This window comes from Drosophila innubila (assembly GCF_004354385.1).
Source record: "Drosophila innubila isolate TH190305 chromosome 2R unlocalized genomic scaffold, UK_Dinn_1.0 1_C_2R, whole genome shotgun sequence".
NCBI classification, from domain to species: domain Eukaryota; kingdom Metazoa; phylum Arthropoda; class Insecta; order Diptera; family Drosophilidae; genus Drosophila; species Drosophila innubila.
The window spans coordinates 8378279-8488218 of record NW_022995374.1 but is presented as its reverse complement, the minus strand read 5'-3'; the positions used below and the strand labels follow the sequence as shown (position 1 = coordinate 8488218).

At 37.6% G+C, this 109940-nt stretch overlaps 10 protein-coding genes, 1 long non-coding RNA gene and 1 other non-coding gene across 19 annotated transcripts in view; 6 read left to right on the top strand and 6 right to left on the bottom strand.

Moving 5' to 3' along the window:
- Positions 1 to 2840: 2840 nt before the first annotated feature.
- On the bottom strand, positions 2841 to 8819 carry LOC117784176 (alkyldihydroxyacetonephosphate synthase). 3 transcript variants are annotated; one of them, XM_034621837.1, is made up of 6 exons: positions 8720 to 8819; positions 6581 to 6879; positions 6429 to 6515; positions 4430 to 5618; positions 3487 to 3591; positions 2841 to 3421 (listed from the first exon to the last, which is right to left on the bottom strand). In XM_034621837.1, the coding sequence occupies exons 2-6, from the start codon at positions 6697 to 6699 to the stop codon at positions 3014 to 3016; spliced, it is 1908 nt and encodes a 635-aa protein (XP_034477728.1). In that variant the 5' UTR covers positions 6700 to 6879; positions 8720 to 8819; the 3' UTR covers positions 2841 to 3013. The 3 variants fall into 3 exon arrangements, with proteins under 3 accessions (XP_034477728.1, XP_034477729.1, XP_034477730.1); XM_034621838.1 differs by having other exon boundaries at positions 6581 to 6876; positions 8720 to 8798; XM_034621839.1 differs by having other exon boundaries at positions 6581 to 6749; positions 8720 to 8790.
- Positions 7331 to 8061, top strand: LOC117784177. The gene is made up of 3 exons (XR_004617406.1): positions 7331 to 7640; positions 7712 to 7863; positions 7926 to 8061. It is a non-coding gene; the product is annotated as an uncharacterized LOC117784177 (long non-coding RNA).
- Positions 8820 to 9586: 767 nt separating the features above from the next.
- LOC117785076 (protein lap1) lies at positions 9587 to 14500 on the top strand. Its single transcript, XM_034622963.1, has 6 exons — positions 9587 to 9959; positions 10059 to 10338; positions 10412 to 10547; positions 10607 to 10896; positions 10954 to 12861; positions 12920 to 14500. The coding sequence occupies exons 2-6, from the start codon at positions 10183 to 10185 to the stop codon at positions 13094 to 13096; spliced, it is 2667 nt and encodes an 888-aa protein (XP_034478854.1). The 5' UTR covers positions 9587 to 9959; positions 10059 to 10182; the 3' UTR covers positions 13097 to 14500.
- Positions 14501 to 14807: 307 nt separating this feature from the next.
- On the bottom strand, positions 14808 to 15609 carry LOC117784403. Its single transcript, XM_034622131.1, has 2 exons — positions 15543 to 15609; positions 14808 to 15472 (listed from the first exon to the last, which is right to left on the bottom strand). The coding sequence occupies exons 1-2, from the start codon at positions 15568 to 15570 to the stop codon at positions 14946 to 14948; spliced, it is 555 nt and encodes a 184-aa protein (XP_034478022.1). The 5' UTR covers positions 15571 to 15609; the 3' UTR covers positions 14808 to 14945.
- A 2577-nt stretch (positions 15610 to 18186) lies between these two features.
- LOC117783647 (fas apoptotic inhibitory molecule 1) lies at positions 18187 to 20401 on the top strand. Its single transcript, XM_034621156.1, has 5 exons — positions 18187 to 18345; positions 18482 to 18642; positions 18719 to 18784; positions 19752 to 20051; positions 20111 to 20401. The coding sequence occupies exons 2-5, from the start codon at positions 18505 to 18507 to the stop codon at positions 20300 to 20302; spliced, it is 696 nt and encodes a 231-aa protein (XP_034477047.1). The 5' UTR covers positions 18187 to 18345; positions 18482 to 18504; the 3' UTR covers positions 20303 to 20401.
- A 1673-nt stretch (positions 20402 to 22074) lies between these two features.
- Positions 22075 to 42008, bottom strand: LOC117784924 (atypical protein kinase C). Of its 5 annotated transcripts, XM_034622776.1 has the most exons (10): positions 41730 to 42008; positions 40533 to 40871; positions 40353 to 40473; positions 26461 to 26511; positions 26296 to 26381; positions 24663 to 25619; positions 24407 to 24601; positions 23080 to 23195; positions 22846 to 22972; positions 22075 to 22782 (listed from the first exon to the last, which is right to left on the bottom strand). In XM_034622776.1, the coding sequence occupies exons 2-9, from the start codon at positions 40740 to 40742 to the stop codon at positions 22885 to 22887; spliced, it is 1824 nt and encodes a 607-aa protein (XP_034478667.1). In that variant the 5' UTR covers positions 40743 to 40871; positions 41730 to 42008; the 3' UTR covers positions 22075 to 22782; positions 22846 to 22884. The 5 variants fall into 5 exon arrangements, 4 of the variants coding, with proteins under 4 accessions (XP_034478667.1, XP_034478671.1, XP_034478669.1 ...); XR_004617459.1 differs by lacking the exons at positions 40353 to 40473; positions 40533 to 40871; positions 41730 to 42008 and adding an exon at positions 29092 to 30067 and having other exon boundaries at positions 22075 to 22503; positions 22563 to 22782; XM_034622780.1 differs by lacking the exons at positions 40353 to 40473; positions 40533 to 40871; positions 41730 to 42008 and adding exons at positions 29092 to 30073; positions 31299 to 32015.
- Positions 42009 to 42587: 579 nt separating this feature from the next.
- Positions 42588 to 62674, top strand: LOC117784922. Of its 2 annotated transcripts, none has more exons than XM_034622775.1 (6): positions 42588 to 42847; positions 50226 to 51219; positions 58450 to 58683; positions 59366 to 59596; positions 59735 to 60214; positions 60278 to 62674. In XM_034622775.1, exons 2-6 carry the CDS (start codon positions 50278 to 50280, stop codon positions 61154 to 61156), a joined length of 2766 nt encoding a protein of 921 aa, XP_034478666.1. In that variant the 5' UTR covers positions 42588 to 42847; positions 50226 to 50277; the 3' UTR covers positions 61157 to 62674. The 2 variants fall into 2 exon arrangements, with proteins under 2 accessions (XP_034478666.1, XP_034478665.1); XM_034622774.1 differs by having other exon boundaries at positions 42588 to 43152.
- Positions 62675 to 63163: 489 nt separating this feature from the next.
- On the top strand, positions 63164 to 76271 carry LOC117784925 (SH3 domain-binding protein 5 homolog). The gene is made up of 4 exons (XM_034622781.1): positions 63164 to 63801; positions 74029 to 74091; positions 74151 to 74328; positions 74386 to 76271. Exons 1-4 carry the CDS (start codon positions 63760 to 63762, stop codon positions 75591 to 75593), a joined length of 1491 nt encoding a protein of 496 aa, XP_034478672.1. The 5' UTR covers positions 63164 to 63759; the 3' UTR covers positions 75594 to 76271.
- On the bottom strand, positions 66598 to 66679 carry Trnal-aag. Its single transcript has one exon. It is a non-coding gene; the product is annotated as a tRNA-Leu (tRNA).
- LOC117784926 (SAM50-like protein CG7639) lies at positions 72142 to 76721 on the bottom strand. Its single transcript, XM_034622782.1, has 5 exons — positions 76565 to 76721; positions 73417 to 73978; positions 73236 to 73347; positions 72608 to 73166; positions 72142 to 72547 (listed from the first exon to the last, which is right to left on the bottom strand). Exons 2-5 carry the CDS (start codon positions 73923 to 73925, stop codon positions 72396 to 72398), a joined length of 1332 nt encoding a protein of 443 aa, XP_034478673.1. The 5' UTR covers positions 73926 to 73978; positions 76565 to 76721; the 3' UTR covers positions 72142 to 72395.
- A 696-nt stretch (positions 76722 to 77417) lies between these two features.
- Positions 77418 to 78928, bottom strand: LOC117783988. Its single transcript, XM_034621575.1, has 3 exons — positions 78843 to 78928; positions 78346 to 78759; positions 77418 to 78294 (listed from the first exon to the last, which is right to left on the bottom strand). The coding sequence occupies exons 2-3, from the start codon at positions 78583 to 78585 to the stop codon at positions 77521 to 77523; spliced, it is 1014 nt and encodes a 337-aa protein (XP_034477466.1). The 5' UTR covers positions 78586 to 78759; positions 78843 to 78928; the 3' UTR covers positions 77418 to 77520.
- A 21418-nt stretch (positions 78929 to 100346) lies between these two features.
- The window catches only part of LOC117783892 (nephrin), a 23175-nt gene continuing 13581 nt past the window's right edge, over positions 100347 to 109940 (top strand). Inside the window, exon 1 of the mRNA XM_034621458.1 lies at positions 100347 to 100657. Within this exon, the coding sequence (XP_034477349.1) occupies positions 100618 to 100657 (40 nt within the window). The 5' untranslated portion in view covers positions 100347 to 100617. The remainder of the gene's footprint in view (positions 100658 to 109940) is intronic.

The following is a 109940-nucleotide window of genomic DNA, read 5'->3' as shown; positions in this document are numbered from 1 at the left end:
ATTAGAAATTTGTGACTCTCGATATTAACTTTGAGACTTTTTAAAATCCTTTATTTAATTATTTGGTCTAACATTACTTTTTTACTTATAATCATTGCTTATACATATTTTTGTTAACAATATCCATAACTTAAAGATAGCGTCTTCGTTTCTAACTGCAATACTGATGTATAGTAAGTAATTTCAATAAATACTATAAGTCCACACCAGCTAAGCATCATTTAGAATACGCGTATAAACAAACTTATTTATGCAATCATAACGTCATTTAAATTCTTGTTTACGATATTTTTTATTGTTGCATATTTGATGCATAAACAATAAAAGACTCACCTCACTATATTTACATAAAATCAAGTATTTTTCCTAGTATCATTAGATTCTTCTTAACAATTAAATTAAATTCAAAAATTCAAATAAAATTATTAAATTCACAATATATTTACCTTGTTGAATGAAGAAATAACAGCGCATTAATTAGTCGGTTCCATACTATTCTCTATTTCTCCACAGTTCTCAATATTTACATGTGTAGTAAAAACAGGTCCTAGAACACCACAGGGAGAATACCTATAAAATACAGTACCTGATTAGAATGAAACACGAGACAACGTTCATTCTCTGCAACATGGAGATGAATGTTGGTTTACTGAGCTGAATCAGCTGAAGAGAACTGCGCATTCATTGTCTTAGCTGTCCTGTTGGGCATTAATGTGCTTGTCGAGAGATAAGAGCAGCTGCAAGACGACGGCATTGATTGTTGTACTTGTTAACAGGGGCGCCAGTGTAACTCATCTGCAAAGTAGCATTCAGAGCTACATTACTTGGATCTCAGCACCAAGTTTATTTCCTCTAAGAATTTGGCTGATAGGAAACATCACAGGCAAATGCTTTTCGCCAGACTTAACTTGACATTAACATTTATATCTTTTCAGTTATAAATTTGAAATTGTATACATAATAATTAAATTTAATTGTTAATTTTATAATATAGTTTTCTGATTATATTTTTATTTATAATTATAAGTATAAGTTATTTCACTAATTAGAATAAGTTTTCAAAAAGAGTAAAATCAAGTGAATTTAAAAATTATATATTAAATTATTGGATTTTGCATACCCTGGTTCATCATAAAGAAAAAAGGTCTGAAATTGTTATATCTAAGAAGTTTACAAATGGGTTAAATGACTACATGACTAAAATTTTATGAATTTTCACTCTCTTATTTTTCTATGCCTGCTCTTTCTCTCCTATGCAAATGAATTGATTTACACTCAGGTAGACGTAGTTCTTACTTCCATAATATCCCATGTAGTGCTGAGCGTGTCAAGTTTGCCATGTTTAGGGGTTTTGAAGAATTGTTCATCAAAACAAACAATACAGCAAACAGAACGAACCGGAGGCTGAGTAATGTGACATTGGACGATGTGAATGGACATTATATGAATGAATATGTATCTCCCGGCATGGCACAGGAATACGTGCCTCTTTGAAGGACTGAGACTCGACTTGCCCTGTGCTGTGCCATAAATTTGCCGTGTTGATTGTGTTTGACTTTAAGGCACTTTGTGGCATAAATCACAGGACTGCAAGCAATGCCACAAACTGCAGAGACTCGAGACTGACCCGCGGGTTAATTGCTGACAATTTCCAGAGGCAAGCAGCCGAAAAAAAAACAACACCACACAAGAAAAGGCAGACGGCTTAGAGAGACGTCTTAGCCAGGTTAAACTTTTGCTCACTTTGCCGATTTTAATCTTTATTTATAGGCCTTGCATGCGTGTATGTATGTGCATGTGTGTGTCTGTTTGTATGTTTGCGTGTGTGTGTGTGTGTGTGTGTGTGTGTGTGCGTGTCCAATGGCTTTTGGGTTGTAACTACCACTTGGCATTGGCACGGTAACAAGACAAGACAGTCAGATCATCAATAAGCAGCTGCCGGCTGCGCATGCGCCTCATTCCCATTCTCCCATTCTCCCGTTCTCCAATTCTCCCATTCTTTCAATCGCCCAGTTGCCCATTAACGAGCGCAAGGAGCAGGCCAAAAGCGATTTGCAACTCGTTGTTGTTGTTGCTAGTTGTACTTAGTTGTTGTTGCCATTGGCAAGCTAACGAAGTTGACAACTTGATGACATTTGATCTCTTGACAACAACAGCAACAAAGCGTCTAAAGCCAAAGCCAAAACCGCAAATGACAGCAATGATCAGATGAGACGATCCGACGATCAGGCATTCAGACGATCGGTCAAGTTGGTTTGATTTTGGTCTAGACACGCACATCACATGCAGATGCAATTGAAGTTGTTAAAGAATTGCAGTAGAATGGATCGTATGCTCCTACAATTTGGAAGAAGGAATTATAGACCCAATATAAAATTGGGAAAAAAAATTATTTGAACGAATTAGTTCAAATTTATAATAAATGCAGAATGAATTTAAAGGTCAAAGAATAATCAAATAACACTCTGCTAAAATATCATAATCGAAATAAAAAAATGTCTTAAACCAATATTATAAATATTTAAACAGATATATACTGAAATTTAAATACTGATGAAATTTGATTTATATTTTTAAAACCAACTTCGACAAACCCACATCTTCTAAGTCCAACAGATTTTCATACATGCCAATCATCCTTGAGGCTTGTATCGATACTGACACCGATACCAAACTCAGACTCAAAGTCAAAGTCAAAGTAAAGTTGAAGTTTGTTGCAATTGTGGTTAGGTGACAAAGAAGTGGAAAATAGTCCAACTAATAGACCACCAACAAATGGCCAAGGAATGTTAGTCGTCGTAATCTTAACACTATGAGGAAACGAATTAAAATGCAGACAATTCGTTTTGCAAATTTACCTTTTATTTATCAATAAGGTAAAACCCATACAAAAATTGAGCCCTATGAAAAATGCAAACTGAAAACAAGAGGCCAAAGCAGCTAGAAATTAATTAATTGAAGTTATTAGATTTAGACTAGGATTTCTTTAAAATTATATCTAGATAAAGATGATCTAGAGTTTGGCTTTCGTTGCGGCTGCTGTTGCTGTTGGTTTCTCTAGCTTCTCCTTTTCACAGAGCTGCAGCTGCTCCATTTGGGGCAAGAGATTACCCGCTGCAAAGATGTTGCGGGGATCCAGATGCCGTTTGGTGGCTGAGTAAAGTGACGTTCCTGTCTCGGTGACTGCATTGCGGTACCAATGACTGCGTATTTTGCCCACGCCATGATGATGGGACAGGGAGCCACCGCAGGCGAGGATCTCCTCACGTGCACTATGCTCGATGGCCTCAAATACCGCAACCGGATCGGGTATGCTCAACGAACGGAAACCAAAGTAAAAATAAATGCATGCTCCCGCATCGTAGGTCTGTGTCACGCGGCAAGAAATTGTGTAGTGCGAAATTTTATGCTTGTAACACTCCTGCAAATAGAATGATAACAGTTAACTTGAAATTTGGAAGGAAAAAAATGGGAGTTTCTACCAACCGAAACAACCCGTTGCTTAACACAGCGACACAGCAAACTGCAACGATCCCAAGGCACAGATGTCTCAAAGGATTCGGCCACAATGCCTTGATGCATTGCAAAGTCCTGAAAGTGGAAAGAAGGTTCGACATTTAATTTGGTAATGAGTACAGTCTACAAACTGCCAAGAATCATGGTAAAATGCACGTTTAAAATTCATTATTTAGCATGATATATTTTTAAATTTAATTTAACTTAATTATTAAATTATGACGGATCAAATGTGAATATAAATATTATATATATAATTCAAAAACAACACAAACCAGAATTTGAAGTACAGTCGAACTTCCCTACTAGAATCATTATTATCCATAAAAAAATGTTCGAGCTATGGAATTTTTCTTTAAGTTTATTAAAAGAAACTACAAATTCATTTATGTCAAATTGGGACCTTTTTAATTTATTTTAATCTTATAGAAATTATTTCAAATATTAAAAATCAGAAACTAGTGACTACAAACTCTTACATTCAAATTGCGAGCTGTTAAATTTTTTCTATCCTTAAAAAATCAGAATTTAGTTACTAAAATTCACACACGATAATCTTTTACTTTACTATACTTTAACTTTAAAATTTTCTATTATTCTTCAAGCTAAACAGAACTTAAAAAATCGGAAAACAGAAACGAAAAATTCGACTTGGAGAAGCTTATGTTAATAATTTTGTTCGAGTTATGAAGAAATTCGACTTATGAAAGTTCGAGTTACGGAAGTAGAATTGCTTGTAATTTGCTCAGTAAACGATATTGCCACTCAATTTTGTGCGAGTTAGAGAATATTCGATTGATAGATGTTCGATTTAGGGAAGTTCGACTGTATTTCCTATTTTGACAATTCTTATTGAATTTTACAGAACCCCTTTTTTGAAAGGGATTCAGATAGTCATGTATGAACTACTCACCCTAATGTAGGCGATGACAAAGGTGAATACATAACCACGCTCGCCATTCTGTCCACCTGCCGGAAATCCTTTGTAGCGTGCAGCGATCTCATTGATGACCGCTTCCTGGCGCTGCACATCTTTCAGGTCACCCTCGAAGAGCAGCGTGGCGGCACAGATGTGCGCCAGATCAATGCCCTTCCAGCTGGTTACATAGCGCTGCTTCACCGCATCCAAGCAGCTGGCCAGCCAGCTCTTCTCGGGCTTAAGTGCTTGACCGAAGATGAATTGTTCGTTGTCCATCAGGCGCACGGATGCGGGCTGGCAACGACGTCTGGCCACCTCACGCATAAACTGGACACCCTGCTCAAAGTCAGGGAATACCAGGGAGCCATAACGCTGCACCGGCGGCAGGGGACGCACCTTCAATACCACCTCGGTGATGACACCCAGTGTGCCCTCGGAGCCGAGTATGATGTGATTGAAGTCTGGGCCACAGCTCACTCGCGGTGCACTGCATTCCCGCTCGAGTGTGCCCTTGGGTGTGACCATGCGTACACGCACCACCAGATCCTCGATGTTGCCATAGATGTTCTTCTTCATGCCGGAGGCACGAGTGGCCACCCAGCCGCCCAGTGTGCTAAACTCATACGAGTCCGGCTCATGACCCACCGTCAGACCCTGTTCGCGTAGCACGCGCTCCAGATCCTGACCCACAACGCCCGACTCAAAGCAAACGGTGAGATTCTCCCGATTGAGCCACAGCATGCGATTCATTTGTGATGTGTCCAACACGCAAATCATGCGCTCCTCCTCCTGCGGACAAGTGATGGCTCCCGAGACACTTGTGCCGCCTCCGTAGGGCAACAGCATTACATTGTGCTTGTGCGCCAATGTGACCAGCTGCACCACCTCGTCATGACAGCGCGGCCACACCACCACATCCGGTATGCGTCGGAACTTGTTGTGCCACAGACTGTAAATATCGTGCAGTGTCTGGCCATGACAACGCACCAGACGATCCACACCCTCCTGGGAGTGCTCCACTTTCGTGCTGCCACGCAGCTCGTTCAGGAAGGGTCCATTCTGCACGGGCATCGGGTATGTCTTCGGCAACTGTGGGTACGCCTTGGTGGGATCGACGGTCAGATCGAATTTGTTTTGCACCCATTTCGTGAAAGTGGGCAACTCACTACCTCCCAGCGGGTATCTAAAAATAAGGGTGTGAAAATCGATGAGCATATAGTGCAAGGAAGGGAAAAGTTAGGGGTATGTCAATAAAATTTAATTTTCAGAAACAGCTGTTCTTCCACATGCAATAACGAGTAATGTTCCAAAACAGTTGTTTTTTTTACCACTCTCAATTACAGTCAAATTTTACTTAAAGCGAAAACTGAAATTTGGATGAAAAGTTATTTTCAAACTGTAACAGTTAAGAACTCAAAACTGCTTATTGTGGTTCATAGTTCATATGACCTGGCTGTTGGAAAACTAATTTGAACAGTTTTTAGTTTTTAAGCAATATCTTCGATTCTATCTTGATAAAGTTTCCTTTTCTCATCAAAATCTTTTAAGAAAAAATTAAAATATTCCTCGCATCAAAAACTTTATTTTTAATAAATTAACTCATTTAGCATCTAAATTTGCATGTGTAGTTAAGGGCATTCAAAATATAATCCAAGTGTTCTTTTAACTGGACGTTTGATAACCCTAATCTTCGAGGTTAAAGTATTTAAAAACAATAATTAAAACGAATTGCTAAACAACAAAATATGTTTTCAAATAATTGGCTGAATAATAAAATAATCTTTTATGTAGATTTCATTTAATCCACTGGCAATAAAAAAAAAATTAACCATTCGAGTGACAATACGGAAACGTTAATTTAAACAATGACAATTTAAGAATTCTTTCTTGTACTTTAATCTTGATTGATTGATTTGTTGGATTAGAGCAGAGAGTTCTTGATATTCTTATTAAATTAGAACTATCAATCAGACATAAAAAGATATGTACTCACTTTTCGCCTTTGAAGCAGATGATGCCGTCTTGTCCATAGAACTGGGAATCGTTGTATCCCCAACCGTACCACTTGAGAGCCTCCTCACTGAGGATAAATCAATTCAAATGGAATGACAACTCTGGTAACTACAGGTGTGCCAGTGCACTCACCGCTTTTTAGGTATGACACTCTCCACGTGTCGGGAGAGACGTGTGTCCAGCGACAGAGATGTACCCTCGGTTGGTGGCTCCGGAATTTGTGTAGTCACCGGATTTTGCTTAGTTGACATCACGTTGTACCGTGGAATTCGCTTAATTCGATAATAATAAAATACTTTGGCTAAAAAGTATTTTTATTGCACAGCCCGTTTATCTCAATGTTGATTTTAGCATGAGCAACAACAAAAAATCGATATTTTGTTTTGTTTTGCTTTCCGATTTGTTGTCGTCAGTTGTAACTACTTCGCCTGCTATGTAAATGCAATTGAAGTTCGATTGATAAATATGCTAATTATTGTTTAAATATTGTGCCTATGATTGATTACAATTTGTTTGCTTTATTCTTGTACTTTGCACTGATAACTAAATTTAAATAGAAATTCCACTAAAATACTTTGCGGCAGCTGCTTTGGCCTCGGATTCTCTACCACGAATGCGACGAAAAATACGAGCGACCCACAGGGCGAAAAATAGAGAAAGAGAGAGAGCGAGAGAGTGAGAGAGAGTGCAGTCAGCCCCCAGATAAGACAAAACGTACAACTTTTTTTTGGGTATGGGGCAGAGCGAAACGGTTGTAAACGATGCGAAACGGTTGAAAACTACTTATAGTTGAATTCAAAAACTTAGCAATCCTTGAATTTCGATTTTAACTTTACAAACGTATATGTTCAGTCCAACTCATTTTATTTCGATATGCTGAGAGCTACACACCTTTCGACTTGACTAAATTTTTCCGAAATATTTTTAAAATTCCCGTAAAATTAAATACAATCTCTTGGAAATTTGATTTTCAGTATGCCCGGGAAAAAGCGAGTCACCGCCAAGAAAACTGCGACTATCGCAGTGGATAATGTGATTCCCAATAGTGTTGCAGGGTCACCAGCAGCCGTTGAGGCTCCAGAGAAAACTGTTCCTGCCGTTAAGAAGGCCAAAGCCAAGAGCAAGTCGAAGACCAAAAGCAAGTAGATCAATATGGGAATATTATAATATTGGAATTTTACAAATCATCAAGGTATGACCATTTATCGTAGTTGCTTTTATATAACAGTTTTTTCCCTACATTGTTCTATATAATTATTACAGCAAACACACAAACGGAACAATGCCTGACGAAATCGTAGAACAGATTATTGAAGCCATTCTATACTGGATATCCTATAATGCAACTGACTAGCAAAAAAAATGTAAACTTTATTGGCCCAGTTAAAACCAGCTATAATCTGTTCTGAACAAATGTAAGTTATTAACTATAACAAAAGTGAAGCATATGTCTGAAAAGATTTATTACCCTATTTAGAAAGAGGGATTTGGAATTCAAATGAAACCCTTTTTTAGTTCAATTTTGCACGAAGCAAGTCAATAACATTCGCTCTAGGAACAAGACTTTTTTTTAACAAATTAACCGAAATATAATAATATAACAAAAAGTAACATTACCGTTTCGCTCTTTATTCGTTCTCTCGAAATGTGGCTCTTTGTGGGGGTGGTTGTTTCACATGGGGTATTAAGAGAGCATGACAAATGGCCTGGCAAGGAGCATAATGGGGTGGTGTTGGTGATAGCTGGTACTCAGGGGTGTTTCTCCTTCTCAATGAGTCATGAATCATATGTAACGGTCACGATTTTAACTCTGCGACAGGTGGTTTTAATTGTAGAAGAATCGAGGGTGTATTCCTGTAGTTGGACGACCCACTTACATATTTGAAACATTTTTAAATGCGTATTGCTGCATATCAAATTCGTTTGTGTGTAAAATATAACAGCTGCTTGTTAATTTTTAATTCATATAGACACGGTTTTTAGTGTACTTGTTATGACTGGGGCACAGATTTACGACTATTGTTTGCTGTGGGAAAACGCTAAAAATACTCTTTATGTTGTGACAATTACGTGTTGAAATTTCATTTTCGAAAACAAACAAATTTGTATTTACTCAAGTTTTTAGGAATTATGAAATTTCTATTGTTAGCAATTTAATTCGTTTTTGTTTTTTTTTATTATTATATTTATTGCTAAAATTCACATGAAGCACCTAATCGCTGGAACTAATATTTAAACTTCTATTTAAAATTATTAATTTTCAAAACTCACAATCGGTAAAGCGACGTATAATTTAATTCCCGACTGCAGAGCGCGACATTTAAAACAAAACTGAACTCCCAATAGCCAAATGCATTTTACGTTTGTCGTTGTCTCGTTTAGCTGTTAGTAAACTTTTTGTCTCTTGCAAAAGCCAACAACAAAAAGCTATGTTTATTATGTGCTTATTTACTCTACGCTATACAATTTTACAATTGCCTGAAGTGTAAATTCGTAAAAAGGCCACGCGAAACTAAAAGTGGACGCTATTTGTTTAATTTTCGCACTACCAATGCTTAAAGCTTAGTACGCTGGAGGGAAGTACTGGTACAAAGTTTGCAGATGTTTTTTTAAATTGATTTTTAAGCTATTCGCGTCATTGCAAATTTGCATTTGCTTATTTGCACTGTTGCTTGAAACGCTCAATTTACACTTCCTTTAGTTTAGTGCACTTTATTGACATTTGTAATTTGCTGTCTTTGCATAACGTTACGCAGTCAGGAAGTGAAAAATAAATACTAATTAGCAAATACAAACCATTAAATTAGCAAAAGCCACTGCACATTTTGTTAGCATTGCATTTGCATTATTTGAATATAAACCGTTGCACGCCAGAGCCACCTATTGATAAATTATTGTGCGGCTGCCTTTATCAACACTGAACTTATCGATAACAAGTAATGAGACTTATCGCAATTAAAACGTATATTGAGTAATAGCCAACTAATTTATATAATAACAATATAGTTAAGGTTTTTTTTTAATTAATTCGGTGTATATGTAATGCTAATATCGATTATAATTTATCGAAAAGTTCTTTTTGTAATGAACTAAATGAGCACCAAACAATGAATTAGTTCGTCCGTTTTGTTTAGTGGACTGTTCATTTGAACTTATTCCGGAACGATTCGAAACATCTCAACTCCGCAAATTGTCGTTTTCAAAGCGAAAAACATAAAAGAAAACCGAAACTAGGTGTCAAATTAAGCATAGAATATATGCTCTGAGCGGAGCTAGTAAGTTATAGGAAAGGCAGAGGCTTGCAAGGTGCCGGCTACGTAAGCAAACGGCTCCAAGCAGACGTAGCCTCATTATTGTTTGTGTTCTTACATGTGTGTGCGTGAGTGTATGTGCGACAGTTGGAACAATAACAAGCCCAACAAAATGCCAATGAATTGTAACGGAGCAGCGCTCAATGCGGCCGCTGTCTTTGTGCTGCTGCTGCTGCAGCAGAAGCAGCGATGAATCATAGGTGAGTTATGCGACTGGCTTAAGTGTCGCCCAAACTGTCGATGTGTGTGTGTGTGTGTGTGTCCGACTTATATGTGTCTGTATTTGTGTGTATTTTCAGCCCGCAATAATCATAATACTAATAATAACAACAACAACCACAACAATATCAACGGCCGTGCCTTAATATCGAACGTAGAGCAATAAAAAAATATAAGCAGACGAAGAGTTAAAACGTTGGCAAAATGCCGCTGTTGTCCAAATGCTTTCCTTGTTTCAAATTCAAACGTGAAGAGGTCATTGACAAGCTGGACTACAGCAATACACAGCTGCAGGATGCCTTTCCCGAGGTCTGGCAGCACGAGCGGACACTGGAGGAACTGCATCTGAGCAATGCACGTGTGAGTATCAAGTTCCCCCCTAAATCTTTCTCGTTATCAGCACCTTAATCCCTGCTCTTCACGCTATTTCCAGTTGCAAACGTTGCCGCCACAGTTATTCTATTGCCAGGGATTGCGCATCCTGCAAGTAAACAGCAACAATCTGGAAAGCATACCACAAGCTATTGGCTCACTGCGTCAGTTGCAACATCTGGACTTGAACCGCAATCGTGAGTCACATTTGCCGTTAATATAATTCTTCATTCTCTGACTTTTATCCACTTTGCAGTTATTGTCAGTGTGCCGGAGGAGATCAAGGCGTGCAAACATCTGACCCACTTGGACCTTAGCTGCAACAGTCTGCAACGTCTGCCGGATGCAATTACCTCGCTGATATCGCTGCAGGAGCTGCTGTTAAATGAAACCTACTTGGAGTTTTTGCCCGCCAATTTCGGGCGTTTGGTTAATTTACGCATTTTGGAGGTGCGTCTAAACAATCTCATCACGTTGCCAAAGTCCATGGTGCGTTTGGTTAGCCTGCAGCGGCTTGATATTGGTGGCAATGAGTTCACAGAATTGGTAAGCATTTCAACATGAATTCCACATATAAAATCTGACTCGGTTTCCTTCTTATAGCCAGAGGTCATTGGAGAACTAAAGTCACTGAGGGAGCTGTGGATCGATTTCAATCAGATTCGTCGCGTTTCACCCAACATTGGCAAATTGCGTGAGCTGCAACATTTTGAGGCCAATGGCAATCTGCTGGATGCGCTGCCCAACGAACTAAGCAACTGGCGCAATGTGGAGGTGCTGTCTGTGTGCTCCAACAACCTGGAAGCATTTCCGTTCAGCGTGGGCATGCTCAAGTCCCTAGTCACCTTTAAGTGTGAGTCGAACGGGCTCAGTGAGCTGCCGGACAGCATTAGCTACCTGGAACAGCTGGAGGAGCTAGTGCTGAGCCACAACAAACTGATGCGTCTTCCCAGCACGATTGGCTCGTTGGTAAAACTGCGCTTCCTCTTCGCCGACGACAATCAGCTGCGTCAACTGCCCGACGAGATATGCAGCTGCAGCCAATTGAGCGTCCTCAGTGTGGCCAACAATCAGCTATCGGCGTTGCCCCAAAACATTGGTCATCTGGCTAAGCTGAAAGTGTTGAATGTGGTTAATAACTACATAAACGCGCTGCCCGTTTCTATGTTGAGTCTGGTGAATCTCACATCGCTGTGGCTCAGCGACAATCAATCACAGCCACTGGTGCCGCTTCAGTACTTGGATGCGAGCAGCAAGACGCAGCTGACATGCTTCATGCTGCCACAGGTCACATTTAAGATGCAGGCCCAGCAGCAGCAGCAACAGGTGCAGGAGCAATACGAGTTTGTCTATGCCAATCATCAGCAGCATCCACAGCAACCGTCAAGTCCATCGCGTCGCATTTGCTTTGCCGAGGAGACGACCATATTGAGTGCAGGCAACAACAGCAGCAACAGCGCCGCCCCGCAACCCGCTCCCAGCTACACCGCCAGCTATGTGGCATCACCGCCAACTCCAGAGCAGCAACACCCCGCTGGTAGTTCGGTGCGTTTGATGCGATCCCCCACACCGTATCCCAAGGAGTTGCGGCAAATGGCCAAATATATGCGACAGGCGCAGGCGGCGAATGCGGCGGCTTCGGGGTCCAGTGAAGTGCGGGAAGCGCGTGTCGTGGTGCCCAATGGTCAAGTGGCCATGCAACACTGTGATAGCAATCAGGATGCTGTGGATCATGCCACGGCAAGTGCAATATATGGCGTTGCGACCGATCCAACCCACATTTATGGCGTCTATCAGCAGCCGCAACTACAGCAGCCAACGCAGGAATATTACGGATTGCCGCTGGTCAATTACGATGCACACTATCAGCAGCTGTATGTGGATGCCAATGTAATGACGTTACCCACAACGCATTTATCAAATGGTGAACAGAATTACGAGATGCAGCCATTGCAACCACAGGCGGTGGTGCCACCACCACGCATGGAACCGCCGCCTTATCATATAGCACGCGTATATACCAAGAAAACGCCAGAGGATCTAACACTCTACGAGTCCATGCGACAACGAAAGCAGCAACAACAACAGCAGCATCAGCAGCAACAAGAACAACAACAGTCACCAACGCAGCCGATTTACGAGCAGAGCAACAATTACCAAGATGCTCTTAACAGCAATTTCAAGACAACGGCAATCGGCGCCCAATCCGAGCAATTGGACTATCAAAACAATATCAACAGTGAGCAGGTTGAGCTGCCACAACAACTGGAGGATATAAACGAACAGCAGCAGCAGGAAATGCAGATGGAAATGGAAATGGAAACGGAAATGGAAATGGATGATACGTTATCACAGCACTCGTTAAACTCAACTGCAACTAACAATACATCTAAGGGTAGCAATAAAAAATCAACCTGGATCTTTGGTGTTCATAAGAATCCCACTGTTAAGCAAGTGACCCTTAAATGGGAGCATAGCATTGGCTTTGACATTGCCGAGCTGCTTAATCAGGTGACTATCTTTATTAATATAAATAAGAGACTATTTAATAACCACATATTCATTTTAGGTGGGCATATTTGTAAGTGCAATTACGCCAAATTCGAGTGCCGCGCGTCTGCTGAGCCTAAACGATAAATTACTGGAAATCGATGGCTATGACCTGACCAACGCCAATCTGAGCGATGCCAAACGTGTGCTGCTTAACTGCGGCACAGTTATAAATATAATGTTGTCACGAAAGTGATGCCAAATCTATAGCAAACCCACAATCCACTCCGAACCGAGACCGAAGACTTTTGCGCATTTTTTCTAAAGCAATTTAAAATACGCTATTATAAATCAAATCTACCATTAGCATTAGCATCTGAACTTTCAAGCCATAGACGTCCTTTGCACTGGCGCCTTCAAATCTTTTATAATTTTTTCTTATCGAGGATGATCTATTATTACTAACTTCCAGATAGAATCGATTTAAACTGCCATTGAAAAATACGTAGTACATTTCTATGTATTTATTTTTTATAATTGAGATCTGTTTTGGATTTATACACATTCTTTATTGTGCGAAACAAAGGTATTTTAAGTATGTGAACTCTAAATTAAGTCAAATGAATTTCCTACCAATATAAGTATGTTTCTACACGCCTTTAAAAAATGTTGTTAAGCTTGTTACTTGAAGTTGACAACTTGATGACTTTATGAAATTATGTTTATTAGGTATATATTAAGCAAGAATAAGGTTTCAGTTATAGATTGTTAAAATGTGGACCAGTATTCGATTGGTATTCAAAATGAAGCAATATTATTATATTTCGTTTATGTATTACAAACTCTTTAAATCCTAAGATCATTAAAGATATTTATTTGTATTAAATTTGATAGTATACTTAAAATGTATAACATACAATAATGGAATTATCTCTAGCATTCAATCTATTCTTAGATTAATTATATTGTCAAATTTGAGCTCTTTTTTTAGTTCGCCAGTGTAATTCATAGCAAACATACAAAAATATATAAATATAAATAATAGTGCAATTAGCGTTGATTATACGTACATACAATTACGAGTACCATATAGACAGCATTTACAAACATAATCGCATATACATATACTGCATTTACAGTACATATGTATATGTGTTCTTATAGGATATATATAAATAATATGATATTTACAACTAGCGCCTATTTTACGCCCAGCGTTGTTCAAATTTGTTCCAAAATTTATAGATTAAAGTTTAACAATGATATTAGCTGTTTATGTTAGTTGTTATGGTGCAGCAATATAAATTCTACGAGTGTATTAAAAAAAATACAGCATTTGTATTCTATACTTATTATATCAATCAATCAATCATTTTGCTATGACAAATTGTTAAATTCTCATACCATTGGCGTTGTGAACAGTATTATTATTTAGCTGGTTAATATTTGAGAATTGTGCTAAAGTTGAACATTGCTATTTCTATATTAAACATTTACATATTAATACACACACAAAAATCTAGCTAATATTTATAAGGCGCGCACATAATTCGAAAATTCAATTTTGTTAATACGCGCTACAACAAATCACCCAGAGACAAAAACAAAACATGCAAAAAAAAAAAAAAACAAATAATGAATAAACACACAACTTTTCACTTGAGCTGGCCTTTTGTCTTGTTTTCGATTTAATCTTTCAGCAAAAACAAAGCTCCTTTAGCTCATTTGATTAATGTCCACTTCCGGCGCTCTATTCGATGGTTTTTCTGCTGCTCTTATCGGCAGGCAATTATCTACGGAAATTAATTGTCACCAAATGAAAAAAGAACACTAACTTGGCCGCCCGCACATAAAACTGTAGCAAAACCGACGGCTTATGGTAATTTACATTAGTAGTAGAAGTTTTCTTTAAATAGGCCCAATTATTCAATGTCTAGTTAGCCCTAAAATGTGTACAAATTAAGAACTCTCATTACGAACCAAATGCCTAAGTGTAGTTGGTTGTTTATTTTAAACTTCATATAATAGAAATCAATTTTGATTTAAAAATAAGCAATTAATACAATTTAATTAACCTAATTACAATTAATTGGACTTATATAAAATCACAATTTTTTATCCTTCATATATTCTCTGTGTAAATGCAACAAATAATTAAGGAGTCGACTATTTTCTGTTTCAATAGCATCGGATACAACTTGCCGTATATATTGATCGCGGTAATAATAACGATTGTCCAATTTCGCTTTAAGAGGTGTGCTAATCTCGTTTTCCGATATCCAATTCTCATCACTCAGTCGTTTTCTTACTAGATCCATTGCTGCCCTTTTGTTAATTGCAGGTCCAATTATTATAGTTCCAGGTGGTGTGGTATTATCCGTAGTATAATGAAAGGAATAACTTCTGGTTTGATTATCTTTCTTATGGACTGACGCTCCAAACCGTCCCACTAAATTCCAATCGTCGACAAATTCAATGGGGCTGTGAGTTCCAAATAAAAGATAACTTAAATGCTTTCTAAAATCTGCTTGAAAGTCCCGATAGAATTTTGAAGCACCCGTTTTTTCAATTGGGTATTCCTCTATATCTTCCTCTTCGTCTCCAATATCCAACACTTTTATTTTTGACGTAACTGTGGACAGTATAATAATATAAAAATATAACAACAAATAAGTTCATATATTGAATTTAATATTACTAACTTGTATTTTCTTCTTCAATATTTTCCATTATTGTTTTTAGTTTGTTTTGTTTACTTTTACTTTAACACAATCTCTTGTTGAAGAACTTCGGGAATGTCAAAAGCTTCTTTTGTGATAGCGTTTAAATACACTTACCAGACAATATGAAATTTAGCTCATTTCACAATAAAAGCTCCAAAGCTCGTCAAAAGCTTTAGCTTCTGCTAGCTATAGTTTTTGTTGTTTTTCGATATGTCTGTTTCAATCTAAAGTCTTGGCGATAGACGATCAGTTAGAATATTTATCGATCTTTAATCTTTAACACTTAAAAATTTGAACGTTTGATGGGATATTTAACTGTTACCAAAGCTTTTATTAAAATTTTTTAATTATGAATATGACTTAACTACATTTATTTTTTATTGATATAGTCAAATATACATTTCTATTGCATTTATTCAGGCAAAAATTTTGTTTGGTCAATGTAATAGTTTTTTATAATTTAACGTTACTAGTTAATTATACGTATTATCAACATATTTTTTTTTAAGTAAATGTTAAGTTCTGCGGAATTTTTTTTCTTGAGCCTTATGCTGACTTGCCTTATTATTGTGATTATTTTAAGGAAATTTGACAAATAAACTTACTATAACAGACTAACTCTTTTTTTTACACTTAACTCTTCTATGTTAAATTAACAGATAACTGAACCTTTATAGTGATTCTATCTACTCGTCATTTAACAGATTTTAACTGTGCATTTTGATATAAATTATTTCAGAACTGCAAATGCGTAGATCCCCTCATCCTGGGCATTGTGTGGTAATAGGAAAACGTCAGCAACAATTTGTATCTAAGTGCGAGTATGTCAGTTAAATGTACGTACACATATGCATGTATGTATCTATAAGATACATTCCTCTATACTCGTATATGCAATAGCGGGCGGTACTAATAATTATACAAGCACACGAGCTCACTCACACAGAATGGGGCTTTGAATTGGTTCCACGTTGGTTGTCAGCTGCCAGTTGGGGGCCTTGTCCTTGTCATGTTTCGCTTCGTTATCTCCATGGACTGTTGTTGTTGTTGTTGTTTATTGTTTTTGTTGTTGTTAATATTGCCGCTTTGGGTCGAGTTAAAGTGCTAACAATAACAAATACAAAGTAAAAGTACATGCAGCTGTTGAAAGCGGCTTAAAACGGCGCTTTGCATTGACCTTCGCGTGTGGAAAATGCCTGTTTTTGTTATTTTTTCCTCCTCCTCCCACACACACACACACACAATCGAAGTGCTAAGAATATTCGTCAAGGCCCACATTTTTGACATATGATGTGCCAGCAGGTCCTGTGTGTGCCAAATACATTTATCAATACTTGTTTTTGGCGAATTGAAATACAAAACTAACGCAAACTGTCACACTATCTATCCGTCTAACCAACTATCTAACTTCCCCTTTGTTTGCCCTCCCAACTTAACCCCCACTTTGCCCTTTGCCCTGCACCGTAAGCGGTCATTAGCATTTTTGGCGTGTATTTATGGCCGCAAAATATTACGCCATAAACATGACAGCCAAAACAAAATGCGACAAATTTGCGACGCCCACAGAGACACTGAGAAAGCGAGAAAGGAAAAGTGTGTAGGCAATAGTGGCAAGAAGCGTATGTTGCCTGCCTTGGGAGCTGCCACAAATTTATGCCACCCAGCCGCGGGCAATATAATTGTCACATTTGTATGTGGGCACGGTTAGAAAGTTAGATGGCAAACAGGGGATTTGTGGGGAGGGGGAGTAAGCCAATTGATGTAGCCAACCAAAAAGTGTTGTCTTACGCTCAATTTGAGCTCGATTGCAATTGCGCGTTGAGCTAATTTTTGAACAACTTGCAGATATCCTTTAAAACTTAAGATTTAATAAAAATAATAATTATGATTTTTAATTGTAGATTGCTGTTTTTTTCTTTCCTAACATTTTTTAAATTAGTTAATTTTTATATTTAACTTATATTATTAACATTTCTTCTTTTATCTATGTATCTTTTAAAACAACTTGCTGATATTTTTTAATGCTTAAATTTTAATAAAATAGTTATTAACATTTTTGACTGTTGATTGTGAATGTACTTGCTTAGCGTGTTAGCCAAGTTATGTGCGTGCGTTACCAAACCTTTGTTAACATTATGCTACCCGTTCGCTTAGACTATAGCAATTGCATACTTGGCGGCGCTTGGGACTGCTCAAAAAGTAAAGTTTATTTTTATGCTCAACATCGTTGGTGACGGCGACAGCGACTGCGACAGCGACAGCGACATGTGTGCAAATGTTAACATACAGCAAACATACACATACACACACACACAAGAGTGCCGAGAAGTGGGGCTTAACCACACACACACACACACACATGCACATATACACATACACTCAAACTTGAAGCGAAACAAATCAACTCTGTTTTGGCGCCATGCGGCGTTCAACGCCACTTTGGCTCTGCACTTTTTTTTAGCCACAACAGAAAGAGCCATCGACAAACGCAACTCGACCAGAAGCAGAAGCAGAAGCAAAAGCAGACCGAAAGCCAGGCCAACACTACTACTACTACTACTGTATATACTTACGAGCATAGAAATTCTTTGTTCAGTTCAGTTCCTTGGCCATTATTGTGTGTGTTGTTTAGTGTGCCATTGACGTTGAATGCTAACGGTTCGCGTTGCCGTCGCATTTCCGTCGCCATTCAAACGCGTCGGAATAAATATTAAATAAAATAAAATAAAATAAAATAAAGCAGTGTCCAAACATAGCATAACAAATTGGGCTTAAATCAAAGGTGTTAATGAGATTAAATATATGTATTTCAACGTTCCCATTAAGTTTGTTCAACTTGATTGCATTGTGTAATCTGACATTTTAGTTGCATTTTAAATGCAATAACTATATTAGTATTAACTGAAATCGATTTTCAGTGTCGACCGGCTGACGACTAGCAATGTCCTTTCTGTCACCATTGCTGCGTCTAGAGAATCTGTCCACCGAGCCTATCATGAGTCTGGATCATGTGCCCGAGGCTCAGCGCTACAACAAAGAGAATATTGTCGCCCAATGGTGTGCCCCCATCAATGGCAAGGTTCAGTCAAAAACTTATACTCGTACAAACCATCTCAGATTGATTAACATTTAATTAACTTTCACTGCCCCCTTAGATGTATCGCATTGAATTGGAACATGGCACCACAAGTGGACGACGTATGATTTGGGTCAATGGTCGGGTAAGTGGTGAATGCACTCCACAGTCAATAGTAAATCTTATATGTTTTAACAGAAAAAACATTTTCAGTTGAAGAAAAACTATTTTAATATAAGATGAATATTTTAATGAATTCCAGAAATTTTTGTAATTAATAATATTTTAAATATATCATAAAGAAATCAAAAATGAAATAAAAACTCAGTACATTCATGTATCACATGTCCTTAAAGAACAAATAACCATTATAAAAATTGAAAATAACTTGATTTTTAATTTGTATCAAAAAAAATTGGAAACAAAATTTTATTTTAGTAATTGATAAAAATCAAGAAATTTTTGTAATTAATAATATTGGAAATAGATCACAAAGAAATCAAAAAAGAAAAAAAAAAATCTGTACATATATGTATCACATGTCCTTAAAGGACAAATAACCACAATAAAAATTGAAAATAACTTTATTTTTAATTTATATCAAAAAATTGGAAACAAAATTTTATTTAAGAAATTGAGATAAAGAGATATACATCGTGTTTTTTAAATAAAAATTGAAATTTTATTATTACTACACCTATTTTATTATTCAAAAGCTAGCGTTACTTTTAATTTGTTTTTTTACGACAAATCAACATATAACTTTAAGTTTTATTTAACAATATATAACCGTTACGGATTAAAAAAGACAGTACAACGTTCTGCTGCTGAATATTGGACTCAGATAAAAAAGTCATTATATATTATACGATCCTACACAATAAAGCTGAACACTGTTTGAGGAAGTCCAAGGCTGCAAAAATTAATGGAGCTTGTTTCCTTGAGCATGATTGATTGATTAAAGTGAAAAAGTGATAGTAAATGACTCCAAGTCTAAGTATCTAGACAATTTATCAAAATTAATCCGTTTTTTCTGTTAACCCAAGCTTGTTTCCCCCGATTCTGTGAATGCTTTTGAGTATTTGAATAGTTTCTGCTATCGATTATTGCAGGAGGTGCTGCGCCGTGACTGGATGTTCAAACTGGTGGGTGAGGATACTTTCTGCATCGAACAGGCGCGCTGCATTATTCGGGTGGATCCAGCGCCAGGTTTCAAATACGAGTACTCGCTTTATATAGATGGCAAGCCACATGCACAGTATACCGAGGAGTTGACGCGCCAGTATCGTCTATGGCTTTACACGTCCGGAACGGATCAGGCGGAGAAAACGGAGATGTCTCTGGAATATCGTATAATGCTCAAGCTGGACACGCTCAGTCTGTATGTAAACGATGAACTGCGTGAGGAAACAGTAAGTTTTGGAGTGATTTTAATCGAATTTTTGTTCAGCTCATGTGTTTTTCGTTAAAGGCCGTATTCGTACACGGCGGCACGGACACGAGCTTTGTGCTGCAGGACACACATTTTGTACTGCAAGCGAGGTCCAGTGGCAACAAACTGGACGGCATTGTTCATACGCTGTTGGCTAATGGAGAGCTTGTGCCGGAGGCAAAGATTCAACAAATTATGCAGGAACCCGTCTCCATATTGCAGACGAACTGAACAACCGGATAACAATAGCATTTGTTACTCCTTCTGTTACCGTAGATTATAATTAATAAATTACATGGAAAATAAAACATGATTGAATATTTTAATAAACCACCCACAAAACTGCATAATTAACAAAACAGTAATTGGTTTTACTTACACAATAGTTTATTCGTTTGTTTATATGCATAATTGTAACGCAATTTGTTTACGTTCTCAATTTCGTTTGACATTTTGCTAGCATTTAAAGTACTCAAAGTGCATATATAGTATCTGTATAAAAAAATAAAACACAATATTTGAAAAACAGCAGTTGAAAAGTCAGACAATACAAAGATGGTTAAGTAAACGTAGTATATATTTAACTAAATCGTTTTACTTTTAAAAAAATTGTGTAAATGTAGTTGCCTAGAAAGTAAAGAATTTAAATAGCTTTTTCTTGCTGGCTAAAAGTGTTTTTTACTGGAGAACTTTTGAATTATTTCATTTTAGTCCATTTTCTTTAGTCCATTCCGGGACATACTGTAACTACGTTTTTTGTTTTTTTACAATAAAAATGTGCATTCTAAATATGTAAAGTGTGTAAGTATGTACGTATGTATGCATGTATGTATGTATGTAAATTATTTTATGTACTATGTTCATTTTTTAATTGATTGTTTTCTATTATTTGTGTTTAATCAAAAACTGTTCTTGGTTTTTTCCCCATTGGAGTGTTTCATAATTTTAAATTGCTTAATATGCTGTCACTTTGAATACATTAACAATTAACATTTTGTTTTAAATATATTTATCATATATGTGATTCATTTCAAAAATTTGTAGATAATTTAAAACACAATTTGTCGCATTTGTCATTTAGGTTAAATCAACACAATGATATTTTCATTATTACTAATTTAGTTCTGTTTCTGTTTTAATTTAATAATATGTCTACTCAGTAAAGGGTCATAAAAACATAATTTACAAATTTATTTAGATATATTTGTGTATATATTAACTGTCATCAATTTAAAACTTGAAACGGTACAATTTTCTAGCGTTGTGAAAATAATTCAATTTTGATTCGATTACAACTAATGTAAACAGTGATAAGGATTGTGATAATAATCAAATTTTATTGCTTGCTGTAAATTTCAATTAATTTAATTACTTATATATGTTACAATAATTTAACAACTTTTACTTTGTATAATAAGTACAATGTGGAATGTGTTCGACAACGTAAAGTTTCTAATATTTAACAGAAACAAAAATATTGCCAGTAGACGGATGCTTTTTTTTCTATTTGTGTAAATATAATAATAATACAGAAAATACAATAAATTACCGATTGCTAATAAATATATACTCATGTCTTAAGAGCAATTTAACTTTTGTTCATTTAATCAAAATGTTTGATAATTTATATTTCACATATTTAATATTTGATAAGTTTGATTTTGCCAGTTAAATTATTATTTCTTTATATTTTACTGCATTTTCTGCTTACACACACATTTATAAATTTGTTGTTGTTGCTTTTAAAAACCATTCTGCTCACTAACACTAACACACATACATTTTACATATTATATTAATTACGCGCTTAAATTTATTAGATTGATTTCTTATTTACTTTTCCTCTTTCTCTTTTGTCTTGTGTTTCTATCCTTTTGTTGTAAAATTAAATGTCTTGCTTTTAAATATTTAAAAATTATATATATATATATATATATTTTTGATGTATATGTATGTATAATTTTCTTGTAGATTTATTAGCTTAAAAAGTGTTTATCATTATGTTTTTGCTTTTATATACTTTTGTATTAACGTACTTGCTGAAAAGTCTTGCATAGAGTTTTGAAATTGTTTTTGCTTGTTGTTGCTGATGTTTTTGCATGCATAGAGTTGCCTAGTTGCCTAGGTGCTCAAATAGTAAAGTAATCGTTTGTAGTTTAGTGTAATACTCGCAACTTGTGACAGTTTTTTGGTATGAAAGTAGTTCATTTATCTTTTTTCTTAACTTTTTTTGTTAGTTTTTTTCTTTTGTTGTGTGACATTTGTTTTATATAGAAGATTATAATTGTAGTTAATTGTTTTAGTTAGTATTTTTTGTTTTGTTTTTGTTGCTTTTGCTAGTTGTTGTTGCTGTCTGCTAGCAGTTGCTCTTGTTGCTGTTATCTGTATCTAATTCGTTATTTTAATTAGTTCAATGGAAGGCAAAACATGTGCTGCAGTAGACTTTTATTATTATTTGCTTGCATTTGATTATTATGATTGTTATTGTTACCATTATGATGATGTTGCTGCTGCTGTTGTTGTTGTTGTTGTTGCTGTGGGTATGGATGATATTGCTGGGCCTGTTGCAGCTGGTGTTGCTGCTGTTGGCGATAATGTTGCTGCTGGCTTATATTATTATTGGTATTGGCTACACCTCCCGCGCTGTTTAAATGCAGGAGGCTCAAGTCATCAGCCACGGAATCATAATCACTGGAATCTTCACCATAGAGCTGCAATTGTTCATTTCTTTATAGAAATAAATGTATCTTGTAATTTAATTAAAAACCACTTACACGAATATTATACGGATGCAAATCACACGTCTCGTGGTGTCAGACGCAATCCTCTAGAGACATAAGCAAGGGATTCACATACTCAAAGCCCTCGAACTCCGATTGATCGATGTTGTCAATGACATGGCTAAGAATTCAAAAAAAAGAAAACGTACATTAGTTTAGCCAAGTATAAAAAGCCAAGTATTGAAAGAGTCGAAGAGTGTACAAAAAAATTATAGAGAAAGAACTTACTCATCATCTGGTGTCAGTTGCACCGGTTCGCCGGTAAACTCGATCGGGAAATTAGCCAGATCGCGATCTGAGTCTAAACGTGGCTTGAATGGTGGCGAAACCTGTTTGCGTTCGAGCTGCATGAGGTTGAAATTGGTTGTGCAGACGTGTGGAATGTGTGTTTGTGTATTTGATTCGATTGTATGCAGGATATATATGCAAAGATAGTAAAAATAATATGGTTATAGCTAAAAAGAATTCTGCCAGCCAATTTTGGCACAAAACATAAAAACAAATTTCAGGAGGCTCTGGACACAATCAAAATGTATGTCCGTGTGAATAGCTTGTGTGTATTGATGATAATGATGATAAATATAGATAGAGCGAGTTGTGTTTTTGGGAGTAATAGAGGGGGGGCTGTGGGCAGTGGGTCACAATGCGGCTGAGAACGAACATTACCTGCTGTTAGTCTGACCACTAAATGCTATATAGTTATTTAATTCCTTTTTTTATTTGAGGGAAATTTCTTGTTTTGGGGATTTTCTCATGCGTTTTTTTTTTTTTTTACAAGTAGAACAAAATAACAAAATCTAAATTGTAATTCTGTTGTTTTTTTTTGTTTTCGTTGACACAAAACTTACGGATCGTCTGGCGTCAATTCAGCCGGTTCTCTGGTAAATTGAACGTCAAAATTTGTTGTCATATACGGATCGCCAGGATCCAGGGTTGGTATATAAGGCGGTTGTACCTCCTTTTGTGCAATCTTTTCATACACAAAAACATTCAGGTTTATACAAGTAAAATAGGATAATAGATAAGAGCTCAACATTGATAAGAAATATTCGAAAAAGTAGTTATTGAAGTTTATCACATTAACTGAAATTAATTTTAAAACATTGTCCGACATTTTTGAAAATCAAGGAAAAATATATTATATAAATATATAAATCGAAGAAAAAATATGTAAGAATATCACAAATTAAACCTGCTTGCAGATCAGATGATCAATTTCTTACTTTAATAAAAAAGTACACTATAATTGGTAAATTTGTTAATAATATATGTGTTTATAAAACTATCACTTCGACAATTTATAAAGCAAACGGATACTCCCACCATTTCCGATAAATACAAGCATCATTACCAAAACTTATTCGACTGACTGTATTTTAGAATTAGTCGTGAGAAATACAATGAGCCAGGTTAATAGTTCTTCGGATATTCTTATAAAGCTAAAGTTTCTAGCAGAATAAACTTAGATTGGAATGCTACAAATATTATCATCATCATTATTATCAACAGCAACACAATAACACACACACACTCATGTAGTTGGCCTTGGACTTACCATTTCCCAGTCGATGACCTTGAAGAACGGATGATTGACAATATCCATGAAGGCAGATTCGCGATGGCAACCCAAGCGATCAGCGGGATTTTTGTTGAGGAAACCTTTCAATACGGATGCAGCCTTAACGCTCAATGAACGCGGTATGCGTATAGTCTTCTCCAGAATCACTTGGAACAGATAATCTTCAGTATTCTACAGTTGATAAACAGATTGTTTAGCATTTTACTTGGCAAATTGTAATTAGAATTTTTACCTGATCGGGATTTTCAGAAGCGCCGGCAATGTCGAAAGGACTACGTCCAGCTAGCATCTCATAAAGAAGCACACCCAATGCCCACCAGTCCACCGAGAAGCCATAGTCTTCACCTCGCAGTATTTCGGGTGCAATATAGTTGGGAGTACCGCAGAATGTGGAGGTGGTGTCACCCGGACGAATGCCCTCCTTGCACATGCCATAGTCGGTTAGCTTTATGTGACCCTCATGATCCAGCAGCACGTTATCGAGCTTCAGATCCCGATAAATGATGCCCTTCTCGTGCAGGAAATTCAACGCCAAGCTGATCTCGGCGGCATAGAAGCGTGCATGTTCCTCGGGCAGGCGACGTTGCCGCTGCATGTGGTACATCAAGTCGCCACCGCGCACAAACTCAATGACGAAGAAGAGGCGCGAGGGCGTCTGGAAGCAGGAGTGCAAACCCACCAGGAATGGATGATTCGAGGCCGTCTCAAAGACATGCTTCTCGGTCTGCACCCAGTCAATGTCCTCGTCGTCGGTGACCAGCGCCTTTTTGATCACTTTCATCGCATAAATACGACGGGTACGCCGTAGTTCCACCATTAGCACCTTGGCGTAACTGCCGCGTCCAATGACACGTATCAGCTCAAAGTCGTTCAGTGAATACTGGCGTTGTGTGGCCGGCTCCAGGGAATCTTCGGGCGGTGGCGGTGCCACAATATGCGCATCCTCGTGTGTGTCATACGATTCGGTGGCGCCACCAACCGCCTCATATGGCAGCGGTGGCAATGGCACCGGCATCGGGTCACTGGCCTCCTCGGCACGCTCCTTGACCAACGGCTCTGGCTGATCCGTGCAGTGCTTTTGCACCAGCTTATGACACTTTTTGTGCACCAGCAGCTTGCACTGTATGCACTTGAAACCCTGACGACCCAGGCCCCAGATGCGATCCTGGCAATAGGCACAGAAGGCACGCTGCAATAAAGGAAGAATAAGTTCATTAGAAGTTGTTATTTATATTTACATTTCAGAATAATAATATTTTTTAAAATTATCTTTGAGCTTTAAGACAAAAATAATTGTTAATAATTAAAACTTTCCATTTCAGAGATATGCAAGGAATAATAAGTTCATTAGAAGTTGTTATTTATATGTTATTTATATTTATATTTCAGAATAATAATAAAAAATTTGCAAAACATCTCTAATCTTTAAGACAAAAAAAAATTGTTAGTAATTAAAACTTTCCATTTCAGAGATATACAAGTAAGTAAAAGTGATAAAAGTGATAACTTGCTATATTTAATTTCATTTCATAATCACTTCTCATAAAGACATTAACAATAGTAAATTTTATCAAATAAATATTAGTATTTAAAATAATTTCCCTTATATTGAAGACTAATAAATTAGGTATATCAAGTTTTCCACTTTAAAATAATAAGTATAACTGTTAAAAAAAAATGCGTAAGTCTTAAAGATTCTAATAAATTGTAAAATAATGCTCAACTCTTGTATAAAAACACTAACTCTAAGTTTGAAAATAATTGTTGACCCTTTATCTTTAGACTTTCTGCTTGGCTAGACTCAACCCACTGTGCAGTGGTGTATCTATTAGATACGATGTGTACATGTGTGTTTTGTTACTTACGCGATTGAAACGCTTGGCCTGGAAAATGTGTCCATTGACGCGATATAATTTTCGCCAACGACGCGCTCCCCTTCTGTAGATGCTTCCTATAATAAAAATGTGGAATTTCGATAAACAAACGCGACTGAAAGTTCATTAATAAACAAACTAAGGTGAGATACTTACGATCTTCGCCATCACAGGACAGGCCCGGTGCTTGAGGAACATTCGGAAATACTGAAAATAGAATAAGATTAAAGAAGCAGGTGAATAAAGAGGGAATTGATTTAGATTCAGTTTATTGTCATGCTTACGGCCAGTTGATTTGCCCATGATGGGGCCTGGCCTTATCAATTTAATTGCCGAGCAAAAGTAATTTTTGTGTTATATTTCTTTTTCTTTTTACTTATAAACGGATTTCTGCCCAGCCACATTTGCCGTGGATTGTTGTTAGTGTGCCTGATGTGTGGTTTGTTAACATGACAGAACCAACTCCATGACTGAGACTGAACCCAGCAAATGGTAGTCGGTTGTGTCTTATCTCTGAAACGGCCACGCACCATATACAAAATACAAATACAGTCAGAATAAAAAAGAAGAGAGAGACAGATTGAGAGAGCACTGCACTCTTTGAGAAGTTTTTCCAAGTAATTGCCACAGTTAATTAAGTTTTCCGGGTAGAGCCAAAGAGACAAAACGATTCAGTGTCCGTCTCAATTGAGCTCAATTGTTCATATCAAGAGTTTTGATGTTCTATCTATCACTCATATTCAATTAGTTGCCCAACTGTTCAGGGTTCAACATTTGACTTGGGACAAGGCCATCAAATTGTGACAGTCTGGCCATATTGGCCCCTTGTCTTGCATTGACCTAGAATTTCCTGTTTCTAATATCAACTATTGACTACTTGCATATCTCGTACGTACGTCCCTTATCTATATATAAACACATTTATACATATATTTTACATACTAACAAAGGGTTCTATGGGCCCAGCTGAGAAGAGCTAAACTATTGCTTTGCCTTTCTTATCAGCGGCATTGTGATATGGATGACAAAATTTGTTTGGTTTCTAGTTGTTGTTGTCGTTGTTATTGTGTTGTTGTAGCTACTCATACCTATACTAAAAGCTTGGCCAGAAGATAACAAGCAAATTTATAGACTGGATAGAAATATTGGGAAATATAAGCCAAGTGTCTGTGTGTGTATGTGTGTGTGTGTGTGTAGAATGTAGCTGAGTTATGCATTCGGTTAGTCATTGAACTGACAACGGGGCAACAGGTGTGAAGGTCGCACGGATACTTGTGGAATCTATGTGGAACGTATGGGAAATATTTATTCTAAAAATGCGTAATTTCCACACATTTTATTACTAGCTCATAATAAGGCAATCGATTAGCTATCAACATTATATTACCACATATTATAAAGCAAAAACAAATTCCACACGCAGTCCACAATTTATTTAAACTTCAATTAATGACAGTTATTGATTCAAAAATAACTAAACACTGATCTCACGCCCTTAAATGGTATCAGACCAACAGACTGACACTTCTATTGACACTTTAAGTGCCTCAATCGCTGAGATCGATACTAACACGAGACTCCACCACTCATAAAAGTCGCTGTTTGTGTACTGTAAATTTGAGCCGCCTCACAGAAACCGCTCCAGATGATCATCTTGGTGGCAAGTTCAACGCAGGTCAGACAGCGGCAAGAGGCGACACACAAAACACTGCTCTCAATTACAAATACTTAAAGCAAGCGCCAAAACAAATTATGTACAAATAATAACAACACAATATTTTCTCATTTGTATTTTGTTTATATTTTTGTTGACTTCGGCACGCGCGAGGCGTTGTCACCGCGCGGGTTTCGACTGCGAACTGAGCCAACCAAATGCGAGCCAAAGAACAGAAATCAAAAAAAAGCACAACACAAAAGAAAAACAACAGCTTCAAGTGGCTATTGAATTGTCACAAGAATTGAACGATGAGTGGAAACCTAATTGGGAGCAAGTGAGAGCGCAACGAATACCACAAGCGATAAGATCAGGGATGGAAATTGGTTAAAAAACCAAGAAAATAAAAATTATTCGTACAGCAATAGCAATTTTTTAATTATTATAAAGCCAAGAACTAAAAGAAATATATTAATACATAATAAATTAATAAAAATTTAACAAATAAATTAATTACAATTTTATTAAGAAATTTAATGAGACTTAATTAAAAGTAAGCATAAATTTAAGTATAATTTATCATTACAACAATAATATTACTAAGAATAGGAGACTTTAAATATAATTATTAGTTTTTAAATTCGTTACATGTATTCCTAGAAGAATTTCGTTCATGTGGAATATATTTATAGTAAAGTGATCTATTTGTCATGTACAATAATGCAATATTGCTATTATATTTCTAATGATAAAGTAATAATTTGTAATATAACTATTTATGCATTTGTTAGATTAAACTTAAAAGTTCACAAAAAAAAACAAGAGTTTGAATATTTCAAATAAAATCAAATTTTATTTAATTTATTTTAAATTTAATGTAATTCTATTTAATTTATTTTAATTTTAATGAAATTTTATTTTAATTTTATTATTTTAATTCATTTATTTTAATTTAAAACTTAATTTCATCATTCTTAAGCCCGTTCCACATTCTCATATCAAAACTCATTTTAAGTTAATTTTTGTCTGTTTGTGAACTGATTCACATGTGCTCAAACTAGTTCATGGAGTCTTCAAATGAATTCTCTCAAAACGCTTTTGATCAATAAAACTACACACACACACACAATTACCTGTTGCGTAGGCCGGCTCAATCTCCTCCTCCGACTGTAGCTGATGCTGTGAGGGCATCTGATGTTGTTGCTGTTGCTGTTGTTGTTGTTGCGTTACGCCCATGGGCACTGTGGGAATGGGCACGGGAATGGGCAAGCGTTCATAGTGTATGCATTCGTGATGGTATTGCTGATGATGATGACCGTGGCCATTGTGAATGGTGCCCAGGACGCTGCTGCGTCCGCCAATGCTGCCACCAGCGATGCTACCGCCGCCTCCACAGCCATTGAGGCCGCTGCCAGCGCTGCCACTGTGATGGCCATGATGATAGTCCATGAGCATGCCAGGGCCGCCAACAGCAACCGTGGCACCGCCAATACCAAGACCAATGCCAACACCGACACCACCACCTCCACCACCGCTACTGCCACCGCCCGAGTCATCGGTGGTGGTTGTGTTGTGACAGCGGCTGGAGCAACGGCCCAGGGAACCGCTGCCGGTGCTGTGATGGCCCAGACTACCCATATGGCCAGCATGGCCCATTACCAGCATGCCACCCATTATGGAACCACCGCAGCCCTGACTCGAATCCGAGCCAGAATCATGACCGGTGCAGACGGCACCCGCCGATCCTGGCCTGCTTAGCGTCGCATGCGGTGGCGTCACTGAGGCTGTTGTCTGCATATAATGATGCGTATACGGATGCGGATGCGGCACATCGTAATCACCCGTATCTATATGACTCGCGGACATCATTCCAATGCTTCCAGTGCTGCCTGTGCCCACTCCGACACCGACACCGACTCCAACTCCAACTCCCACGCCTCCCTGCAGACAGCCTAGTGAGCCGTGAGCGCTGCCATGATGACTGTGACTATGATGACTGCCATGGGCGCTGCCACTCCGACTGTGCAACGAGACGCCTCTGGTCAGCGTATTGTTCGCCGATTGTATGGAACTGACCACTGCGCCGCGGCACATGATGTCCGACAGCTGATTGGCCTGGATATCAAAGTACTTCGACTGCCATGACAGAAGAGCAAGTATCAGTTTAAATGATCAAATCCATTAAGAGCTGTTCATGATTTACAACATTCGTAGTTTCGGAACTCATTGATTTAAATTAGTACTCCAATCTCAAAGTGATCTTTCAGCCGTTTTTTAATACCTTTTAAACAAACTTAATAAATCTCCTATGCTCATTATTTTCAATTCCATTTCACAGCGAATCATGAATATACTTTAAACTAGAAAATCATGTCAAAATTAAAAATAATTTTGACTTGTAAAGTTGCTAAATCAGAGGCTTGAGCTACTTTGAACTGTCATAACTTTGTTAAAGCCCAACCGATTTTCAAGCGGAATGTCATTTTGATCATGGTATGGCCTCTATATTCATTCTGTATTCAAATTTTGTTCATTTCGAAGAATTAATTATTTTCGACCAAGGTTCGATTTGGATGGTAAGGGGGGACCCTTTGAAATTTTGAAAATTCAAAATTTTAAATCTCAAGTTTTCGCTTTTAATCAACTCCTTATATCGTAATTAGTATAAAACAACACCTAAAATTTGATTCTGAGACCTTTCATTTTCTTGTAAAAAATCATGTCAAACTGAAGAAATATTTTGACTTGTAAAGTTGCTTGGTCAGAGGATTGAGCAACTTTGAACTGTCATAACTTTGACAAAACTCAACCGATTTTCAAGCGGAATGTCATTTTGATCATGGTTTGGCCTCTATATTCATTCTGTATTCAAGTTTTGTTCATTTCGAAAAATTAATTATTTTCGACCAAGATTCGATTTGGATGGTAAGGGGGGACCCTTTGAAATTTTGAAAATTCAAAATTTTAAATCTCAAGTTTTTACTTTTAATCAACTCCTTATATCGTAATTAGTATAAAACAACACCTAAAATTTGATTCTGACTGCTTTCATTTTCTTGTAAAAAATCATGTCAAAATTAAAGAAAATTTTGACTTGTAAAGTTGCTAGATCAGAGGCGTGAGTAAATTTAAACTGTCATAACCTTGACAAAACTGTACCGATTTTCAAGCGGAATGTCATTTTGATCATGGTTTGGAATCTTTTTTTGTTTTGCATTTAAATTTTATTTAAATTGTTCAAAAAATTTTTCAGTTAAAAATTTAACAGTTCACGGAACTTTTACGGTTCGAATCATGTACAGCTCCGGTTCCCTGATCTATGTAGTACCGTGTTCAGTACCTGCGGACTGTCCAGCTGATCCAGCGATTGCCTCCGGGCCGCATAGTCCAGATGCGTGAGCAACTGCTGTGCGGCCGGGCAATTCTTGTTCGAGTGCTGATGAAGATGCTGTTGCGAGGACGTGAGCAACGGCGGAGGCGGCGGCGTTATGGAGCCGCATGGTGAGCCCGGACACGGGCTGGAGCAGCGTGAACGGCATGTCGGACTGTAGCAGAGTGTGCCGCCGCCTTGTTGATTGGCTGAGGGTGTGTTGGGGCAGGTCTGTGACTGCTGCGACTGTTGCTGCTGCTGCTGCTGTTGTTGTTGTTGTTGCTGATGCTGCTGCTGTTGTTGTTGTGGCAGACAGGGCGGTGGCTGCTCCTCCTCCTCCTCCTGCTGTACGAGATTTACGGGCAACGGGGTGCACTGCGTCAGTCGGCGCGGCGAACGTCCACGATCCACTGTTGTGGCGGACCAATAGCCCCAGGCCATATTTCGTTTTGTTTTGTTTTGTTTTTGTGGCTTTTGCTGGTTTTGTTGGTTTTGTTGTTACTGTTTTAGTTTTGTACGAGGCGCGTTGCAGAATCGGTTTGGATTGGTTTCGTTTGTTTTGCACTTGACTCTTTCTGTTGCTGGCTGCGATTAATTGCCGCAAATTTGCATAAACTGGCAATGTCAACAAGCGGCACAAAGTAACGCACAGAGAGTATGAAAGCTTTAGACCAAATTGCACAGTGGAACAAATGTGGGCCGTTTCCCAAACAAATTGAAAAAATTCTAAAAAAAAATGCTAAAAATATGTTTACAACTCAATTAATGTGTTGTGCTGTGTGTGGTTGCAAGTTGCAATCTTCAAATAGAGAATTTGTTTGCTGTAAATCAAATTATCTTAAAAGTTGCGAGCAAAGTAGTTCATTAAATCTTTTTAAATCAAAGAACAGTCAAAACGTGCAAAATTGAAACAAGTTCAAAGCTGCTTTGCTTTAAAGCTTAAACTCTTACTTCTTTCAACTAATACAATACACGGAGCAATCTTAGTAAGCGACACCTCAGTTAAAGTAGAACAAGCAAATAGTAAAATTAAATGAAGTTAAAATATACACTGACACAAGATATACAATTTAATAAGATCATCAGAGCAAGTTAGCACATTAAACCATTTTAAGCCAAACGACCATGCTAGAAATGTAAACTTCAACCAATAAGTAAAGCACAAAATATTAAACAAATATTTTCACTAGCAAGATCCTTTGAAAGCATTAATTAATTCTACTTTGTCAAGAATAATTCTAAATTTGTCACTATTTCAGAATAAGGGAAATAAATTTCCATTTAATTTCCTTTGTCGTTTTGCAATAAAGCATTATTAAACAAATTATACTTTTAATCAATACTTGATTTATGATTTATAGCATTTTCATTTAATATTTACGAGTTGTCCCACTGTGCTGCCTCAAGTGCAAATTGTGTGGCACATGATGGCACATAAAAAATGGCAGAATAGAAACCGGGACAAGGCCCAGTCGTTGCAACTGTTGTTATAGCTGTAGTTGTATTTGTAGTTCCAGTTGAACAGGCAACGCCGCAGGCCGCCTAAAACTATGCAATGCAAAAGTTTTCAAAGCCAAGCGACAGCTGCGCCCCCTGGCGTGTAAATTCTATAGTTTAAAATGATTGATTAAAAACTGCAGGCGATGTGGATGAATGGCGGAACGGAGGAGAGCGTGAAGGAGAATGAATTGCAAGGGCTTGGGGCGTGGCCGGTTTGTGGGAGTCATGCAGACGCTGTCGCCGCAGAAACCACACCTAAAAAAATATAAATTGTGTAATAATGGGCAGCACAGCGTGTAAGAGCAAACAGGAGATAGATAAAGAGCGAGAGAGAGAGAGAGAGTGACAGAAGAGCGGGGAGCAATGCAAGCGAAACAGCTGACAACTCTGTTCAAGTACACACACACACACAGAGACACTCACACACACACACACACACACATATAGCGCAACGTTGCGACAATCACAAACAATTGAACCCAAGTCAAACGAGCGCACAAGTTGCTGCAAATTGACAAAGGCGTGAAAGCCCAAGAAGCTAGACAGAGAAGGAGAGCCATCAAAAGAGAGCGAGACAGAAAGAGAGAGAGAACGTATTGAAATGAGAGAAAGAGCGAGAGAGAGAGAGAGAGCGCTTCATGCTGCGCAGGGAAATTTTACTCCCAGGGCACCCGAATGTAATAAGTATGCAACCCTCCCTGGTGCAGTCAAGTGTAAATAGAAAATTTCTTCAAGTGTATTGGTAGGTCACATCGAAACTGCTTGACGTTGCCGACGTTGTCGACGTTCTTGTTCTTGTTGTCGTTTGTTGTTGAGACAATTGAAATTAAGTACTCTACTTTCATGCATAATTCGCATGATTAACGAGGCAACTGAGGAGTGAATAGTTGGCAGAGATAAGAGGGGGGAGGTAGTGTAGCATCCACTTGAGGCAAGTGGTTACATCGTGACAACAGCCAACAGTCGATCCTTTCTTTTGTGCTGATGATGCAGCTTGTCCAGGCCAACGCAAAACACTCCTGCCCCTTGGGAACGCCCCCAAAGGGCAGTCAGGCAATGTGGGTGTGTTTGGGGCAACATCGTCGGTTAAATATAAACACACACTGGTCTGGTCTGGCCTGGCATTGTTTGAAAACTGCAATTGGAGCATGAATATTGGTTGAGTTCTGTTGGGGTTTCGTTGGGTTGGCAAATTGCGGGAGCATTTGCTGCATCAACTGACAAGTTGGTTAGTTGCACAGCATCAACAGTGTCGCCATGCCTCCTCTCGTTTCCCCCTGTGACAGTGAGCGGTAAATCAATCAGTGGCTAACCCCAGAGATGCTATGACTTTGTGATAAGCTCTACATTTGCATATAATTTATATGTGAATCCTTTTGGCACACACATAAACTGAGTGCTATCCAATTGAGTTTATCGCTTTGAAAACTGCACTTGTTTAATAAAAATAAAAGCTGAATTTAAACTTAAAAACTTATTAAAATTTAAATAAATGTATGTTAAATTTTATTCTAATCCATTTTCATTCTAGCTTTATGTAGCCAATATTTCGATATAAATTGAAATAACTCTAATTGAACGCAGATAAAACTGAACAAATCATTTGAATAGGCTTAATTAATATGCTTTAAATAAGTTCATTATTTCAGAATGTACTCGCAACTCCAAAAACAATCATTACTCATACGCACTGTGAATCAACTGCAATACGTATGAAACATATCGAGTAATTACCATGTACTCGAACTGCCAATAACTGATTTAGAAAGATTGTTGATGATTGATGGATTACTTCAATCAGTGAATTGCTAAATAACGGCTTATAAAGCGAGAGCTCCCATTCAAACTAAGGCTTTTGCTTTAAGATGGAGCAGTTTAGAGTTTAATATTTATTAATCCATTCAACTACTTTGGTGACTGGCAAATCAAGAGCGCTTAAGTATCTGCAAACAATAGTCTTACATCAGAGTCCAGTCGAGCGTGGGTTTATGGTTATCAGGACACGCCCTAGCGAGAACCCACTCAAGTTCCATGCGATAATAACGATAAATAAAACAACGAGCCAATGGCCAACTTAAAGCCGTGTTACAGCCTCTCGTTCTACCTCTCTTTCTCTCTATGTCTCTCGCTTTGGCAATAGGTTAAACAACTAAATTTGCCTGCGAATGACGTCAGAGCAGCGTAAGATTCCATCCTGCCACCTGCGGAAACACTTTACACTGTAAAATTTCACGCTGTAAGTAAAGGTAAGAAAATAAGATAAAAAAAAAAAACAATTTTGGCCAAAGTGCAAAGAGCGACTTTAGTGAAGAAGGCCATTCGAAAGCTGGTCATGCATGCAAAACGAGCCATAAATGTACGTCATATGCATACTTAACTAACGAACTGTGTGTTCTTGCTGAAGAAAACTGGGCATAATTTGGGAATGGAAGAAGAGGACTTACGATAATTTCATTAAGCCCAATGGCATCATTAAAATATGCCAAACAATCATAATGTGCCAGTCTCCAAAGGGGCGTGAAACTTAACTCGAACTTAACTTTCAGCCATTAGCCGAAGCCATTTGGCGAAGCTGCGAAAAAGCCCAAAAATCGTATGCAATGCCAAATGTAAATGTAAATGTAAATGTGCTGATTTGTTAGCAACAAGAACAACAAGAAAATCAGCAAAAATGAGTCAAAGAATAAAGTTTAAATGACGGCGCATTTGAAGGCGACAGCTTGGCCAACAAATTTAGTCGAAACTCAAATACACACAGATATAAAGTATGTACTTTTGGGAAGCCAAAAAGAGAGCGAGAGCGATTTACTTGCCCTGCAGCGTCTTGGCAAACACACTGACACACATACACACACATATATCGGAGTGTATTTGAGTGTTAGTGTGTGTGTGTGCCTGGTCAAGTACCAACTATTTGGGCATCTTTTTGGCCTAGACACTTTTTGGGCTTGTAATGCAGGCGGGTGACGGCGTCATCAACGCTTGATGAAGTGCAAATGCCTGATGGGGTCAAGTTTAGGACGACAGCAGAGGCTGGGGGAAATACATAGGTATGTCTCTGTGTGTGTGTTTGTGTGGGTGTATTCCTTTTTTTGCCGCCTGTCTGTGACTCAGTTAGTTTGTGTGTGTGTGTGTTTGTCTTTCTGTCTGTCTGGGCACACAGCAGCCGAAAAGTATGCAAGCCGAAATAACGAATCAGCGAAGCAAATGAAAATCAATGATTCGATTTTGGCTCAGGAAAGAGTTCCCATGTTCGTGGCTTGACGTTAACATGAAACGGATTCGGATTCGGATTCGGCGTAACCAACAATTTGATTATGTGACAAATGTAAAACATGACAGTTGCCTTGCGGGTATTGCCAACAAATTGAAGAAATTTCACCCTGCTCCAAAGATAGGTAATACTTTGAATTTACAGATACAATAGCAAATATATTTAAAAAAAATCTGAGGATGTTGACAAACATTTACTACTTTTAAATATATTTAAAGCAACTCAGATAGTTTAAGTTTCTTCCAAATAATCGTAGTATTACCAATTCCACTTCTCTGCTTGTAACTTTCAGTTCACATATCAAACAAAATGGAAGATCCTAGAACATCAAAAGGGTATTTTCGCAAATTCATGGTTTGCTGCACCTCTAAAGCCAGCTCAAAAGCAGACTATACAAGGTTTTAAAAGCCTCAATTGAAAGTTCCTCCAACTGCAAATGCTTAGAGCGCATCACGATGAGTTTTAAAGCCAGGCATTTGTGCCTTTAGAGTGTTTTAAGTGCAACGCAAACCTGTTTAATCTCGTAAATACCTCACAAAAATAGGCAATGAATTTTGTAGTATACTAAAAAATATTTAAGATAGTCATTTTCATGTTTAGCAATTGGAATCAACAATAAATTATAAAACTCAATCCGAATGTTGTCCAGGGGCAATTGATTTTTTCTTATATTTTTTTTTACGTGTTTTATTTCTCTTCCTTTTTTGGAGGTGGAGCGAACTTTACTTAGCAAGAGCAATAAATGGAGTTACGATTGATATAAATAAGTTGGCAACACTTTTGCGATGATTTGCCTTGCTTTATGTTGACAATTGGCAACGTTTTAAGTTAATTTCACTCGGTAATAAGTATTAAATTATAATATATATAATTTGTATATGCGGGTTTGCGTGTGTGTATATTTGCTATGCGCGACGCGACGTTAGCAACAGCAAGAAAAAAAAAAAGGCGAAGCTTTTTTTTTTTATATTTGAGTTAAATGATTTTCACGTTTGATTGCTTTCTTTCCGCACGGCACTTCCAGACAGGCGAGCAGCCACGGCGCGAATGTTGCGACAGGACGATGAATGCCGACGCAGTCCCAAAACTTTAGCAAGGGATATTTTCGAGCACACACACACGCACACTCACACTGTGAGAGCAAAACAGTTTGTATATGTATTTACGTGTGTGTGTGTTTATGTGGTTCTGCCCGCTGTTCAATGTCAGGTGACGCAGGCAACAGCAAAGTCAGCACCGGATGCCTTTTAAAGTTCTGCTCCTGCACTTGCGCTCAATTTCATATCCTTTGAAACTTTTGGCAGCCGCCTTGGAAAATACCAAACGCCGGCGCAGCATTGCCACCATTTGGTTGAGTAACTCAAAAGCTAACGCTCAGTTGGCAATGCTCTGCCAGACACTCAGCTGTTGTTTTGTTTTTTTTTTTTGCTACTGAGCGCATCAGGGAAATTACTCTCACACTCTCTGCTCCTCCGCGCTCTGTGCTCCACACAGGCTCCCACTCTCTCTCTATCTCTCGCTCTCGCTCTGCTCTGCTACTCATGCTCTCGCACTCAACTTTTGTATCGACCTTATGTGTTTCAAAGCTTGTACGCCTGGGTAAAGTTTGTTTGCTTGTTTGTATATGTGCATGTGGGCAGCGTTGCCATATTGCAGGCGCATAAATTATAACGACAGGCAGAAAAGATAAAGAGAGAGCGCAAAGGGGCAGACGCTTCATTGTTAGCCGGAGATGAAACCGGAAGGTGGAACACAAAACACAAGGCAACCAAAACAACGGCTTATAAAAATGCCAGCCATACACTCACACACACACTCTCTCCCAAGCACACATATGTACATTTACTAATCAACACAAAACAACAAAAACAACAACAACTGTAGCAATAACAATAACTACACAAACAAACATACAAAGGTAGAAAAACATCAACAGTCGCGTCGTGTAATGCTTTTAAGGCGCTTGTATGAGTTTTGTGGTATGCCTGTCTGTGTCTCTGTGTGTGAGTGTGAGTGTGTGTTACAACACAGACACCAGCAGAGAGCAAAACCGCACAGAAAATGCTTTTAATACATTTTAAGCCGCATTTTTTCACACGTGGCTACAAAACAACAACAGCAACAGCAACAACAACAGCTACGACACTAAATCGTGGATAGAAATATGCAGAGAATAGTCAGGAAGGAAAGGACCAACAACAGCATCCTACTAAAAAAGGGAAACCAGCTAACAGAGAACCCAAACTTTGTCGAGTATCACGCGCTGGTTAAATTATATTTGCCACAGTTTTTGCCATCTATACTCAACAAACAACGAAAAACTACAATGGCGCAAAGTCTCTGATATCGGATAACTTAAGAATATTAATTTATGCCTAATGCACTTGCACAAAAACTATTAGAATTATTAGAGTTTTTGGGTAATGAATCGATAGGAATAACTGGTCTGTTCTGGATATTAATTTGTATTCGTTATTTACTTTTATTTGTACTTTGCACTTAGGCTAAATATTTCAGAATTATCATTGTTTATCTTATAAGGCTTAAATTTACCAGATCAAAGTGAATTCAATCCACAAAATTTTTTGTTGAAATAAAATAAAGGATAAAGAAATTCACTTTTAGAAAATCTTGCCGAATTATTATCAAAACATTAGTTAACATTTCTAGAATTCGTTATTTAATATTAGCTCATTTAGCTCAGCAGTTTTAAAATAAGCTATACATATACATTTTTAGTTTACTTGCAAACTTAAACTCTTTTTTAAATTAGTTTTTTAGTTGTTCTTTTTGCAATATATTTTCTAATGATTTATCTGCGACAGCGCGCTGTTAATTTTGTGCACAACATTATTATGCATATCCTAATGTTGCCTCATTTTGTTGTTTACCGCAATTTATTGTTGTTGTCGAAAACATTTTGTTTTTTGTCATTAGGCAAATTTGGAAGCAAGTGAAAAGTTTTTGTGGCAAGCATAATTAAGCACAAACAGTTAACTAAAAAGATGGATGTGCCTGTATTTGTATACTTTCAGGCGTGCCTGTAATATAAAACAGCATAAGAAGCCACACAAAAATTGAATTTGAAAACAGGGCTAACCGAGCTGACGGCAAACAATTTAATTATAATGAATTATAAAAGAAGCCGGCAGCGGCAATCGGGTCAAAAAGCGGATGTAACGGTAAAAAAAGTATAAGATAACGGCTAAGAAGAGAGTAAGATACAAAAACCATAGTCTGCTTATGGGCGCTTGCAGGCAAACATTTAATCTGTATGTATGTGGGTGTTGTATGTGTATGTGTGTGTGTGTGTGTGTGTGTGTGTGTAGTTAATTAATATTTTATGTTATTAACATGGTCGACTGCTGTTTGGATTTGCGCTGCACGCCGCCAGGGACCTCGGTATAGGCCAAACGGCAACGCCAGCAGCCAACAGCCAAGAGGCATCAGCCAGTGGCAAGGTTTATTGAGCTAATAAAGCAACGAGCATATTGTTTAACCAGGCTGAAATGTGCACAAAATTGCGGTTAAATTGTGCTACAACTAAGGCCCGGAATGTGACCCATTTCGACACCCACAAATGAGCACAAACTTTGATAATGAAATTTGTGAAAATGAAAAACTTTAGTATAGTTTTGGGCAACCCAAAAAACAAAAAATAAAATGATAAAATTTGTGTACTATTTTAACAACCCAACTGGGCATCATAGAATCGTATTAAAGAACATCAAATAACTATAGCTATTTGGCCAACTTTGTTGAATGAGAAGCCCTTAAATAAATTAACCTCTTTATCAACTTTGTTAGTAAAATGCTTACTGTGGTCTGTTCTGTAATCCTATTTAAGTTCGGATTACAATCGAAAACCTAGACAAACTATCAATCTAGATATATAAAGATGTTTGTCCAACTGACTGAGCATTGTACAGGCCAAACGGCTCAAGATATAAGTTTGAAATTTTAACACAACACAGATATGACAATATTATAATAAATGTACTCAATGCAAGAGAACTATTATTGACAAAGTCTACATAAAAAGATATTTTCTCAAATATTTTTTTTATGGCTAAACGGGTTTTCGCATAATAAATGCTCACGGTGATAAGTTTCCAACAAGAGACACATTTTTGTGTCTTCGGAATAACTTGAGATATTGAAAATGCTTATCGAGTTGCTTCGCAAACATCAAAAAGGGCATTTTCAGAATAATAAACAATGCATAAAGATAAGAAAAGTGTTTGACTTACCATGTATAACCAACTGGGAATCATAATTCATTTCATATAACCGAATGGCTTCCACCAGTTCCATGTTCGTTGAAATTGTACAAGGATCGTTCTCCTCATCGACCCATTTGATGGTAAAGGGCTGTGGAAAATACATTTTTATTATGAATTTAATCTTGAAAATGGAATTGATTTACTTACCTGATCGATGGGAAAACGACAAATGTTGCGTATTTCATAGCAGAGCTCCTCGTAGCTAATATTCTTATTAATGGTCGTTATTATGATTTGGCCATTGTAGGCCGTCTTCACTGTAATGCAGTTCGGTGAGTTGCCCAGCAATGAAGCGGCATTGTTCAAATTGCCAGAGCCGCTGCCATCGTTCAAAATTTGCGAAGGCATTTTCTGCATTGGGACGGAAACGTACGGAACGAATAATAAAACGATCTTATCTGTTATCTGTTATCAGTTATCAGTTGTTGATCTTAATTGCAAGTTGCTTAAATATTTGATTTTGAAACATGCACAGAAATCACAGAGCTGCAAGGAAATAAACGATAAATGAAAAATAGTATAAAACAAAAAATAGATAAATGGATTTGATAAATAAAGACTGTAGGTTCAATATCTTATCGGTCTCTGAATGTAACATTATTCTGTTAAAGTTATTGTTATGTTATGCCCTAACAGTGTGAGATTAACAGTTTTCCCCTCTCCATTCCGCCTTGGAATTGAATGTATGTGAAGCTTTTGGTTATGATTTAAGTTTATCTCTCTCTCTTTTGTAAGCTTTCTAGTTTCAAATCTCATTTTAGGATGCGCCACGCAGCTGTCAAATTTGACATTTCTTCTGCACACCGGTCCACGCAACAACAACTGCATCGACAGCATGCCACAGGTGTTTGTTGTTGTCTCAACAAGCACACACACGCACAGTCGAAATATTGGTAACTATCATGTTGTTGGCATGAATCATAACATTAAATGCGGGCGCAACGCCCACTGCAAAGCACAGTGTAAACGAAAAATAAAAAATAGACAACTTAGAACGCATACGAACAACAACAATGTTAAATTTACTTATTGCGAAAACACTGACACGGCCCACTAGCAACGAGTATTTATTTATATTGCTTTAATTAACGCCGTGCATTGACCAACCAAAAAGACGGACAGCAGCAACTACAACACCAACAGTGAAGCGAGAGCCAAGCCAACAAATAAATGCCAAAGCGTAGCATCGACAACCTGTTTTTCTTTTACCTTCCTTCTTTTCTATGCTCATTTGCATTTTAAATCGGGTCTGCGTTGCCGCTTTTTCTCAAATTTCTATTTGCAGTTAATTTTTTGCAAGACAATAAACTGTCGATTTACTTAATTTCACCTCATTATGCTTACTTTTTTTATTAGTAGTGGTAATTTGTTTAACCAAAAATGCCGCACAAAGCAATAGCAACAAGCTCATACACAAACACACACACTCACAAAATCACACAGAAAATACTAATGGAATGCAAAACGAATCACGGCACGTACAAAAACAGATAAAGTTAATTGCAGTCAACTTAAAAACGACACATATTTTTATTGGCGAATTAAGCGCACGCACTTTTATTGCTGTTTGTCGTCAATTTGTTTAATTAATTGTAACATTTTATCCAAATGCAACAAGTGTGGCTGCATACACGGCGACAAAATGAGCTGTTTTACACAGAAAACGAGGGCTGCCACTACAGAAATTTTAATAGCTGTCGATATGCAATAACAATCGGATCTCAAAATGGCGCGCAATTTAAATAATTAAATAAATTTTTAAGCAATCGTTTAGCAATAGTATAATTAAGCAAGCCAATTTAGTTATAAATTACACAAAATGAATATCGTCATTTTTTTTAACCCTCGGCTGCAACACGTTTCAAAAATCGTGGCGCCACCTTTCGTATTTTTTAACGAACATTGGTAAGTCATACAAAACAGAGTGGCAGCCCTTGGACCAGGTGGCAATGTTTGGGCCAGTGTTTCCACACCCAGTAAAGAAGTTAGAAAATTTAATTAGAAAGAATATTAAATCAAAATATTAAGAATACCCATTTTAGGAAATATACTTAAATCTTAATTACAAAAAATCGAGCCAGATCCGGAAGATTTGGCTAGGTGGCAAGCTTTGTACCACTGTAGCGAGTGAGTGAGAGAGAGAGAGAGAGAGAGAGTCTGGTTTACATTTACCACATCACACTCAGTTGTATTTTTGTTTTCTTTTCGAGAGGTTCGAGCTAGTTCGCGTCGCCTGATCGCGCGGTATTAACAAGCAGTTAAAAAACGCATAAATTTGTTGAATTGTGGCACAAAATTAATAAAAGTGTACAATTAAATGTTAACAAAATCTATTACAAATTAACGCAGTACACATTAAGCACAAAAGTGATTAAAGTTACGAGTTAACTGCAAAGAAAATGGCGGCGAAGCAAACAAAATAAAAAAAAAACCAGCTACAACAACAACACAGTCACAACTACGTAAGCAGCGTAGCTTAATAAACTCTTTTTCTCGGCTGCACAAAAATTAATCTGGTTTTATGTTTTACTTTTATGCGTCGCGCGCGCGCCACTTCTATTTGTGTGTGTGTGTGTGTATGTGGAAAATGTCATAAATCGTGCAAACAACAACAATAATTGATGCCCTGTTAAAGTTTAACATTTGTTTACTTTTGTGTGTCAACTTTCGTCGTGGTTGTGGTTTAATGTGATTGCCACTACTTTGGTGTATTCGGAAATTAAAAAGCGTAAGCACTGGAAAATAGCATTTTCTACACATTTTACAGGTGTGTACATTATTGGAAATTCTTGTAAGCGGCTTTTGACCGCAATTTTGTTAGGAATGTTATTGTTTTGACGTTCGTGTCCTGCTGCCGCTGCTGCTGCCAGCGTCGGCGTCGGCGCTGACGTCGCCATCTGTCATCTGTCTGCTTCTTCCTTTTGTGCCAGGAGCCGCCAGCTGTTTTACTGTATTGTTAGAGTGGCCAACGGCATCTGCAGGAAATTGGTTTTTGTTTCGGGACAAACTGCAGCTGCTTCTGCTTATGTAATTAATAAACCCACACGTGCCAGTGTTTCGGCATTAATGTTATGCTCGAGCGCCGCAGCCGTAGCCGATGCTGACGCGTGCTGCGACTTCTCAGTGGCAGACAACAATGGCGCTGCGGCAACTCTGGCTGTGCTGATGTTTTGCATAATTTATGCCCGCCGCTTGTTAACAAAACGCGCTCGTTGGCAATTAAATGTTAGACTGTCATTCTCTCATTATGCACAAGTCTCTGCAGCACTTGAAAATTCAAAGCGCGTTTACTTTAGTCTTCTTCTTAAGCTTTGTACTCGTTGTAAGTACTCAGATTGCGCCATAAAGCTCATATAAATCAATAGAAAGCGCAGTACACACACACAAACACATATTACACGTACACACACATACACTGGCTCATAACTCACTTGCCATAATGGGGAGCGACTCTCGCGTCCGCTCAATATGCAGAGATTTGTGTGGGAATCAAATGACTTGACGTCGTTGCGTCGCAACGCAACACAACGCATCGTCCCGAGCCCAAACAGCTCCAATGAAGTGTTAGAATTGTCGTTGGCATCGTTCATTGGTGAGGTTGGGGGTGGTGAGGAGAGGCAAAGTGGCGGTTTAGTGAGCATCGATGACATTTCGTTTCGTCTGTGGTACGAGAGCGTAAATGAAACTTCAAGACAGACAGAGAGAGAGAGAGTAAGAGAGATTGCGCGGACAGGCCATTTAATAGAGTTGGAGCCTTTTTTGAAGTTAATGCTAAGCTCGTGTGGAACGCGTGCTCTCCCTCTCTTTTTCTCTCTTTTTTTTTGTTGGCTCTCTCTCAGTCTCTGTGGCTCTTATTGGCTCATGCGGCAAGCAAAGTGGTTGACTGCCTAGCGACATACATTAGTGTGAGTGTTTGGATTTGTTTGTCTTTTTTGTGGCACATCATCGCACAGTGGTACAAGAAGTTGGAGATATGCAAGCAAATATCTCTGAACTTGTAATTTAGTTAAACAAATAAAGTTTATGCGAATGCTAATTAACAGTTTACCTTGAAACTGAGCATTGAAACACTTTAGACCCAGTTTTACAACTTCTCATGCTAAACACGCTTAAATGCAAATGACTTAAAAACAATACACTTACCGGATAAATCGACTGACCTCAAACTCTTATCAGATCGAACTTGGGAAAACTTAAATGTTGATAACATTCATTAATATGCAATATACATTACATAAACATCTACAGGTTTACAAGTGTATTTTTGATTTGAAACCACTGTGCATACATTGTACAACATGCATTTCTCTGCTCGGCCTTTGCTCCTGTTGCACTAGACTACAGGGAACAAGTATGCAGACGTCAATAATCAAAATGAGCCCTGGTTCATTTATTAACTAATTTGCCAGCGACAACAAATTGACATACAATTGTTATTGTTTCAATTGCAACAAATTGACTTGACTGTGGCTGTGGCAAAAAAATACAATTGAAAAGAGAGTGGCAATTTGCGCGCACTCTCGTGCTCTCACTCTCTTGCGCTCTCTCGGCGTCTGTCACTCTCCGAACAACTTCAATAACGTACGGCAGGAGGACTCTAACTTGGACTCGAACTTGAGCCGCGTTTTCAATACGCTTTGACTTGCGGTCGCTGTCGGCTCGTGCGCGCTCCGCCTTTTTGACTCGTTCTTCGTTTCTTTTAGCAGGCAGCAGCAGCAGCCGCCGCCGTCGTTGTCGCTGCCAAGCTACCAGCGGCAACTTTTTGCGCTGCCTTTTTCATATGCTTTACTTGTTTTTTGGCCAAAGCCAACGCGCTCTTCGTATGTGCGGTGTGCGGTGTCTGTGTGTGTGTTGGTGTTGGTTTTAGTGTTGGTGTTACTTTTGTGTACGAGTGTGTGAAAGAAATTTTGCACAGAATTTTCCAACGCGTTTTTATCCTAGTAAATCAATTGCAATTTATGCAAAATTTATGATTAAAGCTTATTTGAATGAAGCTTTTGCGTTTGCTATAAAAATTGTTATACAAATCAACGTTTTCAAATGGTAATTTGCATATTTTTGGCACAGTTGTTGCAAATATTCCCAATTCGCTAATGTATGTAAATGTATATATATATGTGTGTGTGTAAATGTATGTATGCGTGTGTGTGTGTGTGCGTAGTAGTAAACGCACTTTGCAAGTGGGTGGCAAATAGTTGGGTACTAAAAAGTTCAATGTAGCTGTAAATGTTCTCTTCACTGTCTCCCCCTACCCTTATATTCTTCTCCGCTTACTATAGTTGTTGTTGTTGTTTTGTTAGTGCTGCTTTGTTCGCACTCTGCTCGCTTTACAACTTGTTCGCGTTTTTTGACCAAAAAGAAAATGATGAAGAAGAAGAAGAGGAGAATTGATGGCCGCTTTTGGAGCTTTGCTGCTCTGCTGTGTACGTGCTGACAACCTTATTTGGTCTGTCTGTCTGTCGGTCAGACTGTCGCTTCTTCTGTCTGTCGGTCTGGCGGTCTGACTGTCTGGTACCATATGCGCTACGCATTCGCTTTGCATTAACCGTTAACTGCACGTATGTATGTATGTCTGTCTGTCCTTACCCCCTGCGCTCTCTCTCTCTCTCTCTCTCGCCCACACTTTTGACACATCTTCGTTGTGTGTTGCATTTTACTCCTACGAGCTTTTTATGGGCTCTTGTTTGCTCCGTTCTTGGCGTTGCCAGATGAAACCTGAAACAAAACGCAAAGACAATGCAATAACAACTACAACGACAACTACATCAGCAACAGTAACAACAACAAAAGTATCAACAACAACAACAACGACAACAACTCCCTTTTACAGGCAAAACAAGTTTATGCTGCCCGCGGCCATTGTTGTTGCTGTTGCTGTTGTTGTTGTCGTTGTCCTCTCCTTTACTTTGCAAGATCAACATCTCTAGTTATCGACAGGCAGCAACACCATCTTATTTTGTTGCTGTTGCTGTTGTTGTTGCTGTTGCTGACAAAACACGCTACCAACAATGTACACGAGTACAACAACAACCACAGCAACAACGACAACAACAAAACCTAGACTCACACTGGGGCGTGGCAAACGGACCAAAAAGAAAATGTAAGAAAAATGCAACCGAAAACTTTTGTCCGCTTTACATTTTGGGGAAAGTATAGAAAACTGTCTCATGTCATATATGCAAAGCACCCGCAACCATAATGCTAAATGATGCACCAAGCAAATACCCTGTAAAAGTAGCCAACAAAATGAGAGCATTTTAATATGCAGTCAACTGATCAGAGATCATAATAAAACGAAAGTTTCTTATATGTCAAAGCTGTGCAACTCTACTTTTTTCTACTTAACATTATAGGGTATAACAAAGAGTCGTTGTCAATAAGTCGCTTTGGTAATGAAGTGTTGCCTGGGCGGTCCCTTTATCTATCGGGCTTAATGACACCCACACACACAGGCTCACACTTACATATTCAGTTAAGCAGCGTTAATAAACATGAGAATGAGACTCGGTTCATTTGATTTCAGCCGCCACCTCCTGCTCCTGCTCTCCTGCTCTCCATCTCAATTCCTCCTTTTCAGTTTCACGTCCAGGTCCATGTCCCCTGCCATATGAATCTGGCCATGAAGTGGTTGAATTTATAGTGTGGGGGCATTTATCGGGGGTGGCTGGGCAACATCAACTAAATGATGTTGATGTTGATGTGTTTGTTGCCTGGTCTGATAGATTGGCCGTGTTGCCGTTGCTGTTGCCATTTTATTGCGCTCCATTTGGCTGATTACTCATGCCAGTAAACCTTAACGGCGCACAGCGACAGTGACAACTGACTAGAGCATTTTACGAATTTTAGATACCCTACAATAACTTCCTACTTTGTATTTGATTGATTTTTTTTGCTTAAAATAAAGATTCTCAATTAATCTATCTTAAGTAAAGAAAAAACTAGTTATGTTCTTACGATCTTTGTAAATTCTAAAGAAGACAGAAGTCGAGATGAGTAATGTAAATTCAAACTGATTATCGAGATTAAAATTGAGTTGAAAAAAATCGAATTGCTTTTAGAAACTTTACTTAGATATTTTACAAAAAATGTTGCTGATTTTAGGCTTTATTTAAGGATATTTTATATATGTAATGTAAGTCTTCATAGACAAACAATAAATCGTGTTAAAAATTGTATACGCAAACCCAGCTTCATCAAATATTTCCAAATATAAAAATCTACTAATCTTTAATACTCCATTGAATAATTTTAGATTTATTTGTATCTCTTATATGTTCTTATGTCCTATGTTCTTATGTCAACTTATGACTTTGGATTTGTGTCCTATACTCCCTATAAAGTTTCGTGCGAGATTTGCGGAGTTCTTATCGCACCCCCTTTTAAGACATTCAAACTTTACAACTAACTCCCAATACTCCCCCATTGAAAAGCGTATGAACATTGCGGTCCCTTTGTGCTGCTCTATCTGTGTGTGTGTAAGTGAGTTTCACAGCTTGTGTGTGTGTGTGTGTTCAAAGCACTGCTAACCATAATTATTTTTAGTTGCTCAGCGTTTTTGCTGCCAACTTCAAAACCGCAACTCCGCTACATTGTATCGATACATGAGTATCTGTGGGTGTGTGTGCGTGTGTGTGTGTGTGTCTGCCAAAGTGTATGTATGTGTGTGTGTTTGTGTGTGACGACAGCGACAATCAATAAATCTTTTAGCCTGCTCTGCCCTTTGTAATAGTTTTGTATTGTATGCGGAGTTTCTAATAGGAAAAGGCCGCCCAAGCGTCCAATTGCATTTCCAATCAGTTTTTATGCTCACACAGACACACACACACACATACGCGTCATGCAATTGTTATGCTCATTATGATTACTTACCACCCACACCCACAACCAACAAAAACAATAACAACAACATGAGAAACTGCAATTGTTTTGCATTATTTACGCCAGGGGGCGTCCTGTGTGTGCTATGTTTGCAATTAAAATGCGCAAGCAACAAAAGACAACAGCAGAATGGACTCATAAAAATGGACAATAAACGACACAAAAAAATACAAATGGAAAGGAGTATAGAAGGACAGAAGAAGGGGCAGACAAAAACAAAAAAATGTTAGCCCAAAATGCAAGCCGGCCGCACAGTTCAACAACATCTGCAAGTGTGCAGCTGGGCGAACGGGGTGTGTGTGGGTGACAACAACAACGACAACAACAAGAACAATTCGCAACCCACATTTGTGTATCGTTCACTGTTTGATATACTACCCTACCTACAACTCTGCTCAGGCTCTGCCGCCGTCGCAGCTTATTCGGCGCTCTCTCTCTCTCTCTCGCTCTGTCTCTCTGTTACTTTGGCCTCTCCCGCGCCTTCGGCTGCAGTTTTTCGTTAATTTTCGTTTCACGTCGCATACATAAAAATTCATTAAAGACAGTCGACGACTGTCGTCGGGCTTGTAAATGAAATTTACTACTGCCACCGTTTTGCGTGTTGTTTTTCAGCTTTTGCTCTGCTTTACTTTAGCTTCGCTTCGTTTCTCTTCGCTTTTGCCTTTTTCCTGCATTTTTTACTCCCACACACACGTTATGAAATTTGGCACCTGCTACTGTCGTATGATTCGTTACTCGCTCCCGTTTCCACTTGTGTGTGTGTGTGTGTGGCAACCGGCCGGGCATCGAGTACTTAATCGAACAGGTGGCCGTTGTTGCAGTTGATTTGTTATCGATAAACGCAGCAGAGTTAATCGTTTTTGGAATTTAACTGTTTCACTCGAACTGCAAATTAAAGCTTTTCTATATTATTGCTTCCGAGTATTTTGCCGCTTTGTTCTCGTTCTCGTTCTTGTTTCATGTTAATGACATGCCCAGGCAACGGCCCTGTTCGTGACTTCTGCCAGATTTACGCTACCTCTTACCGCTTGCTGCCTGCCTGTGCATTTTTCAAGTGTATTATGACGTAGCGCCTAGACAAGACAGCCCCCAAATGCAGCCCACAGTCAACGAACTTTGACATCGTCTCTCTCTCTCTCTCTCTGTCTCACTTCGTTCTATATCGCCCCTTCGTGTTTGCTTTTAGTTGTGTTTTTGTGAATGAAATTTGTAATACGATGCTGCGGGCGCACAGTGGTTCAATTGCAAACATTTTAAGATGCATTTTAAGAAATCAGACCATTCGATTAACATAAGCTTTTTTAACCCACTACATATCAATACATTATGAATCAGTAGCTCAAACCACTTAATACTAAATATAATATAATACTTAATTTTTCTTTGTCAAATGACAAAGAGAATTATTTTTATTTAAATTTCGTTTTGTAAACAAAGGCACTTTCTTTCGAATAAAGTCATTGACTCTCCTTTACTTATGCGTGCAACTACTTCTTTGTTTTCTTATAATTTAACAAAATTTGTTAAAATCCAGCTAAAAATGTACTTAAAATATGCATATTTATTGATAAATCTGGTCCAGGGTCGCTTTTGTTTGTTTAATTAGTTGCTTCTTAATCTATGTCAAATGTCTGTATAAAAACTTTTAATTTTGTAACCTACTTAAAAGCCATATTTTATTTTTTTTGCTGTCAGTTTCTTCAATCGCATCCACTGTGCGACTTTCGTGCTCTATGGCAGTTTATTGACTTGCCGCAGCGTCGCGCGCGCGCCTAAATAGTGTGACCCTATTTTTAGCTAGAGAAAATGAGAATTTATGCCCAATTATGCAGATTTCCACTGCGCACACATCTGCTGCACATCTGTTCCCTATTCTGTTTTCCCTGTTCCCTGTTCCCCTAACCAAATGTCTAATGCAGTTGCACTATATCTTTGTTTGTTTGTTTGCGTCTCGTCTTGCAGGAGTTGCCGCAGCTAATTTGGCCAGTGTGGCCAGCACAAATAGAAGCGCGAAATGCATCGCCCACTGAAGCCGCACGCATCCACGGCACAAGCTAAGAAGGTACAGCCGCCGACAATACCTGGAGACGCACCGGTGTCGCCCTCATCGCCCCTTGGCCATCATCAGCCACAGTTACCGCTCTATAGGCTAAGCGGACCCTTGCGACATCATCAACAGCATCAACAGCAACAACAACATCAGCAGCAGCAGCATCATCATCAACTGGACGATGGCATTTGTAGCATGAGCGGAAGCAGCATTGTCTCATCGCCCTCGCTGGAGGAGGGCGGCTTCAATTTGCCACGCGAGACGAGCGTTGCCCTGCGCATGAAGGATGAGGCAGCAACTGGAGCAACAACTGGAGGTGTCAGCTCTGGCAGCAAACCTCCAGCACAGACTCCACTCCCTCCCAGCATTGTGGCCTGCCCACCGCCCGTATTTTGTGCCACACTGCGTGAACCACTGACGCACAAGGCGGCGGTTTATTATCATCAGCAGCTGGCACTGCAGGAGGATCAGGGCATTGATCTAACACAATCACCTGGACGCGATTCGCCGGGCTCGTCATCGGGTTCGGCCGGTTCGGGTTCACGTCATAGCACGGCCAGCTTGGACTCGGGTCGTGCCTCCTCCTACTTGACAGGCGTATCCTCGTCGGGAGCTTCTATACGTGCCCCTCTCTCCTCGCCGCGCTGCAGCTCGGTCAGCTCCTGTTCCATTGGCAGCGTCGATCGGCAGCGCAATGATGAGCTAATTATTGACTGGCTGCTGGAGATGAAGCATGAGGAATACGCACAACTCTTCATTGCCGCCGGCTACGATTTGCCAACGATTGCGCGCATGACGCCCGAGGATCTCACCGCCATTGGCATCAAGAATCCGCATCATCGTGAGCGCATTAAACAGCGCATCGACAAGCTGCAGGTGCTCGACAATTTGCCACACTTTGTGCCGGTAAGTAAACAAACGAACAACAACGAACCGCGACCAGTTCCGCTTTTCTATCTAATCAGCTAAACAACTCGTGATATTTGCATAAAGTCAACTTTTAGTCATAAGTCTACGCTCGGCAATTTGTCAAATTGGCATTAATTATGGCAACTAAAGGGGAATAGTGCTAGGGATGAACGATATCTGACAGCTGCAAACTAGTTTTTAAATTTAAATACTCGCTAACGAACAGCAAGTCTATTAAATATATCGCTGCGTTATATTGTAGTCTCAGAAATATTTAAAAATATTTTAATTGTCAGAAGTTGCTCTCAATATCTAACGAGTAGCCGAAGTAACGAGTAGCAACTTTTCAAAGTATTTAAAATCTAACCCCTTAACAATTTAGTCGTTTATATTCGACACACTCAGGCTATTAATGAATAACATTTTAATCGTACTACTAATCGATTTAATATCTAACGAGTAGAAGTAACGAGCATCAATAACTTTTATATTTCTTCGTATAACATCTAGTAAAATACTTGATTTATCTTTCTGTATGCCTTGTCAGTCTGAAACCGAAATCCTATAACATCTAGTAAAAAACTTGATTTATTTTTCTATATGCCTTGTCAGTCTGAAACCGAAATCCTAATGGAATCATTAAGATTATTAATGCATCTTTAGGCTAAGAACTATTTCAATAGCCAAGACTCCACTCGTTAATTCGTTGCTCCTCTTAAACTTCTCACTATCGGATTGATTAGCGCACTTAAGCTGATTTTGTAAGCCTCAACATGACACCATCTGTTAGTTGACTAAATTATTCGCTACTTAGATATCAGTTGATATAAACATGTATGAAGATCGTCCTCCATCCAAGTTATACCAACTCGTTTGCTTTTTATTATTTATTTATTTTTCAGCTTATCTTTTAAATATTTCAATAAAAAAGCATTTGCAATCGTGCTGCAAAAACTTGTTTCCCACATACTGAACGCCACATAAAAAAGCGCCGTCAGCAACTTGCTTATTTTTATTTCATTGTTAATGAAAGAATTTCGTTTAATATGCGCACATTAATTCCCATCAACAATTCATTAAACACACTTGGCAACATAAACAGATACCGAAAACAAAAAAAAAGATTCTTTCTCTCTCTGACACTTTAGTTTGTTGTGTAGAATCTGGCGCCATTTCAGGTGACATTTCATTGAAGTTGCAGGGGCAAAGAGACTATGGATCACTTGAAATGTCGCCTCGAGATTTTACTAGGCTAATTGAGCAATGTATTTCAAGTGATCTTTAGCATTGATCTGACAGATCAAAGTGCTAGTCAAGTGCATGTGCATCGTGTCTTACTTCGTTACGATTAATTGCTAGATTAAAAAGCAGAAACTATACGATTGTGAGTATAAATTAAGTTGAAATATGTTAATATTCAGATTCTAAACAAGTAGATCTAACAAGATTTCTATCTCATATGACTCATATATTTATGACATCTTTTTCTGTTTAACTTTGGCATTTATTTAGCTTATCTAAATTCCCCGCTTTTCTTAACGAAACTGACAATACATATGCCACGTGACTCAGACACGTTTTTAAAGAAAAGTCGCAACGTTGTCTTATCCACATAATATTTTACTGTTTTTATTTATCTGCGACAATATCCGAAAAAATACGTGACATAATGAAATGCAAGCTATTGTCTTATCGATATGCACTCCACGTGCACCCAAAACAAGCCCTCGACACTAGTTTCTCATGCCCAAATGTGGTGATCGAGCCCACTTAAATCACCATTTTGAGAAGTCACAGAGCTTTTGAATTGAAATAACTGAACAAAATTGTAGGCATAATCGTTAAACGTGTCAGATGCATAAATGAAACTTTCATAAGTAACCAGGAAAAGCTGAATAATTTGTACATAACAGTATAAGAGATAAATTTAGAAATATCATATGATTTAAAGTTAAAATAATAAAAGACAAACTGTAAAACCAACAATTTTTTATTTTTTTTTTAAGAATTTATTTAAACTTAGTCTAAATTTTGATTATTTTTTTATTCTCTACTTTGTTTTATTTATGTTATATATTAACTGCTAAAACTCTACCAACACCAAGATATAATTGAATTTATCTACAACTGTTTTGCTTTTATATCAAATCGATAATTATATAACTATAATGACAATGAACTTATCGAACTGATACTATCGACTTAAGATCTCAGCAAGTACTGACATTCCTTTGTTTGTAATCTCTATAATTTTTATGAGTACAATCCGATCATAATATAATTCATGGATTTTTCTTCAACATCTACTTCAATTGTAGAGTCTACATTGGAATGACAAATACGTGCACTGTTCATAATCCCACAATGGACACGCCAACAATAATCCGCAGCTTTAGTTGCATTTGAATTATGTCTGATTCATTGATTTCGTCAGCTACGAACTCGAAATCAAACATTCCCCTCCACCCACCCACCTGTGTGTCTATCTGTCTGTCTCTGTGTTTCTCTCATGTGTCGTGGGTTGTAAGCTACCCACCTGCATCTAATGAATGCGCTTACAAACTGCATGTGTTTCTTCTCAAGTCGAAACTGAAAATATCATTTATCGCATTGTATCTGTATCTCAATCTGGCTTTTAAACTCTCAAACTCATACTTGAACCGCATTCCATAGTTACTCGCTCTTAATTGCTCGTTTCAAATTATAACCTGCGGTCAGTTTTCATTTTTCAGCGTTCAGTTATCATTAAATCTTTTGTTTTTCCCATTTGTATTTATGAAACGAACACATTTATACCATATGCCAATAACTCAAACCGTTTTCAAGCTTTGCAATTTTTCAACTCCCAAAATGACCTCAGCTTTTGTTTCGGTCTTTTTTTTTACTAGTTAAAAATGCGAAATAATATATTACTAGTTGTATAGAATTTTTTTATCTTTGTTTATACATATATATATTTTTATTGTTGTTTTGGTTGTTGTTTATATAACGCCGGTTCGTGACTGTTTTCGCAAGTTTCTGCTGTGTTGGGTTGAGATTTTTACTGGTCGAGTAACTCGGTCTTTTGACTCTTATCGCTCTTCAAGCACCCCATTGAGCTACAAACTTTTGTTGATCTTGAGCGACAACGTCGCCTTGGGTGTGGCTTCAATCTCCAGACTTGCGGAGGGGGCGGGAGGTACTTACATCACTCCTATATATACATATGTATATTTGTTTTTTTTTTTTTGTCTATATTTGATGCTGGAAATGAAAGTTTCTGCAAGCGCATGCAAATGTGCGGGTTACCCTCATTAGTTGGCATTCTACAAAAAATAATAAACAAGAAAATGATTAGTTATACACTTGTGTGTGTTGGTGTATGTATCTAAACATTTTTACCACATCCGAACCGGTGCTTTCTTTATCTGACGAACGAAAAAGGAAATAAAGCGAAATACCTCAGAGGCAACGTGATGTAGAAAGAAAAAGAAAAAAAAGGTTATTAAACAACGTCAACAACGATATGTCGTTGCCAATCTCTTGGCCCGGCTCATTCTCATTCCTTGCCACAAAGGCAAAAACAAAAAGCGCAATCAACCAACGACCTTGACGTTGTTTTTGTTATTGTTGTTGTTGTTGCTGCCGCCGTTATTAGACACTCTCAAATGGTATTTAGTTTTCGGCCTGACGTACTCTCATGTTTAGCTAAAGTATATACTCTTTTTTTTTCTTTTTGTTGTTTTGGGTACGTACAGTTGGTTGAAATAAAAAACCAGTTTTTATTTTTCAAATTTGTTGTTTTCTTTTCGTCGCGTTAATGGTGACCATCGATGTTGCTGTTGTTGTTGTTCATGTTGTTGTTAGCTGTGGCTGCTGTATGCGGATTTGTTGGTTGGTGTCATGCCACATGCTACCTGCTAATGAGCTTCAAAGTGGAAAACAAAATACATGTGTATAAGTATATATACTACTCGGATAATTGTATACCCACCAAATGACGTTAAATAAATATTTCCTTTTGATTATTATGGAAAATATGTCGTGGTATGCTCTCTACAAATATGAAGAAATTAGCATCTTCAGATTGCGATTGGAGTAGTGAAGACTGAAATTGACTACAGTCTGCTAAAGTTGGTTATTACAGACTGTAACGGTAATATGTTGAGAGTTGTGTAGGTTTATCAAGTAAAATATATAGAGTATCTAGATATCAAGCTCCACATTATATAATTTATTTTAAAAGTTGTCTATGTAAAGCAATTGAGGAATCAAAATAAACATTAATTTAATTTTTCAAAATCATGTGCCAAACGTTTCAGTTTTTGGATTTAAAATATAATTTGTTCCCTGAGTTCAATAAATAAAAAAAAGTTGTATAATAATTCAAATCAGGGAATAACGCCGGAACCGGTACCGAAACCCATAACCGAAACTAACAGTTTTATTTTTAGTACAGAAACTTAAACCGTATGAAAACTCTGGTTTTGGTAAAGTTGCTACGTCAAAGATTTGTGCAACTTCCAACTGCCATAACTTGATCAAAACTAAGAAAAATCATCTAGAAAATTTAATATTTTTCGATACTACGCCATCTATCATCCAATTTTCCATACTTACCCCTTGACATTTTTTCAATAACTTTGATCTCTCATAACTTCATCAAAAATATACCGATTTTCAAGCGGAATAGCTTTTTGAATATGATTTGGCCCCCAAATTAATTCTGCATTCAAATTTGTATCATCTAGAAAATTTAATATTTTTCGATACTAAGCCATCTATCATCCAATTTTCCATACTTACCCCTTGACATTTTTTCAAAAATTTTGATCTCTCATAACTTTATCAAAAATTAACCGATTTTCAAGCGGAATGTCATTTTGATCATGATTTGGTCTCTAAATTGATTCTGCATTTATATTTTTATCATCTAGAAAATTTGATATTTTTCGATACTAAGCCATCTATCATCCAATTTTCCATACTTACCCCTTGACATTTTTTCAAAAACTTTGATCTCTCATAACTTTATCAAAAATTAACCGATTTTCAAGCGGAATGTCATTTTGATCATGATTTGGTCTCTTAATTCATTCTGCATTTAAATTTTTATCATCTAGAAAATTTGATATTTTTCGATACTAAGCCATCTATCATCCAATTTTCCATACTTACCCCTTGACATTTTTTCAAAAACTTTGATCTCTCATAACTTTATCAAAAATTAACCGATTTTCAAGCGGAATGTCATTTTGATCATGATTTGGCCTCTAAATTAATTCTGCATTTAAATTTTTATCATCTAGAAAATTTAATATTTTTCGATACTAAGCCATCTATCATCCAATTTTCCATACTTACCCCTTGACATTTTTTCAAAAACTTTGATCTCTCATAACTTTATCAAAAATTAACCGATTTTCAAGCGGAATGTCATTATGATCATGATTTGGCCCCCAAATTAATTCTGCATTCAAATTTGTATCATCTAGAAAATTTAATATTTTTCGATACTAAGCCATCTATCATCCAATTTTCCATACTTACCCCTTGACATTTTTTCAAAAACTTTGATCTCTCATAACTTTATCAAAAATTAACCGATTTTCAAGCGGAATGTCATTTTGATCATGATTTGGTCTCTAAATTCATTCTGCATTTAAATTTTTATCATCTAGAAAATTTGATATTTTTCGATACTAAGCCATCTATCATCCAATTTTCCATACTTACCCTTGACATTTTTCAAAACTTTGATCTCTCATAACTTTATCAAAATTAACTGATTTTCAAGCGGAATGTCATTTTGATCATGATTTGGCCTCTAAATTAATTCTGCATTTAAATTTTTATCATCTAGAAAATTTAATATTTTTCGATACTAAGCCATCTATCATCCAATTTTCCATACTTACCCCTTGACATTTTTTCAAAAACTTTGATCTCTCATAACTTTATCAAAAATTAACCGATTTTCAAGCGGAATGTCATTATGATCATGATTTGGCCTCTAAATTAATTCTGCATTTAAATTTTTATCATCTAGAAAATTTAATATTTTTCGATACTAAGTCATCTATAATCCAATTTTCCATACTTACCTTACCTAAGCCATTTATCATCAAATTTTCCATACGTTCAAAACATTTTTTTGATCTTATTATAAAACGACATCTTAAAATTTTAAAATTGATTCGCTGTACCGTTACGTACCGCTACTAATTCCGGAACCGAAAGGGAAGAAATGAAATAGAACCTTATATCGAAATAGTTACTTCGGGACGTACCGAAAACGTGCCTATATTTGTTTCGGTTTGATTCCCTGATTCAAATAATAAATTAAGTATGCGTTAAAAAAGGGTTAGTTAAAAGAATTTTAGAATTTGCAGCGTCGAAAAACGATTTGCTGAGCGTAAAATCAAAACTGACAAATCATATTTTAAATGTGATCATTTACAGCGCCTAAAACAATAAAATTTCCATTAAATTGTAGCGCCCTTGAAATGTCTACACAACTCATGCCAAATCACGAACAAGTGAGGAAGCGAGAAAGCGTATACGAGAGAGAGAGACAGAGAGAGAGATAGAGATTTAACAGCATCCATAACATTCACATTCGCTTAATTAAATAGAAATCAACGGCAATTTACACAGCAAGCAAAAGAGCAATAGCTTCAAAAGTTATTAACACGTCACACGAAAAACAAGAAGGAAAAAAATGTTGATGATTTTCGACTGAGCCGACTTACAACTGTATGTGTGTGTGTATGTCAATGTGTGTGTATGGGATTGTGTGTGGAGACTTCGGCTACCGTTTAATGGCAGACAACGTTGACGACAACGAGTTTTGTATCTCTTTACTCGTTTCTTTATGTTTGTGCTTTGACGCGATTTATGTCATATCTTATCAATTACAACTGATTAGAGCTGCGACGAGCTCATCAGGCAGAGACAAACGCAATGCACAGTACCTAGAGGCAATTCCCTAGCTAAACCTTCCTCTCCCTATGCCTCCTCCCTTGTGTGGTTCCCCTTTTGGAATGGATTGGAATGGTGTCTGGTATCAGCGCTTTGGCCTGGAATTAGTTCATGGACAATTTGTTGCTTGGTTGCTCCCGATGATGGGGTTGACGCTAATCAAATGCGATTAGCTGTCAACACACACACACACAACACACACACAAACACACACACACTGATCGACTTTACAACTAATTCGAATATTATTTTTTGATTTATTTTCAGGGCTCTATTGAGGAGTGGCTGCAGCTGTTGCGTCTGGAGGAATACATACAACCGCTGCTTGAGCAAAACTACAAAACGGTGCGCGATGTCACCCAAGTGACTTGGGAGGATCTCGAGGACATTGGCATTGTCAAGTTGGGACATCAAAAGAAAATTCTGTTGGCCATCAAGCGGGTCAAAGACATTATCAGCGGCAAATGGAATCCGGGTGGTGCCAATGCCTATCAGCAGCAGGTAAGCATCATGGAATAACACTCGCTATAAGGTGGAGCCATAGTTAAGCAAATAGATTTATATATACTATATGTATTAGAGGTGCGTCGTCAAATGGAATATTTACAGAAAGATTCGTGTGAATTTTAGCATTGTTTTATGTACTTGCTAGGTTTACTTTTAAATTTAAATAATTTGAAATAAACTATTTTCGTTTTTACAATTAAAATGGGTATCTATAATATTTTTGAATTATAAATTGATTTATATAATCAAGAGTACAAATTAAAATCATTATTTAATATTAGACAAAATGAGTTTCCCTATTACATAAGTTATCTTATTATTTATTTTTTTCTAAGTTTATTTATATTCTTACAACAGTAATTCAATATCTTCTTTTATAAGCAATCTATTTATTCATTTATTTAAAGATTAATAATTCACAATCAATATCATAATTTAATTGTTATTCATTTTTTCTACTTTATAAATTTATTTAATTTAATTTTTACGTATACAATTTTAAGTATTATTATAGTCCTGTTTAAAGTCTTTAACTAAAATCTCATATTAATTTTAATAATTGAGTTTGTTATAAATATTTCAAGAAATTTTCTTTATTTTAAAATTTTCTAATTTGATTATTTTGATTTCTTCTTTTTAATTTTCATAACGTAATTAATGGGGCTGACCTCGTTAGGAGTACCAACGGAAGCCTTGGCAATTCAATGTGCCCATACCAAGTACGCCATCTTATGTGCCAACGACACGCGTCTCCTGGGACGACACCAAGATCTATGCGACGAGCAATGTGAATACGTTGGCCAATGGCCACAGCGGTGGTCTCAGTGCCGCCAGTGGGGGGGATGCCTATTATTGCACGGGCAGCAATCACGAGTGTTGCAACGGCAACGATGTGGTGCTCATTAAGGTGGGTGCTTCAATGGTCCTCGACAAGTGTCAGTCGACAGTTGTCAGTCGTCTGCAGTCGTCCTTGAACTTTAAGTGTTGCCACATGCCACACGGTAACTAATGCCTCTGTCTCTCCGTCTCTGTCTCGCAATTGCAGGTGCGTCAACCGCGCGGTAAGAGCCTGGAATCGCTGGAGGATATACAAGACAACAGCACGCGCAGCCATTTGACCTTTAGCCATTACACGACCACTGACTATGGACACTTTGGGCCGCCAACAACAGCGGCCGCAGCAGCAGCAATGGCAGCAGCAGCCACTCTTCAACAGCAGCAACATCATCAGCTGCTCCAACAGCAGCAGCAGCAACATCAACAGGCGGCAGCAGCCCGTCTGCTTGGCAACAATGCTGCGGCCATTGGCTGGCGTCGTTCCTATGATGATGGCGACATTACACCCACCAATGATGCCACACGCGAGCTGCTCTACGAGGAGGGTGGCGGCACCTTGCCACGCCAGCAACGAGGCATACTCCAGCGAGCCGTGCTGAATACGATGCCGCCACTGGAGCATCATCACTACATGAATGCGGCAGCAGCGGCTGAGTATGTGACAGCCGGTGGTGCTGATGGCGCAACAGTAAGTCACACTTGCAACCAAGTTGCAACTTAATGCTAACAATATCATATCTCTCTCTTGTAGGCCTACTTAAGCGGCAGTCCATTGGCGGGCAAGAAGATAGCGCCAGAGCCACCGCGTCGTCACTGCAGCATACGTAACTCGCGTCAGTTGAGCGTGGAGGCAACTGCTCAGGGCGCAGTCGGAGCAACCAATCAACAGCAGCAAGCACAGCAGCAATCACAGCACATGTTCTATGGCCACACGGCGCAGCATTGGCAGCAACAGCAAGGAGTCAACTCACAGCAGCAGCAGCAGCACCAGCCCATCTATGCCAACTATGCGACTATACAGCAGACAACGGCCGAGATTCACTGCGAGAAGTATCATGACAATAAGTCAAATTCCAGCATCGATTCGATTGACACGATACCGTTTGCCAATGAGAACACCGGCACCATTAAGCAGCGTCTGCTCAATCGCCAGGAGCTGCAATCTGGCAGCGGCGGTAATGGTGCAGCAGCGGGATCAGCAGCTGGACATCATGCGGCCGGCACGCATTTGCATTCCTCCAGCTCCAGTTCCAGTTCGTCATCGACAAACACAATTGCCAACATAGCGCATTCATTTCACTCGCTGAAATCTTCCAGTTCGCTTCATGATGCAACTCTCGCTCGCAGCGACAGCATGAACAGCACAGCGAGTGCCGGCAGCAGCGCTTTGCATTTGCGTTCGCCCACCTTGGATGTGGCCAGTAGTGTTGTTGGTGGTGGTGGTAACGAGCCAGCAGCATCGCCTGAAGCGGCGACGGTTGCTGCGCCAATAGTGGTTAATACAGTGCCACCTAAAGTATCGGTCAATGTGCTCAACGATATTGGCAACATGTTGGCAAATTTAACTGATGAGCTGGACGCCATGCTCGAGGAGGAGAAGCGTGTCGGTCTCAACATTGACAGCGAGTAGTCTACTCACAGCAACCACAACAACTGCAACACCAAGAACAATCCGAAAGCAAAGTTTCCTTAAGGTGAACACTCCCAACTCCTCGTCACCAACTAACTGATGAACGAGAGCAACCACGTAGTGTAGCTGAATTTTTTGTATTTTGTAATTTGTAATTTTCAGCCATCGTCAAATTTGAGTTTTGTTTTTCTATGTTTACTTCTTGTGTATGTATGTATTTTAATTTTTTTAAGAACAATGTTTTCAGCATGAAACATTCTTTCAATGTTTTCTATAACTTTGGTAGTATCAAAACTTAACAATTAAATACTGCATTTAATTAATCTATATAAATTATTTATCTAACAATTGTGTAATTTATTAGACATTCCAAAATTAATTACTATTACTTGATACTACCTGGGTCTTAGTTGATTAAATTATTTTTGATAATAATGACGTGGCCAGTTTTATTTAATTATTATTACTATGTTTTGTTTATACAACATTTATGTGTGTATAATATATGTAACTTGAAAACTACGACAGAAAAGCTTTTGAAAAACGTATACTTTTGTACTTTCCCTAAAAAAAAACAGAACAGAAAACCGAAACAGAATAGAAAGAATAATAAAAAAAAGGTATCTAAGCAAATTATGAAAATTAAGCGCAAATTGCATATATGCAACAATTGCATAGTAAATATATAGCATAAAATATATATATGTATACATATAATAAATATTTAAACAACAAAATCATTTATATGGCAAGTATTTAGTGGTTTGATACTATATTAAAATGGCAAAAGAGAAGAAACAAACATTTAAAAACATAAAATAAAAAAGCACACAATCAAGAAACAGCAACACAAAAGAAAAGCAACAAAACTACTTACTAGTAAACATCTCTACTACATGAGCTACAAATGCATTTGTCAAGTTTTTAGTTATTAAACAATTGTATTTTATTTTCAAATCGAATCAAACTACAAATTCAGTTGTTTAAGTTAACATTTGTATTTCATATATATATTTTAAATATGTATACAAATTGATACAATACAAAAGAAAACAAGATCTATATGAATGAATGTATAATTAAGTGTTATTCCATATAAACTATAAAAATTCATTATATTAAATATAAAAATTATATTAAATATATATATATAAATATATTAGCATTATATTAAGCAAGCAAATACGGGCATCAATGCTAAATAACGTATAGAAATTCCGTGGTATACACTTCTTTTGCCTTTCTTTATAATTTACTTAAATAAAAATTTTTTAGTAAAAAAATATATTTGTATTTGATTTTCTATTATAATTTTCAGTTAAAAAGCGAATTTTTTGCGCTAAGTTAATTTGTTTTGATGCGCATATCATTAGAAAATGAAATTCGAAATTAAAATATACATATATGTATACATATATGCATATACATTACAAATATATCAACAAAAGCAAAACAAATCACACAATATGTAAAGCACATAATGGACAAAAACAAAATGATCAAAACAGTAACAACAAAGAAATAAAATAAAATTTCATAGTAAAAATGGTATCTCTTTTATTCTGCTGAAACTTAAAAAAATGATGTAATATAATTTTAATTAAAATTGTTTTAATTTACTTCTGTTAACCGTTAAGTTTAAAAGTAACAGATCCTTGTACTCCACACCATATAGAATTACTCCACAAGCTCAGAAATAAACCTCACTGTAGAGTTTTCGGTCTACTCCTCACGTAGAGTTTTCGGACTACTCCACACTTTACTCCTCAAATAGCAGAATTGCTCCACACTAAGTTTGCCATCACTGGCAAAAATTTCAAATTTAAAAACGCAAAAAACTCAATAAAAAATTAATAAATTTGATGAAAATTAAAATCTAGAAATTAGACAAAATAAGACAATTTCGGAAATGTACTTGTTTTTTTTTAAGTACAAAAAATCAAACCAGATCGGGAAATTTTGCAGGGTGGCAATCTTTAAACAGGATGGCAGCACTGTACAAGAGTGAGTGAGAGAGAGAGACCGTGAAGTCAGTCTGGTTTTCACTTACACCGCGTTCGGACGCTCCAATAATTTTAAGATAGTCCTAGCATTTATAACGAAAATAGTAATAATAAAAAAACAACAAAAATAGAAGTGTACATCAGCAGTTAGTGTTATTTGTTCTACTATATTATTGCAATAGTGATTCAATTCGTCCGCGTCTCCCTCTCTCTCTTTCTCTCTCAATCAACGCAGTACAACAAAACTATAATATTTTTTTTGTTTTGTTTAATTCACAAAATTCTCAGTGAGAGAAGGGTTTGCATAATCTTTGCTTTACATACACCTTTACACACACAAATGCACATGTGATTGTTTAATAAATAAATTCTGCCAAACGAGTAGCGCCCCCTGGCAGAGCTAAAAAAAAAAACTAAATACGCTGGCCAATAAATGCAAGTGAAAATGCAAATACAAAGTAATTGAAAAAGGCGCAAATAAAGCAAAAGCAGCTGGTGACAAAAGTGAAAACTAATTGAAATTGAAACGTTGTGGCAGTTGCATTGGAATAGGAAATTTGGATTTGGCAAACGTGAATAGCAAATTAATTGCAGTGCAAAATGTCAAATACTGAAGACAGCGAGCTGGACCCGCAAATTCAGGTGAGAAGAGAGCATAGCCGAAAATGCACGTGTATTCCCCTCTCTATCCGCACCCAGCCATTGACCAACTTGGTGCCTGGTTGTGACAGGCGCAAACAGCATTAGCAACAACAAAACGCTCAGCTGTGGTTGCCTTGGCAGGTTTTGTTTTTGTTATTGTTTTTGCTTTAGCTGCCATTGTTTGTGTTGTTGCAGTGCACTCTTTGTTTATGTGTGTGTCGTCCTCCCTCTCTCTCTCTCTCTCTCTCTCTTTCTCTCTCTGTCTCTCTCTTTATGAATAAGTGTACTATTAATTAGTTTGAAAGTTGTCAAAGCCTTTCGCAGGAAGGTGGCGTTAGTTTTTGTATTGCGCTTTGTGTTTTACATTTCTCATGTTGCTTTCGCATGACGCTTGACTGCATTTTGTTGCTTAACTTTTGCAGAAACAATAAAGATCAATTTAGCATTTTGCCTGGCAATTAAACAAATTGTGCGCTTCCTTTAATGAAACTGTTAAATATTTATGGGAACTGCTCTTTACCGTCTGACAATAACAGCTGTCCCGCCTTCCTGTCACTTTGTCTCTGCGCACTTCCAGACTCTCTGACATCCTCTCACTCTCTCGCTCGCACTTGCACTCGCCCTGTTCGTCAGTGTCCATGTCCTTGTCAAGTGTTTCTGTGTTGCTGCCACTTCCAAGTAATTGCATTTTATGTTCTTTGTGCGTAATTTAGAACTCACATTCATGCATATTGTACTTACGTGTGTGTCTCTCTTTGCATGTGTGGCCAAATCCCAGCTTAAGTGCAGTGTTGTTGCTCAGCGAGTGCAAGAGGGAGAGCAGAACACGCATTGGAATGCGTGGAATGGCAATGTCATGCATAAAATTAATATGTTTGGGAAATGCCAAAACGCCGACGCAAGCAGATGAAAAAAAACGCGCAAAAACTTTGCCAAAGCAAACAAGAAAAATGAGTTTATTTGTTGTCTATTTTTTTTTGCTGACATAAAGCCTCGTGCGCAGTTTGAATAAATTAAGTTGAGCTTTGTTTTGTTTCGTTTTATTTCTCATCAGTTACTTTGTGAATATTGTGAAAGAATCGGCATAATATTCGAAATTGAAGTCTAATGATTTTTATAGGGGTAAAAAAAGGAAAGAAATCAGTCAATAAAGTTATTAATCTATTAATCTAAACTCCGTTATTCCAGAAATAACATTAAGTGCATTATTTTCCCACACACTCGCAAGTTGTTTATTTTTAAACTCAGCCAAGTGGGAGGCCACAAACAAAAAAGCAACGATAGCAGCAAAGATCCCACGCTGAGTAAAAACAAATTAACAAAAAAAATTTGATTTTGAGCCATGTGATTTGATTGGAACGTTTGATTGGAATGTGTGAAATTGTCTGTGTGTGTGTGATTGGAAATGTAGTTCTATCTAATTTCGGACATAAACACTATGCGAGCTTCTTTTTTAAATAAATATTGAATTTTCGCGAAACGAACGATTCACTAAGTTCTATTTATAAATAATTGAAAGAAACCCGTTTGCGAATGCGCATGATATAATAATTATACACAAACAAGTTCATAAATATGTATTTATTTCTTTTTGTTATATTTTCTGTTGTTTTGTTTGATGGATTTTCTATGTTTTATGCACCACTTCCTCTTATTAAGACAACGGTTGTTCTTCTTGTTGTTGTTTAGTTTGTTTATCAATGAAATTTTTAGCGCGTGCAATTTATTTTTGCGCGTTGTCTTATCACGCAAATTGAGAGACACTCACACCAAGAGAGGCAGAGAGAAAGAGAGAGTTAGATCTAGTAAGACAACAGCAAAGATAGAAAACAAAAGATTTGATGACGTACGAAGCGCGTACGACAAAAGAAAGTAAAGAGTCAAAAAAGACAACAAGTTACTTGGTTTTATCTGCGATTTGTACAGCTGTTTCATTTTTGTTGTTTGCGCTCAACTGAATTTGTATTTTTTTTTAAGTCTGCCACCCACCGTCGCCTCCCACACGCGCCAAATAAAAGTTTAGTCATTTCAGTGAGCGGGAGTTTTTTTCTTCCTTCTTTCGTTTTGGGGGTATTAAAACTTTCGTCGTCATGGGTTGTATAATTACTTGGCACTTATCGATGACACGATAACTGTTGCTATACTTAAATATAATCAACATGGCGTTAAAATACGAAAAACTGGAGAAACATTTACCTTTCTCTATATCGATTTTGCTTTTATTCAGTTGAAAGTTACTAAGAATATAATTGATTGATTTACATATGCATTTGTAAAATTTCCGTATAATCTTTTTGCTTTTGAGACTTGATTGTATCGTATCAATATCGACTCGAATTTTTACCTTGTGTCACTTGATAATTTGATTACCAAAGGAAACTTTATACACGCCTAACAAGCATTATGCTTATGACTAATAAAAGCGATACGCCTTATTTGTAAGCTAAGTGAGACGCGATATAAAGAACACAACAAACTCTGATGAATCACGAAAGCCTGACATGTCATATAATTATAAACTAGCTTATATATATGCATTTATAAGGTATACAAATGACTCAAATAGTGTCGTGAAATAAACGCCATAAAAAGAAAAAATGTTAAATAAATCCAATTAATATATTATCGTATATAAAGCCTCAAACAATTGCTGATTAAACTTCCTTTTATAATTGCATTGCGTGTGCATGCGCTTTATTCCATTTTCCATTTCCATTTCCATTTTCGTTGATATTGAAATAAAAAGTGCACAAAAATGTTGAAATTAAAAAAAAATAATAAAAAAAAGTTTCCAGTTGGCAGCGGTGGGATTCGAACCCACGCCTCCGAGGAGACTGGTGCCTTAAACCAGCGCCTTAGACCGCTCGGCCACGCTACCAGTCGTCCGATCAAAGCACAAAAATATTTCTCATGCTTTTGTCGTCACTTGTCCGGGCTATTTATATGCAGAGTGTAAAAGTCCGACAATTGTAGGAAGTTTATTTATTTAAAAAGGTGAACCTTTTGTAAATACGTATTTACATAAAGCAACTGTATTGTTGTGCACTTGCAACATTGAGAAACTCCCACACTTCGCTCTCGCCTTCGTTTATTTTATTTATCGCAGCCGCACCATCAGCGATTGCATCTGCCGTCGCTGCAACTTGAGCGGATGTCATTGTCTCAGTGTCTCTTAAAATTTCATTAAAAATTAAATAATTTTCGAAATGCCCTAACTCTAGTTATTATAATTATGACACTATGTTTAAACTTCATTTGTCAGTTTATCAGCAAGTTTAAAAGATTTCTAATAGTGTATATGTTATTCGGCTTAACAAGACAACTTTCTTTATTCATTTCGCTTTTTGTTGTCAAAGCGCAAATTGTTTGTAGTCTTCGTTTATTCGATTGCGAGACATTTCAACAAGGCCCCGAGGTGCCCGCATCATTATCATCATTATTATTATCATCACCATCATCATCGTCATCGCCATCTTCATCTTCATCAGTATCATCAGTATGAGCCGCCGCCTCTTCAATGATGCATAACAAAAATCTGTGGCAAATGTCGGCAACATTTTGCCGGCGGTTACCGCACTCAATTTGCATTTGTTGTTTGTATAATTTACTTTAATTAATTAATTTCTATTGCCATAAGCAATGCGACTAACAAATTTGTTACGTAGTTTGTTATTATTGTTGTACACATTTCAGTGATATTCGCGGTTTGTCAATAACAGCAAATATCTTGCTAAATGCCAAGTGTTCGTTTCCGCTCTTTAAATTATGCTATTGCGAATTTTACCACATTCAATATTATCTACAACATTTGTATTTATGGAGTACGTTGACACCCATATCAAGAGTAATCTTATCAAACTACAGTATCATTAACTTTCTGCAGCATTTCAAAGTCGATTCGAAGTTCAATTGCTCATACTTTGAAAATATTTGTAAATAGCTGTAATAGTTCTATATAAAGATACAATTGTTAATGAGGTAATTTCAATGGAATAATTAATTTTTATTAAATATTTTTGAACTTACATAGTTTATCATTTTTTTATAAGCTTCGTAAATCTTTTTTTGATTCAGAGTAGAAAGCAGTTCAAGAAAGTAATTACAAATTTACAACAATATTTAGTTGAAGAAAAACATTTAACCTACATATAAATGAGCAATTAAAAGTTTGACCAACTTCCTTGACCTTTCTCATTTTTAGAGATTACTATTTATTTCTTTTAACCCGTCTTTGCTTTTGCTTGAAATGTGATAAAAACAAAAACTTGAGTAATCTCTTCTATTTGGTTGCTGGAACCCAAAACTCGTGATTCATATCAAGCAGCTGGCTTCTCTTCTCTCTATCTTTTATGTACATTTATTCATTATCGGATTTTCCTCCTCTTTGTTTTGCATAGTTGACATAACTCTTGGTCTCTTTTGTTGTTTGTTTTTTGGGTTAACGTCTTGGGCTAATTAAAATTGTTTCGGTCAATTGCGTTTCAGTCAAGCTACGCTGAGTTGTTTTTGTGGTTGTTGGGCGGTGTGGCATACTCTTTTTATATAACTGCCACTTTCTCAGTGTCGACAACACTTGTGCTACTCTAGTTTAAGCTACAACACTTAACCCTCCTTCTATTCCTCCCAGCCTCAGGCCAAGTTACTTTCATAGCTGAAATCTGCGATAATTGCCTGGCCCCAATACTTGTACATAAATATATATGTAGACATAGATATGTATGTCACTTTCAGCTGATTATGACGCAAATGAGAACGCATTGAGTTGAATGTCCTTTGATGACTTTTACACGTTCCCACCTGCCTGCCTACCTGGCTTCCTGTTCCTGCATATAACACAATCGATGTATAAGGTTTCCATTTACTGCTCACAATTCCTCTTTTGCAAATGTTTACGCAGCAATTGGCTGGCGAATATCCTTGCTGTTGTTGGTAGACAGTGTTGCCGTTCTTTAGTTTATTTTATTATTTTTATTTTTATTTATTTTTTTTATTATTTTTTTTTAATAATGAAGAAGATCAAGATTATATATTAAAATTTTCTCAACTACATATGGAAAATACAATATTAAATTAATCAATTAAAGCAAGTTTGGTGGGTTTTGCTTTTTTGCTCCTGCTCCTGTGTTTTTTTTTAAGTTAACGGCAACACTGTTACGAGGACACCGCAAGTAGGTCAGGTCAGGTCATGTTAGGCCGGGGTGGACTTTCGCGAAAGGACATCACGCCATTGTTGTTTGACTGGCGTCATTCTGACTGACGCGGGGTGTGTCCTTAACAGGTTCACGGTGAAAAACAAACTAATAATCTAATGATATATGCTCAATTTAAGCAAAAAGGGGTATTCATATTATTATACTACTAATAATACCTTACATTTTATAAATTATTAAGGTATTTACTGTTCTTTTATTAAGACTGCTTTTTTTTTTTAGCAAATTTTAAAAACTTTACATTAGAATTGCTTGTAAAATTCATTCTTTCATTTAGTTAACATTAATTACACGACATTAACAAATATTTTCACAGCTCTTGGATAAATTTAAATTGTTTTGTAGCTTTCATTTCCTGAATAATTATCTTCTAACTTAAAACTATTTAAGCCATTAGCATAGTTGTTAACTTTAACACTCCAACAACTTTCACTTATCCACTTCCTCGTCACTTTTGCCATCAGTTTTCAAAATGACTTGTCATTTTTGTGCTGCTAACACCAAAAAGGACATGCCAGTTCAGTACTAAGTTCGAAATGTTGCCCAGCCTGACAGCGGATATCCAAAACAAACATTAAAAGCTTAAGCTTACACAACTTTGTTATTCCCTAGCTGCCTATCATCTTTCATCATGACTAAAATAAACATCATTATCAACTTTATCGCCTGTTGGCAAAAGGGCGCCCACTTGTCTGTTGGAGGAGGAAACACGTCATCTTCAAAGATACTTCGATATTTAGACGCGCCTTGCTGCGGTTGTAACCTTTTCCATTTGATTTATATAGTCTGTGACTCAGGTTTAGGCACTTTGCCCTTTACCGTGCTCAGCGAATGCAAAAAACGTCAGCACATCGCGTGATTGGGCAACATTTGAAGCCGGCTTTAGGGTCTGTACAATATCATGTGATTTTGACCCTGTTTAAGCGAAACGCTTTCACATCAAAACCGAAAAAAACATGACGTGTAAATCAACAAATCAATACTTCAAGTAAGCTGTCGGAATACGTTGTTCTGTATGGTTTTCCTATCTATTATAATGATTTTTGGACTTGAAATATGAATTCTTTTGTTTTTTTTTTTTTTGATAATTGTATACAGCTTTAATTTATTACACGTTTCTTGGAATTGGCAATAAATTGACTATTTTATCTCCTTATTTGCATATTTTTGGTAAAGTCTTCACGTCTGCTTTTGAACTTTGAACATAAGGCATAAAATAAAAAAATAAATACGACAGTCGGCAAATATTTATTAAATTTTCGAGTCGTCATTCCAACAAGCAATTTACCTACAGTAAATAATTACTTATTTCTTTGGGTATAATCAAATAATTTGCCTACTCATATCCATAAGTAAGTACAGCTGTGGTTTTTTTTCCAATTCAATTGCATTGTAATAAAATTTTTATGATGTCAAGCGTCAGACTTCATTGAATGGAGCTCATTGAACTGAAAGATAGAGTATATAAATATGGTGGTATATGTACTTGTATTTACTTATTTAAGAGGTCTTTGCCTCTTTTAGGGCCGTTGCACACGTCGGCATTAATTAGTGCACTATCTGTGCCGCTAGGGGGCGTGCTGTTGCCAACTTGTTTATTGTTGCATGTTGTTCGTGAAAATTGTTGGGAAATTGTGCGACTGCCTGTGCAATAGGCATTGCAAAGAAAAACTTTTAATTAACAAGCACTTTGGTAGTCAAAATGCCAGCAGGCCACAAACTGTGCACTTCCTTTCTTCCACTTTGTGGCATCTGAATGCCAGATGCCAGCCAATTCCTGGAAAGTTCAACACATGAAATTTTCTGCAACGTAAATGAAACTGGTTTTTAGGGGCCAGCCAAAAGGTAAACTCAAACCGGTCTCAGTCGGCCAACCGTCTCGGCCTTTAAATCAATCAGCCTCCAGAGTCGCCCTGCGACGACCTGCTTCATTCCGTGAACAAACAACGTATGTATGTATACCTACATATATCGTTTGTATATAACATACTTAGCATTACATACCTGCGTATATCCGGCATGTAAAGAAATGCCCAGCGAACACGATAAAAATCAAACTGGGACAAGCTTCATAAAAGCTGCTATAAAAACGCTTACATACCTATCTTTGTACATATACACAGGCAGACAAAATTCAGATAAAAAAGAAATAAATATGATAATTAAAACCAGTTTTTTTTTTTTATTCGACCACAGCAAACCAAAACAAAACCCGTAACCACATGCAGTTCAGCGATCCATGACAATGGGCGGTGCTAATACACACCCGCCGGTCCCCAATACATATAGGAACACCAAATAAATTATCAAAAAAAAATTAATAAATAAATTTAACAAATGGTGCACTTGTGGTATTTCATAATCTTCATTGCAAAAATAGGCATTTTATCTAAATAACATTTTATACAGATGCTAAAAAGAGAAATACCAATTGAAATGTCCCAAAAATATCCCTGGTTTTCTGTTGAAATTGCCCTCTGTAAGGCAGCTGTTTCTTTACAATGTTATTTCAAATGTCATTGTTAGCTGTTGTGTTAAGTAGTCAATTTGGCCGTCTATTTTTTGATATTGGCGTGGCGCTGTGCGTTGAGTTGCGGCGGCATGTTCATGTTAATTTCATGTTTGAGATCGCGGGTTCGAATGCGGTTGTCGACAAGCTTGTTTCTTTGTGATATTTTTAACTAGCAACTGAAAAAGTATCTTTAGAGTAGGAATTTTCGTAGTGTTTAGTAATTCTTGTCTATTTATTTGTGGCTTTGCCCCTAGGTTTGCTTTGGAATTCGCTGCTCAAAAAGCAATTTCATGTTCACATGGGGCTAAAGAAAGCAACGGTTTTGTTCACTCCACGGGGAGTACGCGTCACTTCGTTGTATAGCGTAACTCTTCACTAACCAATAAACCACATTACTTCCTTTTTTGTATAATTTATTTTAAAGTTTTCCTGCCTCTACGAATTAAAATATCTAGTTGACACATCTAGAACCATTTTGTGTATACAGAAATTTATTGAAGTAAACTGACCTTTTATAATTCAAGTCAAAGTGTTTAAAAAGTAATGTTTTAAATAGGGAATTTAATTATTGTAGAGAAATTTTGAAAAAACTGAAAACCATAAATAAATTAAAATGCATCTGATTTAACGACTTTTTTTATTTGTTCAACATTATATTTTCTATGTACACGCCTTATAAACTATACTTAATATGTGTTCTTGTTTACAAGTAAATTTTAGGATGATAAAATGCATCGACGAAAAAAATTTAACAAAATATCGTAGATTTAAAACTAACAGTGACTATTTTTGGGCAGCTACATTGCTCCGTTTGTGGGGGACTCTCGAGGCTTCTTCTATAGCTAAGTACAATTGAAATTTATCGCGAGAATTTAGACAAATTCGTAGCCAATACCAAACTGGAAACCATTCAGGACCTTGTCAGTGTTTTGCCTACGCACAGGAACACAATAGTTCAACTCGATACGAGCACGTTCCGCCAGCTTAACAGCTATTCCCATGCCATATGCGCTGCGCATGTTGTCTGAAATAATAAATATATATTATAGCGAAGATTTGCAAGTTTAATTAATTTACTACATACCCGTGCTAAAGCTGTTGCTGTTGCCCATATTGTAGAAGAAATGCATCCGAAAATGACTGGCCAGGCCCTTGAAGACGCCGGCAAACGGCAGAGGTGTCCACAAATGTGCGCCTGTGCACCAGAATGTCTGGGCGCCAATGGGCGTGCCATCGACAACGGGCCCAGCACCGCCATACTTAAAGCCCCGAAGCGTCAAAGGTCCACCACAATAGAACAGATTGTTAATGGGCAGTATTGTGGTTTTCTTAGTTTCCTTCATGACGCCGACACGGCCACAGAACTGTGCAACCAGACCCGCAAATAGTGGCACATTCACCTCTCCATGTGCCGTGCTGCTTGTGTAAGAAATGTTGCCACCCAAACCACAATACTCGTTGACTGACTTCAATAAGATGCCTCGAGTTGGAAACACGCTGCCATCTCGGTTGTCATAGATCAACGAATACCGCAGCAACGATGCCAACTTGGGACCACAATGCTCGCGTATGGCAAAGGGAACAGATTTGTTCAGCAAACCCAAATCCCTAATTGAGTTCTCATACTGCAGCGAGTGTGTGAGCTATGAAAGACAGAAGAAGTAATATTCAATTAACAGATCTTTTCGATTACTAATCATGTTTTAGCTTACATCTACACCCAGCATTGTGTGTGCACTAAAGTCCACCAAGTAGCCCAAGTTGGTTGTCTGAAAAGAGCTGATATCATAACGATCCGTTTGCCGGAACACACTAAAAGACATTCTGAAAAGTAAAAGGAAAACTCAAGTTAAGATAAATTCAATTAAAGTTCTTCCAAATTTGCATACTTACTCGGGTCGATTCTCGCGGAATCGCGTATGATAGAAGGGTTTCCAGAACTTGAGCTGAAGATCGTTAGCCCTGGTGCTGCTGTAGCTGCCCTGGAGCGAGATGCTCTCACCTCGACCCAGTATATTGGGTATGGTCAGCTCGGTGCGCAGGGAGCCCTCGTTCTGGCCAATTTCAGTGCCTGCTGAGCCCATAATTCGAGTATACTCATTGCCCTTGAACGTCACCTCGTAACCCTGAGGCGTGGCATCTGCACCACGACTGATATCTATATGAACGCTGACGTCCTTGAAGATGCCGAGCTCATGCAGATACGACTTGGCCGCCATCGCCTCCAGCATCATGTCCTGAAAGTTACTCGCCTTGAACAGATTGTCGGCCGCCCGCAACACGTAATCGTTGTGGGTGCGAAGTAAACCGGTGACATTAACCCGATCCACGCGTGCTCCTATTTTTCCCAGATCGTATTTGGGATCCTTGGGCGTGGCACCGCCTTTCGGTGATTGTGGCATCTTGTGTTCGTTTGGTGGGGCAGGATTTTAGTGTGTTAGTTGGTTAGCAATAACTGGAATTGAAAGACATTTAAATTTGTTAATTTTTATATTGTGCTTTCAGATTGAATTGGAGAATCTCAATAGTGCTACGGATGTGATTAACAAACTGGAGATTGAATTGGAGGTAAGTAAACTTGCAAGAATCCTTAAATTAAACATAACTAATTAAGTAAATTTTAATAGGAGGCGAATTCAACATTTCGCATACTTCTAAATGAGTCTACACGTCGATTGAAACTCTCTTCTAAGAAGCTAGGCAGCTGCATCGAGAAGGCACGTCCCTACCATGATGCAATGGAGAAGGCACGTGAGGCACAAATCGAGTGCCAGCAGGCGGCGGTCAAGTTTCAGCGAGCCAATGGTGAGTTGCAACTACAAATCCAAGTCAATTGGATACTAAAGCAATTGGTTTTTACAGAAATCCATGCAGCAGCTAAGGAAACAGTGGCTCTGGCCGAGCAGCGTTTCATGTCCAACTCACACGAATGGCAGTTCGACAATGCCTGGCAGGAGATGTTGAATCATGCCACACAAAAGGTGATGGACGCGGAGAAACAGAAAGCCGACTGCCATGCGGAGCATCAACGATGCACGCGTCTCTTTCACAGCGCCGAGCAGAAGTGGCAGCAGCTGGAAGATCGCTTTAGGCGTAGTATCAACAAGTCTCGTCCATATTTCGAGGAGAAGCAGGTCTGCCAGGATCAGCTGCAGACACAAAAGAATCGCATACAGGAGCTGCAACAGCAGGTGGCATGTGCTAAGACGACTTATTCCACGGCCCTACGTAATCTGGAACGCATCAGCGAAGACATACACCGGCAACGGGGCGATTATCCAACGTTAAGCGCCTCCCCGCCACCGCCCGGACCCCGTGAGCCGGGCGTGGGCGCCGAACTGAACACTCCCACCTCCAGTGCGTTGCCATCGCTGCCCGATTTCCAGATGGAGCTGGAGAAATGCGAGTTCCCATCGATAGCGGGCAGCCAAATGTCACTGGGTGCTGCCACAGCAGCCACGCCCTCCGCTGTTGAGACCGAGGATGAGGCGGAGGACGACAATGTCTGCGATTACGATGAGACAACGTTGGGCAGTGAACTTCGCGGCGTTGTCGACGAGCGCCAGCTGGAGGCGTTACGGCAAAAGGTCAAAATACTCGCAGTGCGACCCATCGAAGGCGGCGACGGTCAGCAGCAGAATGATGTGTGGGAGCATGAGCTGAAGGCCACCGTCGACAAGCTGGATCATCTGATGATGCTTAAAGAGGCGGCCAAGCATCAGCAAACGGAACGTGCTAAATCTACAGAGCTGCGACCCGATTCACTGGGCGCCGAGGCGCTTAAGCGACACAGCGATGACTATGTGGATGCCCGGGATGTAGTCATCAAGATCAGTGCCCCTCCTTCAGTTGCCCACAGTCTGCCCGTGACGCCGCAGCATCAGCCCAACAGTGCGAGTGCAACACCTTCCATCAAGAAGCTGCAGCAACAGCTGGCGCCGCTGCCCTCGGTGAATGTTTCCATGCGTGAGCTTCCACTGCTCGCGAGGCTCTCCAATGAGTTACTCGACCGAAGCAGCGCTGCCATGGGCAGCGTACGAAGACAGCTGCGACGTCGCTCCCTCGAATAGCAGCATCCTCCTCGTCATCAGCATCAGCAGCGGAATCAAGTTTTTGGAAAGTCGAACAACTCGACAGCAGTTGCGCGTATATCAAAATCCAAAGTTTGTTTATATTAAATGAATTGTAAATCGTGAAAAGTATAAAGTGGATGCCGCATTTAAGTTCACATTTGAATATTAAGTACACATGCCTACCAATATATTTATAGCATACATATGTATATCTACATATATTTTCGTATATAAAATTATCATAAATGTTAACTAATATTGAGTGTCCTGCGTAAATGTTTCTCAAATTGTTAATGTAACCTCTACTTAATGTCATTTTATGTGATTCCAAAACGAAAATTGTAATTTGTGTGCAAAAGGCACTATCAGTTAAGCAGCTTTAAGTTAATGTTTAATAATAATAAAACTAAATCAACAACAATGCCACTTACTAATTAAAGATTAATGAAAATGGGCACATGCACTAAATAGTTTTGCCTAAAATACCACGAAAATACAAATCTGCACTTGTGTGAAAATGAGAAATGCAAATGAAACGAATTCAATTAGCCATTAAGTCAAATTCTCAAATATTCTGAAGGAGGCGATGAAACTACGAGTTACGAGTATAGTGCAAATCAGACAAACAAGTATATCTGCATAGTTAAAAATAAAAATATACACTTAAATTCATTACGAATGTGTCTTTTTATTGGGTTTTCTTAAAAACACAAATAAAACAGTATGTGTTCTTTCAGTATCCGAAAAATACAAAACTGGCGGGTGTAATAAATTAGTTATGCGGGTCTACTTAAATAGAAAGCGGTTCTAATGCAACTCAACAGCTGTGCTGATGCAACTTGGGCGCCTAAAAATTGAAATATGATGTCATTTCTCAGCACTTTGACACAAATCCAATAAATGCAAAACAAAATTTGGCCCGCAAAAGCCCGAAAATTATGTAAGCCGATTACATTCGGCTCTCTTACCTGTTTTGTGATGTTGCTTTTCTTAGCCACACGCGACACGTTCTAAATTTCCGTTTTGTGTTATGAATTACTATAAAATATAAACAAACTGGGGACGCTGTAGCAGGCCAAATTATGAACAAATTTCTTTCGACTTGAAACGCACGCGTGCGGCACCAACTAAAATCAACTAGGGACTAGTGATGGCACGATTAATCATATGATACTCATTAACCGATTATTTTGTCTCAGCTCACGATTGGTTGTTTTCTTATAAGCACTTTCAAGGCGGGTGCTATTGTCACAGAAAAGCGGAACAGGTTGACCACCTTAACTACTGTTGCTCAATTCCCTATTAAATAAATAAAATATTAACACTTATGTGCTCTTTTAAGTATTTTTTAGTTGCTGTTAATATCAAATGCATTACTCATTTTAATGCAATAATAACAAAAATTTGACTAATCGGTTATTGTAATTTTTCTCGATTAATTATGATTAATAATCGCTCGGCTTAAATTAATCATAATTCATTAATCGCTTAATGAATTATTTTGCCATCCCTATTAGGGATGAACGATATGTATTCTAAATGATAACAGTTACATGTCACGAGTATCGTAAAGTCACGACTGAAAGTAATTACAGTATGTCAAGTAATAGCTTTGACAAAGCATAAATTTATAGTATTTTTTTTCTTATTTTGATAAATATAATATATTTTTTTATTCTTGTACAAATACTTCATACTCAAAAATATTCCATCTCTAGTTAAACAATTAGAGATGGACTTTAAACGTGCCAATGCGATGATCAACTATCGAAGTTCGTAAACAAAAAGATAATTCTAATTTATTATTTCAAAATAAAAATATATTTTAAAAGTATGGCAACTGTTTATTGACACAGAATTACAAACTGGGCATGCGAGTTTGCTTTTCACAATATTTAAAAATACAGTTCACTAAACTTATTGATTATCCTGGCTTGTTTACTTTGGTGCATTTGATGCCATTGGATTGCAATTTTCGCATTATATCGAGGGCTTGTTGTTTTTTGGCAATTGCCGCTGCATCCGCAGCAATTTCCACAGTTTCGCGAGTGTTCCGGCGTTTAACTTCCACACCGCAGGCACGAAGTTTATTGAGTATTTGTTGTGTGTCGCCGTTGGAAAGATTCGTTGATGGTATGCTGGCCATGGGTAAAGCTGATGATTTTGTTGTCGTTGTTAATGGTATGCTGACCATGGGTATTGTTGATGATTTTGTTGTCGTTGTTGATGGTATGCTAACCATGGGCAATGCTGATGGTGTTGCCGTTGTTGCAGCTGCACGGACAGTTGACATTGCATCCAGATGCTTTAAGTCCTCAACAACATTCTTCACGACGTACACTTCGTTCGGTCTCGTTTTAGCCGATGCTGTGGGCAGATCCAGGCTGCTGCGAGATTTGCTCTGTTGTTGGTTTGTGAGAATGGTTCGCTTTGGAGTGGAGTGTCGCATTCGTTTGACTGGTAACTGTGGCGACTCATGCATTTGCTGTTGTTTATCCTCCTTGACTGCTTCATTCCTAGCTTGAAATCGCGTTCGGGACCTGGCTACATTCTCTTTGGCATTGGCGGGCAATTGTTTTGCTTTGCTTGGCAGTGTCTTGGCGTCATCTGTATACCAGCGGGGATCCTCAAGCTCCGCTTCCCAGTCTATATCGCACTTGTTGTCACTACGAACCGCGTCGGGTTCATAAATGAATAGCTTAAAGGAAATGCATTTAGTTGGTATTTTATCATAGTCACAGTCACCTACCTCTTGTTTTCCATTAATTAGTCTTGTCTCTCGCTTATCCTCGTCATACTGCAGTTCATCTATTGACGATACTATGTGTTTAATGCCAATGCATTTGCTCAAATGAGTCTGAAAAGATTCCAGGCACATGTAATGGCGCTGACAGGAACGACATAGCATAATTAATCGCTTTTGCTGGTCAAACAGTATATCGCCAAAGCGCACAAGTCGCAGCGATTTAAACTTGCGAGCTCCGTTCATTTGTTGTTAATTAACAGCCGCCAAAAATAAGATTTACTTTTCAACAAATTTGTTGTTTGCTTGGACCACGTTATTGTTTTGTTTAAATGCTTAGAACGACGATTTGGTCAAGAATGGTCTGCTGCATTTCTTGCATTTTGCATTGTTTGTTTATTATTTAGTTGCCTTTTAATTCTGTACAAAATGGGTTTTAATTTCATATGCGATTAGTTGTTTGCCTTAAGTTTATTTATAGTAATCTCAATATGCATTCTTACCGATAACTGAAAATTCTTAATGCAAATTTCAATACATTTTAGCTGTCTTAAGCGAATACTTTGCTATAACTCATTTTAATAAATTTAAAAGTTTGTAACAAAAATTGTTGTTGTGGTGGTAAGCTGTTTTGTAGTGTTGTCGAATCGTTTAGAAAACACTTATTTTTATAAGCGCAGCAGAGTTGTATCAAATCGTTCGGATTTAGTTCAATTGAGCTAATTACTAAAGTGAACGACGAACAAAATTCCAGGTCATTTAGTTCAGTTATAGCTCGTCTGAACGAGTAAATTTATTCATCAAATTTAACTAGATATTTTAACCTTGGTCGCTTGAACGTCTGGCAACGTTGCCAGATTTCTGCAGTGCTGAAAAATGTTACTAGGACCAGTGTAGGTAAGTGCTAAATCTCGTTTGGCGCGCATTCAATATGATTCTCCATCAGGTACTTGCTCTTTTCCAGGTATATGAATTCTAATTAAATTTTAAATTTTTTTGTTCTTTTACCTTTTATTTTCTTTTTATATTTATCTTTTTACTTTAATTGTATGAAATGCATACTCGTACTGGTTGGCTTTTTCTATGCACCAGAATATTTGAAATGCTTGGCCTTTGTTGTTATTGATTAACGCCCATGCAATTGAAATTAAATCGCTCGCAAATGATTCGTACGCTTTATATTCCAACGGGAAAAAAACAGTAGTAAATGCCGCACCATTTGTTTAAAATTTTTTTAGCCAGCCCTTGATACACACACATACACACGAGAACATGGTCTGATTTTGATTCCCTGACTCTGACGCTGTCCAATGCAGCAGCAAAAAATCCTTTTAATGTTTTGCGTGTTGCAGCACTTGTGCAATATACAATTTTTTCGTTACCGTTATCCGTAATTCGAGTTACACATATGTATGTTGGGTCACGTGAACACGCACATGCACATATACAAACAGTTAGTCAAGTAATTGTTTTGACAATATACAAAGGTTTTATTATTTAAAAACCAAAATCTATTTAATACTTTTTAATCTATAAAAAAGAATATTCTTAAAAAATTAAGAGTTTTTTTATCACATATATTTGTGGTCTTAAAATTGTTTATCTTATTAATAAAGACTTTTCTTTATTTGAAGTGCTTTTAAAATCAAGATGTATTTTCTAACTTTAAGAATATATTTTATCAGTGTCTACAAAACGCCTACCTAGTGTAACCATCTGCCAGGGGAACTAAGAATTAAAGCTTAAAAGTGACCACTTGATTTTCGTTTATATTAATGCTTAAAAACTATTCAAAAAGAAAAACAGAAACAGATATGCATATTTAAGGACTGACACTAAGAAAACGATGGAGCAAAAATAACGAGCCCGAAAGCAGACAACACTTTTTGGCATCAGCAATTGAATTTCGGTAGCATAAAGTTGCCAATGCTGTGCCATGCAATTAAGCTAGCAACGGTAGACTTTTGCCAGTGCCTCATTCTGTCTCATACATACATATTTCCCTCCCATCTGCTGCCGTTGTCGTTGTTGTTGCCATTGCATGCTGACCATGCAAATTACGTAGCCCACAAATACAGAGGCACACATATGGATATGGACACGCAGTCCTGTCACCATTTGGCCGTGCGTTTGAGTGATGCAGTGAGACAGGCAGCAGAGTGAGAAAAACGTAGAAAGAGAGGGAAAGAAAGAGAAAGAGAGAGAGAGAGAGAGGGAGAGAGAGAAGGAGAGATTGACTGGACGTAAAACCCAACTCATGCCAGCGCATGTTTGGCCAAAGTTAAGTTAAATGGACTTGCGGTGCACTCAAGCAGCCAACGCACACACACACACACACACACACACACACACACACACACACGCAGATACACTTCCACTTTAAGCCATATTGTCCGTGTGCGTGTGTGTGTGTGTGTGTGAGGTGACTGGGCTAGTCCATGTCAAGGTAGCAGCCCGACTAGTAGATTAAATTAAACGTAGCAACAGTGCTGCAACTGCAACCGACGCCGGAGCAACTGCACCCATGCAATGGACGACATGGGCAACAACATTAAACGTGTTTACACCATGTCCGACCAGTTGATATGCCAACTGCTTTGGGACAGACTCACACATATGTATATAGTACATACTAGTGGTATACTGGTGTGCCTCCCATGAATGGGTCATGTACATATGAGGACTAGACCCTGGACAATGAACAGCTAGAATACCACAGCGTCGTTGACAACAATTGCCACCTTGCCATTGTTGTAAGTTCTTGTTTACAATTTTCAGAGAATGAGAAAGAGAAAGAGAGTGAGCCGCATGTTAGAAAAAAGAAACGTAAAATGAGAGAAATAAAAAAAATCACTGCATACTTTCAGGTGGGGCTGCTGTCATAATACAATACAAAAGGCGAAGTGCGCGACGGGTTGTCGTTGTTGTTTCTACTGTTTACTGTTTGTGCGCATTGTGCGCGCACTGACTGTGAATTAGCCTTTGGCTCGCTGCACTGCACGTTGGCCAAGTTGCAACCGTGCTGCACCCCATCCATGTCAAAGTGCTGCATGCTTGCAGGCAGCATCAGCTTTGTCACAAATTCTCTCTGTATGCATGTATGTACGTGTGCACAGTTATGTACGAGTGTATGTCTCTCTGTGTGTGAAGGGGTCCAGTAAGTTTGGTTAGTTGACTTTTTAAAAACCATGGCGTACACTTGTGCTGTCATTTAGTTGAGCATCTTGCAACTGAGCTGCAAAATATTGTTGCCTACTTCAAGGTAAGCGCTGTGCAATGATGTTAATTTCGGATATGAAAATTTTGTAGCATACTTCTAGGATGCTTCTCGAATTGTACTCTCATACAGTTCACACAGTGTTAACAATTGTCACCGAATGAATATGTAGGATAAAACCATTATTAAAATAAAATTCGTTTTAAAATCGGTTCAGTTTTGACAAAGTTATAGATGCATGAAGTTAGTTCAACTTATGACTTAACATCTTTAATAGTCCAAATTTTTTATATGTTTTAATTTAAAGATAAATAATATACTTGGAAAAATCTACCAAAACCGTGCGGGTAAAAACGTTTCGATATTTACTAAATTCTTATTAACTTTGGCATTTCAATATGATTTTAGTCAAACTAAAGTATTAATATTTCTATTTTATTTTTTTCTATACGTTTTTCTTTGCTTATAGTTTTGTTGGGTGTTTATCTGAAGATATTTTTATTGGTTTATAAAATCGTTTTGCTATTTGCTGGACACAGGAAGAAAACGACTGGTAATAACTTTGGGCTAGGTGCATTTCTATTGACCATAGCAATCAAAGTTAACGGAAAGCATTGCAATGCAGTCTTCAGCTCTACCTCTAGCCTTGGCCATACGAATCAATGTCTTAATATTACGCTCATTTATTGACCAAGAGCAAACAAAGCAGCACAAGTCAAGTAAAATTGCTATAAACGCTGACTCTACCTCACATTCCAACTTTCTACCTATTCGTTGTTTGATGAGAGTATGTGTGTGTTGGTGTGTGTGTGTGTGTACACATGTGAGTGTGTGGGAGTGTAAAGAAGACTGAAGAAAAATAGACAAAATGCAGCTGCGCTCACTTCCTGGATGACTGCTGGCCATAGCTATGGCTATGGCTCTAACTATGGCAATGGCTTTTTGGCTTTGAATTTGGCTTTGGCTTTGGTAAGAGCTCCGGCTTTGCTAAGGCACAACAATTGCAGGAGATCGTCAATTTCCTGGTTGCCTGCAGGTTGCCAACTTGATTACAAAGCACTAAAATCAATAGGAAATGCAGTTAAATATTTTGCCAGCCGAAATAATTGCAGAAAACGTATAACTAAATCAAATATGAAATGTTCATTCAAAAGCTTGGAAAACAGTTTATTGCCGCCTGCTGCCGTTGTTGGCAGAAATTATTTAATTAAAAGCCAAGAAACTGAAGCTGAAAACTAAAGCCAAAAGCGTCTGTTGGAATTTTCAGTTTTGCTAAAAAGCAAACGACAGAAACGGCAAACTTATGGCCCGGTGTGAAAACTTTACAGGCCGGCAATGGCAATGGCAATGGCAAAACAGGCAAGCAGGTGAAAAAAGTTCTTCATTTATTTTTTCCGTTCCTTTAGCCTGCTCAACGTTGGCAGCATTCAACTTGTTAAACAATTTTCGTATATACGAGTATTTTCGACAAGTTTTGCGTCGTCCTGTGCTCTGTGTGCTGTTAAAAATCTTTAAGATGCGCCAGCGAAAGCTTTACAATCTACAACTACAATAACAGCAACGGCAACAAGAACAACAATCTACAAGATAGAGATACAGATACAACAGCTGCAGTTGCAGTGTGAGCTACTTTATGCGTCTGACTTGAAAGGATGTTAGCTTAAGTAAGGGTTGTGGCACATAGTAAGGGTATACTGTCCGTCCGTCTGAATGTCTGTCTGTCTGTCTGTCTATCTGTCCGATTGCCAACTTTGCCAGACAATTTTTCTGCTACTTTGCATGTCAGTGCAAATAGTCGAAAAGTTACGGCGGGTAAGTTTCCCCCAGCTTAGTAAGAATGTCTTCGACATTATGCAATTGAATTTTGTCCCGATTCACATGTGTATTCATCTATATATATATATATATATATATATATCAATGTATCTATATCAGCAACTACAACGGTATTTGTATCTTTTGCAATGCTGTTTATGGCAATTCTTAAAAAGGTAACTTAACTGCCCGCACTCACGACTCGATGGCTGTCCATTCAGATAACGTTTGAGGCCATATTATAGCATAAAGTGTGCACTTCAAGTGTTCCCTATTTTCCTATTGCCCATCGTCGTATCAATAATAAACGATTCGAATCCAATACAAGGGAGAGTACGAAAATGCAACAAATGTTGCAGCATGGAGAATTTGCTGAAAACATTAAATAGACAGCTTAAAAGTAGGCTATAATAAATTGACAGATTAAAAGTATATGCAGCAAATACCGATAGCAAATGGCAGCCGTTGAATGGTTGCAAGTGTGTATATATTTTAATGGGTCAGTCAGTATTTAAACCAGGCTATAATCAATATGCATAGCCCCAAAGTGTTGAAATCAACTGCAGTATTTGCTGAGCAAACTTATAATATGCACAGAGATTAAAACTAGGGAATAACACCGTAACCGGTATCGGAACCGTTAGCCGAAACTAACCGTTTAATTTTTAGTACCGGAACTGAAACCGTAACCGAAATTAATTCTTCAATCCGTCATAACTTTGTCAAAACTAAACCGATTTTCAAGCGGAATGTCATTTTAATCATGGTTTGGCCTCTTTATTCATTCTGCATTTAAAAAATATTAACTTTTTAAAAAAAAAATATTTTTTACTAGAATTCGATTTTGATGGTAAGGGTACCCCCTTTGAAATTTTTAAAATTCAAAATTTTAAATCTCAAGTTTTTACTTTTAATCAACTCCTTATATCATAATTAGTATAAAACAACACTTGAAACTTGATTCTGAGACGTTTCATTTTCTTGTCAAAATTCATAGAAAATTGAACAAAAATTTAGACTTGTAAGGTTACTAGATCCAATGTCTGACCAACTTCAATACGTCATAACTTCGCCAACACTGAACCGATTTTCAAGCGGAATGTCATTTTAATCATGGTTTGGCCTCTTTATTCATTCTGCATTTAAAAAATATTAACTTTTTAAAAAAAATTATTTTTTACTAGAATTCGATTTTGATGGTAAGGGTACCCCCTTTGAAATTTTGAAAATTCAAAATTTTAAATCTCAAGTTCTTACTTTTAATCAACTCCTTATATCATAATTAGTATAAAACAACACTTGAAACTTGATTCTGAGACGTTTCATTTTCTTGTCAAAATTCATAGGAAATTGAACAAAAATTTTGACTTGTAAGGTTACTAGATCCAATGTCTGACCAACTTCAATACGTCATAGCTTTGTCACAACTAAATCGATTTTCAAGCGGAATGTCATTTTGATTAGTTCAAAAAATTATATTCCTCTGGATCTAGATATTTACTTCAATGTCATAATTATTATAAAACGACACTTTATCATATTCAAATTTTTCAAAATTGATAGATGTACCGTTAAGTACCGGTACTGATACCAACACCGAAAGAAGATAACTGAAATAGAACCTTTTACCGAAATAATTTTTTCGGAATGTACTAGAATGTATTGGATTCGCTTTGATGCTTTGAATTAAACAATTGTGTAAAGGCCGAAAAGTATGCACCTTAAAGATTTCAAGTATTTAAACAAAATTCCTAGCTCAAATTTGGAAAGTTTGTATGTATTTAAATTTATGTTTTATTCATCAATTAGATAACCACAAAAACACAAAATATATACGCACAAAATGTAATAAGTCGAACCCAAAAGCAGACTTGTGCAAATATTGATCCCAAGAGCAGACAACAATAAACGGTTGGCCGCCAAAAACGACAGGAATTTGTATCCAGAATCCAGAATCCAGAGTCGAGAATCCAATACAAACATCAACACATGCTCGTACAATCAACAAACATTGCCAACCACATCGTTTGATTTTGGCTTAAAGTGCATCTACCTCAATTTCACCTCGACATTAAATTTCAATATCAAACAGTGCAAACAGACAGAAAGAGAGACGGAGAAAGAGGACAGTGGACGGAGAGAGAGAACTCACTTACACATGAATAGAGTGGAGAACACTTTGTGTGTCGGCGCCTAAATTGCCGCTAAACAAAAATTAAATTGCAACGGGCCACAAAATGAAAATGAAAATCGAAAAATTATCAGCTGCCAAGCGACCGGCAAATGGTTTTAAACCCATCGCGAGTCCGAATCTCATGTCTCGTGTTTATTGAAAATCAGCGTCGCACATACAAAAAAAGAACTAGGGGAAACAACATGGAAATATGTGCGTCCGGTAAATTTGTCGATATTCTCTGGCAACATTTTTCTTTTTGCTTCCGTTTCCGCATTTTTTGTATAAGCTGTGTAAATAATCGACATTGCAAAATATCGCTGGATTATTAAAACCATAGCATGAAATAATTTTCAATTCCAATAACGAACAGCTTTTGTTAATACGCTGTAAATCAAATACCCTGTACACAATGAGTAGTCATAAAATTAAAATATGTAGTCAAGTTGATTTATATATTATAATTAAATGCACTAATACTTATGACTGTAAAGTAAACACTCTAATTATAGGGTAACTGCTAGTCAGGCATTGTCGGTTTGGTTTTTTTTTTAATAGTAATTACAACTTGTTGGCTATCAGATGTTGTTTGTGCCATATGCAAACTAGGCGTGCCTACCCGCTTTAAAATTGTCGAGTCTAGGGTACACAAAGGGGCAAATGAAAAGGGAATGCGGGATGATGAGGTGGCGGGATGAAGGGGCTGCAAGGTGTGCAGCCACGTAGCACAAATATTTGTGAACACGTGTCCAATGAGCAAAAGTGACGAGCCAAAAAGTGTGGTTAGCCATTCTGTTGGAGAGGCCAAAACTGGGACAGAAAGGGAGGAGATAGGGAGGAGGGGGCGTGTAACTGCAACAGTCGCGTTATTTTTTTCATCTCTAATAAATGAAAGGTAAATAGCAAAGCGGCCAACTCAGCTCCAGTTTTGTGCGCCTCTGCCTCCTCGTTATGTCAGCGAAAATATGAAATAAATTTTTAAACAGAACTTGGAAAAATCGCACACTGTTGTTGGTGCAGGTCAAGCAGAGTCAAGTTTTCCCGCTCAAGCAGCAAAAGCGGAAAAAACTCCAAAGTACAACTTTGGGCACGTACTCATGATTCATCGACGGGCCAGTTAAGGCCATGGCTAGACTGGGAACTGGAAACTGGGAATGTGGGCAAATGGAACCCCAACTGAAACTGTAAACTGAAGCTGTCAGTTGAGAGTTCAATAACAGCGATCATTAGCACCCCGGGTGACACAGAGCAGGGAGCACAGTGGGAGTTAAAGCACTTAAATCAGCAGTTGTTCAATGTGGCTAACCCATGGATTAATTTAGCTGTCGGAGCATTACGGACTAACACATTTACAAGCAGACGCTAAATTCCGACCTTGAGCAGCACACTAAAAGCAGCTGCGGGTCAAACCGACCAATCACTGAACCACTGAACCACCGCCAATTAGATATGTAGTACAGCTTAAAAAAAGGGCATACCAAAATTCAAATGTTTCGGCATGGGGAGAGACTGGGAAGAAAGAAGCTGCGTGGGTTGCCAGACGTTGACTTGTTGACAGCTGAGTATATTCTTAATAATGCATATGCCCAAAAACAACAAAGCATAACATGGACACCAGCAGACGGAGCAGCATGCGGTGGAATGAGATGAGCAGGAGGAGCAGAAGGAGCAGCGGTAGCGAGACCAGGAGACACAAAAAAATTTACAATTTCGCACGCCATAGCGCCTACAAAATGTCAGACGACAGCAGAACGAGAGAGTGTGTGAGAGAGGGACAGAGAAGGATAGAGTGGGAGTGGAAGTGGGAAATGGGGTAGGAGCAGTCAAGCGCCAGCCGCCGCTGCTGCTGCTGCTGCCGCCGCCGACGGAGACGACAATCGCAAAACAGACAAATCCTGCACTGGCAACGATGTACACGAGCTTGTCTCTGTGTCTGTTACGTGCCACATGTGCGTCAGATGTGGCAATGATTTGCATCGAGGTGTGGCATAAAAAACAAAACAACAACAGCACGCCCCGCAGGACGGAAAGAGAGATGCCGTTGCTGGGGCAGGCAGAGGAAGTTGGGTAACTGGCAACTGGTACAGGGGATGTGGGGCACAGAGTTATGTGTCGCCTGTTTTTATGACACATATGCGCTGCGCTGGCAGGGGGCATGTGAAGAGAGACCTTTACCTATATATACACCAACATACATACATATGCATACATACGTACATACACGTATATGCGAATATCATAACAAACAAAAGAACGAATATTGTCACGGAGGAGAAGGTGAAGAGGGGCATAGTGGGAATCTGCGGGCAGGTCATTGTTTTGAGGGGGGTGTGTTGTTGTTTAGCGATTCGCTTTGTTTATTGTTGTCACTGATAGGTCACAAAATATAATTGAAATTTGCCAGACAACAAGATTTTAATTAAGCTTGGCTAGGGTTATCCGGCTGTGTTAAATGTGTAGAACGGATAACAAAGGTAGCCAAAGGTACAGAAAACTGAGAGAATCAGGTGGATTGGTCAAGTAAGGTTCATTTTAACCAAATGTTTAATATACTCATCGCACAGCGACTTATAGTCAAAGTTAAAAATATTAATGCATTTTTTGCTATTCTTGTATTTAGAAAAAAAATGTGTTCAATTTCATTTATATGTTTTATATCTTTGGTATATGATATATGAAATGATATTTTTTTTCGCCATCAAGCATTGCAAATACTTAAATGATGACAATGATTTTTGTATGAAAAATTTGTTAAAAAAAATCAGAACAATCGTATGAATATTTTTCATTATTAAAGAAAAGTCTGAATTTAAATTAAAATAAATATTTCAACTCGTTTTAATTGGCTTAAATTATAAATATCACATGCATATTGTTTTAATTTTCTTTAACTTGAAATATAACCATAAAAGTTTTGAAATTGTGTACGTTTTTTTTTATCTTTTGTATGTAAATGTAAAAATATAAAGTTTAATAAATTTACGAGAGAAAGAATACATACTTTGAAATTTTTTTAAATACCAAATCTGGACACTTATTTAGCTGTACCTGTGCCAAATTAAAGTTGTGCTTCTTTTAATTATAAATATAATACATTTTAAGGAATTATTTGCATATTTATCGAAACTTCTGTTCTAATATTCTACGATACCGTCCAATTTCGTTGGCTTGTTCAAATATCCAAATGTCTTGGTGGACGAATCACATGTCGGAAATGATAATATCACTTAACGGTAGACTTCACCGTTGTTGGCCATTTCCAATCATTGCGTTTGCTTACGAGTGGCAACAGCAGCTGCTGCTGTTGTTGCTGGTGCTGCAACTGTTGGTCTAAACTGGCCATTAAAATGCACGGCAACGATGCGGATAAGTTCGAAACATTTTCCGGCTAATTCGCACTGGCAACAATGTCTCAATTTCTATCGGCTCTCGGCTTTTATTAGAAAAAAACATAAACATAAGCATCAAATTTAATGCGAATAATAAAAGCAAATTAGCCACAACAAGCGTCTTGCTGTGGAAGCTTAGCCCAGTGGGAAAATATCCAGGCCTATAAACAGAGCAGCACAAAAAAAGAATATGTATATAAATACGTTTAGCATGGGTATCAATAATATTGACAGGCATCGACAAAAGCAAAACCAATAATAAGCTCATTCAAGTTCATGTAAAATGCTTTAGTGGCTGTGCGGGCCAGCAGAGTGAGCGGTGGGTGGTGTGAAGAGGAAAGGGATGGGGAGCGGGTCATCTAATTGGCGTGCGAAGCAGTCGACAAAAGTGAAGAGATAAATTACGCGTGTATCTTTAAGGTTGGCAGCCAACGAAAACTGTCAATACGCGTTTGCGTTTTTGGGTGCCGCTGATGAAGATAGAAGAGGGAACGGGGAAGGGAAGGTGGCACAGTCTCGGGAACAGCGCTAATGAAATCAGACAACATTAACTGCCGGCAGCTTCTTGGCAAGAACAAGAACGAAGATGACGATGAAGATGACGATGACGATGTCAGTGGAGCGAGCAAACAGGTGAGCAGTTGAGTGAATTAGATGGGCAATTGTTGCATGGAGAATTTGAGTTATGAGCAGAGAGGAGAGACTCTGTGTGTGTGTGTGTGACTGTGGGCAAAGGCCGTAAACGTTTGATGTGACGGAACTTAAATAAATGTAATTTGTGTGGTTATTGGCGGCTGTGAGTCATGAGCCCTTAACGTAACAAGCTGCCAGCAAAAGGCTATTCAATTGCTCACTGTGTATGTGTGTGTTTGTGTGTGTGTGTGATTGTTGGTGTGCTTGTAATATTCCCAGCGGCATCAACGTGATTGTGGGATTGTGCAAGCAATGTCGCTACCGGATGTGACTTGGAAAGGACTCTTAAGTTACAAGTTTAGAGTAGGCCTTTAATAAACAGTAAACAATCGAATTAGCTTTATCAAAACTTTTCAAAGCACATAAAATTCACTTAATAGTATTACAAGGTGACTGAATTTAAATGTGGATGTCAGCATACTTGTAACAGTTTTGAAGTAACTTCAGTAACTCAATGCACAGTATCTATTAGTCGTGCATTCTTCACGATCGTATCTTTTTGTTAGAAATTTCAGACTTCAATAACAAATAGAAAGTGTTGACAACAATTAACAATGTTTGATTCAGCATCAAATCATTTTTTTCCATCACTGTAAATTTTTTTCATACTTTCTTCTTGACATATTTTCGAAATCTTCGAATTGTCATAACTTTGTCAAATCTTAATCGATTTCCTTGCGGAATATCTATTTGATCTTTATTTGGCCTCTAATTTAACTCTGTAACAAAATTAGTAATAAAAATTTTTTTTCATCACTGTCCAATTTTTCATACTTTAATATTTTTTTCTAAATAATCGTTATACTTCAATTTTTTTTATAAAACTTAATTGATTACAATTCTTGTTGATCACTCTATCTATCACTCTCTTTTTCTCTGAAGTGACCTTTTATTGAATAACCATCGAATAATAAGAAATAACAATAAATACATATGAAGAAATTTAATTTCGATTACAAGTCCATTGTATACTATATATAATTACAGCATTACTTGAAGCACTTTGACATATCTACAAATATTTCCCAAGAAAGTGACTGATGTCTAGTCCAGTCATTGTATCAGAAAATGTATTGAGCCCATTACATTGACGGGATTTTAGCAAAATGTTTAATAATATACTCGTATTTAATGGAAACTACGAGATACTCATTAGATTTATTAAGTGAATCGAATATTTGTAAGTACATACTTATGCATATTGACAAGCTGTTGGCCTGATCTCATCATTTGAACAACATTTGTCTTCTGCTCGACATTGTTAAGCTCTTTAAATAGTTTTTATTCTGGTCATAAGAAGGATGAACTCATAGCTCGTTTGCTGCAAGCTGCAAATCCGCTAACCAAGCAGAACAAAGCGAAAAATGCGACAAAAACTTTTCAATTAGTTATGCTCACAACTTCATAATACAAAGCCAAACAGACAAACAGTAATAACGAATTTGCAAGCCAGCCAATAAGTAATCCAACGAACAAACTGTGGTTCAAGCAAAGCGAAAAAAACTACTAGCAAAATTACAACAAAGAGTAGTCGACTAATAAATGCCCTTTAAATTTGTGCAGCAATAAATTTTCATATAAATTCGTTATCAAATTTAGCTATCAAATCAACTTTTGAAAAGTTTGATTAAAATATTTGCTTTAAGAAGAATATTTAATTTGAAAATGTCACATTTTTTTGAAATTTCGAATATTACTGCAAATATATCTGACACATAATTAAAATTTATATATACCTTTGAATTATTCGTAAGCTATTTGCATTACTTCAGATACGGCAAAAAGAAATACGCTTTATATTCAATTTGAAATTGATTTGAACGCTTAAATTATTTTGTTTATTTTCTCAGTTAAATAAAAATACAATATTTTTTTAAATTGCTGAACACTATCTGACAACCGTTAATCGTTAAATATTTAAATATTTTATTATTTGTAAACTGATATAATTACAGTTTATGTGGTCTGGGTCTTTGCCATACACTTGCGCCGCTTCCATAGGGTATAAAAAATGAAATGACAGCCATTTAATTTGCTGTTGTCAGGGCGGCAATGAACAAAAAGCCCAAATCTAACCCACGGGGCATAGACAATACTCAATAACACTACCAATATATACATACATGCAGTGTGTAAATTAATGTGTGTGTGTGTGTGTGTATAGAGTTAACTTTACATATTTGCAGTGGCCGTATTTGTTTTTCGGTTCTATCCATTTCCACTTCCGTTTCCCTCTAGGCTTTACTATAATGCCGTTATATCTGCTGGACAGTTTTCGACTGTTTTATTTATTTGGTTAATTATGGTCACTGCGCGTCGTTTTTGCCTCATCTAATGTCGCCTCGCCTCGCCTCGTGGCGCCTCACGTCGCCTGCTGTCGCTGCTGAGCGGCAGCGTCGAAAATAATAAAATCATGCAAATAATACAATTACTGGATACACGCAAAGCGAAATACAATTACGCACACACACAACAACAATTATACATATATATGTGCTCGAATTTATATATAAATATATGTATAAATATTTGCCTGTGTGCTTGGGAATGCTGGTCAGAGCGAGATGGCGACAGAGACAGTTTGCAAAAATAATAAGCGCGTAATTATGCGAATTAGGCGACAGCAGCCACATTAAATAAAGTGTAGCATACGCTCAGGGGCAACTAGCTAAACGGACACAAACACACAAGCACACACACACATATAAGCGTAAAGAGAGTTCATATATAAACTAGAGTATGCCTTACAACTGACATGTATTTCCTCTGAATCACTAGAGACAAATTGAGACAATTGAATGATGATTTAGTCTCTCGACTGATTGATTAAATAGATTTGTAAATTCTATACAATTTGTAGCCATAGCAATATAAATATTTGTTAATTCCTTATAGTGTATCTTAGTTTCGACTTGACTTTGTTGCCATATGCTCTCAACATGCTCGTATTTGTATTTTATTTTGGGTAATTAGTGCTTATGCTTATTTCTACATGAGCAGCTTGATGGCCATTGTGTATATGTGTGAGTATGTGTGTGTGAATAGTACACCTAACTGGCAAATTCTTAGCTCACTAACAAACAAACAAAGCGTACTCCACTAGTATGTTGCAACAATAGCAAGTGCATTGCATTTTCAACAACATTTCAACATTTCAACATTTCAAGCAGCTGCAACGTGCCGTGGCAGCATGTACGTTAAGGCAACTAAGGCGCATAAGCGTCGTCATCTAATAAAAATTTAAAGCCATTATTGCCAGTTGCCTCTTGCCCCAGTCACATTGGCTCGCCCCCTCGCCCTCCCCCTCGCCCTCGTCATCGCTCTCGCCTTTGTCTTGGCCATGTTGTTGGTACTAGGTCCTGGTTCTTATGTCTCGTATGGAGCTTAAGGCAGCCGCCCGTCAACTCCGCCAAACTCAAGCCTCGACTGAGCATTAAAACAAATTCCCAAGTATATTGTTTGAACAAGTCTCGTAGAAAACGTCAAATGTTAAATTGCCAATTTTTTGTTGTTGCTGTTGTTGTTGTTGTTGTGGTTGTTCTTGTTGCTTGGTCCTGTCGCTGCCTTGCTGGCTTTTCTCTCACTTTTGCCTGCCCCTTCTTCGTCTTCGTCTTCGTCTTCTGTTTCTGTTCCTCTTCTTTGCTGTGTGTTTGGAATTTTGGAGCAGCCCGTTGCCATTTCACTTTATTTGCAGCAAATTCTAAGCTGCATTTACAATAGGCAACAACCCGATGTGAGTGCAACAAAATGTTGCCAGGCTTTGGAGGCGCTAAAGGGGGCGTGTTCATGCATAAATTGTGCACAGCTTTTGGGCCTTTTGGCCAGGGCTTTAGGTTTTACTACTTTTGAGCTTATATTTTATTTTATTTCGATGCATATTTGTTGCTCTTCTGTTTCTATTTGAGCGTGTGTGTGTGTGTGTGTGTGTGTGTATTGCTCTTTGTGTAAGTGTGTGTATTTTTTGTATTTGTGCCATGCAACATTTATGACATCAACAGCTCACAGTCAGCAGTCAGCAGTCGGCAGTTTGTCCCTTACCCGCCTCAACCCCCCCGTTGGCCCAGGCACAAAAGTCTTTTTATGACGTAAATTAATTTTGTATAAATTACATTTACCATGCAAAACGAAGCTAAAACTAAGAAAGCAACGCGTCAGGCCAACTATAGAAAGCTGCATAAAAAGTGAGAAGAGATGCAGAAATTGTAAATAGAAATACGGCTCAAATGTCTGCTTCCTATTGAAGATGGACATGTTGAAAGCAGGCCAAGGTTTCGTCGGAGAACTGCAAAATAACGAAAAAGGCAAAATGAAAAGTGCTTAAAAGCAAATGTGAAATCGTCTATCATCAGATAAATAAATGCTTGAATTTACTTCATCAGCAAGTGATACAAATTGTTCAGAAAGCCATAATTAATTAGAAATATAAATTTGAAGTATATTTTTCCCCTGGTTTCTTAAGCTAATCAACAGTATTTATACTCATATGAAAAGTATCATTCAATTAATTACACATGAAGTATTAAGTTTGTCACAAATTTATTTGGTTTTGTTTATTTTAACTCAGCTAAAGCTATTATTTCTCAATTGTAACGCTTTTCATTTGTAATTTCTCTAAATTAACTCAATTAGCACAAATGGTCAATTCGATTAAATTAGAATGCACTTGATAGTTCAAAGGGCATTTGAAATTAAGGCGCTGCTTGCAGTTTTACTAGTTCACAAAATTCATAAAAATGCTACGAGTTAGTTATAGCTATCTTTTATAAGAAAGACCTGTTAGATTATAATATTGGTCATATGCTATTAACCGGTCAGTTGGCTGTAACCTTGGCTCTATATCATATATTTTTATGCAGCACATAAAACCTGAGGGAAAGTTACTTTCACATCACTAATTCAAGGAAGATGCGAGTACTTACTTCAAGGCAATAGACGCGAAGGCAGACGGGCGTCATAAAAACACACACTAATGAATTTATGACATGCCAGACAAACAGGCTCAACTATGGATAATTCGTGAGGGGTGAGAGCTGAGGAGGAGGTGGTTGAGGGGGTAGGAGATAGGTAGACACTATTCATATGTGCATCTTGTTGGAATTTATGAGCACAAACATTTTGAAACATTTGCATATGATAAGTAGCAGGCAACTCTGGCAGCAGACATAACCACACTTTGGGGCAACCCTATACACGAGCCTTTATAGTGAGAGGCCGCAACTGTCTAATAACAACAACAACAACAACAGCAACAACAACTGACAAGAAGAACCGCAAGTGTGTTGAAGCCCGCGAGCGCAATAATATTTTTGCAGTCTTGCAAACACCTCAACACACGCCCACACACACACGCACACACGCACACACACATAGACACAGACAGTTACTTATACACCCTATTATTTATTTATGCTGGCACCCTCAATGGACCCACCAAGGACGTCAGCAGCGCCGTTGGCGTCGTGTTTGCCTTATCAGAGGCTGCATTTAGTTGCCACTCTTGTTGTTGTTGTTGTTGTTATTACTGTTGTTGTTGTTGTTGTTGTGCAGGTTAGATTAGGTTAGGTTAGTCCTCGCTCTTGTTGTTGAGGTTATGTTGAGAGGCGCGCACGTTACTGGCGCGCCTAAAAACGGATTAAAAGCGGATTAAGCATACGCAGCGTGTGCGCCTTCAACACATGTTTAAATTATGTTAAAATTTGTTTAAAGCAGCGCTGCTGTGCAAGATAAACTCTCTTTGTGTGTGCATGTGTGTGTGTTTGTGTGTGTGTGTGTATGCGTATTTTGGCTTTGTTACTGATAAGGTGGTGTTTTTGGTAAGGGGGCTATTGCAGGGGGTAGTCACTTCTTGACTTTAATCGATGCTAATTTTCGGTTTAATTCAACGGTTTTGTTTACATGTGTTTAAAATGCCACCATGTTGTGCGTGTACATATAAGTGTGTCTCTGTGTGTGTGTGTGTGTGAGTGTGCTGTGTTACTCATCTCATTGTTGTTGTTGTTCTCACACTTTGCTGTACTTTGTGTCTGTATAAATAATGTTGTTATTATGTTGCCTGATCTCTATTGGACGGGAGAACAATGTTAAAGTTGTAAAAAAAATAAACAAAACAACAAAAATAAAAACGAAAACGAAATATGAGCAGCAGGTGCCAAAATACAAAATCATGAGGTCGACTTACATTTGCCACAGAGCTATGCTATTAAAGTATGAGGGAGTTTTTGATGAAATTATGCGTGTGCTGAATTTGACGTGGCGTTAATAATGCGGCTTATCAGTCATAACCGTACAGGTAGTCTAACAGTTATTGTGGAGAGAGTTTTCACTGTTGACCCCACATTTTGGCAAATTTTGAACAATATCTTAATTCATACAAACAATGCACACTTAGAACAATTAATTAGCTCCATTTGAAAAATTAAACTTTGTTTTAAAATAGACAGATAGTTGGAAAAATTTTTAATTTTCCATTACCTTAGAAAATTACCGTAGCTATTTTCAGAAAAATAATTTCCGAAATATGGAAGTCCTATTTTTATTTTTATTTTAGTTGTTTTTAATACTAGCGCTAAATTAACCCTAGTTGATTAAGTTTGTTGTTTCTAAAATAAGGAAATTCAAACAATATAAATAAAATATACTAATTTTAGAACTACGCAGATGTACGCTTAAGAAATATACTTCTAGATTTTTTTTTATGTGTCTTGAGCCCGAATTACTGATTCTCAGAAAAGGGTAATTTATTCAAAAAAAAGAGATTTTTTTAATAATAGGAAGTACATCCTAGAAAACTAATATCAGGAGAATTTCTGAGTGTTGAGTTGAGTATTGATTCTTGAACTCAGTGAATGTATACGGAAATTTATTTAATTCGATTAACCATTGCATTTTCAAACGCATTTGCAGCGATAAAGCAAATTAAAGACAATAAATTTAGCTACTCCATTAAGTTTGCCCTCATTCAGCTTTGTCTGACCCCTGTGCCATCTACATATATATATATATAGAATATATATATGTATGTATCTGTATCTATTTCTTACTGCTGTGGACTGTCTCAAAATGATTTAGAGAGGCTCTCAACTGTAAGCGGCAAATAGCAGCGTACTCTCAACTATCGTTCGTTGCGAGTATGAAAAATTAGACACATATATCACTTGAATGGCGTACAATTTGTGTAGATAGACGTACAGCCGAAAATTCATTGAGGCGTAATAACAAAGCCAATGAACACCTTGATGACAGTTAACAAAGTCAACACACACAGAGGCGACAGAGGCGACAGGAATCGTAGCAAAAACAAAGGCAAGAGAGCAAATGCAGAAGCCAAGCCAAAAGCAACTACAACTACTACGCATGTTGGCCCAAAAACAAAAGGCCAAAAGATAGCGCAAATTACAGACGAGCTTATTACGCAAAATTTCGCTTAATTAGCAGGCAACGAGGCAGGCAGACATCGGAGACAGTCAGGCACAAAAGTAGGCAACAGTTGTCGAGTTGGGGCTGAAAGACAGGAAAAATAAATAAGAGACTACGCACACACACCTACACACACACACACACACAGACTTTCTTTTAACAAAAACACACTCACATATCTTCATAGACTTATGGCACCTTTTGCCAGGCAAAGCATAATATATGAACTGACCTTAACTACTTGGTAGCACGGCAGCAACCCAGAACTACAATATATATATATGTACAAACATACGTGCAACAACAAATAAGAGTATGTAGAACAACAAGTGAGAGTGTTATGCTAAACAAAATGTATTTAACTACAAAATGCCCTGTGTCATAACAGAAAGTATCTAAAAATGCAATTGTTAAGTATGAAAAAAATGGCAATAAATATGCAAAGCGAATATTTGAAAAGCAGAAGATACAAATGCATTACGAATATACCCCTTTTCGGCAAATGGCATTCCAATAGGTATTTGCGAAGGCAGCAACATGTGAACAGCGAAAATTTACTTGGGCAACAGAATATTAAATGCCGCGTGGGAATTCTCGCTGTTTATGGCTGCAACGAAGTTGCCTGCCACATTGCGGCGCTCTATTCGTAGTGGCAGCGGTGAGGCAAAGGGGAAATGCCACAAGACAGAGAAAGGCACAGGCAACAGCAAAAGTAAGGGCAAAGACAGAGACAGAGACAGAGCCAGGGATGGTTACGGACGGAAGATTGGAGGGAATGGGAGGGGAATGTGTTGCCATGCTTCAGTAATTTCACTTAAGTCATTATGAGCCATTAATAAAGCCTGCTGTGGACTAGCCCGTACTACCAACTAGCTTACATAGGTATAAATGTACTTATATACATATAACTATCTGTCTGCGGACTCTCTGACTCCCTCTCACTCACACCATCTCTCACACCTTTGACCTCTTGCATTCGTCCAATTGTCTGACGCATTTGATGAGTCGAGTCAATGTTTGTTTATTTTACGCATCACATTTCTTGGTTCTATATTTTCTACTCTTTTTTTATGTGTTTATTAAACATCATTTTTAATTAATATAAGCAAAGCGTAATTTTTTTAATTTGCAACATATTCGATTGCAAGTCTTAAAGTAATAGATAGCATTTATTTAACTTATTTATTTAAATATTAATGTGATTCTTAGTGAATGCTACATAAAATACAATAATTTCATATTAATATCTTGTTTATTGTACTTTGGTAGGGCGAAATTGTTTTACTTTCTTGAATTAGAAATATATTTTAATAAAATATTTGAAGTAAATATAGAGTTTGAATTTTTTGAAAAACACTTTTATTTGATTTCTTAAAAATCTCCCAGAGATCCCAATAGGAAGTGCTCAACTTTTTTTTGGATAAATTTGATAAAACTGTAATTTTTATTAAGTTGGTAAAATTATTAAGAAACTAATATTTTACTTGAATGAATACTACTAGAATTAAGGAAGAAAACGGAAAAAATGAAAACGGAAAACGGAAATAATTAAAGAGAAACGGAAATTATTAATTAATTCGTAAATTGGCACGCAAATTTATTTTAATTAGGTTCAAGCATTATTTATTTATACTGTAAAGTTACCTTTAATCGTGAATCTACTTAAATATATCATAAATTCACACGAATTTACGCTTGAGCAAGTTCTTATAAGGGAGACTCTTGGAATTTATAATTAGTTCAACAAGCCTTGTTTATATTTTCTATATTTATAATAATTTATTTTCACTTCATTATTAAGTTTTTAGCTAAGCGGGGATAAGTCTTTAAGAAATTAAATGAACATAGTGTACTGAAAATACTTAATCTAAATACATCAAAATGTGATACAGGAAGTTGTCTTTTAATAAATGTTTGGATATCTGGATGTGGTGTTTTGTACCTCAGAGTACAATTGAAACTTATTGAAGCATAAAAGTCATCCATCGCAGATAGAACTGAATAATGTTTGGCCACTTAAACTGCAAAAAGTTCGATATAATCTATCTTTCAATATAGTATTATTACTTGCCCAATGCACTAAGCACTCAAATTGACTTCCATGGCTGCGACTTTCACTTGTGTGGAAAACTTTTAGAATCTTTTTCGCAAAACTTGTTGTTGGCTTGCCTGCATTTTCGTTAAAGTTTTTCTCATGTTTTCTTCTACTTGCGTTGTCTGAGAGGCAGATAGATGGATAGCGGGACAGACTCTTTTGTACTTTTACTTTCATAACCAAAATCCTAACACTTCAGCTACAAGATACTTCAGACATGTTGCCACCTTTGTCCTCAATACTCTCTCAGAATAGAGCTCTTCTAAATTCGCATATAAGACTTGAAACACTACTCTTATATTATTCGGTTGAGTTTCTCAATTTCGGTAAATCTTGTTGTGCCTCTGCTAAAGTAGGTCGAAATTATATTCAGCTATTACAATTGCTTGCGTAGCAGAGTTTTGTATAAGAGTGAGTCTGCACATTTCGAAAATATTAGTAGAGATGTGCACCTCTTCGAATGCGTTTCGGCGCAGTCGCCATGGCTGCTGTGGGAGAGTCGTGCAACACTTCTACGAAGATGCTAACGAAGTTGGTGTACTAAAAGATAATACAAGTGCGTCAATGTAGCATCCAAATCGTTTTTAGGTATGCTGAGAGATACATAGGCACAATTACCAACAATTTGTGACAGCTTTGACATATTATAAATTATTTATAAATTTAGCAATAGATAATTTTAAATAAAAATGATAAATAATTTACTTTTAATTAATTATTCGAAAATTACACTTGCAACCTTTAGCAGTTTTATTTAACAACTATGTAGTCGCATGACTGGTTTAGCAATGACTTAAACCACAGGTTAAATACAAAACCTCGCCTCATTGACTGCGTATAAGTTTGTGTTTGAGTTCAGGCTCGAGTTCGAGTTCGATCCAGTTGTATTTGAGAGCCACATTGCTCAAGGTTCGAGTTCGAGTTCGAGTTCGTCTCAATCGTCTGTGAGCTGCGCTTCGGTTTGGACCTGTTTGGCGGGACGTATCTACGAAGGCGCAATTTGTATCTGCGTTTAGTCTTCAACGGTCTGCGCGTTGTTTATGTACGTCGCGTATCTCTCATGCGTCAAGTGCAACGATCAAACAAAAGTCGAGTCGAGTCATAAATAAACAAATATGTACAACTGAAAGCCGCCTAAGAGTAACTTCTGAGATTTACAAATTTAGTCAACAAGTTGAATTAATTGACAAGCAAACGCTTTATGTGTGTGGATGTGACTGTGAGTGTGTGTGTGTGCTTCACGATTATTAAGCAAAATGTTTGCCCAAATGTATGGCTCAAATGCGTGGCCAAGCCTAAAACAGGCTGAGGCTTGCAATTAAACACAAAAGATACAAAAGTATCTGCAACTGTAAACAACCCAACGGAGTGTCAGCGTGTGTGTGTTTGTTGGCAATAAAACCAATCAAAAAGTTTACAACAACAGCCACAACAATAGCAACAACAATAACCAGAAATTCAAACATCAAACAGCGGCAAGATGCAGTTTTGGATAACTTTGACATTTGCATTGCTTTTGGGTAAGTTATTAAGCGACGCTATGCCATGTGCGCCAAAAAGTATCTCATAGATGCGGCTTTTGACCGCTGCAGACTGCGGACTGTGGACCACAAAGTTCATGACATTTGACTTGACTGCCTAAAGAGAGTCACAAAAAAAAAGCCAACTACGAGTAACTTACACATATATAAATATCAAATAGAAGATGAGTCCCAGACGCAGACGCGGTTATCTTTCCATATGAATTGTGGGACTCTGCAGACTCCGCAGATACACTCGCACATAACTCCTTGTGTCTGGCTGTCTGTCTGTCTGTCTGTCGGGGGCATGTGGAAGGGGTGGGGGGATGGCAATGCTGCTGCTGGTTTTTCTTGTGTTTGCTGTTGACATTTAAACACTTGTTTTTGCCCGCTGCCGTCGTCGTTGTTGAAGTTGCCGCTGCTGACTGCGGTTTCTACTTCACAACACGAATACGTATAATAAAAATTGCTGTTTTTCTTTCATTTTCATTTTATTTCATTTTTTGCTTGTTTTTTTTTTTGGCTATATCCAAGTGTTGCGCTAACACACGGTACACTTGCCACCCCGCTTGCCTCGCCCACGGGCTCGCTTTAAATGCAAAAGTTTTTCGTATAAATTTTTTCTCCGTAATTTTCCTCAACATTTCTGCAGCCTCAACTTTACTTATTTTTTTTTTGCCACTGCTGCTGTTTATTTGATTTATGCGACATAATTCGAGGCGAACTTTGTGGCACACATAATTTAATTTTAGCCATAGCACTTTGCAACCAGCTACGAGTACCAACTACAGCCTACTGCCAGAAGCGTGCAGCTTGTAGCATGCAGCATGTAGCATGCAGCCTGCTCCTGTTATTCTTTTTATTATTAATTATTTGCTATTTTGCATTTTTATTGTTAACTTGGCTGCCTTTGTTGCATAGTTTGTAGGGCAATTTGTTTGTCTGCTAATTGAAAACTATTTGCATAAAAAACGTAAAATGTTTAACAACTTTCCTATAATTTGTTCATTTCATTTGTGCGGCCCTAAAGAGTTCTGTTTTTGATTTATTTATGGGGCAACTGCTAATGAATTGAGCGCGACTGAAACAAAAAAAAAAAAAAAATATTAAATACCTATGAAAATGTTGGAAAGTCTAATTCAGAATTTAAACTTAAATTAACATTCAATGCATAGGATTTCAGTTAGCACAATTTAAACCATTTTACACCACATGACGAATCTATTAGTGGCCATAGAAAATTTGTTATTAACATGCTGTTAATAGAAGCATCAGAACGTGTATTTGTATTTATAATCGTCAAACGTTTCAAACAGCCGAAAAACCCATGGAAACTGTTTTACCAGGAATTATAATGAAAAGCTTATACAACATTGAAATTGTTTTTGTTGAAAATCCAATTTTATTTAGGCTTTACTTGGAAGTGTAGCAGATTTATTCAATTAAAGTTATTCCCACGCATACAGTAACAATAACATCTATTATCAATTTCCAAGAAATTTAAATTTATAAATAGACTATATACATAATAATACTGAGAATAAGTACATCATTGTGTCTGACTTAAGCTCATGAGGATGCCATATAGTTTGTCTTCTGACTTAAATTAAAATTTCCAAAGGCAACACATTTATTTTATAATAAATGCTGCGCCTAATTTGCAGCTGTTCCCTGTTCATTGCTTGGTTTGTAGATAATTGATTAATTTAAAAATTATTTTGTAATTTTTTTTTTAATATTCTTAAATGATTTTTATTAACATTAATTTGTGCATGTGCTTGAGTATTTAATTTGCTGTTTTTTGTCAGAAGGGTCTGCATTATTAGCACAACTGAAGCTGCAACTCGTCCAGCAGTTTTTTCAGTTGATGTCTCTGAGTTTGGCACACGCCCAGGGACATGGACATGAAGAGCAGCTGCCACCGCATGTGGCATGATCGTAGTACCAACTCCATTTGCACGCGTTCAAAATTAATGCCCGTCAAGCTGCAAGTCAAACGGGCAAACGTAGCAAAAATACAGAGAGAAATATAAATACAAGTTGAGAAAAACCGGCAGGCAGTCAGGCTGTTAAAATGAAATACACCTGCCCCAGAGACCGCAATGGGGCAACTCTGTTTGAAGGCAGTCAAATTTTTAACATGTGTAGCAAGCAGCCAGCCAACTTACAACCTACAAAAGGCGGCACAAAAATTATGATTACGTTTTCAGACTTTTTTCTGCTTTTCTTCATTTCTTTATTCATCTTTTTTTTTTTTGGCACAACTAGAAAAATTGAGGATGTGGTTAAGCCCTAAAAGACAGAGTGTTGAAAGCGGGGGAAAAGTGTGGAATTTACAAATCTCTTTTGCCTACATAAACGTTGATGGGCCGAGTCAGAGACAGAGACAGAAAGACAGAGAGAACGGAGAACAGAGAGGCAGCAGCAGGGCTTTAAGCCAAATATGTAGGTTTATGTGTGCCACATAAAGAGCTGAGCATAGAAACATATATGTGCATATACATGAATTGTCCGACTTTGCTATATATATATGTATATGTATAATCCCAGCGATTTACCTAGGCAAATTGAATTAAAGCTAAAACCTCGGCTAACATACGGCACTTGGCTCATTCGGCTGGACTTAGCACCGATTTGGTTTAAAGCCGTGACTAAAATCTCTGTTGGCATAAAACTTTTGACGCGTTTGTCTAAAAGTTGCGTTGTGTGTGTGTGTGTGTGTGTGTGTGGGTTAAACATACATCCGTTATACGTAACCACTTTGCAGTGCATTGAACTGGCTCCGTTTAGAGCTCAGTGCACGGTGTTCAGTGCTCGGCTAATCGGTGGGCAGCAGCAGCTGCTAAAATGAATAGACTATGACTATGAGTGTGAGTGTGAGTGTGAGTGTGAGTGTGAGTGTGAGTGTAAGTACCAGTACGAATACTCGTCCACTTGCTCTGATTAAAAAGTGCTGCGAATTATGTTGAACAGGTTGCGGAGAGGTTAGTGGTAAGTGGTAAGTGGCAAGTACGAGTAGTAGTTAGCCATCCCACACACACACACACACACACACATTAGCTTGCAGCATAAAAAACTGAAAGCAGAAAGTGCTGGGGAAAAGACTCAAACTGACCGCAATTGCCTTAGGAAAATGAAAATGGAACTGTGCTCCACTTGGAGCTGGCCCAAAACTTTTCTATAATGTTTAGCTCTCAAGAGATGCTTAGTGTTAGTGAATAATGATAAATTAATGAATTAATTAATACTTAATATTTGCTTAATTAAATTATTTAGCATCAAGACTGTTGCGCAAAATGAAACATCTGAAATCCATTAAGAGTTCTCTGAAATCCTGCTCAGATTTGTGTGCTCCATTCTCTTTAGCTAAGCTTTATTATACGAAAGTGACATTCTTATTGGCCAGCTAGATCTGCAGCTGTGTTTAGTTACCTTCTGTCACTTTTAAGTAGAGTCTATCCACAGCTTAAGCTGTCCCCATCCTTTTACAATATTCACATGGAAGAATATGTAATATTTGCCAGCTCATGCTAAACCTGACTATGCCAACTTTCCCAGCACATTCCAATTCCAATTCCAATTGCAATCCCAAGCCGAGTCTGAGTCGGAGTCCATCTGCCTAATAGACCCAGCAATGTGTGCAACTTTGTTGAGGGTTTCATCTGTTGTTTTTGTTGCTGCCCCCATTTCACATCCCTCATGTTGGATAATTACAACCCCTGGCTTACCTTCTTTTTATTTCGGTTTACTTTTTTTTGTTTTCATTTTGTACAACTCACTCCTGGCTTTGACTTTGACTACCCGATGTTAACAACTTGGAGACCCGCACAAAATGCTGGTCATTTGTTTTTATGTAAATAAAATGCGCTTCCAAGTTGTTATTGCTGTAACTGCTGCATATTTGCCTGTACTCAACGAGTCGCTCAGTCTGACACTCTTTTTTTCTTTTATTTTTTCTTCTACAATATAAATTTATATATGTACATATAGTTGTTGTTGCTGTTGTTGTTGTTTCTGTGTGTGCTTTGCAAACATTTTCTGTGTGCGCCGCCTTTGGCTGAAGCTGGTCAAAAGCGCACAGCATTTTCCTTTTCTGTTTTTTTTCTTCTTTTTTTTTATAGTACTTGTGTGTATGTTGTTGTTGCTGTTGCTGCTGTGTGTTTTTTGCAAATTCACTTCCGCCACAGACTTTTGCCAGCAAAACGACAACATCAAAAAAATTAACACACACACACACACACACACACACATACAGAAAATTGCTCGCAACTTTGCAACGTCTTTTGCTTTTTTGCTTACATTTTCTTTATGCAATAAAAATAAATAACAGTTTATGAAAATTTGCCAAGATATCAACAGCAACATCAAGAACAACAACAACAACAACAACAACGATAGCAACAAAATGGAGTGACTTTTCCTGTTTTTGGCGGCGGCTTTGGGAACGCGTTTTACTTGGTTTTTGGTTCTATTGTAAAAAGCTTTTTCGTCGCTGCCCATTTAAAAGGCGTTGACAGCACTGAGGAGTGTTCACTCTCCACCCCTCAACCCTTACCCCTCCCTCATCGACCCCTCAGCACGTCCATTCCCACTGCCATTAAATACCCCACATAGCAAATTTGTGCTAACGAGTTGTTGTCGCTCGTTTGGACTGCAGAAAATATACGAAAAAAAAAGAAACGAAATATAGAAAGAATGAAAACCTAGCTGAACTGAGCTGCAAATAGGCTCATGCCCCATGCCGCATGCCCATCATGAACCGATGCTGCCAATGTTGTGATGTTGCCTGATGTGCTGTTGCCCCTCCTTTGTGTGTGCACCGTGTTGTCTTTGTGCTAAATTGAACCAATTTTTTGTGTGTGTGTTTTTTTTTTTTATATAACTTTTCTCATCTTCTGCTCTTCGTTTTGTACTTATTTCCCTTCATTTTTTTTACTTTTTATATTTTTAACTGCTATACGCTTTCATTTTGTTTGTCTTTTTACAAACTCATACAATCAGATGTGTACACACTGTTCAGCTGCACACTGTCGTATTTCTCCTTTATGTTGGGACATCGCTGCGCTTATTTTGCACCACTTTGAGCGTCAAGTGACTGAAAATTCAGCTTCAGTACCCCCCTTCCCCCACCCCAGTGCCCCTCCCAGTCGCTGTCTCGAATGCGCTTTCAAAGCGCCAAGCTGTCTATGGATGACTCTATGGGTCTATTCATGCGTGCTGAGGCTTTTCCCATTTGCCAACGTACGAGTCGTGCCTACGAGTATTTTCAATGCATATGTAATATACAAACATTCATATATAGCAGTCATAAGCATATGTGAATTAGAGATGAGCTCGTTCATGTTATCGATATGGTTATTTGGGCGACCTTACTTTCTTTTGCCTTTTATGCTCTCCGTGGGAGTCACAAAATAAATAAATATTATTTACATGTCATTTCGCATCATTTCCGATTTGGTAATCTCCACAAATGCTTATGTTTATTAAGGGGATATTTAATAAATTTAGCAACCTTTTTTTTTGTTGCTTTTTTTCATTTTGAATTTATAATAAATGGTGTTAGCCAAGAGCTGATATTTGGCAAGTTTAGTTTTTTATTTTGCTAATTTATGTAACATGTCTGTAAAAGTTTAATTAGTCTAATAATACCTATTATTAATTTATTAACTTCGTAGTGTTTTGATTATAAAGATTACTTATAAACGAAACTTCTTCCAATATACCGTAATAATGTTGGCTTTACATGCCTCAGTATAATTTTAAATCAAATTGGTTAGACTCTATTATAAGTAATAATTTTTGGAGCATTTTATTCGTCCCTTTATAAATTTTTTAACAAACAAAATAATGATCAAGTCAGAAATTGTGTTGAATAATGATTATAATCATTATTTTATGAGATTTATTTTTTTGTTTAAAAATAATGAGTTTTTAACTTTTAAAATTAAACCTTTAGGCATTACGGTTCCCGATAAAATGTATTTTTAAATATTAATATGCAGATTAGATATGTTCCATCGCTATGCGTCAATCTTAAGCGAAATGTTTATGTCTATAGAGCTGTGGTTTTGTCTCTGTTTGCAGTTGCAGATTTGCAGCCAATGCCACAGCATTTGAAGTGGGCCTGAGACTGCGACGGCGACTGCGACGGCGACTGCGACGGCGACTGCGACTGCGACTAGGAGTGGGCGTGCGTGAGGTGTCAGTGGCACGGCACCTACCACACGGCAGGCAGAGTACATGAGCTTGCTTCGTCTCGGGCGTCCATCACCGTCGGTTGTCTGTCGTCAGCTGAAGTTGAAGTTGTGGCAACTGCGGTGGCAACTGGCGGCTCGTGGCGGCTGCGAGTTGCACTCTGACGCTGTTGCCATTGCATTTTCGGTCATTATTCAACGTCATTGCAATTTGGTGCTGCCGTTGCTGCTGCTGCTTTTGCTGCTGTGGCAGCTTCAATGATGCATAATTTGTAGCGTTATATAAATGCAAACGCTGTTGATATTTTTTATGCTAATTGCATGCAAGTAAAACTTAATGCACAGATACTCGTACACACACACACACACACATACACACAACACATAGCTAGCTGTAATTATGTGCGCCGGCGAAAAAAGAAAGTTGACAGTTAGGTGGCGTCAACAGCAGCAGCAACAACAGCAAAAACAACAACAGCAACAACAGCAAGAGCAAACAAGTTGCAACAGTTGCAGTTGCTGTTGCCTTTTGATTGTTGTTGCCATCGCTGCTTATGACGGCTTGTTCATAACGAGTATGCGATGTATATATATACATATGTACATGTGTACAGTTAGGTGTTTGCATCTGATATATGCAATTATGCATGATGCGCAGATCGATGCGATAAAGCAACAGCAACAACAGCAATAGCAACACTCGAGAAAGCGACAGCAACAGAGCCAAAAACGAATAAGAAAACATTATAAAATTTTTGCAAAAATAAAGTTTGAATTTTGTTGTCGTTGAATATATTTTTATAGCAATCAAAAACATTTTTTATATGACAACAACAACAGCAACTGCAATGCATAGTCATAAATTTATCAGTTATTATATTAAACTTACTTATAACACCTTAATACTCAATAATTAATATTCAAATTTATAACTCTATACCGTTCTTCTAATTATCTGTATCTGTAACTATTACTTTCCATTGTAAATTAATGAAAATGCCTACGGGCTAAAGAAGCTTAAAAGTTGTTTGATGCTGTGTGAAAATTAAATATTCATAGTGTTACAGTTTTTCACACTATTCGCTGGTTAAGTTCAAATCAGAGTTCGTTGGGCAGCCCGAAAATGAGGAAGAACTAGTAATAATTGCTAAACAACGCCGTTGGCCAATTAATTAAGTTTAGTACGCACGATGAGGCAGCTTCTTGGCATATGCTGCTATAAAAAGCTGCCATAAAAAACGCTTTACGTACGAAATTACAAGTCAAACGCTGAAAACGCTAGCGGAAGCAGCCGTTAAAAGGCACTTAGTAGCGCTTTAGAAGCACCCAGAAGTACCCCAAGTAAGCAAAGTACTCCTCCTTTTCCCCTCTCTTAATGCTCTTCACACTCTTCCTCTAACATTTCCTTCACTTTGCCAGCGAAGCTCAACGCGCTGATGTTTACTTTAAGGCAAACATAAAAATTCATTAGAAGCGCTTTCAATAAATTATCAAGCTGCATTAATACCCTCGCTGCGCAGTTGAATATGCGCTATCAATGGACATTAATCTGCGGAACATCAAGAGTAGGAGATGACGAAGTAAGTGGAGGAGAAGGAGAAGGACGCTGAGGACACGACACCAGTTGGTGTTGAGTTGACAAGCTTGACTGAGTTGACTGAATTCACGCAAACATGATTTAGCTGAATTTTTATTTCTATTTATATTTCTACTTTTATTCCCTTATGCCAGCCAATTTAGTTATGCAAAATGGGAGAAGAGTGGCAAGTTGAATGTGTGTGTGTGTGTGTGCGTGTGTGTGTGTGTGATGTTCAAGTGCTGCCAATTAACAAGTCTGTGCGAATCGATATTTACTCAATTAATTTATTACTTCCGCCATCAGCGACAGCAGCAGCAGCAGCGATTTTTCATTCATAAACAAAAGTCAGTTAGCAGAAGTTGGCCAACAAAAGCTGATGATGCGTCGTCAGAGCGCTGTCAGCGCCCAAGAGCGTCGTGCGAGAGTTTTAAAGCCACTCGCTCGGCACAGGAAGCAATCATCGTGCTACAAGTCATATTAACTTACGTTGCTCGCACAACAACAACAACAGCAGCAGAAAAAACGAAAAGCAACACACACACACACAAAAAAATACAAAAACAAAAACCCGACCAAAGCAAAGCAAAGTGAAGACCCCAAACCAGACTCTACGCAGAATCACAGCAAAAACAGAAGCTAAAGCTGCAGTTGTAGCTGTAGCTGTATTTGTATCTGTATCTGAAGTGAGCCAGCTGGTCCGGTTCCAGCTATAAAGACAGATCCCAGCTTGAATTGGAGCGGAGCTGGACATGGAACTATAGCTGGCTGGTCAGCATATGTTGTCCGACAACTTTGCGCATGCGAAAGTTGAGATCCCAGTGCATGAAACTATCAATGAAGGAGGCCTTAACTCAACTCAAGTCAACTCGGTCTTCCCAGGCCAACAAAATGCGAGCAGGTGCAGCTCAGCTCACAGATACTATTTCAGCTCAAACTTGTACACACATACACACATTTCATAATGATGGATGGCTATGACTGGAGTGTCTGTATGTGTGTGTGTGTGCGACGCGCCCAAGCCGGTTTTGGACAACAGCAGTTGTCAGTGCCTTTTTCCCCTCCGCTGGTTTAATTAAACTGCCAGGGACGTGTCCGAAAACCCACAAAAGTGTACGGTAACTCTGGCCCAAAAAAAATATAAAAATTGAATTAATAACAAGACGCGACAATGTGAAAATTGTTTAGTGTTCATTTTTTTTTTCAATTTGCCGTTTTTCAGTTAGCAAGAACAGGTAAAACAACGTTTACAACAAGCATAATAATAATGTCCAATAGTGGGTCGAAGTCGACAATTATCGAAATTTAACAAGAACTTAGATTGATAGAGTGTGGGAAAAAATTAATGCTAATAATATTGGAAGAGTAAATAAAAAAATGAAAAAGATTTGAGCATTGAGAAAAAAAATAAAAATTTAAGATTAATACAAATACAATAATGAATAAAAATAAATATAGGAGAGTTATTTTAACTAGAGTCAAAACAAATGGAGCCTAACTTTTAAATAATAAA

What these genes read in the sequence shown, in the direction of transcription:
- LOC117784176 (XM_034621837.1), bottom strand. Translation starts at nt 6,699, where the DNA reads ATGTCAACTAAGCAAAATCCGGTGACTACACAAATTCCGGAGCCACCA. An exon ending in AGTGTCATACCTAAAAAGCG is followed by an intron (nt 6,516 to 6,580) that starts GTGAGTGCACTG and finishes ATTTATCCTCAG; the next exon opens with TGAGGAGGCTCTCAAGTGGT. An exon ending in TTGTCATCGCCTACATTAGG is followed by an intron (nt 3,592 to 4,429) that starts GTGAGTAGTTCA and finishes TTCCACTTTCAG; the next exon opens with GACTTTGCAATGCATCAAGG.
- LOC117785076 (XM_034622963.1), top strand. Translation starts at nt 10,183, where the DNA reads ATGCCGCTGTTGTCCAAATGCTTTCCTTGTTTCAAATTCAAACGTGAA. An exon ending in TGCATCTGAGCAATGCACGT is followed by an intron (nt 10,339 to 10,411) that starts GTGAGTATCAAG and finishes CGCTATTTCCAG; the next exon opens with TTGCAAACGTTGCCGCCACA. An exon ending in TTGCCGAGCTGCTTAATCAG is followed by an intron (nt 12,862 to 12,919) that starts GTGACTATCTTT and finishes TATTCATTTTAG; the next exon opens with GTGGGCATATTTGTAAGTGC.
- LOC117784403 (XM_034622131.1), bottom strand. Translation starts at nt 15,570, where the DNA reads ATGGAAAATATTGAAGAAGAAAATACAA. An exon ending in TATTGAAGAAGAAAATACAA is followed by an intron (nt 15,473 to 15,542) that starts GTTAGTAATATT and finishes TACTGTCCACAG; the next exon opens with TTACGTCAAAAATAAAAGTG.
- LOC117783647 (XM_034621156.1), top strand. Translation starts at nt 18,505, where the DNA reads ATGTCCTTTCTGTCACCATTGCTGCGTCTAGAGAATCTGTCCACCGAG. An exon ending in GTGCCCCCATCAATGGCAAG is followed by an intron (nt 18,643 to 18,718) that starts GTTCAGTCAAAA and finishes CTGCCCCCTTAG; the next exon opens with ATGTATCGCATTGAATTGGA. An exon ending in TGATTTGGGTCAATGGTCGG is followed by an intron (nt 18,785 to 19,751) that starts GTAAGTGGTGAA and finishes CGATTATTGCAG; the next exon opens with GAGGTGCTGCGCCGTGACTG.
- LOC117784924 (XM_034622780.1), bottom strand. Translation starts at nt 31,769, where the DNA reads ATGGCCTGGGGCTATTGGTCCGCCACAACAGTGGATCGTGGACGTTCG. An exon ending in ATCAGCTGGACAGTCCGCAG is followed by an intron (nt 30,074 to 31,298) that starts GTACTGAACACG and finishes TTTGATATCCAG; the next exon opens with GCCAATCAGCTGTCGGACAT. An exon ending in CAACTGACACCAGATGATGA is followed by an intron (nt 22,973 to 23,079) that starts GTAAGTTCTTTC and finishes TTGAATTCTTAG; the next exon opens with CCATGTCATTGACAACATCG.
- LOC117784922 (XM_034622775.1), top strand. Translation starts at nt 50,278, where the DNA reads ATGCATCGCCCACTGAAGCCGCACGCATCCACGGCACAAGCTAAGAAG. An exon ending in CCAATGCCTATCAGCAGCAG is followed by an intron (nt 58,684 to 59,365) that starts GTAAGCATCATG and finishes TGACCTCGTTAG; the next exon opens with GAGTACCAACGGAAGCCTTG. An exon ending in GTGGTGCTGATGGCGCAACA is followed by an intron (nt 60,215 to 60,277) that starts GTAAGTCACACT and finishes TCTCTCTTGTAG; the next exon opens with GCCTACTTAAGCGGCAGTCC.
- LOC117784925 (XM_034622781.1), top strand. Translation starts at nt 63,760, where the DNA reads ATGTCAAATACTGAAGACAGCGAGCTGGACCCGCAAATTCAG. An exon ending in AGCTGGACCCGCAAATTCAG is followed by an intron (nt 63,802 to 74,028) that starts GTGAGAAGAGAG and finishes TTGTGCTTTCAG; the next exon opens with ATTGAATTGGAGAATCTCAA. An exon ending in CAAGTTTCAGCGAGCCAATG is followed by an intron (nt 74,329 to 74,385) that starts GTGAGTTGCAAC and finishes TGGTTTTTACAG; the next exon opens with AAATCCATGCAGCAGCTAAG.
- LOC117784926 (XM_034622782.1), bottom strand. Translation starts at nt 73,925, where the DNA reads ATGCCACAATCACCGAAAGGCGGTGCCACGCCCAAGGATCCCAAATAC. An exon ending in ACACAATGCTGGGTGTAGAT is followed by an intron (nt 73,167 to 73,235) that starts GTAAGCTAAAAC and finishes TGTCTTTCATAG; the next exon opens with CTCACACACTCGCTGCAGTA. An exon ending in CAGCAACAGCTTTAGCACGG is followed by an intron (nt 72,548 to 72,607) that starts GTATGTAGTAAA and finishes TTATTATTTCAG; the next exon opens with ACAACATGCGCAGCGCATAT.
- LOC117783988 (XM_034621575.1), bottom strand. Translation starts at nt 78,585, where the DNA reads ATGAACGGAGCTCGCAAGTTTAAATCGCTGCGACTTGTGCGCTTTGGC. An exon ending in TAATTAATGGAAAACAAGAG is followed by an intron (nt 78,295 to 78,345) that starts GTAGGTGACTGT and finishes ATTTCCTTTAAG; the next exon opens with CTATTCATTTATGAACCCGA.